General features: G+C 43.3%; 7 protein-coding genes across 7 annotated transcripts; all 7 read left to right on the top strand.

Annotated features, from left to right (window-relative positions):
• The first annotated feature begins 2,247 nt into the window (after positions 1 to 2,247).
• On the top strand, positions 2,248 to 4,383 carry LOC146505859 (CD48 antigen-like). Its single transcript, XM_085182429.1, has one exon. The coding sequence runs from the start codon at positions 2,452 to 2,454 to the stop codon at positions 3,325 to 3,327; it is 876 nt and encodes a 291-aa protein (XP_085038555.1). The 5' UTR covers positions 2,248 to 2,451; the 3' UTR covers positions 3,328 to 4,383.
• Positions 4,384 to 4,490: 107 nt separating this feature from the next.
• Positions 4,491 to 22,687, top strand: slc22a15 (solute carrier family 22 member 15). The gene is made up of 13 exons (XM_085182414.1): positions 4,491 to 4,622; positions 5,747 to 5,893; positions 5,983 to 6,115; positions 7,423 to 7,587; positions 7,686 to 7,815; positions 8,496 to 8,556; positions 9,144 to 9,310; positions 14,315 to 14,455; positions 15,691 to 15,776; positions 16,464 to 16,572; positions 17,985 to 18,057; positions 20,809 to 20,967; positions 21,110 to 22,687. The coding sequence occupies exons 1-13, from the start codon at positions 4,521 to 4,523 to the stop codon at positions 21,152 to 21,154; spliced, it is 1,518 nt and encodes a 505-aa protein (XP_085038540.1). The 5' UTR covers positions 4,491 to 4,520; the 3' UTR covers positions 21,155 to 22,687.
• A 732-nt stretch (positions 22,688 to 23,419) lies between these two features.
• Positions 23,420 to 24,385, top strand: LOC146505857 (CD48 antigen-like). The gene is given in 2 exon segments (XM_085182449.1): positions 23,420 to 23,711; positions 23,713 to 24,385. Coding segments are annotated over 2 exon segments (621 nt in total). The 5' UTR covers positions 23,420 to 23,436; the 3' UTR covers positions 24,059 to 24,385.
• A 1,073-nt stretch (positions 24,386 to 25,458) lies between these two features.
• Positions 25,459 to 34,942, top strand: LOC146505856 (natural killer cell receptor 2B4-like). The gene is made up of 2 exons (XM_085182447.1): positions 25,459 to 28,823; positions 32,531 to 34,942. The coding sequence occupies exon 1, from the start codon at positions 26,462 to 26,464 to the stop codon at positions 27,188 to 27,190; it is 729 nt and encodes a 242-aa protein (XP_085038573.1). The 5' UTR covers positions 25,459 to 26,461; the 3' UTR covers positions 27,191 to 28,823; positions 32,531 to 34,942.
• On the top strand, positions 34,943 to 38,049 carry LOC146505855 (uncharacterized). Its single transcript, XM_085182448.1, has one exon. The coding sequence runs from the start codon at positions 35,390 to 35,392 to the stop codon at positions 36,110 to 36,112; it is 723 nt and encodes a 240-aa protein (XP_085038574.1). The 5' UTR covers positions 34,943 to 35,389; the 3' UTR covers positions 36,113 to 38,049.
• A 1,003-nt stretch (positions 38,050 to 39,052) lies between these two features.
• On the top strand, positions 39,053 to 45,186 carry LOC146505854 (SLAM family member 9-like). The gene has a single exon (XM_085182444.1). The coding sequence runs from the start codon at positions 40,703 to 40,705 to the stop codon at positions 41,477 to 41,479; it is 777 nt and encodes a 258-aa protein (XP_085038570.1). The 5' UTR covers positions 39,053 to 40,702; the 3' UTR covers positions 41,480 to 45,186.
• Positions 45,187 to 48,209: 3,023 nt separating this feature from the next.
• Positions 48,210 to 72,976, top strand: LOC146505853 (TBC1 domain family member 12-like). Its single transcript, XM_085182411.1, has 13 exons — positions 48,210 to 49,633; positions 58,304 to 58,439; positions 62,080 to 62,213; positions 63,792 to 63,874; positions 63,968 to 64,085; positions 64,157 to 64,263; positions 64,637 to 64,720; positions 64,824 to 64,918; positions 65,094 to 65,165; positions 65,254 to 65,382; positions 65,535 to 65,644; positions 65,919 to 66,177; positions 66,254 to 72,976. Exons 1-13 carry the CDS (start codon positions 48,504 to 48,506, stop codon positions 66,323 to 66,325), a joined length of 2,529 nt encoding a protein of 842 aa, XP_085038537.1. The 5' UTR covers positions 48,210 to 48,503; the 3' UTR covers positions 66,326 to 72,976.
• Positions 72,977 to 123,638: the final 50,662 nt, after the last annotated feature.

Here is a 123,638-nt window from a genome sequence, read left to right as displayed (position 1 = left end):
GTGGGCTAACTGTATAACTGTAGGCTACTTGTACTTAATCATTTGCAAAGATGCACTGAGACAATTGAGACATGTACTAAGGCATTTGCCATTTGATGAAATGAATGAGAAATGCCATTCTGTTGTGAACATTTGCCAAGAGGTTTGGAGGTTTGTTATTTTGAGGATGTAATTTCTGTTTCAAGAAATGAGCCAAACCAATGGAGAAAAACTGTAATAATAATAAACCTCTAAGACAAATCAAAAACATTGGAACCTAAACCACAGATCATAACAGGCGAACAGCATATATGATACAGTGTTACAGTTCAGCGTCCACAAAAACAAGAAGGTCTTACAGCATCATCTGTCCTTCAGCAGCCAGTTTCATTAATAACAAGCGCATGAAGTCATTATGTCACTTATCCATTCTGTAAAAGTTTAAATTAATTTTAATAATGATAATTTATAATTCCACTGCATCAGAGACAGCTTTACACATTTAATAAAGATGTTTCTGTCATGGATACGGGAGAGGAGAGGACCCAAATACAGGGCACTAGCCTTCTTCTCATTATTATTAAGCTGATGGCAAAAAATAAATAAAAAGATATGAACAGACTCCAAAGGAAACAGACACAGAACAGGCCCTATGTGCAAAGATTTACAGGAACACATTCAGGCAGGAGAGGAGGCTTTTGTCATGTCTGGGTGGGTACCTGCAGGTTTCCAACAGCGGCCCTCCTCCTTTGGGCGGAGATCGGTTGCTCCTCCCTGGCTGACCACCTGTGGGCAATTATTCAGCATATAAGACCTGCACTCAATCAGTCATCGCCTGAGTATCTGCTGTTAGTCAGTGGTGTGTAATTGCTCTGTCCAGATCCTGTGTGAAAACGTTCCTGTCTTCAGCGTTGGCTCCTGCAGTGGGCTTCTTGCCTCAGTTATCCCCGCTTTTCTGGACCTGGGCCAGCAGTAAAGCAATAAACCTTTTATTCACTCACTGTCTCGCTTCCGGTTTGGAACTTGTGTCCATCCCATTGTTCTTTAATCTCTGAATAGAAAACCAGAAAACCATCTATTCTTTTCTTATTGTAAATATCAAATTCACCCTGAACACTTCCTGCAGTCACTGTGTGGATGAACTGAACATGTTTATGTTTATAGTTAAACATAAACATATATTTACATATAAATATAAATACATACATGAATGTATTTACATATGTGTATGTATTTACATACACATTCTGTCCCTAAGAAGCACGTAGGTTTCTTTCCTATGTGAGAATTCAAACTGCTCTGATCGTGGTTGCAACACTTCGGGCACCCGTGGAGGTCAGACACCTCCCCGTGGAGGTCAGACACCTCCCCGTGGAGCCCCGTGTGTGTGTGTGTGTGTGTGTGTGGTTCTCGGGGTTGCTGTCAAATTGTCGCTTTTATTCTTTAGGACTGATTTAGTTCTTAATACAGACGTTATGTGGCTACAGACACGTATTTTACAATAAGTGCGCGCGGACAATAAGACCGAGGCCTACTTTAGAGTTACTTTCACTTTCTAAGGAAACTCGATTCCGTGCTTTTCAAAATAAAGCGCCGTGTTGCGTCGCTGTTCTGGTTCATTGCACATATAAAACATGAATTGTCATGTTAATAATATAAATACGATATCAGCGAGGATTGTTTTGACTGCAGCAATAAAGCAGTAAAAGCTCAAACAGCGCCTCTGATAAACTCTTCTTTCTTTTTACATGTTCCTGAGGATTTTCTTGATTATGACGTTATTAAATTGGTACCTGATGTTACGCTCACACTAACAGCAGTGTCATATAGCTGTAAATATAAGCTGTTTGCCTCTTTCTTATTCTTTCATCTTTGCATTCAGGTTGATTTCTTCTCCTCGTGGTGCTGAGGTGTTATTTTGAGTGCTGTATTCACCTGTGTTGATCACTTTCACCTGTGAGCCTTTAAGGATTAGGAAGGGAAACCATAACTCCCATGGACAACAGTTGGATCCAACGTTATACAACCGATGCGAGTTTTCGTTACTGACTTTCACCTCACAGATCTCCGAATTAACTTTGACACTTCTGACAAAGGAAAGAAAAAAAATGTTATTAATTTATTGAGAAATATTACACAATTAACAGATGTTTAATTTAACACCGAAACTGGTTAGAATATATGGCTTTAAACCAATGACTGTAGAAATAGGTTGAAATGCTTCAGGACTATTTTATTGTGCTTTTATTATGAAAGTGACCGGCAGTTCCCGCCCCTCAGTAGGGAGCGACGCTGCAGGTTTTCGACATTTTGCTCAGCAGGAAGAGAAGGGCGGAGGTCTGCTTCGTTATCAGCGACTCAAACCGCCTCATGTTCTTCAGTTTTTACTGACCTGCCTGAAAAGATTTCGACGAGTGAGTTTTTATTGATGTGATCATCGATACTCTGTCACTCCTGTATTGATCAGTGGACATGGGTCGGTCTGTGGTTCTCCGAGCGCTGCTGCTGCTGCTGGTGGCTAACGTTAGCTTCACTCAGGCCCAGACTGTGGAGAAGTACATCAGGGTTGGTGGTACACTCCAGCTCAGCCCTCAGCCGGCGTCTGGAGAGATCTACAGCGTCGTGTGGAAATACGGCAAGAACCTGCTGGCTGAGTGGGTGAAAGACCAGATTCCTCTGACATATTACAGCAAGTTTAAAGGCCGAACCACTCTGAACACTGACACGGGAATGTTGGAGACCAGGAACATGACTGCGGAGGACAATGGACTGTATTCAGTGGAGATCAACAACCAGGTCCAGAGTCGGGTTCATCGGATTATGGCGATCGAGGATGTGCCGCAGCCTGAGGTGGAATTGAAGCCGCTTGCGTGCGGCTCAGCCTCAGAGAAATGTAAACTGGAGTGTGTGGGAGACGTTAGCAAAGCCGGGCCTGTGGAGTACTTCTGGAAGAAGCATGAAGGAGAGTGGGAAAAGTCTAAAGAGAACACCATGGAGATCATCAATGATGCGGAAACACAGCCTGTGAAAACTTTCTCCTGTAGAATAAAGAATCAGTTTAGTGAGAAAGAGAGCAAAGCCTTAGGAAATCCTTTCTACCGGGAGAAACCGACCGACGGGACACCTTCAGTTGATTCGGGGATGATTGGGCTGATTGCTTTTTTCGGAATCCTATTTTTAGTTGTAGTTGTACTTGTACTGCTCTACTTTATTTCGAAACCATTCAAGAACAAGGTTGATCCTTATTTGCCCTGCAAGAAATCAACAAACGCAGCAACAACTCCGCCTAATACGAGTGAGAAGGAAGAGATGGATGCACTGAAGGCTGAACCGGACACTACACAGTGATGCTGTGGCCATATTATTCATAAAATAGGAATGAAATGAGAAATGTTTGATTTCCACAGCTGCCTGCATCTGGAGAGAGAAGGAAAATAATCCCACAGTGTACAAACTGTCAGTTTATGAAGAAGTAATGTGTCTTCATACTGAAGTAATACCATCACAGCTGGGAAGTACAGTTACAAGATATGTGTGTATAAGTGTTCTTAAGGTGGATCCGTCCTGCTCATGTTTATTCTCTGAATCTTTTATGGTGGCTTTGCATGATTCACAGGTCAATAATAATCCTTTATGTACTAACAGCCCTTCACTTCATCCTCTGCCTGAAACAAGCAGACTAGCTCCTGTCCACATCCACCTTTTTTACACGTATGATAAAAGTAGAATAGATCCACTCTGAAACATGAAATTATGACAATGCCAGAACAGTAAAAATGTGATGTTTGAGTTCAGTGCTGTTGTTGTGAGGCAATCATTTAATCATGAACGTGTGCATCGCTGTGTTAAAGCCTCTGAATGATAACTTACTGAGATTTAATGTTTTCTTTCTTTGTAAATGTGTGCTGTTGTTAGCTTTGTTTTTAGCATATTTTAGTAGCTTCATCCTTGAGGACAAACATGTGCAGAACTGTTTCAGGAAGTGGAAAAGGACGTTTGTGATGTGCACGTGCAGCGGTCACATGTTATGGAGACAAAGTGAGAAAAAGGTGCCTTTAATGCCCCGTCACAGCCGTGGGGGCTGAAGGGCACACTGGACTCACACTGTGTTGGATCACGCGTGTTTAAATCCACTCTGGAGCTCTGCTTCTCTGCACCTGAGAGGATGGAGGACGTTTTATGAAGCTTATCTCACAATCATGTACTCCTGTAATGCCTTATGAGTGAGACGTGGCTCTACACTCTGCGCTGTCCTTTTTACTTTTTTAAAGTTTGTTTTTAAAACACTGCACGGGCGAATTTTCTTGTTTCTTCCGACTCTGTCATATCAGCTTCTTTACACATTGGCAGTTTGATTATTTATTAGAAACTGTGGTATCTTTCAAAATAAACCTGGCAGTGCTACACAGACTCGTGGTGTGTTATTTTACCTGCTAAAATCCCAGCGCGATAAAATGGACGCCCGGCTCAAGCGAAGCCGGAAGTGCGCGGTGGAATATTAGCTTGCGCAGATCCTTCCTCTCAGGAACGCGCACAGCTGCATGCTTGTCTCACCTGTGATGGATTTAGAAGAAGCTTTGAAGCTCGTCGGAGAGTTTGGGCCCTACCAGAAACGAGCGGTGGCTGTCCTCGTCCTGACTCAGGTGAGCGGATGTGAAAATTAGCGTTTAGTTCGCGGGAAATGGCAGCAAGTGTGCGCGCGGTAACGTAGTAGCAGTTAGCTTGAGTAGCGCATACGTGGCTTTCAGGGATGTAACTGGACCCTCAACAAAACGACACATTTATGACTTAATTTAACACATTTTTTATTACGGTTTCATTACTATAACACTACAACATCGAGCTGCAACTACAAGCTCACATTTTAGCGATGTACGAGTGCAGAAGGGCTCCTTTTCCAGGAAGTGAAGTGCTCTCCAGATTGCCTGCAAGAAACTACTAAAATAATGTTTCCTTGTCTCATGTCAAGTTGCACTTTACTCCCAGTCATATTTTGATTTTCTTTAGATATCTATTCCAGCCACCCTTTAATTCGGCCAAGTATTTAAACTTGTAATAATCGTAGAATCGTAAATAATCCTTTTTTATTACCGCTGTGATTTGGCTACGCTAACGGGCACCTGTTATTTGTTTTACACGATTATTCAACCAAAATAGCGCAGACACAGCTCAAACAAAAGCCGACTCTTTTCTAAGCACCCAAAGTATCCCAGTATAGAAAAAATATCTCCACACTTTGATATATAGTTACGTAAAAATCATTTAACGACGGACTAGATTTTTTTTAAGTGGAGTTTGGTTTAAGCGTTAATCTAACCCTCCATCTAGCTAGCTAGATGTACTTCAGTTTACTCAGGCTTGAAGAAAAACACAGTTTCCATTATTTTGACAGGATTTATTTGAGGACCGATGCTGTTAATGATTTGCACTGATTAAGCTGACATACCTGGTATGATGCTTGTATAGGATATATGTCCATATATTGTTTACATTGATAGTTTGTTTATTGTGCTTCACAGATTTTTCAGTTAGCCATGTCACATTCCTTTTAAAAGCCATCCCTGTGTTCATAAGTGTGTGTTACAACTGGGAGGTCCTGTTAGTTCACCTGTGTAAGCAGGGACATTACCCCTGTGTGACTCAGGTGTCTAAGTCAGGTTTCGGTCCTTGTATGTGTAAACAGTTTTAACCCCACATTAACAAAGCCTCTAATTTTTATAAAAAGTCTGCCTGCAATGACCCCAGACTGTGTGTCTGTTTGTTTCAGGTGTACATGGCCTGTCAGTCCATGCTCATCGTCCTGGTTGGTTTTACACCAGAGTACCGCACCGAGCATCAGCATCAGCAGCAGGACGGCGTCCCTGTAAGCCAGCACGTCACCTTTACAGAGAACGTCGACTCCATCGTGACTGAGGTGAGAGCGGCAGACTCCTGCAGGATGCTCATCCGGCTAACCTGAGAGCCCACAGGTGAAACCTGCCTCCTGTCTCTGTGTTTCCTCAGTGGTTCCTCATCAAGCAGCAGGCCTACAAGGTCAGCCTCGCCGGGTCGCTCTTCTTCGCCGGGCTCCTAATCGGGAACGTCGTCTTTGGGCCTCTCTCGGATAAGATTGGCCGGAGACCCGTTTACCTGACAGGTGAGGTTGAGGCTGATGTTTGTGCATTGTTCATGAATACGTCTGTGATGTTAGTGAGCGTTAATGTTTTGCTGTATTTGTCTCTAAAGCTTGAAACTCTTTGTTTGCCGCTCTTGTTTTTCCTCTCGTAGCCCGGCTGGCCACAGTTTTATGACTGATAATAAAATGACATCATTCAGTGCGCGTGGCTGCGTAAACTGCTCGCAGACCCTGCGATTAATTTTTGGGTTTTTTAGGCTTCGGTTTTTGTATCACTCTGCTTCCTGTTGGAGGCCGAGCCCTGCACCAGCTACAGATTTCTGAGGGTTTCTTTAATCGCCTGCCAGACTCTGAAGCATCTGCTTGAAGATGTTGGAGATCTAGAGAAGGTTATCAGTCTACACAGGCGTGCTTCTTTTCTCGCATGGCTGCAAACCAACAGGAAGCTCACAGGACGTTAAACTTTATTTATAGAGCTCCAGTTTACAGCGACAGTTGTTTCCAGCTGTGTTGTGTTGTTAGTGGCTGCAGTGTGAGACGGTTTGTTGGATTTCTCTGTTTTCACCTTAAAACACTTTGAGCCAACAGCTGTTGTGTTGCTTTGTAAATTAAATTGGAAAAAGCAGAGAGCTGCAGCTGTCACAAGTTTTTGTAACTAATTTGTCTCAAATGTATCGAGTCTTTAGGTTTGCATTGTTAGGGGCGTGGCCTCTTTGACTGACAGGTAGCTGTAGCTGCTAGCTGTGTGCTCGGCTTCACCTCGGCTAAGAGTCCCTGAACTGGACACAAAAATGTTTTGAAGGAGCTCACATGTTACTGAGCACGACTGAGATAAAGGAAGAAACAGGAAGTGAAAGTCAGTCGTGTTATAAACTGGCACATTTTGAAGAGAGTTTGAGTTATTTTCTTGTTTTTTTCAGTGATTCTCCAGAAATCTGTCAGAAATTAAATGTAATCTTCGATGGCTCATCTGTTAACGACTAATCGACCACAGCTTCATCTGACAATCACCAGATCGTCTTTGATCTTTATTTGCATGAATTTGGCTGCAGACTCCGTCCTCGGTGCCACAACATAAATCATTAAACCTTTGTGCTCGTTGTGTGTCTGCCTCAGTCTGATTGTGTCAGTGCTGCTGTTCATACGCTTCTGTTTTTAAAAATAAGATATAGAAGCGTTAAATCTGAGTTTTTGCCTCGAGTCAGACGAGTTCTTCTGTGTCTTCGGAGGCTTGTTGGACGTGTCTGCACATGACCACATATATTAAAATCCTTTAAATTCCTCCTCATCTCTTGTGTGTTTCTCCCTCTCCACCTCCTCCTCCACAGGCCTGTTCTTTGAGGTCGTCTTCGGCTACGTGACCGCCTTTGCGCCCAGCTATGAGGTCTTCGCTGCCTCTCGTTTCCTGGTGGGGCTGATGAACGGCGGCATCGGACTCGTTTGCTTCGTCCTCACGCAGGAGTACGTGGGCAAGTCCTACTGGGCCATGACGGGTAGGAAACCACCAGCACGGTCACATTATTTACTTGGCAGGGCTTTATTCTAGGTGTTAAAGATTAATAATCTCGATCCGTCGTCGTCCTTCTTTCAGGGACGCTGACCAGCATGACGTTTGCTGTCGGCATCGCCCTGTTCGGCGCCCTGGGCTACTTAATCCAGCCGTGGAGGAGCTTGGCGACGGCGGCCAACTCGTCCGGCGTGCTCTTCTTCCTGCTGTCTGTGTGAGTACACACCCCAGACAGACGCGTCGCCCCACACAGCCACGAAAAACCAGTAAAGTAAACTGTTGGACGTTTGGAAGCATTTCCCATCAGGGCGACGTCCTAAACACACAGAGCTCGTGTTCTCCTCTAAACCAGGAAGGTTAACAGACACGCTCAGCTTCATACTGTTAATCTGTAAACACCACAGAGAGAACAGCATCCAGGCTCTGCACACAAAGGCTGTGCAGCTTCCTGCAGCTCTGATCGTGGAGACTGATGGTCCAAACGGGTTCAGGCGCTGTCAGGGCGCCTCCCTTTGGAGGTTTTCCAGCTGCAGCCAATGGGAGGAGACCCTGGGTTAGACTGGGAGAGATTACATGCAGCTTGCTTGGCCTGGGATGAGCTCCGGACCGTCCTGCAGGAGCTGGAAGTGTGATTTAGGATGAATGTAAGGAATGTGGATGGGAGGCTGCGTGTTATAAATACACTGGGAATCGTGCACAAAGTGTGGATCTTGTATTATTATGTTCGAGTTTTTCCTCATCACCATGTAAATGTGTTTACATTAATGACTCTGTGTGAAATAAATGCTTTGGCTGCTTCTGATTGTGACATTCAAATGTTTCTGCACTCGCTGTGTCTGTAAAACGAACCAAACACACCCAGTGACGTCTTCCTCTCGTCCTCTGTGGTTGCAGCACTCTTCCAGAGTCCCCTCGTTGGCTGTACTCCCAGGGCCAGGCGGAGCGAGCTGAGGAGGTAAACGCGATGAAGCATTCCTGAGCCGCTCTGTGGGAATCTCCCGGGATTTAGAAAAATGCACCTCTGCATGTTTGTGTGAATCCCAGATATTTAAAACTGAGAACAGACCCTCCTGTACTCTGTTCATCAGGTGCTTTTACATGTTTCAGTGAGCTGAGAAACCAGCTTTTAGCCTCAGTAAGCTCTCCAAAGGTTGGAGTCTGAAGCGCTCGTGATCAGATGTTTTCTCCTCCTACACTCAGGAGGTTTGGGCGAGGACGCTGATATCGTCTGACATCAGCGGGGAAAATCCAACAGGAAGCAAAAGGAGTGAGAATGAGGGGTTTGACAAAGGCCTGCACAGTGTAACTTTAAGTGTGACAGCATTTAATGCAGATAAACCTGCAAAGCTGCATTTGACAGAACTGCAGACTCCAGGTTTGAATCCTGACACTTTCCCTCTAAAGGCTGCAGAGAAGTTAAAGTGCTAAAGAGCTAAAGTAAAGTCAGATCAATCGACTCGTCGGGTCTGCGCGTCCCGTTTCCTTTGCTCACTTTCAGCAACACCGAGCATCACGTGGCTGATCCTGTGTTCTGCTTTGTAGGTCCTGCGCTTTATGGCGAGCAGGAACGGCAACGCCGTGAAGCACCTGATGCTGCAGCGCGTCGGCGTCTCTAAAGCCGGTAACCACAAAAGCCGAGGCGCCGGCGTCCTGCAGCTGATCATCCACCCGGTGCTCCGCCTGCGCACGATGGTGCTCATGTATGTGTGGTGAGTATGAGGAGAGATGTTGGAGGGTTTAACCCTCGACTGACTTTAGAGGAACTGCAGGTTTCTCCTGCTTTCATGTCCTATTTAATTACTAACTGTAATTTTAGAGTTTGGATGTGTTTTTATAAGTTGAGAGTGAGGAGCAAAGCGCACATGTTGGCTCTTTTGTTTCTATGTAACTTCTGGGATTTAAACCCTGCACTTCCTGTTTTCTAAACCGTTTGTGACGGCCGTCCTGAAATGAACTTATGTAGTTCTGCTGTAAATTTGGTCGTTTTAACGTCGCAGGACTGAGTTTAAAAGTAAACTGAACAGAAACTGTTTCTGCTGCACATCAGCTGATCAGAGTTAGTTCAGTTAACTGCGAGTTTATTCCCCTGAGTTAAGCACCACCCTGGGATCTGACCCGGACGTGGTTTAATTCAATTCAATGTTATTTACACAGCGCCAAATCACAACAACAGTCGCCTCAGGGTGCTTTATAGCGTACAGTAGAGCCTAGAATAATACATACAGAGAAAAACCCAACAATCATATGACCCCCTATGAGCAGCACTTTGGTGACAGTGGGAAGGAAAAACTCCCTTTTAACAGGAAGAAACCTCCAGCAGAACCAGGCTCAGGGAGGGGCGGGCCCATCTGCTGTGATTGGTTGGGGTGAGAGAAGGAAGACAGGATAAAGACATGCTGTGGAAGAGAGACAGAGGTTAATAACAAGTGTTTACTGACCCGTCATGGAGGCTGTGACACTTTGGGGCGGATCTGGTTCTGGGTGGAGCCTCTGAGGAGGATTCAGGTCATTTTCAGACTCAGACTGTGGCTGTTAAACGTTTGACATGATTTAATGAGTAAAATGTAATCAGATTACAATCAGACCATCTGCAGGATACGTTTTAAGTAAGAACTAAATCTATTTAAGGTCATTTCAGCCTCATCTTCACTCAAATGTTCCCATTAAAGATCCAACAGTGCCACATTTTTCCATCAGTGTGACTGATTAGGAACAAATCATTGATTATTGATCAGTGATGGGTTTATAATAACGAATCTGCCGTGTGCTCGTACATTTGGAATAATGTCCACGCCAAACAGCTGTGACGGTGCCTCCTTTAAATCTTAAAGCATTTCTTCTCCTTGGCGTTCGGCTCCAGCGTGTCATCGTTTATTCTCTGCTTTGACTTTTAAACATTTGTTTTGTCCCATTTTATTTCTCGTTGTTTTATTGTTTCTCTATAAATACATCTGACCTCGTCCTCATCTCAGGGTCACACTCAGCGTTTCCTGCTTGATGACATCCTGCAGGTGTCAGAGATCATGACTCATGCACAGGGTTGCTGGTTTAAATCAGTAACTCAGTAACGTCAGTGTCGCTGTGACCGACGCTCATATTTTTATCACTTCTATCATCATCATGCTGCTGATACTGAAAGTGCTTCTGTTTCCAGTGCAGTGACTGAATATTCTGTTTCAAATACACGACTTCTTCTCTCGTGCTTTCTGCTGTCAGCACAGGCCTGGAAGTCTTCAGGGCTTTCTGTCCTCCTGTTATCTCCTGAGGAGCTGATGTGATTGGGTTGATCTTTGTTAATGTCATCCAAACCCAGAGTGCTTTCTCCTGGATGATCTGCTCCACAGAGGAGGTTGTTCACTTGTGATCTTTTGTCCAAGTTTAGGAGGTTTTCTTCCTCGTATCACCAACACCTACTTTCATCTGCAGAAGCTTCATCGTCAGCCTGTGTAATCCATTCAGAGTTATTCCATCTGCTTTAGAGATGAACTCAGATGTCAGGGCATTAAAGCTGGTATGGACCCCGTTTACAGGTCACCTCCTAAAGATCAGCTGATCAGCACGTTTAATCACACTGACAGTAGCAGGTTCATTGACACATTTGGTCAGATTTGATGAAATTGTCCCCTGAGGTGCAGCTCGGTCTGTTTTTAGGATTATTCTGATGTGTCATTTTAAATGCACGTCAGAAAGAAACGGGAGAAATATTTAAAACTTCCCAGAGATTCGTCTGGATGCAGCGACTGCGTTCCTGCAGGGTGACCCGAACTAGGGGTGGGCGATAGAAACGATATAAATTTGGCCAACGATAGAGATTTTGACTATACCGCTCTATCGCGATAGCGCATGTTGATGATGTCATCAAGCTGCGCCTGTTTTGGTCGAAAGCATCGCAGCGGCTACAACCATTATCATCTGCAAATTATGCCGACAGTTACAGCAAAGAGATGAAGCACTTTTGAAATATGGGGAAAGCCAAAAACTGCGCTTCCTCCACTTCCGTAACATTGATTGATTAATGTTGAATCCTCTTGCAGCTGCTCTGTTCCCATGTTGTTGCAGTATATTAATAACTAACCTCGTATTGTGGATGAATAATCTCAGTTGTTCTCCTGACTGAAGTTTGGCCCGTGTATAGCATCCTGCTATGCGATTGCATTTGTCCCTGACCACCAGAATCCGTCACGTTCACTTTTATCTAGTGGAAAAAAGTTAGCGTTCATCCTCCAGCTTCACTGTGCTAATGCTATGCTAACATAGCTGTGTCGCTAGCAATCACGTAGCACATCATTATATACCAGGTAGTCCAACTTCAGTAACCCTGCAAACGTCACTGCTGTTTAGTTTTCTGTCTTCATTTATGTTGGAAGTGGTAGCAGAGCTGTACGTTTTAATTAGTTTCAAAAATCTCTCAGTCAGAACATGCTATGTCATGTTTAGGTGGAAGCTAGCGAGCTAACTTCCTGCTAACTTCTAAATTTAATAAATTCTGTTTTCATGGATGTTAAACTTAATTGTTACACCTGATAAAGCAGCAACGCTGATGATTTAATTAAAGATTAAAGAATTTAGACCGTTTTAACTCTGTGTTCGTTTGACTTTGGGACCTGAACGGACGGAGTTTTGGACCCAGATTCCTCCGCGAAGCTCCTCCCTACGGCAGCCGTAATGCTCTGACGATCCATCAAGCAGTGCAGCTTACCAAAGTTGTACTAAAACATTTTAACAGATTTCTGCCAAAATCTGTTCGAGGTCAGTAAGCACAACCAGAATTCATACATAAGGCACACTCTCGATTTTTGAGAAAATTAAAGGATTTTAAGTCCTTATAGTGTGGAAAATACGTTATACAGAAGAAAATAATATATTGTGATATATATCGTTACTGCACATGCTTCAAATTATATCGCGATATGAATTTTAGGCCATATGGCCCAGCCCTAACCCGAACAAACCTAATGTGGGGCAAAGGGAATGTTTGTTAGGGACATGTCAGACGTTAAAGGTCGTCTCATGTGTGTTGGCTGGATCTAGTTTGGATGCTGAGTGTTATGGTGAAACTCCAGCCCAGGGTGAGTCCTGTATGTGGCCATGGTTGCAGGGTGCAAGTTAAGGCGGAGGCCGTTAGATGTTTCCTGTGCAAATGCCTAGAAAAGGAACTGGTGTGATTTTTAGGCTTAGCAGATTATTACCACAGCTTTTTGTCTGTTGTGGTTTTTTTTTAGCTAATCTTTAGAGAAAACATCTCTGTGGTGGAGTCCCGGCTGTCGGGCTGCTTTCACCTCTTGTGAAGGAATAAAGAGCACGAAGAAGAAGAAGCTGCTTGTGTTGGAGGCAGAGAGAAACTTTGTGGGTTGAAGCATCCACACGTTGGCCGTGTCACTGTGGAAATTCTAACAACAAGAACAGGAAGTCTGTGTTTCCCGGCACTTCTGGAAATTCCACAGAGTGTGAGCGCTTTGATAGGAGCACCTCTTCAAGGCCAAAACACAAAGAGCGCAGTCATGCCATCATATGTTATCTCATGGGAGTAGAGGCATGTAGGTCATGTCGTCCACACCTCCAAACATCCAGCTCGCTCCTCTTTTTGCTTTAGCTTTGCTCCTCTTCCTCACTTCTCTTCGGTTCATCTCCTTTGACTGATTGATGCACACAGACTCGGTCGGGCGGTGCAGGGCGACGCTTCGTGATGATTGTGCTCTCATGTGTCAGTCTGTGTACGCTCCTGCATTTCCTCTTTTCTCCGCAGTAACAGTTGAACCTGTTGTTTCCGCTGCTGCTCGGCGTAACCTTTAAATAAACACGTTCATAACTGAGCCGCTGCAGTTTGGGGTTTGCTGCCATGTTTGGATCCGTGCGTCACACCTGCTCGTCCCTGAGAAAAGGCTCTGACGCTGATCTTTGCTCAGCTTTTACACTTTCTGTATCGCTCACAGACTTCATCTCTTTTGCTTTTGTGCTCAGTTTGAGTTACAGCTCCAGTGCTGCAGGCCTCTAACCTCTGCAGCTCAGCTGACTGATGGTCCCACACTTCAGACCTTTTGCGTCTTCTGACGTGTTTATAGCAAACAGCAAAAGGTCGAAGCTGCTGAACGTACAGAGTTAGCACAACAAACAGGATTTCACCTCAAACACGTTTGCTCTGCTCGTCCTGTGAACACATCTTTTAATGACTCGCACGCAGTCGACCTGCTGACGTTCTCCAGAAGATCCCAGAGATGTGAAAACATTTCTGAAGGATTATAAGGAATAAAAAGACAAAATAACCCTTAAATTAAAACAAGCAAAATCTGAATTTAACTATAAAATAACTAAAAATGATGCAGGACGGCGTCATTGAAATCGATACCAATGATCAGTTTTTTTCTTCTAATACACTTAAACAACCACATGAAACATATGATCTGATGGTCTTATACTGGGGGTTTTCCAGTATTTCCAAAAATATAAAAGGCATCACAGAAAAAGAAGTTTAAAGAGAAGTAAGAAGAAGTAGCTAAATGAAGAAATCCTCAAATAAGCAGGCGTCCGCTGCACAGTCAGCAGAACTGATGTTCGTGTTTCTTTGCTCTGAGGCGTCTTCTGCAGTTTGAACAGTTTCAGGTTCATGAACTCGTTTGTTTCTTCTGTCTTTTTAAAATATTATCAACAAACATTTTATTTGTGTGTGTGTGTGTGTGTGTGTGTGTGTGTGTGTGTGTGTGTGTGTGTGTCAGGTACGCCTGCAGTCTGGTGTACTACGGGCTGACTCTGGGGGCCGGCGAGACGTCTGGTAGCCGTTACGTTAATGTGGCGATGTACGGCCTCGTGGAGCTGCCGGCATACCCACTCTGCATATACTTCATCAACAAACACTGGTGAGACACACACACACTTGCTGTGTGATTTTAACTGTGACCTATGAAACATGTGAAGAGGATGGTTCCCGCCACACTTTGGTGTAACTGTAGCTGTGAGCCGGCGTCCTCGCTCAGCTGTAATGTGAGCTGCTGCTTTTACCTGATGGATGTAGACAGCAGTAAGAAAATAATTGAAAATAGATCCTTCATCAAACTGGGTTCATTGATTTTATTTATTTAACCGAGAGAAGCACCGCTGCCTCTGCCCGACCCTCCTCCTCGCAGCCCCTCCTGGAGGTGGGTGATGGCTCATCCTGGTCCTACTTAATAATATAGAAATAAGCATGTTTTTACACCCTGGTACAAAAACTATTTTTAGCTTCTTTGGATAGTTCCCCGTCTCATCCATCTGTCCAGCATGTAGCTGAGTGCGGTTTTTTGTAACTTCCTGTGTGGTATTTGTGTGAAACTTGTGTTTCAGACTGATTCTACTCAAGGTTTCTTCTTATTAAAAGGCAGTTTTTCCTTCCCACTTTTGCCAAGTGCTTGCTCAAAAGAGGCTGTCTAGTTGAATTGAATTTTATTTAATGGCGCTGTAACTTTAGATGCCGATAAAACGCTATCTGTAATTAAAATAAGACATTCAGAGGCTCGTGCAGGTGTACGCTTCCAGCTTCGGAGCTGATACTGATGCAGCACTTATTGTTGTTCAGTCTCACCATTAAAGCTTTATGACAAATGAGTGCAGCTCCTCCTGGTCCTGTGTGGGAGCATGAGAGGTCTTTTAGATCATGTTTAGCCTTTCACAGCGACCAGTTTGGCTTAGGAGACTTTATCAGGAGCTTCTAATGAAGCAGGTCTGGGATCAGTCAGGTTGCCAAACCCCTCGCAGCTCTCTAGGGTTCATACTCCAGCGTGCCTGGTCAGAGAGTGAAGGTGGAGCTGTGGATTTACTGGCTGATCTACGGCCCTCAGCCGTGGCTGTGAGCTGTGGGTAGTGACAAACAGATTAAGACTGAAGATGCAAGCATTAAATGAGCTTCCTCCACAGGGTGTCTGACTCAGGGATGAGCTCTGAGCAACTCGTCCAAAAACAGCCTGTTTGGATTTTAAATTGTTAGTCAAACATTTTGAAGCTGCGCTCGAGCTTCTGTGGAACCTGTGTGAAAAACCTCACTTTGCTTCCTGTTTTCTGTCGGTCTTCCTGCTGCTTACTCACTAACTCCTGCATGAATGTCTGTCTCGTCCTGCAGGGCTGGGCGGAGGAAAAGCATGGCAAGCTTCCTGTGCCTGGCTGGCTCCGCCTGCCTCTGCACCACCTTCATTCCTGAAAATGCAGGTGAGGCTCTGATATTCGACGGCACTGCAGAGGAATGCGTGCAGCTGCAGGAAGTAGTCGTCTTCAGACTTGTTTGCACTGCTCACGTTGGGTAACACCTACCAAGGTGCAGCTCTGCCAGTGCATGTATGAAAGAGCCTTTGTCAGCCTGACAAGTCAGTGACTTCACTCTGAAGTAAAGAGGAAGTGAGATGAAACCTGCGTCTGCAACATATTTCAGTCCAGTGGGAAAAAAAGGCTTGTTTAGGTGTTAAACACTTTGCATAAAATACTGATTTCCATATGCATGGATGGAAGTTTGACAGTGTGTGATTGTTGTGTAAGCAGAACAGATAGTTATGGCTCACACAGTGACAGGAAACAGGTTAAACCAGCACATCTTTGCACCTTTCTGCTGCCTGTTACACATGCTGTGTTTGGAATAGCGGGCGAATCGATGCACATTTCATCAGATAATAAACTGCTTGCGTTCTTAAACATGAAGCAGATTTTATTGTAATATTTAATAAATTGTCTTGTGTAAATAATAAACCACAGGTTGCATGAAAACAGTTTTGGTGCTGCAGATTTGTAGCCGTCAGTTTAAAGGTTCAGAGCTGCAGGTTTGTGACATCATTAAGCTCCTCGGGGAGTTTTTACTGCGAGGTGAACAATCAGAACAAACTCAGTTTGAGTTTGTGTTGGCAGGAGCTTTGCTGAGTGTGACATCGTTGGCGCTTGTGGGAAAACTGATGGTCAGCGCAGCGTTCAACATCGCCTACGTCTACACGTCCGAGCTCTACCCCACAGTCATCAGGTGAGCACGTCTGCATATTTACTTAGTTTCTGTTGGTCACATTCAGAAAAACGTTGTTAATGAGACCTGGTGGGCGTTCAGTCGGCGTCCAGGAACAAAATATTGAGCCTTTTCTGCATCGTCTCCTTTTTTGTATGTTGGGTCACCGCTAACTATAGCATCAACACAAACGCAGAAACTTTTAGGAAACGTCTTCTCTTTTAATCTGAAACCGACGGGATTAAAGCTGCTGAGTAGGGCTGCCACGATTACGTCGACTATCAAAATCGTCGATGACTAATTTAATAGTCGACGCGTCGTTTGAAACTTTGTAAGATCACAAAAGACGCAGGAATAAGTAGTAGGATTTAAGAGTGTAATAACGGACTGAAACAGAAGATGGCAGCACTGCATGTACAAGGATGCCAGCTGCCGTTAAACCCCGAAGAAGAAGAAGAAGCTCTGTCCCAGAATTCATAGCGCAGCCCAGCTCAGTTTCCAACAATGGCGGCAGCTAGTTAGTTTTAATATTACTCTTATTATTCTTTCTGGGTCACAAAATAAACGTTTAACATATTTTCAGGCGAGAATGTAGCTGTGTAAACCTCAAATATCTGCTCAGTTTATCAAGACACCACATATTTTCAAAAGCGCTCCGACGTTTTCGGAGACGTCTGTTAGCCACTAGCTCGATAGCTAGCCGGGGGCTAGGCTAACTAGCGCCGTGAGAACACCGGACTCCCGGCTAATCGTTTTCAAACCCACCGCCGTCTTTCGCTACTCAGGTTAAACATGATATATAAGTCACTTAGATAACTTAAAAATGTTATTGTTTGGCTTTTTTCAGTATTTTATTTGTTCCTGAGTAAATCGGTTTGGCTGAGATTAAAGTTATAGTTTTTACAGAGCTGAATAAACGTCAAGCAGACAGCTGATTATCAGAAGTGTGAGATGCTCGAGAATTTACTCCGGTGTCCTGTTATAGTTTAGATAGCAAGGAGTTTATTAAACTTCACCGAAACAATCTGCAAATTTTATTAAAATTTAATAAACTATCATCTTGTCTTTATTTTTAGTTAGCACATACCTTAAACACTTAAAGCTGTAAGCTAATGATAGTTATATAAGAGCAGATGCTGCTGGTGCAATAAGCTGTACGTTTTATGTCCAATGGATGATGATCTGATTAGTTGACTAATCGCAAAAATAATCGGTGACTAGTCGACTATCAAAATAATCGTTTGTGGCAGCCCTACTGCTGAGATGCCTCCAGATTTTGTAAATGTCTCATTTCGATTGAAGCCAGATTAAAAGCGTCACACTGGCACAGATGGGACCTGCAATTAAGTGATAATTCCTGTGTTTTCAAAGTCAGCGTGTCCTAAAGCGCTGCGCTCGGACTGATTTTAACGTGCACGGATTGTTTGTTTCAGGAATGCCGGGCTGGGAGTTTGTTCCATGTCCTGCAGAGTCGGAGGAATCCTGGCACCGTTCGTTCCTTCCATGGTAAGGCTGTGAGTGTGAGAGAGGTTAGGAGTAAATGCTCTGGAAAAAGCCTGAGCCAGCAACAGGAAGCGCTCGATCTGATCTTCAGAGCCACTCAGCAGCTCTCAGGAACCAGCAGACGTTTAAATGTGAGTTTAAAATGCAAAACGGTGAAATATGTGAGCGTGACCTGTGACTGTGGGAGGCTGGTGTTTTCACATGAAGCTGTGAGCCTGAAAAGGCAGCAAACCAGCTCCCCGTGCAGTGAAAACAGTATCACTTCCTTTTTCAGCATTTCCTGTTTGGAGCTGTTGTTGGCATGGAGATCAGATCATTAAAAACATGTTTAATAATAAAAAAGGAGGGAAAGTGATGATGAAGAACGGGATCTGGTAGCTTATAAATGTTGTTTTAGGAGATTTTATTTTGAAATGTATTTTGTGCATCTTGGTATAAATGTTTTAGCTGTTGTGTGCAGGGGCGAGAGGACGAGGCGCTGAGTCGCCCCGTTTGCTTCCTGCGGTTGCATTTATGCCTCACACATAATAAAAGTAACAGCGAGGCCTGTGGGGGTTTCCGGCTCAGGTTTCTTAAAGTGTGAATCTTTGCATTCGACAGCTCATCGGCTTCTTGCTAAAGTTATTTATACTGGAGGGCGTGGTGAGCTGGGAGAACGCTTACTGTTAGCCTGTAAGTGTTAGCGTGATGTCAGCCTGTGGTCAAACATTCATGCTTCCTGTACTCTGAAACAAAGCGGGCGAATTTTAAAAAGTAATAGACGGTGAAACCTCAAGTGTGCCAACATGCCCTCCACCAGCCCCGTCGTCTCTGTGGGTGCAGCTCGTTTTTGTTAATAGGAAGGAAACAGTGTTTTTACTTAAACTTCAGAGGGCGCGGCGCCGCAGAGGCATTCAGAGTTCGTGGGCCTGCGCTGTTACGTGTCAATAAGTGAAGCATTTCCAAAGTGAAATCATCGATACACTGTGGGGGAAAATCTGTTTGGAGATTTTAATGACTCACTGACTGCTGAAGTATCGCCCTGACTACACCCTGCTGGGTGCGAGACGTCAGAGGCCAAAAATGCTGGAAAACGCAGCTGTGATGTTGGACAGTCTGCTGGACTTATTGTCCTGCTGTGTTAGGCTGTTTCTGCAAAGTGATAAGGACATGGAGTTCATGCAGTGTGTCTGAGTGATGAGGTCACACGACCTCATTCCAGGAAATCGTTTGCATTCACTGACCGATGCAGTTTTATTAATGACCTCATCGATTCACACATTCCTGATTAATGTGTTGCAGGTTTTCCTGCCTGAAAGTTTATCTGTAACGATTTATCCGCCCTCGTGCACCGCCCTGCTGTCTTGTTTAACCACAGGTCTGATTTATAAACACACGCTGTGCTTCGTGAACTTTGTACCTGCTGCGTTTCGCTTTCACACGAGTTAAATTTCTAACAGATCAAAGTGTGTAAACATTTTAGTTTCACAGGGAAATAAAATCCTGTTAAACAGTCACATGTGACACATGAAAGTAGAAAATGATGGTTTCGGTTTCTTCTTTTAATGTGTCACACTGACCTTTGACCTCGTTTTGTCATGTACTCTAAACCTAAATAAACAGTGACCTCTAGTGGTGATACAGGGAAGCTCAACGAACACGCGTTTACAGAAATCTCAGCTAAAAAGCTCTTAATGTTGTTCTTTTAAAAACATATGTAATCTCCTGCAAGAACACCGTCTGCAACTTTCTGTCACAGCTGCATTTCCTGTTGCTGTGGCAGATAATTTACAGTATTTTCATCTTATTTGCATTTCAAAAACAATTAAAAAACTAAAAACCGAAGCTGTGAAAGCAAAGTCGATCGTGTCTTTTGAAAAGCCTTTCTTTCCATAAAAGCACGATTGATAAAACTGAGTGTTGATGGCGTCCTCGTGGCAGTAGATATTTATCAAACGGCACATCCAGGCTGTGGATCTGAACGGATGAAGGTCGGCTTTTTACCCACAAAGCTTCTCAGTAGTTAATGTGAAGGCAACACTCACAGACGCAGGAAAACCTGACCTCAGGAGGAGCAAACGATACGAGACAGATTACATTAGGAAATGTTGGCACGAGGGGAAACACGAGCGACTCTCATTGTTGTGGAAAAGGCCGGCGTGTTTTTCAAAATCTCCCATCACTTTTCGTGCTCACGAGTCGCACCTGTGGGGAGATTTCTGCAGAAAGTAGAGACTGTGTCAGTCTTATCCAGAGATTTGCTGAAGATGGCTCAACAAAGTAGAAACAAATATCTAGTTTCACAGTTGGATATGATTTCATTTTCTCAGTAATCGTGTGGGACGTCCGATTCCTTGGAGTGTTTTTGTAGGAACTGGAGACACGAATCACATCTTAGTTATTGTGTTCTTACTCGCACTTGTACTTTGTCCCCAATAAACACAACTCCAAATGAGTCTGAGTGCAGCCTTTATCTGTGCTGGCACAGCCAACATTATGACAGCAGGAATCTCTCCACAGGTCGAGGACCAGTCCTCCTCTGTTAGCTCTGATGCTGCTTTGCTTCTTTTTCAACCTTTTTATTAAAAAAACACACTTTTTTTATTTTACCCCAGCAGAACATAATTAAGGATCTTTTCAAACAATTTGCTCTTGATTTATGTTTTGCTCTCACTCTTGGACCCTCTGATCAGTGTGTAAATATTCAGACACTGTAAACACGGGCTGAAGGGTTCAGACAGTAAAAGGTCCTGGTTGTGTGTCTGTGTGTCGCAGCGGGCCCTCCACACCTCCATGCCCTTCACCGTGTTCTGTCTGAGCGGCCTGTCGGCGGGCTGTTTGGGCCTCCTGCTGCCGGAGACTCTGAACAGACCAGCAGCAGAGACGCTGGAGGAGCTGAGCAGCCCGGGGCTCGGCCGCGTGCTGGAGAGCAAGGTGAGGCGCCGCCGGGTGTTTGTGTTTGTTTCTACAGCCACAGCCGACCAACACGACGACGATCAAGTCACATAAAACCAGACGGTTCAGTCTGACAGATTTTGTTTTCTCGCTCATCGCCTTGTTTCCTCTCTGTCTGCAGCCGCTGTTGTACGAAGATGAAAGCTGTGCATCGACCCACAAATGAAGCCGGCGGCCTCGTCTTCATCGCTCAGAACCGCAAACTGTCCCGTTAGTTAACGGTTTCTGAGCCGTCGTTCGCAGCAGGAAGCGAAGACGTCGTCAGCTGACCTCAGGAAGACGCAGCGTCGCGGTCGATTCCTGAACGCTGCGGTGGCGAATTTAGAGACCGAGGGCTGAGAGTCATGATCCGCTTTACATTCCAGATCCTGACAAGAGGGACCAAGAAGCTTTGACAGCTCCTGAAGACGACAGCCTTTCCTCCAGTGACGCTTTTAGACTTCTGCTGCTTCAGGAGGAAAAGTGTTAAAGACTCCAGAGGAACCAGCTTACAGTCACTACAGTTTACACAATCAGATTATTTATGACGGCTCTGATTTTCTTCCAGGAACTATTATCATTATGTTTACTCTGATTTAACGTCAGGAAAAAGATCTAAAAGAAAGTCATGAAAAGTTTCTCTGTGGTCAGAAACGTCCACGTGTTTCACGCTCAGACGATCCATCAGCTTCTCTTACCTCGATTTATTCAAACACAAATAAAAACCAGGCTGGTTTAATGTAACTAAATAATCAAACGCACTTTTATTTACAGGTTTACAGAAACATTTTAATGGATTAAATAATGAAACTAAGTGTAAATATATGAACGGAGCAGCTGGAGCTCAGCTTTGTGTTTCTACCACGACTCAGCCGAGCAGCGACTTTCAAAGGGTCAATTAGAAAGTTTGAACAGCTCATGAGAAGCCTTGTTGGATCACCTCGCCTCTTTCCCGACGTGACGAGAGCAGAAACCAAACTAAAGCTCACATCTTTCCCATTGGCTGCCCCTCACAAACAGAGGCTTTGACCCCTGACCCTTTAAAACAGCAGCTTTCGACATGTTTTCACTGGTTTTGGGTTTGATGGTGGACGATCTTCAGGCAGCTCAGTTTACTATGAATGAATTATATTCCCATCACTTTAATTCGCATTAATCATAAGTTTTTATTATTAAGCCATTAAAACACTGATGTTGGCGTCTGAGTGCAGAGAGGTGGAATATGTAGAAGATGTTTGGGCCTGGACCAATCGGGTTTGAGTGTTCGACTGCATCCATAAATATCTGAATACAGAAAATGTATATTTATAGATTCATTAATAAACACGGGAGAGAGGATGGGGCAGGAAGCTTGGTTCACGGGAACGACCCAGACGTTATTCCTTGTTCCCAAACAGCAGCTGATGGTGATCATGTGATCGTCTGTGGGCTTAGAGTGTTTTCAGGTGTTGATCTGGGAAAAGTCACCAGGTGTTTTTAACATCAAGGACAGATGTTTTCCCTGTTTTCATTACTTAGTAATTTATCTGCTGACTTTTTACTTTTAAAGCGTCCGTGAGAGTCGGAAAAAACATCTCTCAGATGTGACGATGACGATGGTGAACCTAGAAAACCAGAAACAAGAAAAGTTGATGTCCTAAGAATCTGTTTCGTTTCCAGGTTTTAGATGATATGAACTGTTAAACGAGTGAAAAGGCAAAGCTGTAGATTCGGTGTGAGGGACAATAAATTAAGGACAGGTTGCACAGCTGAGGCAGGTCCCGCTCACACTTCCTCGCCTGCAGCTTAAAGTAAGCGATTACTTCCTGTTTTACTGATGTTGGTGTGTGTAACAAACGTCTGTATTCGTGCTGAAAGAGGCCGTCGGGGTCCTCACCTTCAGCTGATGGTAATTAAATGTAAAGTTTTCCAGCATTCCTCCTCCTCCTGCCGTGCCTTCGACTGCAGCCTTTAACTGTGAAAAAGCACTTTGGAAAGTGTTAAACATCATCTGACTGCAGATGTTTGATTCTCTGCTGTAAGCACCGTGTGCACTCTGTACATAGACGGTAAATGATGCTCATGAACTGTTCTCTCTGACAGTAAACAGACGGTAAACACTTGAAAACTTCCTCGTCTCGTTTTTTCACCGTGAGGCAGATAAACGATGATTTGTTTCACTCTGCGGTTTAACTTCAGGTTCATTAGAAATGTTCTGGTTTGTGTCCTGATGCTGCTTCCCAGCAGGTCTTTAACAACAGGACTGTTACAGGTCGGTTGGTGGATCGACTGAGGAGACAGGCTGTCATGTGACGCCGCTGGATGCTGCTTCAGAACGACCATAAAGGGTTGCAAAGCTGTTTTAGGGCTCACTTCCTTGTTTCAAACACCTAATGATAAACTTCACCATACCCACCAAAGGAAACCACAGACAGCACAAAAACCAAAGACATCTGCACAGACCTGTCACTTCTGTGTTGATCTGTGAACATGGAGACATCGGCTGGTTTCTGGCTTCTCGCTGTGCTGCTGTTAGTCGGCTTCACTCAGGCCCAGACTGTGGAGAAGTACATCAGGGTTGGTGACACACTTCAGCTCAGCCCTCAGCCGGTCTCTGAACAGATCTACAGCGTCGTGTGGAAATACGGCAAGAACCTGCTGGCTGAGTGGGTGAAAGACCAGATTCCTCTGACATATTACAGCAAGTTTAAAGGCCGGACCACTCTGAACACTGACACGGGAATGTTGGAGATCAGGGACATGACTGGAGGACAGTGGACTGTATTCAGTGGAGATCAACAACCAGGTCCAGAGTCGGGTTCATAAGATTATGGCGATCGAGGATGTGCCGCAGCCTGAGGTGGCAGCGAAGCAGCTGTCGTGTAGCTCAGCCTCAGAGAGATGTAAACTGGTGTGTGAGGGAGACGTTAGCAAAGCCGGGCCTGTGGAGTACTTCTGGAAGAAGGATGAAGGAGAGTGGGCAAGGTCTGAAGAGAACACCGTGGAGCTCATCAATGATGCGGAAACACAGCGTGTGAAAACTTTCTCCTGTAGAATAAAGAACCTGTTTAGTGAGAAAGACAGCAAAGCCTTCTTCAATGTTTTCTACTGAATAAAACCAGCAAACAGTGACGATCTGCACTGTGGACTCTGGGTTATAACTTTAGGTGCTGTGATGAGATCTCTGGCGATCCTCGCACTGTTTGTGGTGGTTGTTTACTTTCTGTGTCAGAAACTACAAACTGGCTGTAAATGCAGAAAAAGTGATGATGATGATGTTTAATATGAACTGTCACCTTTGATTTCCTGATGAAGAGTAAAGCACATCAGCTGTACTGAGAGGGAAGTTCATGTTTAGCTTTGTTAAACTGCTCTGCTGCATTTCTACAGTAAGCATAGTTTAGCATACAGTTATAGTCAGCCATGTTTGTAGTTTTCTTTGGTCTTCACGGTCTTTATTTTGGTAATCAGTTTTTTTTCACTTCCTGTCTTTATCAGTTTTTACTTCGTTCAGATAGTTTTGCTTTTTTATTTCTGTGTATTTATATTTCTTTATGTATTTGTCTTGGTATTAGTGTGTTTTCCCACATATGCCCGTCATTCCTGCCCTCTTATTTATCTCGTCAGGATTCTGGACTTTCCTGTGTTTTGCTTTAAGAACTAAAAGCTGTGCTTTGGTTCGTCATCTCTGTCTCACTGCTCCTGCAATTTAAACGCTGTGACGAGGCAGAAAAAGGTGGAAATATTCAGATGTTGTGGGCTCAACCTGCTCGAGCATCAGCTTTTGTCCTGCAGACAGAGAGCTGAGATGATGATGATGATGATGGTGAAATGTTTTGTCCTGCAGTTGTGGCACATGTTGATTGTACAGTGGAGGCTTTGCTGCTTGGCTGGTGATCACACCGTCACATTATCTCTGTTATGTGAGCTGTTCTGTAATAAATGTGTTTATTTGTCTCTGTCACTGCGTCTGAAACTTCCAAAGATTTTCATTCCTGAATCCTCACATAGGTGGAAGCGCCAATATTAAGAAGCATTTTTAATGTTTTGCTTTGTAAAGCTTGCCACCAATAGGGGGCATGCTGTCCCAGTGAAAGCATGACTGCTGACCAGTGTTGGTCAAGTTACTTGAAAAAAGTAATCAGTAACTAATTACTGATTACTTCCCCAAAAAAGTAATCCTGTTACTTTATTGATTACTTATTTTCAAAAGTAATTAATTACTTAGTTACTTTTTAAAAACACGATTTACAACCTGAATAGGTGATAAAGTGATAGATCTTTCAGCCCAATTCTACTTTTTCTACATAATCATCATACAAAATGTAATCAAATGGAAAAGTCTCTTTTTAAAACTTGTTTTATTAGTTTTAATCTTTTAACTTTATGCATCAAGCAAAGATTTAATTATCTGCAACATTCTCTGACTGGAAGAAATTAGTTTAATATTTAAACCTATTTTCTGCACATTCCAGCACATAAAATATATATATTTTATGTGATATATATATATATATGTCAGTAATCATCATGGTCCGCCATGTTTGTAGTTTTCTGTCTCTGTCATGCAGCTTTACTTCATTTAGCTTTGAAAAACTGCTTCATTTAAATATCATTCATTACATCATCATGGTCCGCCATGTTTGTAGTTTTCTTTGGATCATTTCTTGTTTGTTTTTAAAGAGTTTTGGTGTTTTCTGTGTCTCTGTCAGTGGAAATACTTACTATAGAAAATATGACCAAGAGGAAGTAGATACACAGATTTACACACTGGAGAGACTCCAAGACAGATCCTCAGCGAATGCTGGAAGTAACTGGAAATGACGGGAATTTGACTTTTTAAGTGAATGAGCAGAGTTTGTTACGAGAGATAAGATTTAAACCAGTTTACGGGTGTGTCAATAATTCCACTTGAAGCTTGTCTGCTCTAAGATGTTATGAGATGTAGTTTCAAAGGCTGCGCTCAGACCAAGCAGGTTAACAGACCCCAGCTGCTGGCCATTAAAATCAGGCTATTAGTCTTTCATTTGGGATCATTTAAGGGCGTCCCTCAGGCAACAAGCGCCGCCACCCGATCGGTGTGAGAAGCAGCTATGAGGAAGACAAATGTGCACCACCAACATGTGGATCCTGCAGGTGAAGAAGAAGAAAACTCTTACAGAGTTCTGCTGTAAGCCATGGTTGTGACCAGCCATGGGGTCGTGACTCACTGGATGCAACCTGCCACCAACCAGCACAAACTGTGGTGTGTTTGTGCTGCATCAGGCGAAGCAGCTGACCGCCAAAGTCGTTCACATGGTTGTAAGCATCAGGAGGTGAGAAAATGTCAGCGTGTGACGCACTGGGATGAGAACATGCCAGTTCAGTGTGACCACACAGGGAGCTGACTTCCTTTTCACAAATGGTTTCATGACAAGATTCACCGCACTCCCTGCAGGGATTCACTGCCAGCGCAGAAAAGAGGAAAAAGATCTCTGCCAATTATTTTCTTTCACTTCTGCTCCGATCTGAGAACATGAAGCCATCGGCTGGCTTTCTGCTGCTGGCAGCGCTGCTCTCAGCCGCAGTGAGGTTCGCTCAGGCCCGGATTATACACTCGTACTTCAAGCTCGGCGGCACGCTGGTCCTCAAACCTGCCTCGGTCTCTGCTCGCATCTCCAGCGTCGCGTGGAAGCGGGACGGAGAACTGTTGGCCGAATGGGTGGAAGATGTGATTCCCCGGACATATTACGGCAGGTTTGGAGGCCGATCAGAGGTGAACACGAACGCAGGAGTGTTGGAGATCAGGAACATGACTGCAGCTGACTCTGGGGTGTATTTGGTGGAGATCAACAACCAGCCCCAGAGTCAGACTCATCAGGCCGTGAGGATCAGAGAAGTGCCCCAGCCTGAGGTCACGGTGAGGCCGCCGATGTGCGGCTCGAGTTTGGAGAACTGCACACTGAGCTGTGACGGAGACGTTAAAGACGCCGAACCTGTCGAGTATTTCTGGAAGATCGGAGGTGGAGAGTGGGAACAGTCGGGAAAAATCATGGAGATCAATAATTCTGAGGAAACGCAGTGTGTGAAGATGTTTTCCTGCAGGATGAAGAACCCAGTGAGTGAGCGACACAGCGAACCCATCACTAACCCGTTTCACCAGCACAGACATCTGGACTATAGATGGTGGATCCTCACGCTTGTAGGCGCTGCCGTCCTGGCGGTGGTCGCGGTGCTCGTCTGCTTTTTGTTTCAGAAACTGTAAAAGAAAAACTGCTGACAGTGATGAAAACGCACTTTAAGTCCTGATGAAGACTGAAGTTCAAAGAGCAGCTCATTGCTTTGCTTTGTAAAACTGTTCTGCACTTCAGACCGGTGCGGTCGTCCATGTTTGTAGTTCTTTTTTCTTTGGGATTTCTTTGCTTCACCGTCTACTTCGGTGTATTTATAGCTTTAAATGTATTTATCTATCCGTCATTCTTATTTTTGTTTGATCTGTTTCTGTTTTCTTTGATTTCTTTGTAAGGTTGAACTCAAAGTAACATTAAAATCTTGTGTTGTTCAACATCTCTGGCTGCACTGTCTTATATTTGAAACTCTTTCCTGTTTTGTCACAATCTCGCTGTCTGGGTTTTCTTTCCTTCTCGCTGCCTGTTTTCTCTCAGGTCGAGCTGTGGGCCGGCTGTTCTCGCTGGGCGGAGCTTCAGTCTCATCTCCTGTCACCAGTGTTGGGGAGTAACGGAATACATGTACCGCCGTTACGTATTTAAAACACAAAATATGAGTAACTGTATTCCGTTACAGTTACCGTTTAAAAAGGTGGTATTTAGAATACAGTTACTTTGTTGAAATAAATGGATTACACGGCGGTACTTCCCTGTTTCATATTGTGGCGGGTCAGGACTGTTTGGGTTTTGTTTGACAGCTACGTTCTGTTGTTCCAGGCGGCAGCGTTACGGTTGCCATGGTTACAGGGTGACGCTCTCTCTCTCTGTGTTTCCTGGGTGAGAGAGCGCCTGTTGTTGTTGTTGTGCTAAGCTAACAGGCAGAATGCTACAGGTATAGCTCTAAAGAATGTAGCATCATGGGCAGTGTAGTCCGTGCTGCAGGGAGAATGGACTGCCATACACGTTATGTGTCTGTGAGCGAGGGAGGGAGAAAAAGGAAAAGTACGAGCTGTCATCGAGCAGAAACGGGAGCTGGAAGCATGTAAATATAATAATAACCACTGCAGCCAAGAAGAGAGCCTGACGAGCCCAGTTGTAAGTAAGCTATTAAGACTCGACTGTACACCGTGTTCGTGTTTTCCTCCAAAAACAATAAGTTCTGTTGGAGCAGCCTTTCAACGCCTCTCTCTGTCTCTGCTAGCAAAGTTGACCCAGACAACAAAGTAAAGCTAGTTTTCAGCTACGAGCCGACACAGAACCCACCGTATTAGCCAGAGGTCCCTTTACTACGGTTCGGAGCCGCGGACCTTCAGTAACAGTAATAAATCACAGCAATAGTACATTCATGTAGTTGTAAACAGCATGATAATATATTAAGTAATCCAAAGTATTCAGAATACGTTACTCTCATTGAGTAACGTAACGGAATACGTTACAGAATACATTTTGGGACATGTAATCTGTAATCTGTAATGGAATACATTTTAAAAGTAACCTTCCCAACACTGCCTGTCAGTGAGCAGTATTTAAAGTCAGCCTCTGTGGTGGTAATTGGCTCTTTTATGCTGTTACTGTGTGTTGGAGTCGTTCTTTGTTTGTGGCTGAAGGACCCAGCACCTGGTTGTTACCTGTCCACAGCCTGCACGCTCTCTGCTGCTTTCCTGCTCAGCAGCACCAGTCCACAGGTCAATGGAGGAAGATCAGACGGTCAAGACAAACCTCTTCACCAAGGTCAGTGTAAAGCAGTTACAGCAGTTACCTGTGTTGGTCTTTCCTACATATCCTGTCCAGCAAAATCGCTGGACATGCTCGTGGGCAAGAAGTGAAGCAGCACATGGCGGGGAGAAGTGAGGGGGAGAGCAGACACAATTTTGCACCGGAGGTTTTCAGGAAGCTTTTATGTTAATAGGAATGAATATAATTCTGCTCAACAAGAGTGTATTTTCTAGATAAATCGATTCTTTATTGATCCCATGAGTAAAGTTGTTGTGTTACAGCAGCATGATAAAGAATAAAAATAGTAGAGTCTACAGTTGAGTCTTATACTGTGAGACAGAACAGCTGATCTCAGCCGAACCACCTGCACCCGGCTAAGCGAGTAAAGACAACTACTAACATATCAGGGTCTTAAAAGCGATCAAACAGAAGCAGCAGAGTAATCTGGGAGCTGTAGTTCTTTAAAGACCAAATGATGAGATCCAGACGGCATCTGAAGAAATCACAAAGTGTGACGCCTGTGGATGTGAACACGCTGCTTCAATAGGGCCGACTTCCTTTTTCATTGCTTTCACCATAAGCTCACCACTAGGGATGGGTACCGGTATCCGGTGCCATCATGGCACCGGTTCTGACATAAACGGTAGTAACCAGACCGAAAAGCAGCGCGCATTTCGGTGCTTTATTTCGGTGCTTTTTTTTCCTGAGCTGTGATACACTTTCTTCTTCCTTACATTTCTATTGGCGGTTGGCAAACAACTGAAAGGTGCATTACCGCCACCAACTGGTATGGAATGATACACTTTAGATTCTAGCCAATCATTTTACGTTTCGAGGATAGTAGGCGGGTCCAGGTACGTACGTTCTTTTAGAGCAGAGCTACAGATTAAAAATGCCCAAGGCAAAGCGGTCAAAAGTCTGGCTGTACTTCACAGCAAAAGATGCAAACTCAGCAGCCTGCAACAAGTGCTTTAAGCTGATACTGTCAAAGGAGGTCACACTTTAAATCCGATGAACCTAGCCCTGCCAGTGTAGCAGAAATGATGATGGCAGCAGCAGCCGTTCTTCTCTGCGTGAGTAGCTTAATGTTGTTCGTGTGTAATTTACGTTGAGTAGGCTAACCACGTTATTAAATTAATGCATGTAACGTGAACTAGCAAACACCATCATAGCTACATGCGGCTGTCTTCTTGTTTGATGTCAGATACTCCCTTCACCCTGGCCAAAAAGGCTAAAATGACCGAAGAAAAAGTGGAAAACAGCTAAACATGAGAGGTTTTTGGACAAAGTTTGTGTTTTTTCCATTGTTTAAGCACTGCTTCCAGCCCAGAGTGATACCATATATGCCCTATACCTGCAGAAAAGACTAACATTGTTATCTTTTTACAAAAAAACAGCTGAACATGAGAGGTTTTTGGACCAATTTTGTGTTTTCCATTCTTTAAGCACCGGTTTGGGCACCGTTTAAGCACCGGCACCGTTTCAAAAGTACCGGTTTGGCACCGGTATCGGATAAAACCTAAACGATACCCATCCCTACTCACCACACTCACTGAAGGAAACCACAAAGTGTTCAAAAGAAGAAAAGCTTTAAGATCTCTGAAGAGAGATTTTTCTGTTACTACTGATCTGTGAACACGTCGGCTGCCGTTCAGCTCCTGGCACTGCTGCTCTCAGCTGCACTCGGCTTTGCTCTCTAAGCCGTATCTCCGTATGAATGACGCCCAGCTGTGAGGTTACAGAGGTGCAGACTGTGCACCTCGCTGTCACTCAGTGGCGCTGCTCGTTACCAGATCCCGAGTTAGTTTTGCGAGATCTCGCAAAAATCCGTCTTAATTTTTTTTCTCCTATGTCCCCTGCGGGGCTCCGTAAGCTTTTGCCGTAAACTTTTGCGAGATCTCGCAAACGTTTTAGCCGCATTCTTCGGACGCTGGCTCGAAGCCGACCGGGAGGTCGAGGCACGATGTGCCGGGAAAGCGGTGTTCCTCCCGGCTGTAGTAGGTCTCGACCTCCCGTTAGCTTCGAGCTAACAGGAGGTCGAGGTTGCTAGCTTAGAAATATGGTATCTAACCAGATTCTTACTCTGGATGGCATTACCTTGGCCTCCAGTAACACTGTGAGGAACCTTGGAGTCATTTTTGACCAGGATATGTCCTTCAACGCACATATTAAACAAATATGTAAGACTGCGTTCTTCCATTTGTGCAACATCTCTAAAGTTAGAAATATCCTGTCTCAGAGTGACGCTGAAAAACTAGTTCATGCATTTATTACTTCCAGGCTGGACGACTGTAATTCATTATTATCAGGAAGTCCTAAAAACTCCCTGAAAAGCCTTCAGTTAATCCAAAATGCTGCAGCAAGAGTCCTGACAGGGACTAGAAAGAGAGAGCAGATTTCTCCTGTTTTGGCTTCCTGTTAAATCCAGAATTGAATTCAAAATCCTGCTCCTCACATACAAGGTCTTAAATAATCAGGCCCCATCTTATCTTAATGACCTTGTAGTACCATATCACCCTATTAGAGCACTTCGCTCTCGCTCTGCAGGCCTACTTGTTGTTCCTAGAGTATTTAAAAGTAGAATGGGAGGCAGAGCCTTCAGTTTTCAGGCCCCTCTTCTGTGGAACCAGCTTCCAGTTTGGATTCAGGAGACAGACACTATCTCTACTTTTAAGATTAGGCTTCAAACTTTCCTTTTTGCTAAAGCATATAGTTAGGGCTGGACCAGGTGACCCTGAATCCTCCCTTAGTTATGCTGCAATAGATGTAGGCTGCCGGGGGATTCCCATGATGCATTGAGTTTTTCCTTTCCAGTCACCTTTCTCACTCACTATGTATTAACAGACCTCTCTGTATTGAATCATATCTGTTATTAATCTCTGTCTCTCTTCCACAGCATGTCTTTATCCTGTCTTCCTTCTTTCACCCCAACCAATCACAGCAGATGGCCCCGCCCCTCCCTGAGCCTGGTTCTGCTGGAGGTTTCTTCCTGTTAAAAGGGAGTTTTTCCTTCCCACTGTCGCCAAAGTGCTGCTCATAGGGGGTCATATGATTGTTGGGTTTTTCTCTGTATCTATGAAGCGCCTTGAGGCGACATTTGTTGTGATTTGGCGCTATATAAATAAAATTGAATTGAATTGAATTGAATTGAATTAATGGGAAGAATGCGGCTAAAACTTTTGTGAGATCTCGCAAAAGTTTTGCAAAACTTTTGGGAGATCTTGCAAAAGTTTTGCAAAAGTTTTGCAAAAGTTTTGCAAAAGTTTTGCAAGATCTTGCAAAACTTTTGCAAAAGTTTTGCGAGATCTCGCAAAAGTCCGTCTTAATTTTTTTTCTCCCATGTCCCCTGCGGGGCTCCGTAGTAACCTGACATGGAACAGGTTTGAGAGAACAGCTTTGTGATGGATCCACCCTATTTCAGCAATTTTATGATCGTTTCCTGTTTTTAAAATAATTGTTCAGTAAACCTTTAATGTCCTGCTGGCCTATAAGAGCCTCATTTATCATTTCTGTCTTTACTGGATAAAAATACTTAATGAGATTTACAGGAAAACTCTGATGTTCCCGCTGTGAGCTTTTCCAATTTGATTTAACATCAGCCTTCAGTGATAGAAGTGAGGCTATCAGTGATATTCAAAGCAGGCTAGTTACTTTTGGTTTGCATGATTTGAGGGAGTTTCAGCTCCCATTTCATGTCACTGCTCCTGTTCATGTATTAACAGCATGTTGTACCACATGATGAAGCAGTGAGTCGGTGTAAGGAGAGGACATCCTGATCACCGGGACAGCAAACGAGTGAACTTCAGAGAAGCTTTGAGTGATGGAGACAGCTGCTAAAGGAGAGGAGGAAGTGACGACGAACTCGATGATGAAACGTTGTCTCGACCAGAAACATCAAAGACGAGTTAAAGTTGACGCCTGCACTCTGCAGTCTTTACTGACAGCTCCAGGAACGCTGCCGAGCAGGTGTTGCTCAGAATAATCTCTCTAACTGAACTCTGGCTCTGAAACAACGATGAACAGCGACCAGCAGCAGCTGCCTGGCTGCTGATCAGACTCTCAGTTATATCTAATGTACATGTGTTTGGCTACCACGTCATAGATATTTAATGTTTTCTATCTTTATTTGGAGTTTAAAGCAAAAACATAAATTAATTAGACATGAAGTTGTTGATAAACTTCTGGAGAGTTTGGAGTTTGTTTTTCTGAGTTTTGTTATCATTTGTTTCTATGATTATTCTAGATTAACAGTAATATTCATATGTATCCATTAGGGGTGCAACGATACACAAAATTCACGGTTCGGTTCGGTTCGATACTTTGGTGTCACGGTTCGATATTTTTTCGATACAAAAAAAATGTTCATGCCTTTTTATTAATTTGTCATTTATTAAATTTTCACGGCACATTCTGCACCACATCTCTGTGCGTTCATCATTTGTTTGAAGCCAGCTCACCTCCTGCAACCACTTTTCCGAGAATACGCGCTTCTTTTGTGGTTCGGACTCCTTCTGACATTTCTTTGGAGGTGGAGGAACATCACAGTAACTGCTTAAAGGAGCTTCTTCGACATCTTTAAGAGTTCTAAACAAATGTCTGTCCTCCTCCTGAAAATCTTATGTACGCAAACACGCGTTGCTTGTTACTTCTTATCTTGTGCGGGTTTTTATTTTGACAGCGAATGCGCACCTGCGGACCACTTATGTGCAGCCCTGGTTATTTAGCTCGTCATATTGCAGCCACAGAAATTCTTTTGTCCATGAAACCATAAAGCTGCACTTTCTTTTTGCCTTATAGTCTGATTTGTCATAACTTTTCCGTTTTGTCACTTCTTCACCCTGACCTGTCTTATTTGGCTCAGCAGAACTAAAATATATATCCTGCTGCTTTTACACACACACTCACTTAATGCTCAGCGATTCTCTGCACGATCAACCTCTCACATGTTTAAGCTGCGGGAGATTTCACTTGTCATGTTTGCATAGTAAGCTAACGATTGATAAGACGATGTCAGAGGAATTGGTGCGCAAATTATCATCACTCACCAATCAGTGCTGTCGCTCTCTATACACAGTTCACGCGATTGCAAAGTGAAAGCAAAAAACAAGTGCAAATTCAAACGCGATTTCAGTATGTCACATATTGACAGTGGCCGATGCCAATGACATAATTACCCAGCTACATTTCAAAGAATGCAAAAGCATTGACATATATTTTTCCTTCCTATGATAGGCCGACGGGCAGGGCAGAGAGAGATTTTGGTAGCCCGACTGGAAAAAAGCCCCAGGACGTCGGGCTATCGATTTTGCGAGCCCTGTATCTGATTGAGGAATCCCTCATCTTTGGAAAAGAGAGTTTATTATGGAGAAATGTCTCTTCCAAAATAAAAGCTCTACTATACGCTTCTTCTGGGCTATATTCTCAGCAGCATATTAAACATATCAGGTCCCCATAAGGAGAATCATGTGCTAACGGCTGTCTAAATGACTCGGGTAAAGTTTGTAGCATGCTGCTTGTTGTTTTTGTCTGCTTCCACTTGTCTTTGCACTAGGATGATGTCGGAGTAAATGTGCAGTCATATTGGTTGTTCCCACTAGTGCTGTCAGCGTTAATCTGAAATGACGTTAACGTCACAACACAGCAAATCTCTGTTAACGAGCTACCGCGGATCGCCCCGTGCGTGGGGCTGGACGACGTCAACACATTAACGAGCTAACTGCGCTAACACACTAGTTCCCACCAATTGAGCATTGCGTGGCACATCCGACATACTGTTTTACTTTAGTCCATGACGCGCTTACCTTCAGGGTCATACGTCACATGAAAACCAAAATAGTTCCAAACGCCAGATCTGAATGAGGGTGGGGGAGGTTCAATTTGCCATGTTGCAACTAGCCTAGCTTCTGTCTCGCTAGCTTGCCCTGCGCTCAGTGAATCTGTGTTCGACTACTCCGCCTAGGCTGCACTGTCGAGCGCAGATCCACTGAGCGCTCAACACAGACAGCATCGTCAGAAGGAAAGTTGATAAAATAAATTAAAAATGAAGTATTGTTCGATACATATGCGTACCGAACCGAAAGCACTGTATCGAACGGTTCAATATCGATACGAGTATCGTTGCACCCCTAGTATCCATATGTCATCACATATCTAACTGATTATTGGGAGTTCTCTAACAGAGAGTATTGTGTTTAGACTTCATCGGCCTTCCTGGTGTCTTCTTATCTCTCATCATTAAGTCGATGTCTTTGGTGCTCTGCTGTTTAGTCACTTCCTGTTGTGCTTTGCTCTTTGTTTACTTCTTTTGTTTGTTGTTGTCTGTTCAGGAGTTTGGTTTAGATTCACTTTAATTAAAACTTCGTTGTGTTTACTTTGTCTGCTCGCTGCATTTGGGTCATTTTGGCGAAACTGTGGGAGGAACATCCTGGAATCAGCAAAGACTGAGACTGCCTTCTGTTTTAAAAATGTCACGACGAGACGCACTGCGCTCGCTGAAGGAAACCACAGGCTGTACGGAAGTGGAAAAGGGTTTGAGAGCTCTGACACGTGGTTTGCTGTCACTCCTGCACTGATCTGTGAACATGGAGACATCGGCTGGTTTTTGGCTCCTGGCTGTGCTGCTCTTGGCTGCATCCAGCTTCTCTCAGGATCAGATTGTAAAGAAGTACTTTGAGGATGGCGACACGCTTCAGCTCAGCCCTCAGACGGTTTCTGAAAAGATCACCAGCATCGTGTGGTATTGTGATGAATACCTGCTGGCTGAGTGGGTGAAAGACTTGATTGAGCTGAGAGATCACATCTCGTTTAAAGGCCGAGCCACTCTGAACACTGACACGGGAGTGTTGGAGATCAGGAACATGACTGCAGCGGACACTGGGGTGTATTCAGTGGAGATCAACGACCAGGTCCAGAGTCGGGTTCATCAGGCTGTGAGGATTAAAGCAGCGCCTCAGCCTGAGGTGAGTGTGACGCCGCTGTTGTGCAACTCAAACTCAAAGAGCTGCACGCTGAGCTGTGACGGAGACGTCAGCGCTGCTGGGCCTGTCGAGTATTCCTGGAAGATCGGAGACGGAGAGTGGAAGCAGTCAGGAACGAACATGGAGATCATCAATAATGAGGAAACACAGCGTGTTACGAATTTCACCTGCAGGATGAAGAACCCAGTGAGTGCGAGAGACAGCAAACCTCTCCCTAACCCACTCTTCCAAATGCCTCGCTTTCCATCTTCATCATCAGCGACGACGGTCAGTGACGATACAGAGAGTGAACCGCTAACAAAGGCCCAGATTACAAATGGAGTTTAGGCGCTGTGACCCCTGGGGTCGCGGGGGTCTTTGTGGTGGTCGTCCACCTGTTGAGGCAGAAACGAGAGACGCTCCACGTCTGTAAATGCAGTAAAAGTGATGATGATGATGATGCAGTTTAAAGTCGAGTATCTGCTTTGATTTCCTGATGAAGATTAGAGCCTGTCTGCTCTCCTTAAACCAAAGTTGATGTTTGTTAGCTTGTAAAACGTTCCTGCTTTATTTCCACACTAATGATCATCATGGTCGGCCATGTTTGTAGTTTTTCCTTTCTTGTCTTTTTTAGAGTTTTTGTATCTCCTTTGTCTGCACTTGTCATTGATATATTAGTTCCTCTTTCATCATTACTCATTATGGATATTTGGTTTTTCTGCACCTTTGATGTTTTCACTTCCTGTTTTTGTCAGTTTTCCGTCCTTCGTGTTCGTAGCGCCCACTTAGTTTCGCCCCCTCAGGTCTGTGGTTTTATACCTCTGATTCTTCATCTCTGTCTTTATTTATATTTTCTGTGAAGTGCCTTCAGGGTTCAATATTTTCCATGATTTTTTATTTATTTGAACTTTCCATTTAAAACTCACCTTTTAAAAATGATTCTTGCCTGATGTGTCCTTTCTTCCTGCGACTGTTATACAGATCGTGTTTGGAAAGTAATTATTCATCTGTAACTTGTCATGGAGACACAAATATGGTGAGAGATCAGACAAAGTTTACAGATGTACCTGTGACATCAGTGACCAAGATAACAACAGCCTCATCTCAGTTTAATAAAAAAATGTTTTTCCAGCAATTTAATGATCATTTCATGTTTTTAAAATAAATGTTCAGCAAACTTTTAATGTCCCGACGGGCTATAAAAGCCTATTTTTTTTAAATATTTTTTTTTTATTTTTAATCTCTTTAATAGAAGATTGAATTATTTCTGACTTTACTGGATAAAAATATTTAATGAGATTTACAGAAAAACTCTGGATTGTGTGAGCATTTCCAATTTAAATGTCTGTGAAGGTTCTCAGTCATCCAGGTCATCGTAGTCAAAGGAGCTTGCAAAGAAAAGCGTCTGGACTTCTTTAAGTTGCTTGAAGACGTTTCACCTTCATCCGAGAAGCTTCTTCAGTTCTAAGGTCAAATGGTGGAGAGTCCCAGATTTAAACCTAGTGGGAGTTTCCCCCCACAGAGGGACAAAAGGACCCCCTGATGATCCTCTAATTAAATTCCAATTGAAAGTTTTATCAGTGACCATAAACATGTTAGAAGAGATTTCCTCACGTTAGTCAGCTACATTTGAGATATTTCAGCTGTAAATATTTGAACGAATGAAACAACTTCAGTCTCAGCCAAACTGGAACAAATAAACCCTGAAGTAAACTAAACATCACCTGCTTCACCTCAGTGAATCATGTCCTGTGTTTACCTCCACTGAGAGGTGGGGGTCAGTGCGCTGGGAGCCGGCTGTTCACAGAGGGTTTTGTGAGCTCTGACCGCCGGTCAGCTGATCGCTGGTTGTTCGGCTGACGGGACCTGACATCTCGGAAACATCCGAGCACTTTTGCAGCTCTGTCTTGACAAACTGACCAGATGTTTGATGATTACACCACCAGACTCTCGCCTAAGCAAACCTTAAAAGTGTATTTGAGCGTGAACACATGATTCTTGGTGTTTCCTCTGTTTTCTTTGTCTCATTGTACGGTTTTGACCGTATGTGGCACTATGTTAAAGACAGAGACATGAAAATAGTAGCCCCCCATTTTATTTGATGCTCAGAGACATTTTCTTTTAGTAAGGCCACTGTAATGTCAGTTTTACTGTTGTATAAGTTCCACCAGCAGAGGGCGCTCAGTCCGGTAGCTGACGCTACACTAGAAGAAGTAGTGTCAGCGGTGAAGAGGCAGCATACGGCCTGCGCGCTGAAAGAACTGATTAATCAGACATTTTTCTGTCTTTACAGGTAAGCTGGGTGGTTGATAATATAAACAGATGTTATAAAAGTGACAGACAGCAGTGGCGATTAATGATAAATGTCTTGTGTGTGGCGAATGTTAAGCTAAAGAGCTAATTTCCAAGTTGGTCCAGTGGTTAGCCTGTGCCGATCCAAGTGTTAGACTGTACCGAAAGCTTGTGAGCTCGGTGCAGGTATTTTTGGTTAAAGTCGCAATATATATGTTTTGCACAATAAGAGAAATGTAAGTTGCTTTATGTTTAGTTCATGAAGAGTGAATGCTATAAAAATATGTTAAGAAAAATGTTTATTTGAAAGGAATAGAGTTTATTAAATACAGTTAATAAGACAGGTTCATAAATAGATTAAAACAGTAGTAAAAACAAGATAAAACTAATGAGAGTTCACTATGTTATTCATGCGTATAGTAAAATGTATTTGTGTGATTTAAGCAGTTTACAGAAGTGGTGCATATGAATATAAAACTGTATAAGTTACTTGTATGAAGTAATGTTGTCGACACTAGAAGAAGTCATGTCGGTGGTGAAGAGGCAGCGTACTGCGTTCTTTCAGCGCGCTGAAAGAACTGATTAATCAGACATTTTTCTGTCTTTACAGTTTTCTGTAAAAATAAATATGTTGCACGGGAGATGAGTTGGCCCATCATTTCAATGGACAGTTTCAAATTTTTCTTGCAGTTTTGGGTGTTTTGCTCCGTCACAGACAGTTATGATTTCATTCTAAATACATTCCTGCTGCTCCGAGTCCCTCGCATCAGTCTATTACCTGGGATCAATCTGTCTTAGTATGCTGTGCAGGATAAACTATCAGATGGTAATAACTCGTAGCCATGAACCATGAAATATTAGTGAAATAATTAAACATAACAAATACTATTTGTATTAATTGATTACAGGTTTATGGAATTGATTACTTATATATGAAATTAAATATTATTATTATTAAATATATGATTGAATATTTGACTCCTATTTTAATTATTTATTGAGACCTGTAATTCATTTTTTTAATAATGCATTTACTTTGATTTTGGCACTCTTTGCACTCCATAGACCTGCAGGCTAGATTAAGTAATATTAAATCTTAAACTTAAAAGTAAGTTAAAAAAAATAACGTGATGCAAGTGGAAGTTGGATCACAGTTGCCTGAGTTAGTGGATGATCCAGCCTGCAGTGATTCATTCGTTTCTTTTTCACACTCCTTTATTAGTTTTGTAAATCTTTGCATGTCTTTTTAGCTGTGACAGTAGGAGGCAAGCTTTGTGTCACAAGTTAAATGTGTGTACAAGACATAAATGATTGCTGTGGACTACAGCACAGTTCAGCTTGTAAAACGTGGACACTAGACTGTATTCACTGGAGATCAACGACCAGTGCCCCACCCTTGGGTGAAAGTGACGCCGCTGTTGTGTAATTCAACCTCAGAGAGATGTAAACTGGTGTGTGAGGGAGTCATTAACGAAGCCGGGCCTGTCGAGTACTTCTGGAAGAAGGATGATGGAGAGTGGGATCAGTCAGGAAAGCAGATGGAGATCCTCAATAATGTAATTAACAGTTGTTATACATGTATGGGTGTTAGCACTGTTGCCTCCCAGCAAGAAGGTCCTGAGTTCAAGTCCTCCACCAGGCCAGGATCTCTCTATGTGGAGTTTGCATGTTCTCCCCGTGTTTGCGTGGTACTCCAGACACGCATGCAGTTAGAAACTGTGTGTGAGTGGCTGTCTGTCTCCCTGCGAACCTGGAAAGGATAAACAGCTGGACGTATAATGTGTTTCCTGGGAACAGATTTGCTCATGAACTGGTTTTTATTTAGGAGCGTCGTCTCTTCCTGGCTTAAAAAACAGGAACAGGGTGCAGGACCTCTGACGCTGCTGTTACTTCTGCACTGTGAACATGGAGACATCAGCTTAACCAGCTTCTCTCGGTCTGTAAAGAAGTGCTGTAAGGTTGGCGACACTGTGGTCCTCAAACCTCTCAGTATCTCTGGACTGACCACCAGCATCTGTCTGTGTATCTGGCCTGCTGCCTGCTCCGAGGACAGGAACAAAATATTTTATTAGACTTTTCTTCAAACGCCTGGTTAACTCCAGCAGCTCTTCAAGGTTACTCACAGCTTATTCTGAGACCGTGAACACTGCTTCATGCCAAACATCTCTGGATCGAATCTGGAAGTTGTTATCTGAACACGACCCGACCAAGAGCTGATCTAATAACTCCTGCTGTGTTTGTTTGAACAGCCCTCAGGATTGGGATTTCCTGGAGTTTAAAAACACTGTAGTACCAAAGAGCCAAAAGTCACACCCCACCACAAACATACTGATGTAAAGGAACATGCAACAAACACCAAATTACCTTCTATCCACTTTTACAACCAGTAGAACTTAATCTGGTTTGTGTGTTCGGGATTGGCACCAGACAGGAACATTTACAGCGGGGCAGTCAGACTACTCAGTCTACTTCTTCATATAATCACAGACACGATATTCATGTCCTCATGTGTGATGTGCACTGGGCTGACTTCCTTATCACAACTGTTTCCATGATCATGCTTACCACAAAGGAAAACCACAAAGATTAGAGAAAGGGAAGCTTTAAGACTGCTGCAAAGACTCACTCCTGCACTGATCTGTGAACATGGAGACGTCGGCTGGTTTCTGGCTCCTGGCTGTGCTGCTCTTGGCTGCAACCAGCTTCTCTCAGGATCAGACTGTGAAGTACATCAGGGTTGGTGACACACTTCAGCTCAGCCCTCAGCCGGTCTCTAAACGGATCTACAGCATCGTGTGGAAATTCAACAAGAATCTGGTGGCTGAGTGGGTGCAAGACTGGCTTCCTCTGATATATTACCCCAAGTATAAAGGCCGAACCACTCTGATCACTGACACAGGAGTGTTGGAGATCAGGAACATGACTGTAGCGGACAGTGGAGTGTATTCAGTGGAGATCAACACCCAGCCCCAGAGTCCGGTTCATAAGATTGTGGTGGTCGAAGCAGTGCCTCAGCCTGAGGTGAGTGTGACGCCGCTGTTGTGTAACTCAACCTCAGAGAGCTGCACGCTGAGCTGTGACGGAGACGTCAGCGCTGCTGGGCCTGTCGAGTATTCCTGGAAGATCGGAGATGGAGAGTGGAAGCAGTCAGGAACGAACATGGAGATCATCAATAATGAGCGTGTTACGAATTTCACCTGCAGGATGAAGAACCCAGTGAGTGAGCGAGACAGCAAACCTCTCTTTAATCCACTCTTCCAAATAAAACCTGCAGACTGTGGACACTGGATCATAGTTTTAGGTGCTGTGATGAGATCTCTGGCGATCGTGGCGCTCTTTGTTGCCGTCGTCTACTTTTTGTGCCAGAAACTTCTCGCTGTCTGTGTCTGTAAACACAGAAAAGGTCATGATGATGCAGTTTAATGTTGACCATGAACTTTGGTTTCCTGGTGAAGACTAAAGCACGTCAGTCCTGAAAGTTCACATTTATTTGCTCATAAAACTGTTCTGCTTATTTTCTATATAGTAATGATAATCACCAGGCTGTCATGGCCATGGTCTGCCATGTTTGTAGTTTTCTCTGTTCTTGTACCTTTTACAGTATTTGCATTTGTCTGTTTTTCCTCTTTCAGTCAGTGAGTATTAAAAGCTGACGTTTGTTCATCGTCTCTGTCTCCAGCGTCTTTGCTTCATCAAACAGAATCAAGTTTGATAAAAAAATAGATCATTGAAGAGAAATGCTTGGTGATGCAGTCTAACATCATTATGGTTTTTTAAAAATTTGACTAAAGCAACACCTGGAAACTTTTGCAACCAGTCTATTTCCTGTTTGAGGTGACAAAGCTGTGACTTCTGTCTCCACCACTGCTCAAACCTCCTAATGTGGGTGTTTAAAGCGGGGCTGTTATCTCATGGCGGTCAGTCAAGGCGGCGCCATCAACGGAAGAAGAAGACAGCGTCTGAGAAAATGAGAACAGGCTGGTTCAGACGGACTATAATGTTTTCATGATGAGGCTCACCGCACATCTACTGAAGGAAACCACAGGAAGCACTGAAGAGAAAAAGATACCTGTTGATCCGACCCTCACCTCACGACCTCTGGGTGATGATGGATACAAGCAGGGGGTGAGCTATGGTGGCTCGTTTGTAGTTTTAAAGCTGTTGTGGTTCTGGGTCCTGTTTTTGAGTTGACTTGTAAATAATTAATCGTTTGTTGTGATTAGACTTCTCAGTGTTTTTCATGTTTCCTGTTTTATTTTGAAAGTGTCTCGTCTTTTCCGTTTTCTCGTTTGACGAGCTGCCTGTGAGCTTTCTTGCATTTTTAAAGCAGATTCAGCAGCAGAAACACAAGTGTGTGTGTGTGTGTGTGTGTGTGTGTGTGTGTGTGTGTGTGTGTGTGTGTGTGTGTGTGTGTTATTGGGAAGCTTCTCTGGGAAATCCTGTAACCAGCTGAGCGGCTCAGGGTCACAAACGCGCAAACAGAAAGACGAGCAGCGACCGTTTAACTCGCTCTGCTGTTTCAGGAAAGAGAGATCACATTCATGTTGTCAGTTATGTTATCACAATAATCTGTTCAGACGCGCTGTGTCCACAAAACTGAGGCTATAAACATTACAATAACTAAAAGTTCAGCACTGCAAACATCTCCAGCTATCGCTCACTTCTTAGCATCTTGCTGTTGTTCAGTTTAGATTGAGCAGGCTGCAGCACAAGCATCTGATGCCTCTTAACAGATGGTTTACTTAAATGTATTATATTATATCAGCTCGTCATTTATCTGTGAAACTGTTTAAACTGCACGAAACCTGTTGTACAAATAAAGTTTGATTCGTCTGTTTTGCTTAGAGCGACCTACTTAGAAACACCACCATGCACAGTACCAACGAAAACATATTTCAGAGTTCAAACCCATTCAAAGCCACACATACTGACCAAGACCTTTAAAACTGAACCCTAAAGTAACCCTGAAGACTTTCAGCTCCTTTGCAGATTATTCCAGGGAAGAGTGGCTGCACATTTAACTTTATCTGTTTATCTGCTCTAATTCTGAAATGTTGGGAGAGCAAAAGCCAGAGCAGCTGTAGCTGTGTGAGGGAGGCAGGATTAGGACCCGATTAGCAGGACGTGGGCTCAAAGCAGCTTTACTGCAGGACTACAAAGACCTACAGCACATACGAGACAAAGGCTCCTGACGTGTCATCACAACACCATGCACAGCTGTGTGCACTCTTTATATTTCAGCTTGGATGGCTAATAATAGATTGTTCACTTATAAACTGCATTTAGTGTTCAGTAAAATGTGGAAAAAGACGCGTAAAGACAGCTTTAAAAAACACCACCTGAAAACCCTCCAAAATAAGACGTATTAGAATAGACAGGTATGTTATAAGATACTCACTGCAAAGTAGTTTACAGGAGAATGCTACCAGCAGCTGTGATGCTGCATACTGTGCATGTATGTGACATAGAAAGTACTTACATAGAAAACACAGACAGAAAACGGGTGTGGATGGGTGAATGAGGCACGTTGGGCAAAGCGCTACGAGTGCTCAGAGTAGAAAAGCCAACCATTCACCATCTACTCCTGTGTAATATCATCTAATACCACAGGGTGGCGCTGTAAGCCAGTATTGGAAGAGGACAGCAAACGGTCTGAAAGTGCTGAAGTCCCAGATGAGACCAAGTTTTCACTGCTGGAAAACAACAAATGATGATGACGTTTGGCCAGTCCACAGGTTTTAAAGCCAATTATGTGGTACTGGGCTGTGGGAGCCACTTATTTGTCCACACACAGCATGTAAAAGCCCGTTTATTTCCCAAATCCACCATGAAGAAGTTCTACCAGCCAGAGGGCAGTGAGTCATGATGCCGTCACCTCTCACACAACATAAAAGGTGGACTTTGCTTCTTGGTCTGAAAAGTGAAGCCAGCTTGTTTTATAATGAAGCCTCTGCCACTGTGACTGATCAGCATCACCCAAGCTGTGGGTGGAGGATCTCGATCTGTCATCAGAGGGACATCTAGACTCTGCAGTGAGCCTGCGTGAGTGTTTGAACAGTGGAAGAACGTGCATGCTGCACAGGAAGGTCGGCAGGAAGTTTGAACAGCGACCCTTCCTCCTGTAAGGTAACAGTGCTAACCACAGCAGCTCTGCATCTCAGCCCAAACGCTGCACCTTCTTATATCTTACTGAGGCAACTGTTTCTGGTAAATCGCTGCCATGCAGTGGTGAAAACCCGAGTACAAGTGTGCAAACTCAGTCAGCTCCTTTTGCGTGTTGAATTGTTGAGTGAAAATGTTTACGTTTTCTTGCTAAGGTTGTTGCATGCTGCAGCGTCAGTGAGGGGGTGCTTGGCCAGGAAGCTTGAGGTTTTGCTGCACATCAAAGTTTCCCTGAAGCAGAAACAAAATAACTATTTGAACTGGGGGTTTGACTTCTTTCCAGTTTTCATCACAGGTCTCACCGCAGTCACTGAAGGGAAGCACAGCAGTGCAGAGAGCAGTTCAAGCCCTTGCATACATCTGTCACTTCAGTGCTGATTGGTGGACATGCTGTTAGCTGCACTGAACTCTTCTGGAGCCCAGATTTTTCTCTCATACTTCAAGGTTGGTGGCACACTGGTCCTCAGTCCTGCCTCGGCCCACGGTAAAAACCTGCTGGCTGAGTGGGTGAAAGGCTCGATTCAGGCTCAGACATGAACACGACCCCCGGGGTGTTGGAAATCCACAACATGACTGCAGCGGATACTGGAGTGTATTCGGTGGAGATCAGCAACCAGGTCCAGTGTCGGGTTTATCAGACTGTGGAGATCAAAGACGTGCCCCATCCTGAGGTGAGCGTGCAGCCGCCAGCGTGTCGCGTGAACTCAGAGGACTGAGCTGTGATGGAGACACTGATCAATTATGGGCCTGTTGAGAACTTCTGGAAGAAGGATGATGGAGAGTGGGAGCAGTCAGGAAAGAAGATGGAGATCCTCGATGATGAGGAAACAGCTTGTGAAAACTTTCTCCTGCAGGATGAAGAACCTGGTGAGTGAGAGCGACAGCGAGCCCATCAATAATCTACCAGGAGAAAACCCGACTGTGGACTCTGTGTCACACTTTCAGGTGCTGTGAGGAGATCCTTGGCGATCGTGGCTCCGTGTGTGTTTGTGGACAAACGAAAGACTCTTCGTAAATGCAGAAACACACACAGCTGAAGCCGAAGCACCGCCTTAATTTCTGGTGTAGATAAAAGTGAATATTTTGCTTTTTAAAGCAAAATAGTTATCAGATAAAGTCTGTTTGCTGTGGTTGTTTTTACAAGCCTGGGTTTCTGTTGTAACAGCTTGGTGTGGCTTCATCGAGGAGTCAGCTGTTATACACACAGTCCTCTCCTGCAGCAGTGTCCACAGAGAGAACAGCTCCACTCTAGATCACACATACAGGTTCAAACAGCTTCACTGGCAAAACAAAGTATTTAAAACAATGAAAAACAATTTAGAAACAATTTCAAACAAATAAAAACCAGAAATGTTTGCAAAATATAAAGATGCATACAGACCCGGTGCTGCTCTCACTGCAGACGGCAGCTAAGTTACAGCTCTGCATCCTCCAAGTACGAGTCTGTTGTGTTTGTCAGAATTTATTTGAATTAAAACTGAAAAACAAAACAGAGAAATACCAAATAACTGTGATACAGAGCAGAAAAAATACTATGATTGAGTCAAACTTTGAAAATGCTGCAATGATTCAGTGAAATGTACAAACGCAGAAGTGCAGCACGTACGGTGAACGAGTTTGTACAAGTCTAACAAGCTTGAAAATGAATCTTTGTCATGAGCAGCTCTGTCAGCATCCTCAGCATGACGTCTCCAGGCTTCGTCTTTGTTCTGGTCTCTGTCAGGATGATCCCACACTGCTTGAGTCACGCTGAGGTCGGCTCTGTGGAGGCCCTTCCATGACTGATGGTGTCCTGCGGTGTGTTATTATATCCACGTGTGCTTTCACTGCACTGAAGTGTGTTTGCTGGAACTTTCTGTGTTAATAATTCATATCTCCAACAGCCATACTGACTATAATCTGAGCCAAACACGTCAGATGTGGATTCATCTCTCCGTCAGACCTGCTCCTCTGACGGCCGTCCTTCACTGAGACGTTTCTGATGAGGCTTCAGTGAACAGCAGACGATCAGCTGAAGGTCCTCTCATCACCAACGATGATGACACCACCTACAGAGATGAGATCCAGCGGCTGTCAGATTGGTGTAACTACAATAACCTCACCTTAAACACCAAGAAAACCAAGGAAGTGGTCATGGACTTCTGCAGAACAAGAACTGATCCCCCTCCCCTCTCTTCTAAGTTCCTCGGCACCCACATATCTGAGGTCCACAAACACATCAGCCCTGGTGAAGAAAGCCCAGCAGCGCCTCCATTTCCTGAGGGTCCTGGAACAGGCTGCAGACTGACCTCCTAGTGTCCTTCTGCCGTGCCACTATCGAGAGCGTGCTGGTGCACGCCATCCCTGTGTGGTACGCTGGTTGCACAACAGCTGACAAGAAGAGACTACAGAGAGTCATCAGAACTGCAGAGAAGCTGATCGGCTGTCCTCACTGGACTTAATTATTTATTTATTATATTATATAACTGCCCTTGAATGCAGCCCCACAATGTTTCTGTTTCAGTGTTTCTTACACATACACCAGGTGTATATTTCACTCACATATATGTTTTCTCTTCTTTACTTTTGCACCTTTGTGGTCCAGCTACCCAATTTCGCTCTAAGTCTCTCAGGTCCTGTGTCAGGTCTTTGCTGGATGCTTTCCTCTTTCTTAAAGACGTGACCTTCGCTGCTCATCTGCTGTAGAAAGTTTTTAGACTTCACACTTCTTCTTTTGTCCAGTTTCCTCAGATTTTTTAACAACGTGGTGCACACCTTTGTAAATGTGTGTTGGTGCAAAAGTGTTATTTTATCTCAAAGTGTGTTATCTTTGGCTCAAGACTTTTGCACAGCACTCCAAAGCACTAAAAGAAAACGGATTTCCCCAGAATCCCCAAACATGGACGAAGGATGACGGAGAGTGATGATGAGGAAGCAAAGCGTGTGGAAATTTTTTCCTGGAGGTGAAGAACCCAGGTAGTGAGAAAGAGAGTGAATCCATCAATAATGTTTTCCACAGAGAATAAACAGGCATCTCTTCTAAATCCAGCCTTATGATATCTCTGGGAGTCCTGCGATGGCTTGGGGCAGCAAAACCCAGTGTTTGAAGTAAAGCAAGTTTTTGCTTTATTTTCAGTGTTAATCATGTGTCATATATCAAATATCAGTCTTCAAACGCTGATCTTTTTCAGGCTTTTTCTGTTTTTGATTACTTTTTTCTGCCATCTTATCTGTGAATCTTTGACCTGCATTACCCTGAATAAAACTCAAGAATAAAGTTTGATCTCTCTGCAAGAGTGACCTGGTCAATATGCCAGCAGACATTAAGAATAAACAATCAGATTTGACTGATGAACTATGAAAGATCAGGACAGCATCATTATAGTTTGGATTTTTTCATTAGTTTTGCTTCATTTTGAATTATTATTTTTGTTTCAGTTAGTTGCTCATATCAGTTTAGTTTTTATTGTTCCAAAACATTTAGTTTGTGTGAGTAATGCCGAGTGTATTTGTCAGGACTGGATCCTCCTTGTGATTTCTGGCTTGATAAATTTGACCACAATGACAAAAGCTCAGGTGATTTCTCGAATAGTATAATTTCAGTTATTTTTTTTCTAGATTGTTAAAAGCACACAGAGCATAGTTCTGCCAGGCGCTTGCTCAAATGGTGATCATCTGATTACAGGTTTTCTCCATCTTTGTATTAATATAACGTCTTACCTTACAACATACTGTGTCTTGAGACAGTTGTTGTTGTGATTTAGTGCTATATAAATAAAACTGAACAAATTTTTTCCAGTCTAGTCTTCAGATTAGTATTAGTTAACTGTAATAACTCTGAGTTTGTTTGAGTGTTTGTGTGCTTTTTTAATGGGGTCAACAGAGGTTTGAGGTGCAGTTACACAGATTGACCGCAGGGTGTCACTGTAAACCTCTCCAGCGAATCAAAACACAGTTGTGGTGAATGACGTCATTGTTGGGGAATTTTCAAGATGGCGCTGGACTGTGGCCGGGATGCCGCTGCTGCTGCGACTAGCTAACAGTTGGGGGATTTAATTAATCTTCTGCCCGGTGGCGACGCAAGAAAGCGGCCGTGAAGCGTTCGTTTGTCTGCATTAAACACCTGAGACGGAAATGTTGCGCCGGGTGTGTGTCAGGTAGCGTTAAACCGGCTCTGAAAATGCAGGTAGCCCCTTCCTCCAAGAACAACAAAACCTGCTGCTGCGGAGCTCGGCCCACCGGGCAGGGGGACTCGTTGCAGGAACTTACGCCCGCGGCAGAGGCTCGCTTGGCGGACTGAGAAGTCATGGAGACGGTGAGGGAGAACGGAGGGTCGTTCGGAGTCGACTTGAACGAGAACGAAGAGGGAGAAAGAGGTGGCGGAGCGGGGAAATCAGCACTCAGAGACCGCAGCATCGCGCTGCTAGCCGGGGTCAGCGCGGTGCAAGACGCTGGGAAGGCTTTCACCGGCCTCGGCAGGGATGTAAACACTGACGCCTCCTTGAAAGGGAAGATAATGCTGGAGAGGCTGTTCCCCGGCCAGGTTTCCGGGGTCTGCGGGGACCACAGTGGCCTGAACGGGTTCACTGAGGAGGAGCTGTCGGTGGTCGAGTTGGAAGTAGGAGGAGGGCTTGGCCTTGAGGGCACCACAGCTGCTTCCTGTCCAGCTGTGCTCTCAGTGGAGAAGATGCGGGGGGACAGCAAAGAAGAAGCCCGGGATTCAGACTGTGTTAGCCCGGGGGGAGAGGCCACAGAAGGCGGGAGTATCAGGACTTCTCTGCCCGGCCATGAGCTGGCATGCGCGGTGAGGGAGCACCGGCGGAACTGCGCCTGCACCGCGGGGGTAAACATGCCCAACGGGGCTGCTGACAGCTGTGAGGGGGAGGCAGGGTTATTTCCCACCCAGCAGCTTTGCGTTTGCGACTGTGAAGAAGTGAAAGTGGCCAACGGGGGTTTCCACACACATGACCAGGACCTGGACTCGGGCTGCTCGCCTGAAAACACCCCTGATTGTGAGTTTAAATCGAAGTCTAGGCATGAGAAGAGGGTAGGGTCCCCTGGATTAAGTGCCAAATCCCCCTCTCCCTGCCCTTCATCCAGTGGCAGCCCGCTCTCTGAGCGCAACACCAGGGATGAAGAGGAGGTGGACGACGATGAGGAGGGTTTCAGCGACCCCAGCTCACCTCCCGTCAGGCCGCAGAGTCTGAGGACTAACCCCAACGTGGCCGTGTCCCTCAGCTGTGACGCCACCCCGCTGTCCCCAGAGGATGAGGAGGATGGGGGCTTTTATTTTGAAGGGTACGACGAAGACCTGAGGGGCGTTTTGGAGGCGGGTCGCCGGCAGAGCGCTCCGGACACGCTGCCGGACCTGAACCAGGACAGCTCGGACCCCAAGCAGATGCCAAAGAGGTTCGGCATCGCAGATTTCTTCACCAGGTAAAATGATCACGTGGTCTGCGGGGCAATAAGGAGTGCACGTGCTAACTCCCAAGGACCCCTCCCTCCTCATATGGTCTTAAGGCTTTAGTCTTACTACTGTATTAAAATATAAGTAAACAACACGAAGACAACTGAAAATGATAAAATACAAGGTTTTAATTGTCAGTCAATCCAGGCTCAATTATTTTAGTAAAGAAGCTCATAATTTAAACATTAAAATAGAATAAAATAAAGATTTAAAAGCTGATTGGACTTTAGTTAGATTAAAATACATTTCACATATAGGAAATACCTTCTTTTATTTACTTATCTGTCCTAAGATTCATGGAAATAAACAACATAAGGCTGAAAAATATAAAACACACTTTTATTAATTTGTGCTTCCAAATGCAGGTTTTAGGAAATAAAGCTCATGATGTACAGATTTAAATGCTCGGTGATGAAGATGCATCCTTGCATCCAGCAGCTGTCTCCACCTACTCTTCTCCCTCCACCTTTCCACATTAAAGGTCACTTATTGTATTAAACAGACGACCTCTCAGAGCTGCTGTCTGGGGCCTGTAACACTGTAAAATCCTGCACGTTGATCTCAGTCCTGTATGTGTGACACAGCAGGCATCAGCGAGCATCGACTCAGCGCTGCCTCTTTCCCCGGGGCTTCACCGCTCCCTTTGCTCTTTTCCCGGAGCGGTTTCAGCCATTAGAGGCGATTGATCACGCCGTGTAACCACCGTGCAGCTGCCCAGATGCTGTGACTGTGTGCTGATCAGAGATTACATGCTCTCAGTTCCTGAAAAGCTGATTTTTAGACGTGTCACATCGACTTTGAATAAACCCCACACGCACAGGTGGTTGAACTAAAAGGCTTTGAAACACAGTCTGGGCTCTTTAGATGGAGCTTTTTAGCCTCTGTGCTAGAATTAAGGCAACAGAGCAGCAACACAGGAACACGTTTCCCCTTTTTAACCAAAGAAGTGAGTCACGCTAAAGCAAAAGAGAAGGTGAATAAATGAAGGAGAGGCTGAATTACTAAGCTGTAGCTCTTAATGTACAAAACCTCCAAACATAAGAGCAAAGCTGGAGATATTTGAGCTGATATTTGGATTATTTTCAGGTTGTTGATGACTTTGTGATGATTTTGTTGCCGTCCTGACGCAGGGACAGCGCTGTCTCCCTCTCACTCTTTGCCACATAAACAGGGCAGTGACTCAGTGACTTTTGAGGTTTCACTCCTACAGTGTTGGTGCTAAAAAGCAACGCTAGTTCATAACCTGTTTGAATCTGTGTTATCACCACCTGTTCGTCCATTATGAGCCTGCTATTGAGTGCATCCTGAATTTGATTGCTTTGTTTCGGTCTTTTATTTATTCAAACCAAGATGGCCGTTCTTTGGTCATTTTAATTTGGTTCTTGTTGTTCCAAGAAAGAGTAGATCTTCAATGACTGCATGAGCCCCAGGCCGAGGGAAGTGGGCGCTCTCCATATTCCCAATGAAACCGAGGGAAACGCCCTCCTCCTGCTTTGTCTCGTTTTGAGATGACAGATTGATGGCGTCATTTCCCATGCACGCCACACAGACCCTCTTAGCAAATATACAAGTAACCTCCTGTTGTTGGACTGGATAATGTTGCTGACGGGACTAAACACGACATTTCAAATGAGATATAAAATCAGATAATGCGGTTTAATGTTGCATGACGTAAAGAGTTGTCTGTCTTCTCTTAAAGGAAGACGGCACTGGTCCTACGATAAGTAATAAGTCAAAGTTTGAAGGTATGTGTTGATTAAATGTTAAAATGTTGAATAAAGCAACAAAGAGTTAATTTGCAGAAAGGGCGTGCTGGGAAAGGAGTTGTTCTTTTCAGCTCTACCAGACTCCTGACAAAAAATTATAATTTGATTTCACAGGAAACAAGAGTTTGTTTGTTTTAAAAACCAAAGGTGATTAGACAACAATCTCACACATTTTTGGAGGTAAAATTCCCGTTTTTGTGAATGGAGTCTGGTGGAATGTGATGGCTTCACATCCTCGTCAGAGTAAAGCACTGAAAACGCAGCATCCGCCTTTAAATATGCAGCATACGAACACTGAAATCATTTTTTTGTATTTTATTTCAGTCAGCTGTTTGTAAAGTCCCACTCTATGTTCTGTATTCTGTTCTGGTCCTTATCACCTACTCCTGCTATGTGCAGCCTTTTTTATTGTAGTGCATCTCTTCCTGTTTTGTAACAGCTGAAAGTACACACTCGTGCTTTGTATTAAAAGTCAAATTTCCGGTCAAATACTTGACAGAATTCCTCAGTTGTTGGAGTCGATCTTCAGACAAGAAACGGTTACATTTATCAGATTGTCTGCAGTTCAACAGGAAGCACACAGGGCCTTCTCAGAAATCAGAGCAGAGCAGGTTGGGTGAGGAGCTGAAAGCAGCGGCCTCCTGCAGGCTGATAACTGAAGGGCTGTTTGTTCAGAGATGAGAACGTCTACGTTTGTATCTTTGCCTGAAATGCGGTCCGTTTTCTGTCATTCGACTGATTAGATTTGGTCTGGAGTCAGTTTTCTTGTTTGTCTGCTGTAACCACAACACCGCAGGTGGTTAGGACATCCAGACCCCGCTAATTTGGTCCCAATGCTGAGCCCTGCTGATTTTAATCACGCTCGGTGCGGTCTGGTGCCGCGCTCATTGATTTCTGCTCAGTCAGAGCCAGGAAGTGTGGATGCAGGTGTGCGCAGTATCTGTTTGAGAGTACGGAAGAGACGCTCTGTCGGTAACTGATGATTAACCCAGAGCACCCAAACAGAAAGCAAACGTGAAGTCTCAAGGTTGGAGATTGATCTGCTGGCGGATATGTGCTCATCCATAACCTCGTTAGTCAAAGGATCCTCGGCAGTGGTGGAAACCCGCCGGGCGCTCCGGGACATGGCTCGGTTTATCTAACAGCCCAGTTTTAGTTTGTTTTGCTGAACTTTGTGAGTGCCGTCGTTGTCTTTGGCTTCGTTTGTCTCTCCTGTTGGAACAGCTAACCTCACTTCAGTGTTGGTGCTTTCGTGTTATGATCTGAAATCACGACCATTGCTGCTCCACGTTGAGTTCATATTTGCTTGAAGTCGTCTGTAAATGGCAAAAACAATCATCATGGTTTTTTGTTGTTGTTCATCGACCAGTGTGACTCACTGAAACCAGCCGTCCACTCTGCCCCTCACACCAGAGACCACACAGAACACATCATCTGTGCCCGCCGCTTCATATGACTTTAACACTAAGATGCACTAATTCAGTATTTATTGAAGTTCTGGTGCCGAAACTACTCGGATTGTTTGTGATTTTAGGAAAAAAAACACCAGGACATTTTGCATGCATGAACAGATGGGATCATTTTCCATCACTATTCCGCATTTTTCCACGAGACAGGCTGAAAAATCAGAATGATAACCGTGGAATTGAATCTCTGGGGGCGCGAGGCTGCACTCAGTTCACATGATTTAATATGCTGCAGATATTTGCCTTCTACAGTTACGTATAATTGCTTTGAGCAGATAAGGCTGCAGGTGAAGTTCGGTTTCCTGTTTTTACTGTGCTGGAAAGGAGGATTGCTTTGTTTCATCCTGAACTGACTGCATGATTTCCTCCCTCGTGACTTGAACAGTGACTCCAGCAGCAGAATAAAGATGTTATGTTACGTTGATAGTTACTAGAAGAGCTCCAACGTTCCTCTGAGCCACACAAGGAAGTGAAAAAGAGAGAAATGCAGCAGCAGAGAGTTTCCCTAAGGTTTGGTTGCATTCAGAAACTTGAGCGTTGGATTTTCCTCTGTTTGACTAATGAAGTAGTAAAATAGTGCCTGACTGGCCGGTGCAGGAACATTTCTGTTTGTTAAATCTGCATCTGGGTCTGGGCTGGTTTTTTGGGTTGGATGCGAGCCCTGCAGCTGGCTTGAATGTCACAGCGTCTCAGAGGAGATCCAGACAGACGGAGGAGGAAGGCCAAGGGGAAAACAGCCCAGCTGGAAAAGCTCCACTCTGGCTGTGTGGCCCACAGAGCTCAGGCAGGTCAGCCAGGGTCACATACAGGCAGCAGTGCTACTTTAAAGTGGACCTGTTCTGTTCCTTACTTCCTGTCACCCACCTCCTCTTCCAGAGGTGGATGTTAAAGTTAAGTATGTACACGTGCGTCTGGGTCAGTTTTAGTTGGTGTTTTCCCACTTAAACCTTCTGTTTGTGAGGGGCAGCCAATCAGGAGAAAGATGGCTTAAATGAAAGTTTATTTAACCCTTTAAAGCCGGTCAGAGCAGCACGCTCCGTTTTGCGTAACTATTTTTAAATCCCGGTAGCTCTGCAACCACGTGAGCTAGCACAATAATTTTTTTTGCATATGAAACCGGAGGAGTTGTACTTACATCTTATGCCATCAGCTTGTCCTCGGTCACAGTTTCCTTCCACATATAGTTTTGCAAAAACTGCATAAAAAGCACTTGCAGCAACAAAAACATAATATTCCAGAAACACGCTTTGCCGATCCGATCAGCTGTTCGTAACACTTCCTACGTCCATCAGCACTATCGCATATCCGCCATGACCTGCCCGAAACCGGAAGTGACGCCAATTTTGCAGAAATGTAGTTTTTTACCATCAGGGCCTCATGAGCCTATACTGGTGTTTTTAAAAGTTATCTTTGACTTTATGACTTTCTGTGTCGTTTCTGGGATGCTTAGGACTCATATTGCACTGCTGGAAATAGTTTATTTTGATGCATATGCTGCTTTTTTGCAAATTTGCATTATAATATTTATTTTCGTTTTTCCTGCAGTGTATAAAAATTGGTGTATTTCAAAAATAAAACTATGAAGACACTCAAAATAAATTTCCTGTGGTGGGAAACTATTTTGTGCAACTTTTTTGTATTTACAGTTTTGAGGGATAAGCCTCTTAAATTTCTCTAACTAGAAATATATGTTAAAAAAACAAAAACGATTTTCAATTTTTTTGTAGTTTATTGCACTTTTTTGCAATTTATGTAATTACTATGCACTTAATGCAGACATATTATTAAAATCTGGGCTGTAATGGTTGTATTGATGTATATCAACTTGAAATGCTCCCAAAAATGGCTCCACAGCATGTAAAAATATAATATAAGCTCTGGCGGACTTGGTTCTATGGTAGGTCTTAAAGGGTTAAACTATGAAAGAGCCCAAGATTAAACAACAAGTGGAACTGCAGCTCTGAACATGCACAGCTTTGTGCTCACGTCCTGCTTCTAATCAGCTGTTGGAATAACAGCCTTCAATTATTTAAGGTCTTCGTTAGATGTGCCCACCTCTGCAGTTAATTATTAATGCAGTGTGTAGTGCAGCCTCAGTGTTTCACACAGAGTTACGCTCTATTTGTGATGGCAGCACGGTGTTTTAAAAACAAAGTCATAAAAAGCCCCTCGTATACTTTTGCAGGAATAGATAATAGATGATAAACAGCTGCGCCTCCCGTCAGTGCTTCAGCCCCGTGACAGACTCGCAGCACATCCAGACCATCTGCTTCAGGCTGCAGCTTGCAGCAGATCAACAGGACAGAGCAAAGTTTACGCTATAAAAACTGCTTGGTTAGGTTTGTCTCAGAATAAAGTTTACCCCACAATTTACTGAATTCTCTTCTACAGCTTCTGACTTCTACATCAGTCAGGACAAGCTCGGGAGAGCGCCCTGTGGAACAGGAAGTCAAGAGTCTGGGATTATTTCTGTCAAAATAAACACAAATTGATGCTTGAATGGCTCCCACTAGTAAAGTTTGTGTGAAACACTGAGGTTAGGTCTTATCACACACAAACACCCACAGAGGCTGAACGTCACAGCAGCCACAGGTTTAAACGAGGCTTCTGATCTGAGGGACAGTTTGATGTAACGACACAAAGCTACGCGTCAGCTGTTCTTCTGAGGAAGGAGCAGTGACAGTCTAACCTGCTGCATTTCTTCTTCTGCATGATTAATGTGCGCACTCCTCGGCGGTTTGGAGAATCCTGGCAGGACGCTGTGAATCAACATTTCACTTTCTTTGTGTTTGTGATCTTCTTTCTTCTGTAATTACACCAAACAGTCACATTATTGCTCAGATAAACAGCCTCTGCTGTTAGTGAGAAAGCAACTTCTCCTTTTTCTATTTCTGGACTTTCTCTCACTTGTTACAACTACAGCCGCAAGAGAGGAAGAAGATCAACACACAGTTCAGTTTTTAACCAAAGTCTGTCAGCATCTACGAGTTTGTTTGGTTTTTTGTGATAGTGGAGTTTTTCCATCAGTTATAAAGTCATGTTTATCTGTCATTTTGGCGTTAAAATAATAAAAACAAGGATTTTATTTCACAGAACTGCTAAAACACTGTCGCTTGCACCGAGAAGAAAATAATCTAGAGTTTTAATTCCACTTAAGTTCAAATGAAATGTTCAGCTTTGTCCTCTGATCCGTACGTCTGCTCGGTCATGCAGACGGTTTTGCTCTTTCTCATTTCTGTCTTGAAGCTCTTTCATTTCCTAACATTCCTCATTTTCATTGATGGGTTTAATAATTTACATCAAACACTTTGATCTGGCTCGTTCAAATATGCAGTCTTGCAGTGCAAGTAACAGCTGATATTTCCAGAAATGAGCACCTCACACCAACCGAATATTCTGTGCCTGATGGAAAAACTGCACCGACATTTGTTCGTAGGGGTGCATCGTGTAAATCGGGAGTATATTTATTTATTCTTGGCATTAGCAGGTCGATGATTTGCATGGTTTGGATCATTAAGCTGGGTGGGGGCTCACGTGGGTGGATGTTTGATTATTTACAGACTGAAGGAGCGAACAAGAAAATATTTGTTGTTTAGAAATGATCGACCTGACTTTAATGGCCACCAGGGGGCGACGAGTCTGAGTGCAAAAAGATTTGGGAGTGCTTACATCCATCTTTTATCTACAGTCTACAATTACCTTTTATTACCTTTTAAATGACTGAAAGTATTGAATGAGCCACAGACGCTTCAGCAATAGCATTTATCTCAGCTGAGGGAGAAAGAGCACAAAATGACGAAAAAACTGGCGCCAGGTTTTCTGTAATCAAAGTAAAGTGTAGGGACACGGCGATCGTGGCTTATTCTTCTCAGCTGCTGCAGTGCTGCACAGACAGCTGAGCTGCAGAGGAAAGAGCAGATGCAGCGTGTGGGTCTTTGAAGCTGTGAACAAACTTGACCTGCAGAGCGCGAGGTGGGATAATATTTGCTCTGCCGTCTCTTCGGAGCCGGCTCCCATGCATACGTGTCTGTGTTTGTTCTCTTCCCGCCGGCTGACCAGCAGACTCTCCCAATGAAAACTGTCGATATGGCAGCTTTGCCTAAACAGTCTTTTTCCTTTGGCATCATCTTAAAAAACTGCTGTAGCTGCAACATTTACCGCATTACGTCTTTGCTGCGTGTCTTTCTTCGTTTGTTTGAGGAACTGAAATCGGCCTCTGCAGCTTTTCTGACCAGAGTTCACATTCTTCACAGATGGCTGGACTTCCACTGAAATGGGAACCTGCCAGTGTGTCGAAATGTGTGAGTGATAGGGAACGCTTACAGGAATCTCTTTAAGGGGAAGACGTTTTATCAGCACACTGAAGGAGGTCAGAGGGACACTGAGCATGTAGCCTGTGTGAGGATGAGCAGAGGTTTATACAGTGACTTTTAATTTAATGATGCCGTGCAGAATCTGCCTTCATACTATGAACATCTGCAGAGTTACAGGCCCTCAGATATGTAGGGGGTGGGGTTTGTTTATATTCATGACTTAGTTAAAAACTAAACTGTCCCAATCTAAAGCCAAAGTCTGGCTAACGTGGAGCATGGCTATGATGGGATCTGTCAGATGCAGCGGAGCAGAAAGCAGCATCGATAGTCTGCATGTTTGATCTGGTTTCTGATTATTTCAGTGCCAGCTTTCAAGACTCATCTCAACATGTGGAGCAGGTGCTGCTCAGGGCAAGTTAGAGCAAATGACTCCTTTTTATCTATGTTCGATACCAGGATTCCTTCTGACTGATTTATGGAGCCTATCGCGTAAAGCAGTGCACACCCTGAACAGGTCATCAGACGAGTGTGCAGCTAAAACGAATAAATAAACAATTAATAAAAAGGTAAATAGGTACAGAAGCAATGTCACGTTTTATATAAATTTTCTTTTTTGTGTTTAATATTAGTGATGATTAATTTTATTAGTTTCTAAGGTAGATGAGTGAAATAAAACTGTAAATGAAACTGTAGAGTCGATTTTATTCATGTATTTATTTTCCCTCCTGATTAGAAGACACCATCTCTGTCGTCGAGGCAACACTTTGACCTCTTGTCACCCTTTGATGTGTAAAATGAAGCAGAAATAAGAAACAAACAAGAAAATACACAAAAATATGAGGTCAAAACTGTAAATTAGGGAAGTGAAATAAAACGAGTTTATACACAAGTTGATAATAAGAAGAACGTCTGTAACATTTTATAAGTTTATTAAAATACATCAGCTAATGCATAAAAACTCTTATACTTAATGATGAAGAGAAGTTTTATTTGTAACATTTTGCTTGTCCTCCATATGATTGTGAGAGATGACGTTTATTTCCTTCCTGTTGACTCTGATACATGTTTACTGAGCTCAGTCTGCTCTCTTTCAGGAGCCTGTTTTCTAGGAAACCCAAAGAGCCCAAAGCGACGTCTCACAGCTCAGCAGGGTGGCGACTGTTTGGCAAGACAGCAGCCAGAGAAGGCGATACGAGCAAAGACCTCGCCTCCACGCCGACCGCGGAGCAGGTTGGCTCTTTAAACACACACAATCATATCATCATCATCCTCCTCCGCCCAGGGTGTTTAATCTGCTCCCAGCCACAGTCGGTCCTTTATAAGGGCATGAAACTCTCCTGGGTGAATCATCTGAGCAGAAACATGAGCTGCTATGTTGGAAAATCAGATAAACAGTGGAAGGAAGAAGCCTTAGGACTCAGAAACAGAGGGCGAGGCGTTAAACGAGCTCCGCAGGCACAATAAAGGCTCTGTTTGCTTTCAGCGTTACTCGCTGTGTGTCCTCCATGTCCACTCCAGGTCTTAACAAAAACGCTGATTATTTTAAAGCACGTCCAGCTGTGTCCACCTGCAAACTCAGTTGTCCTCTTTCCTTCTGTCGGCACCTTTTCTTCATCAGTTATTGAGATTTTACGTCTTTCTGAACCGTTTGCGTTGTGGGAACACGAGCACTTCATTTTCTCAGCGCAGGCTGCAGACTGTTCATGTTCAAGTCAGAGTTTGAAGCCTCGTCAGTGAACTCTGAATGTCTTAATGTAAATGTTGCCTCCAGCACAGAGAGGGGAAATAAGCTTCACACTGTGAGGTAAGAACTAATCATCTGCAAATAACTGACATCCAATTTATAAACGTAAACAGACTGCAAAGTGCTGCAACTCACCTGCGAATTAGCTGAGGTAAAGTCTAGCAGGCAGCTAGCAGCTATACCCACCTGTTAGTCAAAGAGGCCACGCCCCCTAATAATGCAAACTTGCAAATGCAGTTTAAACAAGTGAGATATAACCGTACCCTCGGTACAGTTGTCATTAAGCAGAAGTCACCTATAGAGACCAGAACAGTTTCTTTGCAGGACTTCTGGAGCCCCTAGTGGATGTTAGAGGAACTGCACTCTGGAGCTGTCCTGGGGGTTGCTGCCTGCTTGCTGTTGGAAAATAGAGCCATGAACACTGCGTCTGCAGTCCCATCCCATGCACTTTCTGCTTTATTTATGCACTTGAGCAAAGTTAAACTTTTTTATTTTGTTTACATTGAAGAAGCTGTGATGCAGCTCTCAGCAGTCACATTCAGAGATCTTTAACTGGAACACCTGCTGGGGTTTTCCCTCCCATGCAGCTACGCTGAAGTCCAGTCGATGCTTTTTGTTCCGGCTTGTTTACCACAGGTTGCAAAGCTTTTTCATGCACGTTCTACCAAACCAAAGTGGGAAAGCACTTTCTCTGTGGGATCTGGCTTTGTGCATGAAGCCATTGTGACACTTTGGGGTGGCTGTAGCTCGGGCGAGCAGGTTGGTGGTTTGATTCCTAGTCTGCATGGCAAACATCCTTGGGCAAGATGCTAACCACAAATTGCTCTCCGATGCATCCATCGGAGTGTGAATGTGTGTGAATGTTAGTGAGAAATGGGTGCGAATGGGTGAACGAACAAGTTATGTAAAGCGCTTTGAGCGCTCAGAAGAGTAGAAACGTGCTATTTAAGAACCAGTCCGTTTACCATTTACACTGAAACAGGAAACAGCCAAACCTGAAAGCCAGGACTGTTTCCACCGAGCTGGACAAACACACTATTGTCTGAAACATCGCTGCAGCAGGAAGATGTCCCAACAACCTCTGTGCTATGGAGCACGCAGCAGACTGTGACAGGCGCAGTGTGAATGTCTCCCTGCTTCCTGGTACAGAGACTGCAGAGCTGCACCGGGCTGGATTTACCGGAGTCTTATTTAAGGAGCCAAACCATGTTTAAACCATCAGTTGACAGTTAGCATCATTTGGCAGCTTCAGAGCTGTCCTTCTGCACTATTGAAAGGAAACAGTTTAAGTGAAGTCAGCCTTCCTCCTCCTCCTCCTCCAGCAGCTTTGTGTCTGACGTGTCAGCTAGCCTGAGCCAAAAACATCTGGCCAACTCTTTTTCCGATGAATCATCTGACTGCTGCTGCCATCATGTGAGCAGAGCGAGGGTAGAGGCCAGCAGCTGTTGGCAAAATACCTTTAAAGCTCCAATCAAAGGTCAGAGGTCACCCAGTCATGCTCAGTGTTACTGTGGCAGCAAAGAAAATCCCGCTAAGTGTGACGTAGTTTTTTATCCGGCAAACTGATGTGAAAATGTATTAAACTCAACCAGAGGAGGAGGCTGGTGTGTGTGTGTGTCTGCATGTGTGTGTGTGATCATCATCTGCCTCCGCAGCTTCAGGCTGTGTACGTGTGGATGTTGCCCAGCACATTACATCATTTTACAGACATGGTGTTGTACGTAAACACAGGCAGGCTAACAGCGTTAGCATCAAGCTGGTAAACACATGTGTGCAGATGCAGCTCCTCTCTGCTCTGCAGCATCTGGATTTTTACTGCTCGTAAAAACTCTCCTCAGACATAAATACCACGATTACGTGGAGCTTTTCTGCGCTCACACAGACTCTCGACCTGCAGCAGACCCACTGTCTGATCTCCTGATCGTCAGTATCGCAGAATTAGGAAATCTTATCTGAGTTCTTCATTTGTAGTTCTGTAGAGTCCAGCTAGCTGCTAACGTAAACGCTCTCATCCAAATACATCACTTCGGCTTGCTAACATGGATGCTTTTAAACGTGGAGGCACAAACCAGTGGGTGATGTCACTGTGGCTACATGCATCTTTTATTTACAGTCTGTCTAACAAACCATAATATGCACGTTGCTGTAATGTCAGGGGAAGGTGAGCAGCATGTTTCACGTCAGGGTTTCCTCAGCTCCGTGTTTTTATATCTCGGCTCTTTGGAAATCACCAGGACGGTCACATGATGCGTATCTTTTTATGACTCTCACTTCATGTTGAATGTGGTGACAGAGCAGCCTCAGGGGGCGACCTCTGTCTCCCTCTGCTGGGCATTCACGCCTGAAACCAGCTGATAAAAGACGTGTTGTTCTGTTGAGCCCACAGCTGTCCTGCTCCTGTGGATAAACGGTTTATTGTACGGGCCACACACACACACACACACACACACACACACACACACACACAGAGTGATTCTCTGTGCTTGAGCTGATGAACGAACGCTCTGTTTATTCTGAAACTGCAAATAATCTGTTACAAACATTTTTACTAAATTCAGAAACGATGCTTTTACTTCCGTTTGTACTCGAGACAATTGTGGAAAGAAACTGGACTTCTTTAAGTTTCTTCCACCTCTCATCCAAGAAGCTTTTTCAGTTCTAAGATCAATTAACGGGGAGCGATCTCCACCATGTGCCTCCATCTCACCCTATCCCAGCATCCTCCTCTGCTACCAACCCTCTGCATGTCCTGCTTCACCACATCCATCTTCTCTGAGCTCTTCCTCCTTTCCTCCTGCTTGGCAGCTCCATCATCCTTTGTCCAGTAAATCCACTCTCCCTCTTCTGCACATGTGCAAACCCTCTCAGCTTCTCTACCTTTGTCTCCAAAGCTCGCCCGAGCTGTCCCTCTGACACTTGAAATGATCAAACCTTTACAAAAGCAGTTTTTGGGTCTCAGAGAAGAATTGAGCTGAGGACTGTGGGAACTGAAAATGATGTGAGACGGCTCTGAATTTGTGTAACTGCCAAAAACACCCTGTTGAGTTGATGTTCAGGTGTAATTACTCCTCTGAGAGCGATGCTGTACTACACGTGTACTACATGATCATCTGTTTCTTTCTTTAGTCTCCTCAGCAGGAGCCGATGAAGGACTCCAGCGTGCCCTCGTGTCCTCAGCGCCCCCTGCTTGCAGGGAGGAGGAAAAACCTGGAGTTTGAACCTCTTTCCACCACGGCGCTCATCTTGGAGGACCGCCCTTCGTAAGTTCTGTGGTGGCTTTAAAAATGCAGTTTTAAGAATGTGCTTTAGTGCCTGTGGTGGAAAAGACTGGGGCTGGTTCTAGATTACACGCTGTGGTGTTGGAGAAGGCATAAACCTGCTGATACGTGTACTTCTGAAGCGAGTGCATCTGCAAACAGGTGGTTTTGTGTTATTCCCACGTTTAAGCTCAATGGTTCCAACTGTGTAGTGTAGGGCATCCGTGCTGGTGCTGATCTTTTTACCAGTACACTCTGGAGTGTTTGAAAACCAGCCTGCATTGGTGCTGGTTTGTTTCTCACCTCAGCTTCTGACTCAATGTTTCCAACTTTGGGCTCAGCGGTGTTGGGAAGTCAAGTTGCTGCTGGTCTTTATTCTCTGGAACCAGTTGGAACTGGTTCTACATTATTATTATTATTATTATTGTTATTGGCTGAATGCACTTGCAGATTAAAATGTTATATTTCAATGTTTCATAGCTGCAGAAACAGACACCTGAGTCAGTGAATGACATGTTTTATTTTTGTGAAAAGCAAATGAAAGGGCCGAATATTTCCACCACATACATGTGTGTGTATCAGTAACACGTGTGCTTGGATATTAGGGGTGGGGAAAAATGGATACTGTGTAGCATGGTGATATTTTGTTTGCTAATAATGTATGGATACAGGGACAGCAGAAATCGATACTTTGTTACAAAAAGGTTTTTGTGCTCTGACTTCAGAGCATGTTGATCCTTTTTCTGAGCAAGAATCCTGACATTCCTTCACTGTCCAAATGTGTTTAATAAACATGACAGTTTACTTATTTTAATTTAAGACATGTTTTATTTTAATTAAGTTTAAAACTTTTTTATTTAATGCAAAATTATATTTTGTTTTAATTGACTTTCAAATTCTTCAGTTGCTGAAGGGGCTGCATAGTTTTCATAAACTGCATAGTTCAGAATAGCTATAATTGTACCAGATGGTTGATTCAGTTAAGTTGGACTAGACTGTAATACAAACCGTTCAGTTTGTCAACAATCAAACTGAAATGAGAGAAAGACTGAGTGTGAGACTTTGATATTAGAGAAAATGATGATTGATAAAGTTTACCTTTATGTACAGAATCTGAATATCGCAAAATATTTTAAAAATCGCAATAATATCGTATCGTGCGTTAAGTATTGTGATAATATCGTATCGAGGGATGTATGGTGATTCCCACCTCTAGTGGATATGGATTTGCATTGGAAGACTACACGTGGTCCTCCATGACTGTTTTTCCTGCCTGTATGTGGAAGTCGGAGGTTCGACTGTGCGATGCAGTGAAAACACTTTTTAATCAAAGGTTTAATATCAGTCTTTATTGTTCTTTGTCCCTCTGTGGTGAACAAAGATGAGCGAACAGTTTTACATCAGAGTCAAACTGGTGTAAAATGTCAGATTAATGAGTTTTTCCCTGAGTGAGGGGGAAACACTTCAGGATGAGGTCACTGTCACAGAGAGACAGAGCCGCTGTGTGTGATCACCTGACAGGAAGTAAAACCAGAAAACAAGCTTTCCAGCTGGCTGAGAGCTCGTCTGTCTGTCCTTCAGGAACCTGCCGGCTAAATCTACGGAGGAAACTCAGAGACACAAGCTGGAGTACGAGGAGATGGTGGCAGGAGCCAAGAGGAGAGGTACGCGCACACACACACACACACACAGATGTGTTGATGTCACTGGCTGCTGTTCTTGGATTTGATTGGCTCGTGCTGTTGCGTCTCCGTCAGAGCTGAAAGAAGCCCAGAGGAAGAAGCGTCAGATGAAGGAGAGACACCGGCAGGAGGACAGCATCTCCAACGCCATGGTCATCTGGAACACCGAGATCCTGCCTCACTGGGACTCCATGTACGTCTCCACCGCTGTGTGTGTGTGTGTGTGCGCGGGTGCTTGTGTTTATTTACATTGTGTGTGTGCAGGAAGGGAACGAGGCGGGTCAGAGAGCTGTGGTGGCAGGGCCTTCCCCCCAGCGTCAGAGGAAGAGTTTGGAGCCTCGCTATCGGCAACGAGCTGAACATCACACCAGGTACAAACACACGATCCTGAACTCTCTTTTGACACTAATGTTAAATATTAAGTACATTTTTAAATGCTGCAGTGACTGCAGCTGTTTATTCAAACCACCACGAGTCCCACAGGAACGCTAAAGTGCTCTCTTATATGGAGAGATGGAGGCGTGCAGAGACCGTTTAGATTCTGGTTCAAACATTTGCACAGTGGGAAGAACACAGCTGGACGTTGCACACTTTTAATTTTGATTGCATGGTAAAAATTTCTGCACACAAAACTGTGACTGAGGCTCAAAGAGATTCAAAACGATGGATTTGCATAAAAACTGAAACTCTAACCTTTAAAAGTTGCCGATTGAGTCTGCAGAGTCTAATTTTGTCTCGCTGCAGAGCTCTATGAGATCTTCCTCTCCAGAGCCAAAGAGAAGTGGAGGAGTTACAGCGAGACCAGCTCGGTGAACGACAGCGAGAGCGGTACGACGCACCTCCTCTCTTTGACCCTCACAGCTCCAGTTTCAGCGACTGAAAACTTCATTCTGGAGGTTTCAAAACGACTTCTGTGTGTTTCTCCCGTTAGATGGAGGAGCATCTCTGGCCGACAGAGAGTCCAGCCTGGATCTCATCAAACTAGACATCTCCAGAACCTTCCCCTCGCTCTTCATCTTCCAGAAGGTAAACACAGCAGGCAGAGGACCAGTCAGGTTTGCAGCCCTGCAGCAGCAAATGCAGCAGTTTGATTTCTGCAACGATGAGAGAAGAAGTTGGTCGGATTTTCAGACATTTGTTTTTGCACTTGTCAGTCACATCTGTGTCTCACATGAATGTCTGCTGTGTCTTCCTCCTGCAGGGCGGTCCGTACCACGACCTCCTCCACAGCGTGCTGGGTGCCTACACGTGTTACAGGCCTGACATTGGCTATGTGAGTAAAAGCATCATGGCAGCTGTTACCGAATATTTAAAAATCTCGTTAAGACTGATCCGAAACCGAAGCGTCTGTGGACTTTCAGGTGCAGGGCATGTCCTTCATCGCTGCCGTGCTCATCCTCAACCTGGAGGAGGCCGAGGCCTTCATCACCTTTGCCAACCTGCTCAATAAACCCTGTCAGATGGCCTTCTTCAGAGTCGACCACGAACTGGTACGCAGTCTGTGATATTTCGTAAGAGGGAGGAGGGAAAACTCAGAAACCTCCTGAAGTTGGTTTGTGAGTAAAAGTGAAAGATTTTGACTTTTACTCACATCACTGTGAAAATTAAACCTCTTCCTCTTTGTTCTCCCCGTTTCTGACAGATGTTGAAGTATTTTGCAGCCTTTGAGATTTTCTTCGAGGAGAATCTTCCTCGTCTCTTCAGCCACTTCCAGACCAACAGCCTGACCCCTGACCTCTATCTGATTGACTGGTGAGTTAATACAACTTTCTGTTACAAATTTACAGCAAATCTTTTAGATGTTTAACACAGATTAGATTGTCAGTAAGATTCATCGACTTAAAAATGCCTTAAAGTTCATTTGGATGTAGCTCACCTGTTTGAGCAGGTGACCTGTAACAAAGGTCACTGCAGGTCACCACAGAGTCATGCAGACGCTGTTTGCGTTGATTTGGTTTTAGCGGTGCATATTTCCATGCCGATCTTCACACACCTGCAGATTTCACTCATGTCTGTCTCCCTGCAGGATCTTCACTCTGTACAGTAAGTCACTTCCTCTGGACGTGGCGTGCCGGGTGTGGGACGTCTTTTGCCGGGACGGCGAGGAGAGCTTATTCCGGACGGGTCTGGGCATCCTGCATCTGTACGAGGAAGTCCTGCTGCAGATGGACTTCATCCACATCGCGCAGTTCCTCACGCGCCTGCCGGAGGACCTGCAGTCGCACACGCTCTTCAACGCCATGGCCAGCACGCACATGATCAGCAGGAACCGCCGCTGGGCTCAGGTCAGGCTCACGGTCAGAGCGCAGGTCGGCGCAGCTCGCTCGCAGACAAAAAGCTAACAGCTGTGTTTCCTTCCAGGTGTTTTCTGCCTTGATGAAGGACGGAAACAAAGAGGCGGATAAAAACACGAGTCCAGCTTTGAGAAGCTAACCCCGACGCTAACTCCAGCTGTACTCAAACTAACGCCTGGAGCTCGCGCTAGCTCCCCCTGCCGCCGCTGACGCCAGCCACAGAAGCTAGTTGTGTATCTTGAAGCTGCGTAGCCTGAAGCTAAACTCAGTCCTGGGCTCAGCTACGAAGCTTGAAGTGAAGACGAGGCAGCCGTGGAGGCGGGGGCGGAGCCGCTGACCAGTCTTGGGAAAGGAAGCGGCAGCTCGGCGATTCCTGAAACCTCTGCTGGGACCAGAAGCGTTCGGTTCCTCCTGATCTTCAGCTGCCAGTCAGTATTTCTCACAGATTGTGTGGGAGTAACAGACGGCTGGGAAGAAAACCTAAAAGCAGTCCGACTCCTCCAGGTCGGGACGGCGCTAACGCCGAGCGTCACGCCCTGCGTAATTCTCCAAGACTCTAAATCTGTAGGTGCTAATGAGTTTCTCAAGGCTTCAGAAATGACCTCTGTGGTTCAGTTATTAATGTGAGTCCTTGTGCTTCGAGTTCACAAACACTCTTACTTTTTTTTGCTGCTTTTGTTGTAATATTAGCTTCAAGAATGACGACAGTCTGACTACTTTATCTGCTAGCAAAACAAACTCACGACACGGGAGGTTTGTGTGGAAGTAAAACTAAAGTGTTGCAGTTTACTCGCTGCTTCTCTGGCACCAGTTTTGGTGGGAGCCGCCCAGTTTGGGAGATATCTGCTGCCTTCTCAGAACTAAAATCAAAAAGCATTTTTAATATAATTCTGTCTTCCTGGGAATCAAGACCACCTTCCTTAAAGAAGGATTCATGTACCCAAACTCACCGTGAGCATGTTTCAGGATCTGTGCAGAAGGAAGCGTCGATCTGTCGCGTGTCCGTTAGCTTAGCGCCCTGCTGAACAGGAGATTTTACCAGAACCAATCAGCAAACAACCTACAGGTGACATCACCTGGCCAACGATGTGGTTTGATGCTGCTGCCCTTCATTATTAGAGCCTGTAGATGTTACCTAGCAACCACCACTAGAGTGCAGTGTGTGACAGGAAGCTGTAACCGAGCAACCGAGCAAAGAGGGACGGCATCCGTGCTAACCTTTAACATCAACGCTGAGCCTCGTCTGTGCTCGACTTTTGTTACGTTCAAACTCGTCCACTGGTCCCACACACAAGTCTTGTGGATTTTTGTGATTAAGTCATGATTTTTGGAAAAAGACTTATAGACGATAGTCCTGACCAGACGCCCAGAGCTCCTGAGAGCTGACGCCAAATTCGAAGCGTCCACCTCACGCTCCGTGTTCCCGTCACTTGTGCACACAATCCTGAACTCCCTCGTTTGGTGGAAGAAGCAACCGCCTGCTGTTTTCTGGCTCATTCATTCGATTCATGTTCAAGAGAAGGCAGCGATTATCTGTGAAGTTCGAGCGCTCACACCAGTCAGGGCTGAACTGGCCCTTTAAGGACGAGCAGATGGTGAAAGTGAAGCTTTTCGAACCAGTTAATGAAAGAGTATGTGTTTGTTTTTTTAAACGTTAAGATAATGATTCCACTTAAGTGTTTAATACTTCTAAATATATTCTAAAGGTGGGAATATTAGTGCTGGTGTTTAAGCAAGAATTTAAAAGGACATTTGTGTTAGTATTTGACATAATTTGGTTGAAATATCCACAAAAACCCTTTTGGGTAGAGCGTAGATGTTTGTGCTGACGAATGGGGCCATCAGGGTTTTAAAGCCAGCGTTTCCCAGATCCAGATTTGCATTCAGAGCACTTTATCACGCAGCATTTAAGCCCCACAGTGAGGCCTCCAGGTCTGCGGCTGCGGCTTTTAGCTTTTAGTAGTTTGGGCTTGAAAAATGACGCTTTTATAGGCTTTGCATTAGATTATTTCGTGCTTGTTTATTAAAACTTAGCTAAAAAATTTGACTGAAGTTAACAGAAGAAACCGCTTCATCTCTGCAGCATGTATGCAAGCAGCGCGTTTGAACCCCGAGGCCTAAAACCGAGACCAGAGGTATTGCTGTTCACTCCCAGAAGATCCTTGAAAACATTATTTCCTTTCAAACATCCTCCAAGTCGCCATCTTCTCAAATTTGCAGTCTTTCTTTGTCATCTCTTGTTTTGGATGAATTCGATCGTACATTCTGATTTTCTGTGGATCAACCGTTTGGTCTACAGAAATGCCAGAGGGGAGAAAAACTCTGCTGACTTTTAGACTGTTTGAAGCTGCTCGCACCAACACTCCAACGGGATCATTAAAGCAATTTTTATTTATTTTTTCTTATATTACTCGTTTTCTTTCAAAAACAAAAAGTCTGTTCAAAAATCGAGTTACTGCTGCTTTAGCCTGCCTACAGGCAACTGCAAGCCACTTTGCAACCCACCGTCACCACCTTTGCTCCACCTCCTCCATGTTGTTCCATCTGCCAGAGCAAACAAACACAACAGCGTCGTCCTGAAACAACAGGAAAATGATTGTTTTTGGATATTAATTACTTTTTACACAGAAGAGTAACACTAATCTGAGGATGCAGATGTTACCAACACACTGACTGAACGAAGCTTTGCCCTCACAGCCGTCACTAAAAACACAACAGCGCTACAATAACGAGCAGATGAGCAGCGTTTCTACAAGTTTCTACTCTTTGTTGCTCGTTGAGCTCGTGGAAACACTTCTCTTTGATTTCCACTCACTACATCAGCCTGATGTGTTTGCACAGCCGATTAAAGGCAGCCAGAGGACGCCACCTCCTGTGAGACGGGCAATGATGGAAATATGTGCCAAAAAATAAAATCAAGATATAAAATGTTTCAAAAACATACTGGACTATAGAGTGAACTCTGTGCTGTCAGACTGTTATATAATTCATGGATGGTATCTAATGGATGTAATAATAAAGTTAAACAATCAACAGATGAATTTTAATCAGTTACTGATCTATAAACTATTCTTTGTATCAGGTGGTAAACATTTGTTTCTGCTGTGACGCTCGATGTTGGGCTGCTGTTGGAGCCCCTAGTGGGCGTTAGAGGAAGTGCAGCAAGTAAATGAAGCTTTGTTTTTGTAAAGAGCTCGCTCTATAGTCCTCTGCACCGATCAGCAGTGAATGATTTAGGGCTCAAAATAAATGCAACCCCCACCATGACCATCAAACTACCGACAAGCACTACTGGGGAAGTCTCCACTCAGCCTCCAGCGAATGCACAGGCCGCCACTCTTTCCATTTAACGCTGAAAGCTCACCAGAGACGACGAAGATCCCTGGATGAGGAAATGGTTCATGTCCTTTACAGCCACCAGCTGATCAGTATTTCTGAGGTGGTAAAGATGGAGGTCGTTTCCAAACTTCAGGGTTGTTGCTTCTTCTTCTCTGGTGACTGTGTGAGCGTCACACCTGTGTAACACCTGGATTCACCACACACAGTTATGATCAGTGTTCATTAAAACATCTGCAAAAATTATGTTTAAAAAGTTAAAAATGCAATTAGTGTTTCCTTCAGGAAAACTACAGACCGTCCCTTTAAAACGTCTGTTACCTTCCACCGAGCCTTACAACCCAGGAAGTGTCACCGCCTTTCAAAATAAAACTCGACCAAAGTGTTAACGAAGCGCTTCATTAAACAAGGCTGGAAACAGAGTCGTGATTTATTATTTTTAAACACACGATCATCCAGCATTTAGTTTTTTTCACAGTGAAGCACCCAAACGATAAAACATTCATTTCGAGTTGTTACTATTATTGTTATTATATTAAATATTTTGGACCATTTTAAATCATCAGACTTTGCAGAAGACGCAACACCAGGTTAATGCGTGTTGAAATTTGAATCTGGAACTTTATTTATAGCAGGTCTGTCCAGAGTTTTCCAGCAGATTTACTGAAAATCTGAATTTCTAACGATTATTTTTGTCATTGTTCTCCGATTAGTTCTTCTCCAAAATACTTTTGATGTTTTTGTTTTATTTATTTTCTTTTTAACAAACAAAGAACACATTAAAAACTCCAGTTTTCTGATTTTTCTTTAAATAAAGGCACTTTTTGAAGACAAACTTGTTTTTTCTACACTTTAAACACTCAGTAACAAAGCTGCACTCAAAGCCTGTTAATTAACTTTTCTTCTACTTTTACATTAATTCCTCTCATTTGAGGTTCAATAACAAGTATTTTGTTTTGTTTTTGTTTGTTTTTATCTTGTAAATTTACAACTTTAATGTTCAAACTACATCAGGATTCGCTCAGCCCCTCAATTCTTTTGGTTCTTTTAAAAAATTAAACCACATTTTAAACATTTTTATTAATGTCTTTTTCTGCTTTTGCAATTTTCTCCAAAATGTCCAATAATCACCTCCTTCTTGCTTTGCCATGTAAGTGTTTATTCATCATGTAACATCTCCGTATGATGATTCTGACAGCCGAGGTTTCCCCGAACACGATCTGAATCCAACCTCATTCACGTTTTTGGGCTCGATAGAAACTTCTGGTCATTTTTAACTCAACACAAAACAAATGTGTGAAAACAAATCAGAGAAAATTGTATTAATGGATTTAGTTTTGATTGAAATAAAGGAAGTTATCAATTAAATATGCAAGTGAAAAGCAGTTAAATATTCAGAGCTGAATGAAAGAAAAGTGCAATAGAGACGTTGTTTGTGCAGTTTCATTACCCATAATCCTCAGCAGGTCGATCACATCACTCCAGATTACTAACAAACGCTCAGATGAGACTCACAGTCCCCTCTGACTCTTCAGCTTATTCCTTCTCTTTAACTTGTTTTATACTTTCATGTAAATCCATTCAGCTCGTTTCTGTTTTCTGTCAGATTTTAATATTTTAATGTACAGTTTTCTTTCGTTCCATAATGCCTTACAGGTGCTGTAAATACACTGTAAAAAATAAATCTTTTCATATAATGGCCACTAGTTAAATGTGTAAATAAATATCTCAGCAAACTCCCGCGTCTGTTTCCTCTTTACCGTTTGTTTTAAATAAATTCAAATGTTTGCTGACTTTGAGGACTTCACAGTCTTTTCTCATTGAGTCGTTGCAACTGAAGAACAAAAGTTGATGCAGTTAATCAGAAAATATAAGAGCCTGTAGTGGTACGACTGCACACCTTTGGAGCAGAAGTCATGAGTTCAATTCCCACCTGAGGCATCAAATCCAGCTACACGCTACGCTAAGCGACTGCTCCCATGCTGAGCCAGGACGGGGGAGATAATTGATGACGCCTCGTCATCTTCTAGCATTTAAGATGATGAGTTATTATTATAGAGTCTGTAAGTTATAACTTCAAATTTTACAGTTGAGCTTAACAAGGTGATGCATAAGATAAATATGTGTGACGTTCTAGGGGTGCAACAAGAAATCGGCCCCACTCGCGCACCAACCGTGACAGGTGATCATCTAATTACCCAATCATGGAGCAGGACTGAAGGACTCAGGAGGACTCCAGTAAGCCACACCCAGGTATCCGCGCCTGAGAGAGAAAAGAGGGAAAACCCACAGCAATCCTCTGGTGGGAGGAGTCACAAACAACCACAACACTGAATCCTAACATATGCATGTACGCAGATGATTTTACTACTGCACTTTGTGATCTTTTTATCTAGAAAGGTGCGATATAAATACTTACTTTTTACTTCTTCTGCATGATTTCTTTGTGTGCAGCTCAGACCACCAGGTGGCGCCTGAGGACCAGTTCACTCTGACACGTCTGTAGTTCTCTGCAGCATCTAAAGCCACTCTGGATTAGCATCTACACTTCCAGCTTTCTGCTCCACGCTCACAATAAAAACGAGGCCGTTTTTAACGTAACAAAAATCCCCAGAGAGGAAACTGTTCTGTGTCCACGTCATCATTCAGGTCAATAAGTCAACATTTACTCTGCATTTAAACAAAGACAAAAACAGAAGACTGAACTCCTCATAGCCAACACAAACATGACACGACTCCGACTGACTGACATCGCCAGCAAATTCAAACCGACTCCCCAAACCTGATGAAACTCGTCACAGAACAGCAGAGCTTCAGTTAAACTTCCAGGAAGCAGGAACTGTGTATTTGCACCTGTGCAGGTAAAAAGTGACAGCAGGGAAAACAGCAGGAGAGGCAACAAGATGAGCCTAAAAAGAAATGGTTTGGCAGGCAGTGGTCAGACCATCATCTGCTGACCTCTCGCTGGGTTTGCTTTAGTTAGCATTAGACGAGCTTCTCCAGGACGGCACATCCACGCGTGCCGTCACCAGAAGGTTAGCCGTGTCTGCCAGCACAGCGTCACGAGGAGAAGCCAGGAGACAGGTCCAGTATCTGCTCCTTTACATGAGGAGGAGCCCTGCCAGAAAACGACCTGCAGCGTGCTCCTCATGGGCAACCGGTTTTTTCCTACTGTGAACGTCATGGATCAATAAATTGAGATATTTGAACCTTGTGATCAAAATGAGAGAATAATGGAGACAGAGACGGCTCGGCTTTTCAAACCTGTCAGGTTGGCCTAAGAGGAGAGATAAAGTAGATGTGCTGAAAACATCCGTCAGCTGAGTTTACGACTCCTACACAATCAACATCGTTTCATCTTTCCAGCCTGTCAATCATCCTGATGCGTCACACAATAACTCGTTTCCAGGAAGTCCAACGCCTGGAAACGGGAAACTTTTTGTTTTTAGTTAGAGTTAGTTAGAGTTACAAATGTAATTTTGAGCGTGGAGGTCTCGGGAGGTGAACTCGGGTCAAAGTGGGGAAGAGGAGCGGCGCCCGCTCTCAGGGATCTCAGGTATTTCCGAAGCCTGCGGCGAGCGATGCTGCGAGGGGCCTCTTGCCGCATCGGAGCGAGGGGTTAGAATCAATGTGCGGAGACATTTGGCGGCAGTCTGCGGGTTTTCCTGTGGAGGTGGGGCCGGAGGGGAAGGAGGGCCTCTGGGATGCCACAGCAGGAGGCGGGGAGGCCGAGGTCACAGCCGAGGAGGAGAATGGAGCAGAGTTTAAAGAGCAAGAAACACAGATTCAAAGAGAAATGAATCAAATGTTACGTAAATGAGCTGCGACATCTTCTTCATTTTAAATAATGTTTGGAGGCTTGTGGAGTCTCCTTTTAACATAACGACAAAAACAACCCTGCTGTCTGCACAGAGCGTGACAGCCGGCTGGTTGTAACGGCTGTAGGAACAGCGGCTCTGCAGAGGTGGAGGGAAACCAAACAGGCTGTGGTGACGGAGTGATGAGTGCAGGACAGATGAAAGGGTGCAGGAGGAGAGATGAGTGATTCAGTCATCCAGACATCCCAGAGGAGAGGAAACGCCGACAGTCTGCACCTCCTGCTTCTTCATTTTCATCTCCTACAACTGTTTTCCTCTGAAATTCATAAAACATGCTTCAAAAACTGCTCGTGGTTAATCGTCCAATTATTTTTGCTTCTAATTGTGTATAAAATGGCTTTAATTCCCAAACAGTTGATGACAAACTTTGGAAAAGTCGCAACAACTAATCTACTGATTTGGTTTCTGGAAATTAGATAATTTTTTTAAAATTCAGCTCAATTTCATTTAAATAGTTCAAGGTGTTTAATATTGTGACATAGTAATCCGACAATAAGAGTTTGCAGGATGATTTGCAGGTTGGTGGTGGAGCAGATCATCTTTAGCTTCAGCTTTTTAAATCTTATTTTTAATGTTACCGTCACTGGAAATATCTCGGTTAACATTAAATATTAAGAATTACCGAGGGTCAGAAAATTATGGCAGTTTGGTTTAAGAGAAGATCTCAGAGTCCAACATTGTTTCAGCATCATTTTCTCGACTTCCAGTTCATGTTACCAGGTGTTGACGTGAATTACAGTTTTACTAAATTTCTCCTGAGGCAGCAGTTTGAAATGCTGAAGTGCACCTGTGTCATGTTTCTACGTACAGAATCTCCAATAAGTATTTCCCACAGTGGGTGTGATGCAGAGTTGAGAAAATTCATGTGTAAACGGTCTGATAGGGTGAGCTGAGGGACAGCTAACCAGGGCTGAGCTACTCTAACCGGCTACAGGGGTCTGGCTCTCTGCAGGGTTTTCTTCAGCGGTGCAGAGCTGTGCACCAACTAAAAGTCTGTTTGTTGCTAGCAGCATTAGCATTAGCAAGGAGTAAATAACATGTGACATAGCTGCAGGTCGCTATAGATAGTAGTTAAGCTAACGGTTCAGCAAACAGACCCAAAAGAGTTCAATAACTGAACACTGAGCCAAAGATTATGTGCTTGGAGAAAAGTTGTGTAACTTACAGTGTGAAATAGGTCGCAACATAAAAGACGGGCAGTAATAGAGCTGGGAAGATCAACTAGCAGCAGAACACCTGAAGAAGAAGTGATACAATACCACACCTGCTATTTGTTATGCGACCGCCTACATTTGGGTCATTTCCATGGATTTGCTTCAGCTTTAGCACCAAATCACAATATACAGTCGCTTCAAGGTTCTTTATAGTTCAATTAGGGCTGGGCGATATGACCCAAAATTCATATCTCGATATTTTTTAGCTGGGTGGCAATATAAGATATATATCTCGATATTGTTTTAAAGCCATAGGTTAAGAACAAAAAGAGAGTTCTTAGTCACACTGTGTCCCAGATGTCACACAGGCATTTTTATTTACATACAGCATAGATTTACATGAAGAAATTACTCAAAAATAAATTATGAGCATTTATTAAATGTTTAAATGATTGTTTAATTATGAATTATTATTTATATAATAATATAATATAAATAATATAATAATAATAATAATATAATATAATTATGAATGTTTAAATTAAATGTTTAAATTTATTTATTAAATAATAATGCTCCATAAATAAAAGAAAACAATGTTGTTTTTGTGCATAACAAAAAGCTCAGACTTGTGCAGTCAAAATGTAAACTATCAGACGCTGAGCATAATAACAAAGACAGATTCACAGCTGCTCTGTTCCCAACTTCTACTGCGTGACTGACAGCCTGGAGTTTGATATCCTCTTTATGACCCTTATACACACACAATACGGTAATATTACGTTGAAGCACAGTGCGTATCACTCCACGAGGCTCCAGACTACGGTAGCCGTAATGCTCCGACAATCCATCAAGCGCTGCAGCTCCGTAGCTTACCAAAGTCGTACTAAAACATTTTTTGACAGATTGCTGAGCGCTGTGTACCACCTAAAATCGGTTCGCGGTCAGTAAGCACAACCAGAATTCATATATAAGGCACGCTGTCAACTTTTGAGAAAATTAAAGGATTTTAGGCTGTGCATGTCGTTAGCGTGGTTAGCTCGTTAGCGCGGTTAGCTCGTTAGCGCGGTTAGCTCGCTAACACGTTGATGCCGTCCAGCCCCACAACTCGCTAACGGAGATTTGCCGTGTCCATCTTGTCGCTGCCTGCAGGTGAAGCTATGGGGGAGGAGGGGGAGTTGTGTTCAGTGAAGGAGAGGCGAGGCTGTACGGAGCCCCGCAGGGGACATGGGAGAAAAAAAAGACGGACTTTTGCGAGATCTCGCAAACATTTTAGCCGCATTCTTCGGACGCCGGCTCGAAGCCGACCGGGAGGTCGAGGCACGATGTGCCGGGAAAGCGGTGTTCCTCCCGGCTGTAGTAGGTCTCGACCTCCCGTTAGCTTCGAGCTAACGGAAAGAATGCTGCTAAAACTTTTGCGAGATCCCGAGTTTGTTTTGCGAGATCTCACAAAAGTCCGTCTTAATTTTTTTTAATCCCATGTCCCCTGCGGGGCTCCGTAAGGCCGAGTAACGTTGCGCTGAGACAAAAGTGGACGAAAGAGAGGCAAATTGTGGCTCCACAAGTATAGTTATAACGTAACAGACTATATCGATATAAAGGATATTGTCACATCTTATATCTCGTATGAAAATATATTGATATTTTTTTAAAAACTTGATATATCGCCCAGCCCCAAGTTCAATATTAGAGCAAAACCCCAACAATCCAACAACTGTTTGATGAGGAAGCACTTTGTGACCTCCTGGATCCAGTTTCCAGCACCTGGAACAAGAAGATGACTCGACTCATTTATCACCCTCCACATCCAGTAACTCCAGTTTTTGTTGTTCATGTGAGGACCTGGCTGTAGCTGTGGCACCATCAGGCACAGAGATATGGGTGTGGCTCTCCATACTGATGTCAGCCTGCTGGAAAACTGACGGTGGAGATGCAAACGTGTTATCGTGGGAGATGAAAGAAAGCCAAACATCAGATTTAAATTCTCTGCCTGATGATGAATTTCCTGTTTTGACAGAGTTTCATCTGATCTATTACCTAATAACACAAACACACAATCTGATCTCCAACTTCCTGTTCACCTATTCCACTTAATATCTTTCCATGTGACCGCTCGCTGCCTTTACGGAGCAGGTTGCCGTTAATCCTCCGTACACGCTTCTCTTCACGCCGGCTTTTATCGTGAAAACAAGTTTTGCATTAGGCTCAGTCACGTCTCCACTGGCTTCCCCGTTTCCCCCCTGAGCCGTACACCTCGGCGTCCTGCTACACAAACATTCGCAGCATTAATTAAAATCCTCTCTGTCAAAGTGTGACTGACACGTATTCGCTGAGCGTGACACAAAGCTGGGAGGAAGTCATGTAAAGGTTACATTTTCCATTTATACCCGAGGCACTTTCAGCTGACGGGCTTATGTTAACAGCAGGATTATTTCTGTCAGGTGATCACAAAACAAATAAAGTCATTCGTTTACTTCCTGTTCATTTTGGCCAAATAAAAACAGTTTGAAAACATCCACACATTTTTAAAGAAACACATCAGAATCAGCTGGTTTTCACTGTACACTAACTTCAGTATGTTTAATGAAGCCATGCAAAATTTTACCTTCATACCACAAATATTTTCAGAGTTACACGCACTCGAAGCTGTCAGTCAAAGAGAAACAAACACTGTTTGATCAGGTAATGGACCAGAAACCGAATTTTTACACACGTGTACAAAAAAAAGGAAAATTAAATTAAATCCCAAATCACAACAACTGTTGCCTCAGGTGCTTTATATTGTAAGATAAAGACGCTACAATAATACAGAGAAAACCCAACAATCATATGACCCCCTATGAGCAGCACTTTGGCGACAGTGGGAAGGAAAAACTCCCTTTTAACAGGAAGAAACCTCCAGCAGAACCAGGCCCAGGGAGGGGCGGCCACCAAGGAGTGATGTGCACTACGTTGCACATTTACCAATTTTTTCTTGTAAATTTGCCGCATTCGACGTACAGCAGTCACACAAGCTGTGTCCCAAAACGTCGGCTGCATCCTTCGGAGGACCCGGCCTTCGCGGTCTACGTGGGCCGAGTCCTTCAAAGACCGAGAAGGCCGGAAATGCGAGGCTGTGAAATTGGACGGTCTAGCCTTCAGATTTGCGTCACCGCTGTGTCGGTGGAGTTTAATAAACTCGGCCGTCTGCTCCTTGCTGTCTAAAATATAACAGGACACTGGCATAAACTCTCGACCGTCTCACACTTCTGTTTAATCAGTTTTCTGTTTAACGTTTATTCAGCTGTGTGAAAATCCCGGAGGAACCCACCCGATGGATTAATAAAGTTTTATTTTATCTAATAATCTAATAACTTTGATCTCAGCCAAACCGATTTACTCCAGAACAAATAAAACACCCAAAAAAGCCAAACAATTACATTTTTAAGTTATTTGAGTGACTTATATCATGTTTAACCTGAGTAGCGAAAGAGCGGGGGTCTGAAAACGATGAAGCCGGGAGTCCGCTGCTCTCGCCGGCTGGAGTGACCATTGAACCCCCCGGCTTGCTATCGAGCTGGTGGGTAACAGACGTCTCTGAAAACGTCGGCACACTTTTGCAAATATGCGATATCTTGATAAACCGAGCAGATATTTGATGTTTACACAGCTACATTCTCGCCTTAAAATATGTTAAAAGTTTATTTTGTGACCCAGAAAGATTAATAAGACTAATTTTAAAACTTAGTAGCGGCCGCCATTGTTGGCAGCTGAAATTTGGCCGGGCCACGCTATGAATTCTGGGATATGGTGGGCCACGAAGGACACACCCGACCCATCCTTCAAATTCGGGGAAATGAAGGACGCATTTGTCGACGAATTGGGACAGCCTTCGTCGCCTGGCCGTAATCGGCCTTCAAATGCGGCCTCCGGAGGATGCAGCCGACGTTTTGGGACACAGCTACACTCTTGTGTGAAGGACTTTTATTGTGAAAGGAAGAAACAGGTGATTGCACAGGAGAGTTTTAGAAGGGTTTCCAGTAGAGATCGGTTAACCATGTTGGATAGATTGTCTTCAATAAATCTCAAATTTAAATGAATTCTTTTATAGAATAAAAATCCGGCCTGGAGAGTCGTCACGCTAACCGTTGGAGTCTCGGGGGTGCCGACCTCCAGCCGTCAGCGCCGAGACGCTTCAGGACGAAGACGAGGAGAATTGGTCGATGTGTTCAGGTCTCGCACCCGAAGGTTTACGTGTTTAAAAGCTTCGGGGGTCGTCACCCCGAGCGCCCCACCTGTGGAAAGCCTCCAACAGCGTCACAAACTAAAGCTCGAGCCGGTTTCCCATTAGGTCAGTGCTTTCCCCCAGAGGGCAATTGTCTTTAGCTCCCCTTTCCCTCCTTTCACACCAAATACCGCCGGGTCGGACGGAGGGAAAGCTGCTACGCGCAGAGCTGCAATTAGACCCTCCATTATATAAAGGCATATTCAGATAACAGGGGCACCAATGAGGTCAGTATGTGCCCTTTGTTGTGGGATTAATGAGTTTTTTAATAAAACAAAAAAATGCCCTCTTCTTTATTGTCATGACCTAATGAGTGTGCCGGTGGCGCCAGGCCATGTTGGTGGGAAAGTGCCGCGGTTGTACCCGTCTCTCCGTCCTTTCCCTGCACCTGCATCCACCCCCTTCTCCCAGCGCCGGCCCGTGCTTTCCGGGCCCCTCCTCCAGTGTTTGTATTCAAAGCTAGGAGCCAAACAAATGTTTAATTACCATAAAATGCTATCGGCATTTCGCCCTCTGACTCAATGAATGGCAACATAGAGCTCATTGAGGTTATCAACATGGGGACCAGTGGTCAATTGGGTCATTGATTTGGATTGTTTGACAGACCCGGAGCCAAGGCTGCAGGAGAAAGCAAAGTTCAAAAATCCCCCTCAGTTGAATCGAGAAGTTTGGCACAGAATCTGTTGGAAGGGGCTGTCAGGAGCGATTAGGGGGCATGAAAGGGCTCAGCGATCAAACGGGGCCTGTTCCAACGCTGCGCATTTAATTAGAATTTGCATGCCTTTGTTCCTGACCTTTCAGCGGGCATGATCTGATTACAAGGGTGAACAGTTACCACCGGGGGAACGGGGAGCTTGCTACGTGCGCCCGCGCTTTTTCGCCCGGCAAAACGCGGCAGGTATCCTACGCAGGTGCAAATGGGTCGTGGGTGATGGCGACCCACGGCCGGACGCAAACTCAGAGCAGCTGGAGGGACGGAGGTGTGCGGGGGAGGCAGCCGGAAAATACCCGACCCCCAAATGCTTCTGCTTCGTTTCTGCCTCCTGCTGAATTGTGGGAGTTTGGGGAGGGGAGGGGCTGACTGAAGCGCTCCGTGGCCCATTAATTGGGAGGCACAGCGCCCTTTGACCCCTATGATGATGCAGGGTGACAGGGCAAACGGCGAGAGGTGATTGGCTAGCAGCTACAGCAGTTGAATGTGCCACCAGTGGTGTTCGAGGGTGGAAAAGGGCAGCGTGGACCCAAACTCTGCCCCGCCCCCCCAATTCTTTGTTCCTCCGTCCAGTTTTATTCTTTTTTGTGGCAGATTTTCTTCTCTGTCATTTTTGCAAAACTTTTCTATTAATCGATTAAATATTAAATATAGATATTTTACACTAACAACATGGCACAAAATAATAAGTCAAATTTGCACATTTATTTCCCTACTTTACTGTAACTCCTCAGCCTTTAATGACAATCACAATTCACATTCATGTCTCATTCTGATGATAATTAATAATAAAATAAAATAAATTAATTTGTGTTCCATGCTTTTGTTGTGATTGTCTAAATAATCGGGAACTGTGATGTGAAAAGCTGCTATTTGTTATATCAGTAATAATAAAAGTACACATTCATAATTTATACATTTATATTGTTAAGTTACTAAATTATTCCTAAAAAAAGCCTTAATAACTGCCTTTAGTCGTAATATTAACAGTAACAACTTGAATACTTGAGTATTTATATAGATTAAGTTGTGTTAAATATTACAGAAACAGCTTTTTACTCGAATATTTTGAGTTCCCGACACATTTTGAATTTATTAAACTGTTTCCAGTTAATCTGGAATCACATATTTAATGACATGACCTTCATGATGTGAATGTTTTCCCAGTTCATACATTTACAGATTTTCTAAGTGTATAAAATTGATTGGTTGTGGTTTTTAATCAGCTGTACTTATGAAGTTATTAGCGTCAGATTGATTCATGTAGACGCTGGGAAAATACTCTTACTATGAGGGTAAACTTTTGCATTTGTTGTTCCGCAAACACCCGCGCATCCTCCTCTCGTCTCTGTCCCCCACACACATTTTTGGAATTGAGACGTCCTCTGACATGCCGTACTCGGATTTCCGGGTCACACTCAGGAAGCACAAATTAGAGAAATGAGGAAAGCCAGTGGAGTCCAGGTGGAGTGACGGCTGTCAGCACAGACAGCAAAGTGCAGAGTGATGCTCTGCTCAGAGTACAAGGAAAACTTTGTGTGTGTGAGAGTTTATTTTTAAGCAACTTTAATTCAATAAATTTGACTTTTTTTAATGTAAATTTGATAAAATAGTAAAACTTAAAACACCTCATGTGCTCATTTAACCATTTATCAGATCTGATGTTTAGTTTAATATTCAGTGTTTTTACTGGAAAACACTTTTATTTCAATAATAAAGCCATATGTAGAATATGTTTATACTGGAAGTGCTGGGCATACAAGTCTGGCCTAAGTCTTCGGTCAGAAAGACTGCAGCAGTCCAGGAGTTTAGTTCACCGTCTTTAATGAAGCTTCACAGAAGAACTGGTTACAGCAGGGCTCGCCAGGATAAATCCAACTGTGATGCAGCCAGATATGCACTTATAACTGTGGCAGATGCAGTATAGGTGACTATAAGCATGGTTGTCTGGAAACAGAAACAGGTAATACTATAATTAGCAGGGTCAAAGATAACTAAGCAACAATCAGAACACATCATCTACTCAAACACAGCAATATTTTACTATGTCCACAAGGGGTCGCCGTAAGACCAGAAGTTGGCTAAATAGCACATATCTTCCCAGTTGCTAGTACTAAGGCAAGAATGTGGCAAGCTAACAACAGCTAAACTAAACAATAAACAACCGAAAAATCCTTTAACCGCGGGATATAGTCATTGGAGGAGATTCTGGCCACTGGTATTAACTTAGTGCTAATTAATTAAATAAACCTACTAACGTGATAGCAGTGTACTGAGGCATAACTTTAGCTTGAACATACACAAACAACTATTATCATACCAGTTAACCTGTCAAAGATAATAACACTTACAGTCTCATTAACGCACACGGACTCACACAAACTGCGATACAACGGCCATGCTCTGCTGCTGCTTCGTCTCTCACTCTCCCTCTGCCTGATGCATGCATGATCACTGGTGCGCAGATGGCCCCGCCCCTCCCTGAGCCTGGTTCTGCTGCAGGTTTCTTCCTGTTAAAAGGGAGTTTTTCCTTCCCACTGTCGCCAAAGTGCTGCTCATAGGGGGTCATATGATTGTTGGGTTTTTCTCTGTATCTATGAAGCGCCTTGAGGCGACTTTTGTTGTGATTTGGCGCTATATAAATAAAATTGAATTGAATTGAATTAAATGTGTTTCAATAACATGAAAACTCAATTGAAATTATTATTGCTTTGATTCACAAACCCACCACCTACTGACCAATCAGACCTCTGGAAACACCACCATCCAGGAAGATCCTCCAGACCCTCATGTGAGGACAGTAAGAGGGTTACGGTTACAAGCTCCGCCCCTTTTATAAGCTCGTCTCTACACTGATGACTCATCGGTCGATGAGCAGCGGGGATGGCGGCAGTTACAGATGATTTAATCATTTAACAGTTATTGATAACTGTGTTGAATCAAAGCATCACAGTGATCAATAACATTTTAGGACACGGCAGTTAACGACGAACATCCCTCTCAGTTATTTGCAGTTTTGTTATTTTGTCTTAAATGTTTTGGTGCATTACTCTGGAATAAATATGTTATTGCTTTGATTTTAGTTGAAGCTTTTTCAGCTGTTTCCATGATTTTTGTCTTCATGATAATTCTTTCACACTGATGTTTGTGATTTTTTCGTATCCCTGCCGGGACTGAAGGATGCGAGTAAAAACAGCTCCGGCGAGCTCTTCTGTATCAGGGAAACATGATGTGATGTGATCTGAAGGACTGGTGTGTTTTTGTGTGACGGAGGTCATTAGCGTGTTATGTTTCTTTGTTAAAGTGTCTCCAGTGTGTCTGGGATGACGGCACGCACCCCATCCTCCTCCCACGTCTCTGCACCTCCACCCAGCTCTTTCTGGTTATTTATAGTATTCTTGTGTTTCTGCGCTGAACGAGACGACTGACAATAAAAGCTTCTTATCCAGATGTTTTGGTTGAAACATTTACTAAGACTTTACGTTTCGTTTCAGTGGATTTTAACTTAAGTCTGATTATTTTCATCTTCAGTACAGTAGGGCTGCTTTTTACAGTAGTAAAGATACTTTGGTGCACAAAAAGGCCGACAGGTTTCGGCCTGTGTGATGTGCAGATTTCGGTTCCTGCTGCAGGTCACGCTACTGTGCCACACGGACCAGCAAAAAGCTTTAAATGTTTGTTTTTGGTTCATTATGTGCATTTTTGTCTGGACATCTGATGGAGCAGGGACTCAAACCCATCTGTTACTGGGCTGGAGACAGGTGAGCACAGGTGAGTCTGTCTGTTAGAGCTCAGAGATTCACAGCAGCGAGACTGCAAAGCTTGGTATCAATCCAAAACCAACACTGGGCCAGTACTGATACAGATACTGTGAACTTCTGCAGGATGGAGCAGTGTGTCAAACGTATCACTGATGCAGTTGACGGCAGTAATTCGGGCGTGGCTCTGCGTCAGTATGGACAGTTACAGTTACAGGGCTGTGATGATGGCACTGCTGGAACATGGCGCCTGCAGCAGCCTAGAAACGGCGCTGCTGCAACGTGAAACAGGATCACAGCGTCTGCACCGCGCCTCGCACTCAAAGCTGGTTTCATTCTGGTCCTATATAAAAGCAATGATGCTGCGTGCTGGACATCACCAGGAGCTCTTTCTCCTTCAGATCTTTGAGGTCCTGGCTGGACTCAGAGTATTTAAAACGACTGTAATTCAAAGGCAACGACTTCACTGAACACGATTGGTGTCATTTTGGAAGAGCTGCAGTCTCCAGCTGCTGTTCGTCCCAGTGTGAGTGTAACACACGATTCAGGAAACATTGTGTTTAGATTACCGTCTTTCTCTCCTGCCTCATAAATCTCTCCAGAAACTGCAGTCGAGTCTAGTTTGACCTTCTTTAGCTTTTATACTTTCATACTTGTTTACCTGTGTTTTTATTTGGTTGCACTACTGTACTCTGACCTTGAGGGTCTTTAAAGGTGCCTATAAATAAAATTATTACTATTATTGTTATTATTCAAAACTTTAACCAGGAAAAAAAGGTGCTTAATGTTACTCAGTGTGTTAAACTGTGACACCCAGAGGTCCAGATGTTACTGCTGAATTACAGTGGTGAAGCTGCTACTCAAAAGTAATGCATTACAGTGGCCTGTCAGAAGTAATCCAGTACACTGCTCATTACTTTATTCCTTTGTTAGTCTTTAACATGGCCTGAGAAAAAATATAAAGCTGACATCCTTCATCCACGTGAGCTAAAACACGGTGAAACTTTTATAGCTTTACAAACTTTTCTAAACTTCTGTCAACAAAATCAGGAGGAAATGAATCTGTGGAAGCATCAGACCGACGTCGCCTGCTTCACAGATAAAATGTGCTGAATCCAAATATGACCATTAGAATAGCTGATTTCTCAATCTGTATGGTTTCCAGTACATTTCATGATTTTTTAAATCATAACTTGTAAGTTTCTATATTCTAATGTGTTTATGTTCACTTCATATATGATAATATTTCACATATTTTAGTTAAACATAAGAAAAAGAAAAATGATATTAAAAACACCACAGTATTTTTTTCCCCTCAGTTCACATTTAGAGCTCAGCCTGGCAGGTCAGGGTGGGAGGATGATGATGATGATGAAATGTGGATACTCAGCGACATGAATCTGTTTCTTTCATCACATTATGTCTCAATTAGGGCTGCCACAAACGATTATTTTGATAGTCGACTAGTCACTGATTATTTTTGCGATTAGTCGACTAATCAGATCATCATCCATTGGACGTAAAACGTACAGCTTATTGACTATGTGCACGTTAGCATATGCTACTTCCGGTGCGGAAACTCCTGTGGGGAGCTTTGTTTCCGGTGTCCTATTCGCGCCTGGTTTACGGTCCAAAACAAGTTAAGCAAATGAATGAATCAAGCGGCGATTTACATTTCTATAGATGTCTCAGGCATTTACCCAATATATCTGTAAATGATGTTCATCGACTTGTCGATATTTTTCCCCCACGCCTCAGGGGAAAAGAGAAAATGGATTCAAATGTTATATTTCTCAGCTGTCCCTCGTTTATGCGGGTGTTATGTTCTAAAAATAACCAGTGATAGGTGAAATCAAGTAGCCAATTTTATTTTTTGACGGTGCAAAACGTTTCGTGGACATCGTGGACATACAGCACTGCACTTCAGAGTCACACTGCTAGCATCGATGCAGCGATTCTGTACAGGAGAGACGGAGGAGATCGTCTGCAGCGATCAGGACGCAGGACGTAAAAAAGCATGCAAACTTGCACTAAAAAAATCTGTGAAACAGCGAGGTGAAAGGTGAACCGCGTTATAGCGAGGGACCGCTGTAATTTTGAAGGTAAGTCACAACATACCCTTCGTAAATACTAATGTATAGAAACCGTTACCAGCAATCATTCATTGTTTGTGTGGCTTTTTTTCACGGTTTGTTAACATGCTGTGTAGGTGTGTACTTGACTAGCTGATATCGACATAACGGGGAAAACATCTGGTTTGACTATTGTTCACCTGTAGTTTGAATGCTGAACATTTGCCTGTTTAAATCATGAGACTAGTCACTATACAGAGATGTGCTTCTGAATGTGGACGATGTGTCTTCTGCTGCAGTTCTGCTTGTGTTGAGTGATGTAAACAACTGATCGATCTAAACTCTTTAAACGTCAAAATTGATCATTAGATTTTTATGACACAACAGTGGTGAGTGTTCCCACCTTCTCCTCTTTGTAACTTAACGCGATCGTTCCGTTTTCGAGTTTTGGACATGATTTTGGAGAATATCTTTGCAGTAGCGATTGACCGCAAAGTAAAGCTACCGGAAATGTACAACCCCACATCCGGTCTCAAACCAGGAAGTTAGCATTTTCTCGTGCACAAGGTCAATTGCACCAGCAGCATCTGCTCTTATATAACTATCATTAGCTTACAGCTTTAAGTGTTTAAGGTCTGTGCTAACTAAAAATAAAGACAAGATGATAGTTTATTAAATTTTAATGACATTTGCAGATTGTTTCGGTGAAGTTTAATAAACTCCTTGCTATCTAAAATATAACAGGACACCGGAGTAAATTCTCAGCATCTCACACTTCTGATAATCAGCTGTCTGCTTGACGTTTATTCAGCTGTGTAAAAACTATAACTTTAATCTCAGCCAAACCGATTTACTCAGGAACAAATAAAATACTGAAAAAAGCCAAACAATAACATTTTTAAGTTATCTAAGTGACTTATATATCATGTTTAACCTGAGTAGTGAAAGACGGCGGTGAGCTTTGCCCCCGGCTAGCTATCGAGCTAGTGGCTAACAGACGTCTCCGAAAACGTCGGAGCGCTTTTGAAAATATGTGGTGTCTTGATAAACTGAGCAGATATTTGAGGTTTACACAGCTACATTCTCGCCTGAAAATATGTTAAACGTTTATTTTGTGACCCAGAAAGAATAATAAGAGTAATATTAAAACTAACTAGCTGCCGCCATTGTTGGAAACTGAGCTGGGCTGCGCTATGAATTCTGGGACACAGCTTCTTCTTCTTCGGGGTTTAACGGCAGCTGGCATCCTTGTACATGCAGTGCTGCCATCTTCTGTTTCAGTCCGTTATTACACTCTTAAATCCTACTACTTATTCCTGCGTCTTTTGTGATCTTACAAAGCTTCAAACGACGCGTCGACTATTAAATCAGTCGTCGACGATTTTGATAGTCGACATAATCGTGACTAGTTGACTAATCGTGGCAGCCCTAGTCTCAACCAAACAAAATGTTTGCTGTACTGCTGCTCTGTTACAGCAAAGTACTGTCAACAGCTTATTGGGAAAGAAAATAAAAAACATGACCAATTACTGAATGTGCACGATTACTTTTTGATACTCGGATGGTCCGAGATCAGAGTAGACGTCAAAAGATCAAACAGAGATATCATAAAATTAGTTTTTTCCTTTTACATGTAACAGCTGCAGTGGAAGGATCATTTAAGTGAACAACTTCACAAAGAGACAAAGTTTGACTGCACTTGTTTCAGCAGCAGGTTGCTGCAGGGTCCCGGAGTCGTCTGTGGATCGCTCGGCTCACATTCAGCCGTCGGCTCCGACCGTCGCTGCCATAAAGAGTCAGGCTGGTTCTCAGTGCAAGACGAGGTTTACGGCTAAAATCATCCAGCGACCTGCTCCATAATAAAATGAACGTAATGTTTCTGTCCTCTCTCTACATGGACCAGAGTCCGTCAGTAATCAATGAGAGCGTACTGAACGTACAGCCACACCGGCGTCACGTCGAGCTCTGCGCTCGTGTTGTTCTGCTTCAGGTCACCGTTCCTCTCTGGGGGGATCGTGGGGGGATCATGGGATGTCATGTGATTTTTGTTAACTGTAACGTGTTACGTGTATTTACGTAAACACCGCACGCGCTTGCGTCTTTGAGAGGGCCTTTCTTCGTCACTGCCCGCCATCTGTTGGAGCTGGCAGTACAACCTGCCGCTGTGCTCAAAAGGTCGCGGTTCACTGTCCGGCTTTTGATTCCACCCTGTGATTTATTGATGATTCACTAGAGGGACAGATGGAGAGTCCTGGGAATCACTTTATCGCAGGTCATTTTCCAAATGACAAGGACTGACGTTGGAATGACGAAAGTTGAAACGATATGATTTTGGTCGACGAGCTGGAAGCACCGAGGCGGAAAACGGGCTTCTTGTGCTTGGCCGCGGTTTCTGTACTCCCTGAACCCTGAAATAATGACCCTTCCTTGTTCATTAATGTCTACTTGGTCAATCATAACACATCAGAAATGAGTTTAGCATTCAGGCGCAGGACAATTGACCTTGTGTGTGCCCTTCCTCACCAGCGAGCTGTCACAGGGCTTCATCCAAATTGAGGCAATTAGCTCCGATGTGTCTCCCCATTAAGCTGAGTATCTCCACTGTGTTCTAATGACAGCAGAAAAACATGGCCTAATCATGACCGGCGTTTCCCCCAGAGTTCACATCCACTGCTAGCCGGAACACCCATGGTGAGCTGAGAGCCGGGGTTACGAGCCAGAAACCATCTGCAACGAGGAAAATGTTCAGGAACAGCAGCAGCGGGAGGGCGACGCTCGTGAGAGGACCACAAAACAGCTCTGCAGAAGCAGAAGCAGGCCACTTCGTGGGAGCGAAATCGACGCACGATGTTCGGGAGGAAAGTTTTCCCTCCCGAACATCGTGTTAGTACGAGAATCTGGAGCTGCAAGTCCCAAAAATCAAACACTGAGGCTCACTGAGAGTTTAAAAACTGCCTAAATTATTTCAGCTCCAATAAACTGAGCAGTGCATCAGGCTGTTCTTCCAGCTGTTACAGTAACATTTGATATCCTGACGTCCACGAAGAAGATTTATGAGGGTTAGTGATGCTGGGCTAGCTTACAGTGGGCACCATCTACAGCGCTATAGCGAAGCTAATATGAAGACAGCACAACCAGTGTTGGTTACTTGAAAATAGTAATTAGTTACTGATTACTTCACCAAGAAAGTAATCCAGTTACTTTACTGATTACATATTTTCAAAATAATTAGTTACTTTATTACTTAGTTACTTTTTAAAAACATGATACACAACCTGAATATGTAATAAAGCCAAAGAGCTTTTAGCCCAATTCTACTTTTTCTGCATCATATAAAACTGAATCAAATGGAAAAGTCTCTTTTTAAAACTTGTTGTATTAGTTTTAGGGCTGCCACGATTAGTCGACTATCAAAATCGTCGACGACACGTCGTTTGAAGCTTTGTAAGATCACAAAAGACCCAGGAATAAGTAGTAGGATTTAAGAGTGTAATAACGGACTGAAACAGAAGATGGCAGCACTGCATGTACAAGTGTGCACATGTGCACATGTGCATGTTCTTTGCAAACAGCAAAATGGTGCACAGTAGCGGTTTTAGATACGGGCGGTTGCCCGGGGCGGCATCGTGGTGGGGGCGGCATCACCGGCATCGGCAAAAAAAAATAAATGCTCGTACTCATGCTGCCCCGACGTCAGCCAGCGCATATTGGGAATGGCATAAGCACCGACCGATTTCTATCGCCCATTTGCTGGGAGTAAGGGCGCCCTGCTGCTTGCGGCACAGGGAGGAGAGGGCGGGGCGGCGGGGGATTTTCTGACCGGCTGGAGCAGCATCTAATAACCAACTCGCAAAATAAAACAAAATAAAAACAAACCAACAAACACGAAAACACCAGACATCATGATACAGACTTATAATTTGCACCGATGTTTTTTCGAAATTCTATACACGAAAAGTGAGCGCGAGAGCCCTCGGTGCGCATGCTCGCTGCTGAAGTCAAAGTAAACTTTATTGTCATCTCCGCTACATACAGTCCAGTATATAGAGAGACTAGACGACGAGGCTCCAGTTACTGCAGTGTAAATAAACAAACAATAAATATAAGAAGAGTAAGAAAATAAATACACACTTTAGGACTCGGGGTAAAGGGATCAATAACAATTTAAAATTTAAAATTTACAGTTTGATGATTTAAAGTCTCACACAAGCCGTCGAAAGGGGAGTGGCCTGCTGCTTCCAAATAGAGCACATTTCATTTATAATGTTGTAAATCCAAGCTCATTATGTATTCATGATCTGAATCCTGGGTTGTGTGAAATCTCAGAAATGCACCCTAGACAAAGTGAATCTGTGAACTAAGGTGTAGGTCTATTAGGTCATGTTGTGGTGATCCTCGGGTTGAGGGATGGTTGTTCATACTGGAGTGCAACATTAAAACCAATGGAAGATGGACAAGAAAAGTTCAAAGCCATCAGGTCCTCAGTTTAGAAAAAAGAGAAAAGAAGAGGAGGAGAAACAAAAGATGCAGGTAAGCAGATGTGTGATTGGATAATGGCAGGTCATCCTGAAACAATCAGAATCAGAATACTTTATTAATCCCTAAGGAAATTATGTGGGTTACAGTTGCTCCAAGAAGAAACGGTAAAAATAGCAACAGTAACAGACTAAACTCCAAACAATACATTAGGTTACAGATTTTAATATTAATTAGTCATTGTCAGTTGTTGATTTGTCCTGTTCTCATTGTATGACGAATTATGATGGCTGTTTGGTAGCTGTTTGCATACTATGCATACTCTCTCTCTCTTCATATGTGTGTGTACAACAATTTTATGTTAATGTACAATCCTTAATATGTTTTGTCTGTGTGTGTGTGTGTGGGGGGGGGGCGCCAGAGGGAGTGTTCGCCCAGGGGGCCAAACAGGCTAGGACCGCCACTGATGGTGCATTACCGCCACCAACTGGTGTGGAGTGTGGACTGATATGACAAAAAATTCTTTTAAAAAATTCAAAGCCTCTGGAACAAATGGGTCTGCCTTAAAAACCAAAATACAGCCCGATAACTTTCACAGAGGTCGTGCGAAACAAATCAATCAAGGCCAACTTCACTTCCATATCGTCCAGAAGTCAAGGAAACATGTTCTATTGTTTCCTGTCCCCTGCTGCAGTCACACTCCCCTGTACAGTGTTTACCTGTTAAAACAATGTGCTATTTAAACCAGTGTGTCCGAATCTCAGTCCAGATATAATCATCTCCTTTCTCCTGTTTCGTCCTGTACTCCACTTTCCTTTGGATTTTATAAAACCATCGCCCTCTCCTCTCCTCCTCCCATTGCTTCTGCCACCTTTCATTTATTTTGTATCGTATTCTACTCTTGATCTCCGTCCTACTAACATTAATATCCATATCTACCATCGGTCTCCTTGTTGTAACTTTTGCTGTCCTATCTGTTTCATTTCCTTTACCTCCATGATGCGCTGGTACCCATAAGAATGTGACCATAATCCCATCATAACAAGTCTGAACAATGTTTGCTGGATCTCTATCAGAATGTCAGTCTGCAGTCGGAGTGACTTTCTTGCAGACTGGCCGGTGATGAGCTTGAGTCTGAACATATCACAGATCTCAGTGGTTTTGTTTCTTCAGTCCACTGGACTGCTAACAATACTGAAACCACTATAATACTGATTAATATATTCCTGCGCTGTATGTGAATTTAAGATAAACCGCTCTCCTTGTTCTTTTTGTTTAACAATGTGAAATCTGCTACTGCATCAGCGAGCATCCATGGTGGTATTGTAGGCAACGGTGCTGTTTGACTTGATCCAGATTAAGTTCAGCTGCTTTCTGTCCCACTGTCCACCCAAAGCTCTTCAATTGCGTTTTCTCTTTTTCCCAGCACGGTTGGAAAACAGTTTTTGTCGGATGATCCTGACCATGTCCTTGTAAACTTGCCCAGTAATTCAATGTCAGTTGCTCTCTTCTTAGTTGTAATGGCATTTCCCCCATTTCAACCTGTACAGCTGCTGCAGATGTTGTTTTGAATGCACCTGAGCAAAGTCTTAGCACCTGATATTGGATACTAACCAACTTACGAAGACTTGTTCTGGCAGCAGAATTATATACTATACACCCATAATCCAATACTGACCTAATCAGCCCAGTATATGTAGCTTTTAAAGATTTCCTATCAGCCCCCCAAGTCAGTTCCCACTAAGCACACATAAGCTCATTATATTCAACACTTTCTTGCATTTGTCTATTATTTTCTGAATATGTTCAGTCCATGTCACCCTTTCATCAAACCACAACCCCAAAAACTTAAATTGTTTTACCCTTTCTAATGCTTGTCCATATGATCTGACCCTGATGTCAACACCAATTCATATGACCACTGTTCTATTTCTGCGATTGCCGCCTGTACTTTCTTTATTAAAAAGTCTAACCCTCGTCCTCTTGCCCACATCGCCCCATCGTCTGCAGAAAGTGAAAGCCCCATCCCACCCTCTATGTTCTTAAACACATCTTTTATCAGCAGTGAAAACAATAGCGGGCTAACTATGCTTCCATGTGGCGTTCCATTTTCTATCGGCAAACTGTCCGAATAACTCCTCCCAATCTTTACTATTATTCGTCGGCCTTCCAAAAAATCTTTAACCCATCTGAACATTCGACCATTTATACCCATTTCCCTCCGTTTTATCAATAGACCTTCCCTCCACATCATATCATATCATATGCTTTCTCTATATCAAAAAAGAGCGCCAGCACACTCTCCTTACTTGTGTCTTCCTTATCTCATGTTCTAAACATAAAGCTGGATCCATTGCACCCCTCCCTCTTCTGAAACCACTCTGATACTGAGCCAAATATCCCTTCTTTTCTACACAGAACACTAATCTTTCATTTATCATTCTCTCCATTATTTTGCAGACGTTGGATGTTTAAATAACTTTTGTAAAAGTTGAACATTTCTGCTTTTCTGGAGACAGAAATGACCTCAGTTGGATAAGGGGCGGGGCTAGAAAGTGGCACTTCAAACCTGACTGGATATGAGAGGCGACCCTTCTTTGAGACCTAAGATCTACTCGGTTTTTTTTAAAGGAGCACAAACTAACTGTGCTTTTCTTTATTTCCTGTCTTATACTTCCTGTTCCACTGTTTCATATACATATTAAATGGCACCTCTAGCTGCTGAAAGGTTCATGCAGGTGCAGGTTGGCCCTCAGGCCATTCCCTGTCGTTTCCTTGGTCCTGCCTTGATCTCTTCTTTCTGTGGTCTTCTCACTATAAAAGCTAAAAACCCATCAAAGAACATGACCACAGGTTTCAAATAATGAAGTTGGTGCACGTTTGATGCTGGCTAAGACTATTTTGAGTTTTTTCTGCATCAGTTTGTGTTGGAAATGTCTGATTAAATTAATTAAAAATGAAAAATCAGACACCAGGTAAAAGTTCAGCAAGTTCTGAATGTTTAAATAAATAGTCTTTAACATTTCCGGATGCTAGTTGGAGAGTTGATTATGACTTCTGAAGAGAATCGGACTGATTCTCTTTTGCTTGTTGTAACAACCCAATTAAATGCGCACGTCTGACTCTAGTAACAAATTTAAAGCCAAACTGATTTGTACTATTTAGATAAAATCTGAATGTACGGAGCCCCGCAGGGGACATGGGAGAAAAAAAAATTAAGATGGACTTTTGCGAGATCTCGCAAAAGTTTTGCGAGATCTCGCAAAAGTTGAATTCCAACAATGGCGGCAGCTACTTAGTTGTAATATTTCTCTTTCTGGGTCACAAAATACACTTTAAGATATGACACCCACTTGCTCGAAGCTAACGGGAGGTCGAGACCTACTACAGCCGGGAGGAACACCGCTTTCCCGGCACATCGTGCCTCGACCTCCCAGTCGGCTTCGAGCTGGCGGCCTCCGAAGAATGCGGCTAAAACTTTCGCGAGATCTCGCAAAACTTTTGTGAGATCCCGAGTTTGTTTTGCGAGATCTCGCAAAAGTTTTTGCGAGATCTCGCAAAAGTCCGTCTTAATTTTTTTTTCCTCCCATGTCCCCTGCGGGGCTCCGTATGAATGAAAGGGTTTTACAAACGCAATGAAAGAAAAAACTGCAAAAGACATAAAACTGCACTTATGATTTTATTGCTTTAATCACTAAATTAAAATCTACATCTCTGTGCAGAAGTGATCCCTTCACTCAGAAGCTCCACCCACCTGCTTACGAGGGGCAGCCAATCAGAAGAACCTGGGCTTAAAGTAAGCGGTTCTAAATCGACTTGTTTCCAAGTCCCAACCTGAAAAGTAAGCTGAAAGCTGCAGTTCCTCAAATGTCCACTTGAGGCAGGATCGCTGAGCTGCACCTCTGGACCAATGGGAGTGAAGAATTGAACGACAATTTTGAACAAATTAATATTTTTGTAGCATCCGTATCACACACATCCAACAAGTCAGACGTGTTGCTCAGCTGGTTTAAATACGTTGGAGGATTAAAAATCTACTTTTCAAGCAGCACCTAGTGGCCCTCGGTGGTACTGCACATTGGTTTAACTTTTTATGTTGATCTTTTTATACACTCTATGTTCTTACTGGACAAAACCCAGAGGATAAGAGCTGATTATTATCGTACCATGATCCTTTGGTTTAACTGTTTCTGTTTTATTAAATGCAAAGAAAGAAAAGACATAAAGCAGTCAGGGGTAAAAACAGGAAGGGGGAAAGATAAAAGGTCAGTGTGTAATCTGAGTAAAAACAGCACAAAAGAGAGGGCCGAGTTAGCTTGTCGGAGTACAGCTTGTGCCTGCCTGGTTTATTTGTGCGTCACTTTCTGTGAATGAAATAAAAGCTTGTCCTGTTTAGCGGGCCGCTAACAGTGAAAAAAGGCTAATAGGGCTGACCTGCTGTTCACCCCGCAGCAGCAAAAACAGAATGAGGAAGAAAAACAGAGGGAAGAGGAGCCGGTATTCTTCTTGTGCACGAACGAGAAGAGTGAACGAGGGACGGGACCAGCGCCGGGTGGCGGATTAGTGAAGGTTATGCCCCTCTGAAGAATGGAGAGAGGAGGAAGAGGAGGAGGCGAGATGAAGGGAGGTTACAGTAGATAATAGAGCTGCTGCTGATGAGAACAGAGAGGAACAAAGTGCAGGGACAGAGGAGATGCACGTGTTTCACTTTGATGACGAAAAGAAATGGTCTAACAAAGCTGCACAATTATTTTCTCATATGCCATAAAGTACTGTGCAAAAGTCTTGAGCTGCAGAGGAACTACTCAGTGCTGACCCATGACTCATTCAAGGCCCCGAACTCTAACCTTTCGCTGTGTGAACACATAAAAGACAGTTCGGGTGTCAGTTGATCTCATCATAGAATTTCCTCTTGTGCGTTATTTCTGTTAAGTTATTGTCTTGTTTTTAGTCAGAATAAAAGTTTGTTGGTGAAAATGATTGGTCAGTGAAACCAGCACTGGCCCTAAAAGTGACACATCTTTGTTAGTGGCATGTTGGCCCCGCCTTTTCCTTCAGAGCTGCTTTAATTCTTCATGCACAGATTCAACAAGGTGATGGAAACATTCCTCAGACATTTTGGTCCATGTTGACGCGACAACATCGCACAGATACGGTAGATTTGCATATGATGGGAATCTCCCGTTCCAACACATCTCAGAGGTGCTCATTTCAGATGAACCCTGAACTCTGTCATGTTCAAGAAACCAGTTTGAGATGGTCCTGTGACCTGCTGGAAGCAGCCATCAAAAGACGTCGCACTGTGGTCATAAAGGCGTGGACAATTGTCTTCTGTTTGCACAGGACACTTTTAGTGAACTGCTTCTCTTCACTAAATAGAAACATATCAAGTGAAAGTATCTGCAGGAGCAGACGGAGTCAGAGATTGTGTAAGAGAAGCTCCAAATCCAGACGGGTCTGAGAAGACTTCCTGCCGCCGCCGCCGTTGTGTATTTGTTGTTCCAAACTTGTCAACCTAAAGCAGCCCACCTCTTCCTCCTCCATAGCTTCAGTTGCTGCAGGGATGCCAAACCAGGAAGTGACACCTTATAATAATCTCTGACATGTTGTTGTGGAAACAAGCTGTAGCACTTAATGACGGCTTCTCCTCACCCGCTGCCACCGCTGCAGTCACGCCAACCGCCTCGCCGCTTTCATCAGCTTCAAGTCGGGAAGAGAGAGGGACCGCCAGCCACTGACAGAGCAGAGACAGCCGGGCCTGCGTGTGTGTGTGTGTGTGTGTGTGTTTAGGCTTCATGTTAGTATGGTCACAGAGCTGCTGCGTGATTTACTCAGTCAGATACCTGAGAGCACACACACACACACACACACACACACACACACACACACACACACACACACACACACAGGCCCGGAAACAGGCAGCAGCACTTTAAGTGTTGATGTTTTAACAAGATGAACACACAGATTGCTGATCAGGCTGAAAGCGTCTCTGCTGTGACAGGAAAACACGCCGGAGCCTTTCATTAGACGAAGGCGTTCACATGTGTCAGAGGCGTCTGAGGAAACGCAGGCGCAAACCTCAGTGTTTGAAACACTGCAAAAGATTCATATTAGCATGTATAATGGAGCATTAGGGACACTGGAGGTACAAATAAATAATGAAAAGGAGGCTGGCAGGATTCACAAAAACAAAAAACTCTACTCGTCCACAATGACGTCATAAAGTTTGGAGAAAAAGTGTCAGGTGGACTCAGTTTAATGAATGTAAGAGTTTGTTGTCTGCTTTAACTGCTTTACTACAAGCCACATCCACAGAGTGCTTTGTTCCTTTGTAAAGGAGCAGGGATCAAACCTCCTGAGCCCCCCGCACAAGTCTCCCACTCTCACACTGATAAGATAAGATCACCTTTATTAGTCCCACACATGGGAAATTTGTTTTGTCACAGCAGGAAGTGGACAGTGCAAATGTTATGAAGCAAAAATTAGAATACAATAAGAATAAATACAGTACACAACTGTACAGAATAGAATAAAATAATATATACAGTAGAATAAAATAGAATAAAATATACAATAAGATAAAAATAGAATACAAATGCTGTATACAACTGAGTAAAAATACAACGATGCCAGAAAAGATTATTGCACTTAGTGTTATTGCACGTTTGTGGATGTGTGTGTTTGATCAGGTAAAGTCTTTGTTGTGGAGTCTGACAGCAGTGGGGAGGAAAGACCTGCGAAATCTTTCCGTCCCACACTGATGCAATTGTCACTAAAAGGTGGCGCGCTGAAGTGTGCATTACAAATCTGCAAACTTTGAGCCTCCTGCATCAATGACTCACAGGCCGATATATTTAAATAGATGGAGCAGAATGTGTGGCATTGATTGGTAATTTATTTCAACATGTGAACAATATACAAGTACATTTAGAAAAGAAAATAAGAAAGAAAAAAAATATATACTGTACAAATTACATACAAAAAAAAGTATTAATTTACATGTTGAAAGGGAGTGGGAAGACATTAATATGTTAGCTGCACCGTGAACGGTAGGACCAGCAACGACGAGTAAGCAGGCCTCACAGGAGGAGGACGTGAAATTAATGTGGTAAGAAAATAGATCCATGGAGAGCGGAGAGATTCGAGGAATGACTGCTTTCACCACGAGCCACCGCTAACAGCTAAAGTGTAGCTTTACCCAACAACCTGATAAAACCCTGTTTCAATATCTATGCATGTATGCATTATATATAATTTATATATAAAAAACCAGGGCTGATTTTTCCTCCATCGACCCTGGAAGTAGTGCCAGTGAGGATAAAGTGGACGTGCAGAAAGATCCAGTAAAGAGTCGACAACATTAGAGTCAATCAGATCAGATTTTTTACTGTGAACGTGCAGTAACACACACACACACACACACACGCACACACACACACACACACACACACGCACACACACACAGCTCTGTGGTTAGCTGCTACCAGGCAGGCTTACTGGTGCGGAACAGAAGACCAGTAAGGAGGTCCGAGATGCTAACTGACAGGCCCAGTGTCTGAGAGGGGTGGTGGTCTTATTAGGCAGCGCTGCGTGGGCTTTGACCTCTCACACACTTCATGAGTTCACTTAATGAAGCCCCGAGCCTCAGCACCTCGCTGCCCCCCCCCCCCACACACAAAGCCTCACAAGTACAACAAAGGCCTGAGGTTTAAGAACATTTCAAGTCAAAATCAACCTCGTGTTTCTTTTTGCTGACAGACTGAACGATGAAGAAAACTTGTATCAAGGTTCAGCATCAGAGACGCTCTTCTGCAGACCTCGGTCGGTCATTGGAGTTGCTGTTGGTTTCCTTTCAGCTCGACGCAGTCTGGTGGTTCTCTGACGTCCACAGGGCGACGAACTCCCAGAAAACTGCTGCTCACTGCATTTTTGGTCTTTTTCACAAAACTCTTGGTAAACAGCTGATCAGCAGGTTCTGCAGAGCAACAACCACACCAAAATCACCTGTCTTCATGATTCTGACGGTTAGTTTGAGCTTCAGCAGGTCTTCTTCACCATGTGTGCATGCATTACTTAGATATTTGTGCTAATGAGTAGTAAACCGAATACCCCAAACCTACCTCGTACCTCACTAAGTGGCTGATGAGTAGGGATGGGTATCGTTTAGGTTTTAGCCGATACCGGTGCCAAACCGGTACTTTGGAAACGGTGCCGATGCTTAAAGAATGGAGAACACAAACTTTGTCCAAAAACCTCTCATGTTCAGCTGTTTTTTTGTAAAAAGATAACAATGTTAGCCTTTTCTGCAGCTATGGGGCATATATGGTATCACTCTTGGCTGGAAGCAGCTTAAACAATGGAAAAAACACAAACTTTGTCCAAAAACCTCTCATGTTTAACTGTTTTCCACTTTTTCTTTGGTCATTTTAGCCTTTTTGTCCAGGGTGAAGGGAGTATCTGCCATCAAACAAGAAGACAGCCGCATGTAGCTATGATGGTGTTTGCTAGTTCACCTTACATGCATTAATGTAATAACGTGGTTAGCCTACTCAACGTAAATTACACACGAACAACATTAAGCTACTCACGCAGAGAAGAACGGCTGCTGCTGCATCATCATCCTCATCATTTCTGCTACACTGGCAGGGCTAGGGGCCAGGACTCTCCTCTTCGGGTTTTTGGGGGATGTTGCTAACTCCGGGTCCGATAACAGGCACCACACCCGCAGTAGATGTGCTCGGTGTGAGGTCTCGCAGCAAGCTATCAAATACGGCGCATTTCTCCGCTTTTAAAAAAACGCTATGCGTCGCCAGGTGTTTCATCAGATTTGAGGTGTTACCTCCTTTGACAGTATCACAGTATCAGCTTAAAGCACTTGTTGCAGCTGCTGAGTTTGCATCTTTTGCTGTGAAGTACAGCCAGACTTTGACGCTTCGCCTTGGGCATTTTTAATCTGTAGCTCTGCTCTATAAGAACGTACGTACCTGGACCCGCCTACTATCCTCGGAAACCTAAAATGATTGGCTAGAATCTAAAGTGTATCACAGCTCAGGGAAAAAAAGCACCGAAATGTGCGCTGCTTTTGATCTGGTTACTACCGTTTATGACAGAATACCGTACCCATCCCTAATCATGAGTGTTTCTGCTCATTAGGTCACTGCTGTAAAGTTGGACATTTTAACATGCGAGTCTGTGGGGGCTGCCTCACTGCTGAGGACGCCTCGAGTGGACGTTAGAGGAATTGCAGTTTCTGGCTTAGTGTCTCAGCCCTGGAGGTCACTCCGTCTGAGCACATCCTAATTCAATAAGCAAAGCTTTGACTTCTCCGTATCTCCACTTATGACACCTTAGGCATTTTTGCTGTATATTAAATAAGACTTAGCAGCATGCCATGTCCTTCAGCCCACAGATCCATGGACACCAGCCCCCACCCTGCTGCTGGGAGAGGTGCAGCTTTATGGACACCCAGCATCTCACCGGCAGACTAAAGTCCTCCACGTTACATTAAACATGAGGTGAAGGACTGTTACCTGGGGATATAAAGGAATTTAATAACTGCTTCTTTTCTGCAGGTGTGACCTCAGCGTCGGCCTCACAACCAGCTGATTTAGTTTCTCTACAATAACTTTTAGCACATTTAATAAAGACGTGCAATTTCTTTGTAACCAGCCGTCATTTAATATAGTCAAGTATGCAAATAAGTGTCGATAAGCTTATGAAGTTTACATCAAGTCAGTTTAAATTTCAACATCAGCAAATAAGGAACAAATTCAAATTTCCCTTCACTCGCTAACACGGGGGAACGATTAAAGCTCGGGGTACGAGCTGCACCCTCACAGGTTCTACTTAAAGAATCAACTGTTTATTGTTTTATTTTCCTACATTCATAGAAACCAAAAAGCTTCTGTTATTTAAACACTTTGTATTGATCTGATCAGACCAAAGGGTTAAGCAGCGAAGCGCAGAGTGTCACGACATGACAGGAATGTTCATGAGAGCCAAACTCTGCTTTCATTTGCCTCAGGGCAACTCCAGCAGATCACTGATAATAATAATAAGAAAGAGTATACGTCTCTGTCAGCTATGTGTTGCACAATAACTGGGTGATAACACGAATGAGTGATGGAGGGATGGAATATTTAACAATAAGTTTAATGACAACAGTGATGATTGATTCATACAAGGAGGAGATTTTAGAGAACGACAGAGAAATAAAGAAATGTCGACTAATAAAAAGAGAAATTAATCATCAGTGGGCGATCGTGGCTCAAGAGTTGGGAGTTCGCCTTGTAATCGGAAGGTTGACTGTTCGAGCCCCGGCTCGGACAGTCTCGGTCGTTGTGTCCTTGGGTAAGGCACTTCACCCGTTGCCTACTGGTGTTGACCAGAAGGGCCGATGGCGCGATATGGCAGCCTCGCCTCTGTCAGTCTGCCCCAGGGTGGCTGTGGCTACACCTGTAGCTGCCTCCACCAGTGTGTGGTGATGCATGCATGATGCATTGAGTTTTTCCTTTCCAGTCACCTTTCTCGCTCACTATGTATTAACAGACCTCTCTGTATTGAATCATATCTGTTATTAATCTCTGTCTCTCTTCCACAGCATGTCTTTATCCTGTCTTCCTTCTCTCACCCCAACCAATCACAGCAGATGGCCCCGCCCCTCCCTGAGCCTGGTTCTGTTGGAGGTTTCTTCCTGTTAAAAGGGAGTTTTTCCTTCCCACTGTCACCAAAGTGCTGCTCATAGGGGGTCATATGATTGTTGGGTTTTTCTCTGTATCTATGAAGCGCCTTGAGGCGACTTTTGTTGTGATTTGGCGCTATATAAATAAAATTGAATTGAATTGAATTGAATTGAATTGAATTGAATTGAATTGAATGGGTGGATGACTGGATATGTAAAGCGCTTTGGGGTCCCTAGGCGGGACTAGTAAAAGCGCTATACAAATACAGGCCATTTACCATTTAAATTACTGTAAAAACTTTATTTAGGGCTGTCAACATTAACGTGTCATCACGATTAATGCGATTACATTTTGAGCATTTAACGCATTTAAAGCATTTAACGCATGTGCAGCGCAGAACAGACAAACTGCCGAAATGCGTTGACAGAGACATTTCAGGGATTTCTAGTCATTCTGCGTTAATCGCGATGATGGATTAATCCACATTAACGTCCATGACACTGGACGCAGTTCGGGTGATGTTTACCAGCTTTACTTGTAACCCGGAAGCTCTCCCCACACACAGCCTTATGGGAACAGTAGTCTACCGCTACAGAGAGCCCCAGTTTTATTGGTTGTACTCTCTGAAGTTTTAAATTCAGTATTCAGAGGACACCAGCCTCACCTGAAACACGTCACTGTGAGGTGATGCAAAAGTTCACACCGCAACCTCAGGCCATAAAAAATAAGCCAGGGTGGAAGTGCCACCGGAGACGGGCTCCAGCAGTTAGTCAGTCCCCGCAGACTTCTATGTTAAAATGCAGAAACACAGAGATAAACGTGCGCACAGCCTGGGGGCGTGGCCTCTTTGACAGGTGGCTGTAGCTGCTAGAGGTCTGCTGGGCAGATGAGCTGCACTCATTGGTGCAGAGCTGACTGCAATCGGTCCGAGTTGGTCTGCGGTTGCTTGCAGACAGACAATCATTTAGCGATTAAATGAAAGCAACAACCCTCAACCTCGATCCGCTGACTGCGGCAGGTCTGATTTTGATTGTGTTGTTACTGAACTGTGACGTGCCTGCAGGTTTCAGAGAGGCTGATGAACTTTGCGTGCACCCCAACGTTTACGACGATTAAATTACAGCTTTCATGTTTGTGTGAAGCTGGCACAGACTGATCCTCTGTGTGTAAACATCCTGCTTTTAATGCATTTTGGTTGCATTGAAACGCACGTTTGATACGTCCTCGGCTACAACGCGTCTCATTGTTTTCCCTGTTGTGCGTTTTGTTGCACTTTTGTGTGTTGACAGTCGCTGTTATTCAGCTCGTGGCAGCAGATGTGAACTGCCGTTGCCCCGGTGTTGTGTAATACCGTCGTACAGAAAAAAGGGAGTGTGCGTGTCGAATGAATGTGTGGCTCAGGTGGTAAAGTCGCTTATTCTGAGAATAGTTGATTCACTCTTATGCTGAAACCTTTATCAGCATGTGAAGGTTTTTGAAACACGAGGAAAGTCGCTCTCAAAAAAGGGGATAAACTCAAAGTAAACGGCACACAAACCAGGAAGACACGTCCATTTGTACCAGAGCAGCTGAAGCGGCTTCACGGCGGTTTCGGCTTCCCAACTGGACAGAGTGATATCGCTGAAGCTTAGCTTGATTCCTGCAACTGTAGCTTTACAGTTTCAGAGCTATAAAAACTCATTTCTGTTTGATTCACACACCTGCTGATGCGTCTCTGGCTCATCCAGTCCACAGGATGATGAGGAAACTGAGTCAGGACACTGAACTTTGAATGCACCCAGGTGTTTATCGCTTTTAAATTACAGGTTTGCACGTTTGCGGGGAAGCTGGCAGGGCCGGGTGGAAAAGTCATGTTTTTATCTGCTTTTATTGCATTTTCATTTCATCTGAAATCTGGAAGCATGTCATGTGCTGACATTAACAGCCTTTCAAGACGGCCTCTCTTTTTTTTTAAACATTTATTTATTGGTTTTAACTGGTTTTACATGGTGCACTGTGAGCAAAAAAATAAAATAAAAAAATAAAAAAAATAAAAAAATTACATAAATAAATAAATAAAATAAAGTAAAAAAAAAAAAAAAAATAAAACAAATAAAAAAATTACATAAATAAATAAATAAAATAAAGTAAAAATAAATAAAAAATAAAAAATAAAAAATAAAAATAAAATAAATAAATAAAATAATAAAGTAAAAATAAATAAATAAAATAAAAATAAAAATAAAAATAAAAATAAAAATAAAATAAATAAATAAAATAATAAAGTAAAAAAAATAAAAAAAATAAAAACAAAACCACAACAACAACAGAAACAACATAATAATAGAAACAAAAACAAAGCAAACCATAACAAAAGGACAGATATACAAATCAAGTTTCAGGCTGTTAAGTCCACACTGTGCACGTTGCAGTTCTCCAGAAAGTTGCAGAATTTTGACCAAATAGCCCAAAACTTGTCCAGTTTATTTCTTAATGTATAAGTTATTTTCTCCATAGATAGTATAGATGTCAGTCCATTAAGCCATTGAGATAGTCCACATATTTTTTGACTTTTCCAACACATAGCAACACAGTGCTTGGCTTCCAAAAGTCCAATCGTTAACAGAGCTCTATTGTTTGCAGCAGGTACAAAATTATTCGGGTATATATTTAAAATACATATTTTAGGATGAATCACATCACCAATAATTTGACTCAACAGATTTATTACCTTTTCCCAAAAGATTTTCACACGTGGCCTCTCTGGCGCCAATCTTTCCTCCAGCACCTCGCCAACCGTCGGTCAGAAACGAGAGACAACCCACCGAATCTGTGCTACAAATATAAGAATAAGATAAAAGTCGTGGGAAATTTGTCTTGGACCAGCAGTGTTACGCAAAACTGCATGCACATTAAAAACAAAACAACAAAATAAACATGTGTTTCTCAGACATTTCACTTCATTCACACTCATGCATGAATACCACCTCTATAAGCCCGATGAACAACTACAAACGACACCAGAATTTACACTAAACTAACTGCAACGTTTATTTGATTATGTTTGCTTTTTTCTTTTATTCCCCTTGCTGTGAAACACTTTGACTCTACTGTGATTATATGAAGAGGAGAGTCGATTATTGCACATGTGTGATTATCAATATGCTGCTTTGAGCTGATATTTAACACGACCCGTGTCTGTTTGCAGAGACTGTTGCTTCCCAGTTCATCTGTCGGTACCTGTTGCACGGTACAATTGTTTTGACGCACGATTTTTGGCGTCGTAGTCATCCAGCTCTCCTCTCGCTGTGGTTCTGAGCACGTCTATCACTGGAAACCACAGTCAGCATCAATTAGCACCAGACGGGTCCCGGCTCTTGTATTTGTCGTTGACTTGGTGTAGAAATCTGCGCGTTTGTGTTTGTGCTTACCTCACTCAGTGTGTGCGCCTGAAGCCTGTTTTATGTTCCCAGATTAGACCTGTGTATGTGTGTTTGTGTTGGCTTACATCTGTCAGCAGCCGGGTTCGGACCCTGGAGTCCAGGGGGGATTTGGTCCCCGGGTATGTTGATTGACCAGCAGGTCTCAGGCTTAAATCCCGCCTTGACCTTTGGCCCCGACACTAATTGCATATAGCCCGAGTGCTGACGGCTATAATGCACCCCGGGGTGAGCAGAGAGCCTCAGAGGTTGGTACAAAAGACACGGAAGCTGCAAAATCGCCTTGAACCTTTAAGCCGGGGCTAAAACCCGGGACTGTGAGGCGAAATGGTGATCACTGGAGGGTCGGAGGCGTTTCCCACAGCTTCACCGAGACCTTTGTTCCTCTTTAATCCCACAGACAAATAATATCATGCCAGCGAAGAGCCGGAGTTAGGAAAGGGGATCATGATTACGGGAGCTGCTGCTGAAGCCTCAGCTGCAAAATGTAGCATGAGATGAAACAAATCAGCGACTGTATAATAACATAAGATTGAAACGGCAACATTGTCTCCATTATTTTAACGTCTAACCTTTCAATAAAGAGCGCGTTGAGGTTGTTGCGATTTGAATAAAATGAACTGGATTCAATACAATTTTCCAGATCTGGTAATCGTGGCTGTAAGAATTAAATACAGGACATATAAGTTTACTTTAAGGTGATCTGAACTCTTCCCCCATAAAGACAACATCTGAAAACAATTCTAAGAGGAAGAGAAAGAGTTTAACGTACGAGTCTTTCTTCTTACTATAATAACATAGTCGATATATATCTGTCTCCTCCTTGATTGGTGGGCCAGTCTCAAACATTTTCACACATGTAACGATTATTAACATGTTTAAGAAAAAAAGCTGTTACTTATAAATACTATTTTTTACATTTTGTCATCATTCCTCTGTGATTCTACATTATGTTGTTTGTGTTTGTTATTATGTAACCGATTGTAAAGCTGCCTGTAGGCGGTTTTTACCAGGAAAAAACACAAACTTGAGATCAGGACAAAATTCTTTTTAAAAAAAGAGTAAAAAAGTGTGAAAAACATGGAATTTAGTCATGATTAATGTTAGTTAGGGTGTTAAATCTAAAAGTGACTAACTGTATGACGATCGGGTTTTTTGTGTTATGGTTATTTATTCTTATTTTGTTTGGTCCTTATTATCTGATTAGCAGCGTTTAGTGATTTTAAAAATCCACAATGACTGAATATAAAACTGTAATTGTTTACATATTGGAGTCAAAGGAAAAAGGAGCAGTACTCGTGGTGTAAACACACGACATCAGTAAGTTGTGTGTTTTGTCTGGATGCACAGCTCTACACAAGTATACAAAAAGAACAATTAGAGGATAATTTAATATTACGGCAGCCCTAAACCTGAAATTTAATAGCTGTGTTAATCTGGGATGACTTAAAACTCTGAGCTAAACACCATCAGAAAGGCGAGTGTGCTCAGGCTGCAGGTGGACCCTCAAAAACTCATCGGGAGGTTTTTCTAAAGCCCTTGGATCACTTTGGATGTAAATGAAGACAGAAAACGAAATGAGCAAGGAAGAAACCATGAGGCCAGTCATTAATGCTGCTGCATGGTTTGAATAACTTACTGTGAGAACGTCCTAATGCTCATGGACTGTAAAGCTTAAAGACGTGTTGCACAGGAACAGCTGTGATAAGCAGCTGGAGAGGCAGAGAACGACCGGTTCAGGAAAAACAGGAGACAAAGAACTGCAGTTAAAAAGATGAGAACCTTGGTCAGACTCCTGCAGCTGATACATGTTAAAGTTTACTGAATATATGGTGGAAGGAGGTTTTTCCATATTTCTATTTTCAGTTTAAACATTTGAAACTTATGTCGAGATACTGCATTCAAAACACAAGTTTAAGCTCAACACATGACAAAGAGCAAGAAAATCACAAACACAAGCAAACAGTGGAAGTGCCTGAAACTGTCGTTCTTTTAATGACCACCAGGGGGCGATACTCGTGTTGCAAGAAGACTTCCAGTCCTTTAAAAGTCTAGAAGAAAACGGCCTTTGATCGTTGAGTTTATGCACAGTTACTAGTTTTTCATGCTAAATAAAGACTTAAGCTCTGTGTTTTGTAAATTTTGGTCAGTATTAGAGTCAAAAGGAGGATTATCCAGAATATATTTATTGGCTACCGACTGTGGAGGAAGCTGGATGCAAACAATGTTGTCGGATTACATTTTCTGTCTTCTAAATGTATAAAACCTTCGTTAAACTCTTAGATCAAGGTTACATTCACTGACGACAGTCAACTCTCAAACACTTTATGATTGCAGTTCTTTTCATAGTAACGGTGTTCTCCGTAGTTTATACTATTACCATCTATTTATGGTATTTTGACATTTTTTCTGCATGTTTGCTACATTAATGCCAGAGCAGATTTATTGCATGTAAATGACCTCATTTCATAGCTTGTATTTGTCCAGAATTCGCGCCTTGAAGGGTGTAACACAGAAGGTGTGACAATAACTCATTAGGAAACAATCCCAGCCTGTGGTTTGGCGATTGCATCGCTCGGAGAGAATTAAAGCTCGGCTCCAAAATAAACAGGCGGCTCGATGAGAAGGGATGACTGCTGTAAGATAACGAGGATGAAGGCGAGGGCGTACGAAAGTGGATCTCGCTCTGTTTTCTGTGCTCGATGACAGACGCCGTGCAACGCTGAGGTAAAGATATGGGAGTGGTTGGCTGCCTGCAATAAAGAGGTCATGACCTCGCCGCAATCCAACCGCACTATTTACGTCCTAACCTGCTGAATGTGTGAGTCAGTTTTCAAGTGTTTGCTGGCTCAAACCTGCATATTTCACCACGCAGAAAAGTATGATTGAGCCTCTGTGTGGGTGAGCAGCCCTGCCCAGGAATGAATGTCTGCAATTTCCCCCACAGGTAGTTCTGCATTATTTAAAAACAGCCACATTTATGCTGCTCTAAGTGTCAGGAGGTTCCACATATTTATGCTTAGGTGATAACAAAAGAACTGATGATAAAAAACAAACCCAAACTCAGTGAATTCCACTGATTGAGACGGTGCGACATGGTTGAGGGCTCCTGAAAAGGCACCTTAAAAAGATTGTAAATAAAGGACTCGTGTTTCAACACATAGGAAAACTGGGAACTACAGCACCGTATGATGGTACTTTTTAATATCCAGCTTCATCGAGTTTTTGAAGGACGAGCTACACAACACGCTGAGATGTGCCCAGTTTTCAGCTAACAGCTCTTTGGGAATCAACTTGTTAGCGCCAAAATGCTAAGTGTGTTTTTATGAGAGGCTGCTGGTAACAAAGTTACCAAAGATACAATTTAAAATTGGTTCTTTCACACGGGTTCATCTGTTGAGTTATGAGCTTTTGTTCTGCTTGTTTAGGCTAACTAACAAGAAGCATTCCTCTGAAAATGGTCAAGTTTAACCCTTTAAAGCCGGTCAGAGCAGCACGCTCTGTTCTGCGTAACTATTTTTAAATCCCGGTAGCTCTGCAACTACGTAAGCTAGCGCAATAATTTTTTTGCATACAAAACCGGAGGAGTTGTACTTACATCTTATGCCATCAGCTTGTCCTCGGTCACAGTTTCCTTCCACATATAACTTTGCAAAAACTGCAGAAAAAGCACTTACAGCAACAAAAACATAATATTCCAGAAACACGCTTTGCCGATCCGATCAGCTGTTCATAACACTTCCTACGGTGGAATAGACGTCAGCGTGAACTTTTGCATGTCCGCCATTACCTGCCCAAAACAAGAAGTGACGTCATTTTCGCGGAAATGTAGTTTTTTACCATCAAGGCCTCATGAGCCTATACTGGTGTTTTTAAAAGTTATCTTTGACTTTATGACTTTCTGTGTGGTTTCTGGGATGCTTAGGACTCATATTGCACTGCTGGAAATAGTTTATTTTGATGCATATGCTGCTTTTTCTGCAAATTTGCATTATAATATTTATTTTCGTTTTTCCTGCAGTGTATAAAAATTGGTGTATTTCAAAAATAAAACTATGAAGACACTCAAAATAAATTTCCTGTGGTGGGAAACTATTTTGTGCAACTTTTTTGTATTTACAGTTTTGAGGGATAAGCCTCTTAAATTTCTCTAACTAGAAATATATGTTAAAAAAACAAAAACGATTTTCAATTTTTTTGTAGTTTATTGCACTTTTTTGCAATTTATGTAATTACTATGCACTTAATGCATACATATTATTAAAATCTGGGCTATAATGGTTGTATTGATGTATAGCAACTTGAAATGCTCCCAAAAATGGCTCCACAGCATGTAAACATATAATATAAGCTCTGGCGGACTTGGTTCATGGTAGGTCTTAAAGGGTTAAAGCCTGGAAATGAGTGAAAGAGCAGCGAGTGTGCAGCCAAAATGACAAGAAAGTCTGACTTCTTGGAAGCAGAAGATAAAAAGATAACTCGGTGCTGCAGTGCTTCAGTGCCACCATCAACAGAGACTCCGTATTAGTTTAAAAATAGCGTCCACCAACGTCACCATATAGTTTCTGTATCAGGCAGTAAACATGTTTATTTCCGGTGTGCAGATGAACAATTTAACATCAGGGACTCACTGCTGGAGCCTCATGGAGACATCAGAAGAACTGCAGGTTTTGGACTCATCTGCTCAAACTAACAGGAAATTACAGAGAATATTAAATTATACGATACTGGAGTGACATAGCTGCTGATGCATCGCCATCTGTTTTTATTTAGCTAAACTGTATGAATTCCTGTGAAAAGTCACGTCAACCCTGTCAGTGTGCAGCATCCCTGTTTGTGAAACACCTCCCAGAGCAGGTATGTGTCCTCTGCAGCAGCAAACAGGTAAGAACAGCGTCCAGAGATGTGTTACATCTGTGGAAGAATCCTCCACATTCTTTCTTTTGTTGTGACTGAGACTAAAAAAAATAGACTTTAAATCACTGCTGAGCTGCCACAGATGGAGCTGGAAGCAGCTTCGCCTTTTGTTTGGCCACAAATATTCCACAGGCGCTCTGATATTAAGATAAGTGCATAATAGTTTTATTCATTTTCATTTGTAGCGTGGTGATTGAGTCACAGGTATGAAGACAACACACAGACTGTTGTAGGTTGTGACATTGTGTCTCATATTTTTTCTTTTTTATAAACTCAAACAATAGATGAACGCAGCTCAGAAGGGCCACAGCTCAGGGAGAATAACCTGAGCACCACCTGGACTGACTCAGGCTACGTCCACACGTACCCGGGTATTTTTGAAAACGCTGATTTTTCTATGCGTTTGCACCTTTCGTCCACACGTAAACGGCGTTTTTGGTCACTGAAAATGGAGATTTTTAAAAATTCAGTTTTTGCATTTACGTGTGGACGAGAAAAACGGAGAAAACGGAGAAAACACAGCGTCAAAGGTGTGCGCCTTTTTTGACATCACACTGTGCGCCACGTTATTGTTTCGGTGAAATGAATTGAAAGCAAGCTTTGCATAGCTTTAGGAAAATATCTGCTCTGCCTCGAAATGTCCACATTTCCCATAAATGCCTCGACTCTCATCTCATATCTCAGTTTCCATCCGTCCATCCATTCTCAGGGTCGCCATGGGGACCGGAGCCAGCGGGCGGGGTTATTTTCCAGAAATGTTCGGATTTAAAGAAAGACTCGTCCTAATTATTAATCATTATAAAACTGGACCATAAACTTCTCCTTTTTAGAAATGGTCTAATTTTCAAAATAAATGTAGAAATTTTCCAAAAATGTCCCAACTTTCCCAAAAATGCTCCATCTTACCAAGACTTTTTTTTACCCAACCTTCAACAAAAATGTTGCCATAGTCCTACCTTTTCCCTCTTTTTTATCCTTGCTTTTCCAACTTTTCAAATTTGTAAAAAATACAGTTTCAAGACAGTTACCAAAGAAATATCGTCTCCTTCCAAGATTATTGTAGAAAGTAGGACATTTAGCTTTTTAGCAGATCTTACATCCTCTTCTGTCACACCAACCCTCAGCAAGCCTTCAATCTTTGCCTTCTGCCAACAGCAGCAGTCGTTAACCTGGCTGAAATGAATTGTTACTGTTAATTGTCTCTGCAGTGTTTAAATGCTTACATATACACACACAGTTACTGTCCCTCCACACATACGACTCGGTTCTGCTTCTATGCCCCAGCTTTGTTTACTCTTTCCCACCGAGGCTTCTAGACTTCTGATTGGCCAACATTTCTGCACGGTTAGGAATATAGCGCCACCTGCTGCTTTGGCATGTTCCTAGCAGCGTTTTCCTTCATTTCTGCCTTTACGTGTGGACGGGATTATTTTTTAAAACGAAAACGTAAAATCTCCGTTTTCAAAAATACCCGTGTACGTGTGGACGTAGCCTCAGTGGCCCACACATGGATACTGGAGTGCTTGGCACTGTTAATGGTAACAGCACACTGATAACACTGATCCAGAACTCTGTTGAAGACTGTGGAAGACAACAATGGCGGCCCAAGTCACCATCAAGCATCAGCTACACCAAGCTGTCCCCACGCCTCAAACCCCTAAGACCCCATCACTGAGAACAGATACAGATAGAGATTCAGAGCTGTGTGACCATCAGCCATCTCCTGTGCAGGGATGACATCAAGCCGTTTCGATCCACTTCACCAGGATCAACACGGACATTGGGAAGTCATTCCAGCTGGACAAGTGTGGCCGAACGGTTGCAAAGAGAAGGAAGGTGATCACTCCAGAAGTGGACCTACCAGACGTACAGCAGATGTACAGGACAGACACAAGTACCTGGGTATCCCAAAGGCCAACAAAAAGCATGATGAAGATGCACAAGGATCAGCCACAGCTAGCGTCAGGTGCTTAGACGCTAGCTCAATGACACATATGCTCTACCGTCATCAGGTACTTAGATGGACTAATAAGCTGGGCACAGGAGGACATAGATGCCACTGGACGGCGGTCTTCACGTGAACTTTGTTGCCACCCGGTCTAACTCCAAAGCCGGCACCACAAACAGGCTGTTTCAGTGTGATGCCAGACGTCACTTTAACTCTCAAATCCTGATTTCTTTAATCTCTTCAGCATAAATAAAGGAGAGAGAGTCTGAATCTGATCTGCTGTTATCTGGAGTTCAGGATGGAGAGTAAACACTGACAGCAGGTGATCGTCAGCGCTATCAGCTCACAGACTCCACCCCCTGATAACGCGCAAACACACACCTGAAACTTCTTACTGGTGAAGAGGATTTTCACAGACCTCTGGATGACTATTGGTTGTATTTCGAGCTGGAGGATAACCTGCTTTGTTAGGGGCAGATGTAAATAAGAGGAGGCTGTTTGATGGTGAAAACCATAAATTAGAGCAGCTGCAAGTAACTGTTCAGATGCTCACATTGCCTGTCTCTGAGTCAGTTTTTGTAAATCTATACTGACAAAAAATAAGCTTAAAAAATGTGACCAAACTAATATTTAAAATATTTTTTTTCATATCCAAGGAAAAACCCTAAATTTCCCAACCAGAGCATTATAATCCATCAGAGCAATGCAGAGGCAGATTCACTCAAAAGCCTCAGAACAAACCTGTCTGCAAAGCACAAATACTGACATGATGAATTACAGTAGATGCATCAACTACATTTATGTGAAGGCAAAGTAAAAACCGACATTAGTTAGTTTATTTTAATGTTGTTGACCATGAATCTTTAAAAATGAGTGCTGACAGGGTTAATCTCGTTAAAATGATGCATTAACGCTGCAAATCTCCGTTAGCATGTTAGCATGTTAGCATGTTAGCGTGGATCTCCCCGTACGTGGGGCTAACGAGCTAACTGTGCTAACGCGTTGACGCCATGCAGCCCCACACACGGGGCGATCCACGCTAAGTTTCAGCAGAGTTATTTTCTCAGGTCAAAAGATAAAAAAGGTGGATTCCCTGCTGCAGGTTGCTGACTGTTGTCAAAGCCGTCACAACTTGTCTGCAAACGGTTGGCAACTACTTACCGAGCAGTAATAAAACAATGAAGATGAAGCTCGGGGTTTGCATTGGTCTGTGGGAGTGGGACATAAGGATGTTTTATTCACCTTTATTTCACAGAAACAGGTTTAGAGACCGACGAGTAGCAGCTCTGTGGCTATGACTAAGTGAGGCGTGCTCTAACCACAACTATTAAAAGACGCAAAAGCAGCCAGTGTAAATACTGCAGCGCCTTTATGCACAGGATAATGTAAACAGAAAGAAATCAGAGAAACAGACAAGCATAAAAGATGCTGTCATCGTCACTAAATGCAATCATTAGCTCAGTTTTACAGACTAGGTTTGTTTTTCCTTCACATTCATCCACACTGACGCCACCAAACATTTACTGAAGTTACAGGTTGAGCTGATTTGCACAAACTGAATGTGAAACATGTTGAAGCAGATAAGAGTGTTTACACGTCTGCGGGGAGTTAAAACTGCCGCTAACGCCACACAAACACGCACACTGTAATTAGGCTTCTGTAATTCGTGTCTCACAGTGAGGCGAGAAGCGCTTAAAAACCCATTCATTTATTTATTAAGAGGATCCATGTATTTATAACCAGGACGTCTGGCAGTTTGTGTAAACTTTTACTTATAGGTACATGATGCTATAATTTTATGGATTATTTATATGCTCTTATTTACATAGTTTCAAGATTGCCGAACACTGTAAACTAACACTGTTATACACATGCAGCGTAGCTAGCTGCTATTAGGCAAATTTAGTTGCACATCTTTTTTTTGCGTCAGTATTAAAGAGTTAAAATCTGTGCCGTCTGACATTACACAGGAGTTATTATCACATTTAGAATCATAATGCGTTTAATATATGGTTATATTTTTAAATAATCCTTCCCTGTAAGCTAGTTTTGAAAGTAATCAAAAATATGGAGAACTAGGTTTAAAAAGTTTTCCTCATTTCAAGTAAAAGTCTGAAAACTGTGGCATGGCCATTTAAGTCAAAGTACACAGACTCAGTGTGAGGCCTTCAGCAGAGGTTGGAATCTACATGCTTAAACAGCTGGAGGGCAGCAGCACAAGATATGTCGAGTAATTGCTTGTAATTAGCATCATTAGTGTGCGTATGAGTGTGTATGTAAGTGTGTGTTTAGGGGTTATTCAAAGGTAAGAAGAAATACAGACGAGGGTGATAAACTTTTAAACTTAACGACATTTTTTAACCTTTCAAAAATTCACGTTGACAAACATTTGTCACCATAGGAACGGAAAGCAAGCTTTGCATAGCTTTAGGAAATATCTGCATTGCCTCGAAATGTCCACATTTCCCATGAATGCCTCGACTCTCACTAAAACAAACAAAAAAATGTATTTAAAAAAATCCCACTCTTTTCATAATAATCTCAGTTTCCATCCGTCCATCCATTCTCAGGGTCGCCATGGGGACCGGAGCCAGCGGGCGGGGTTATTTTCCAGAAATGTTCGGATTTAAAGAAAGACTCGTCCTAATTATTAATTATTATAAAACTGGACCATAAACTTCTCCTTTCTAGAAATGGTCTAATTTTCAAAATAAATGTAGAAATTTGCCAAGAATGTCCCAACTTTCCCCAAAATGCTCCATCTTTCCAAGATTTCTTTTACCCAACCTTCAACAAAAATGTTGCCATAGTCCTACCTTTTCCCTCTTTTTTATCCTTGCTTTTCCAACTTTTCCAAATTTGTAAAAAATACAGTTTCAAGAAAGTTACCAAAGAAATATCGTCTCCTTCCAAGATTATTTTAGAAAGTAAGACATTTAGCTTTTCAGCAGATCTTACATCCTCTTCTGTCACACCAACCCTCAGCAAGCCTTCAACCTTTGCCTTCTGCCAACAGCAGCAGTCGTTAACCTGCTCTCTGCCGATCCCGTATAGAAATCTCATTCTTGATGGTTGTATATTTGATGCCTTTCCTGATGCAACCCTCCCTGTTTGGGACCATCACTAGGAGCACGCTGGCTGGTGCACCCCACCCCGACGAACGGGTGATGGTGCTTTCTAAACTTGTTCTTCTTTCCCAGGCAGCCACTCCTTCAAACCCTTACAAAAACACAGCCACTTGCTTGGATTTACAAAAGAAAATGTACCAAATCTCCATGATACTAACTTTGAACCTTCCTGGTTTCTCAAATGTACTTTGTGGCTTTTCCAAAATGTTCCAGCTTTTTAAACCGCTCCAGCTTTACTTTAAAAAGTGTCCAGATTTTCTAAAATGTGTCTTCACTTTCTAAACTTTTCTAGAAACCTCCCCCAAATCTCCTCTCCAACAGTATCACTTCACTTTTTAAGCCGTGCTCATTTTCATTTAAGCACCAAGTATTCAGAGAACTGCCTTCCATTAATGTGTCGTCGTTCCTTTAGACTGTCTTTCTAGAGTTCAGTCTTCTTTTGTCTTTCACAGCCTTGAACTCTGTTTCTAATTCTTTTATGAACATATTTTACAATCAGTTTCTTCTGAAAAACTCTGTAATTGTCTTGTTTCACTGAAGCTGCAGCCATACAGTATAAAGCTGCAGGCCTCCCTCTGTCTGTTTCTCTCATGTGGACCCCGGAGGAGCTCACTGACCCCAGCGGTTGACCGGCCGGCAGTCTGGGGCGGCTTCCAGCCGTACGGTTGACCGGAGGCCTGAACCCGCCACACTGCTGGGCTCTAATCCTGTTAAGGAGGAAAGAGACAATTACTCTGCTTTGGTATGGTTCACCGATCAGATCCGCTCCTGCAGAGCGCACAGAGCAAAAACAGTCACCTCCACCGCGTCAAGTCCAAACGCCCTCGCCGTTCACCTCGACATGTGCCGTTGAATCGCCGTTACATTAACGTCAGCTGGTTTTAACTGTACATGATCTGTAAACATGGCTGTGTTTTTAGTTGAGCTGCTCTTTGGAAGGGTTATATGTAGGTTTAAAAATGAACAGAAGTCCAAGATATGTGCAAAATGCTTTTATTCTCACTTTGTGGTCAAGTTCAACCTACAAAACTCCAGCAACGTTAGCATGCAAGCCTTTACCAACGAGTAAAACAAGGACAGGCTCTTTTTGTAGTTTTCAACATGCAAACTTTTATCTGATGTTTAGTCACTATCTGGACCTCCACAATAAGACTCAATACTTATACAAGGCTTGAGAAGTGTCCCTGGTGCCATTTGAAGTGTTTGCAGACAAAAGAGACTTAACCAAATCGAACCTTCTGGGATTTCTATATTATAGGACACTTAATATCCCGAGGACACCTTTTCAAGAAGTGTTTCCCAACATTTCCAAATTTTCCAAAAATATAATTCTACAAATTGGCAAATCTCCCCAATCCTGTTCCTCACCTTTCAAAGTAAATACCAGCTAAACTTGACCCAACCGCCTTACAATATTCTCTCCGGTGTTTCGACATGCCTCACCCTTCTAGAAACATGCCAGTCTTCCAAGAATATTCTTTATTTTGAACATGTTACAAATCTCTATAAATCCCCGTCTTTTCAAGATTCCCTGACTGTGAAACTCGTCCAAATTTCACAAACAGACCAATGCAAAATGTTCTGATGTTCTATGAAGAAAAATGTTTGTGTGCGTCAATCTTTTTAAACTTTAAACAAATCTTCCAATGTTGCCACTATTAAAAAAGCCTAATAGTTCCAGAAATGCTTGGAGATTTATACCAATTTTAAAAAAACCTCGTTTTGATAGTTGGACTTTATAAAGACGTTACCAGTGTTGGGGAGTAACGGAATACATGTACCGCCGTTACGTATTTAAAATACAAAATATGAGTAACTGTATTCCGTTACAGTTACCGTTTAAAAAGGTGGTATTTAGAATACAGTTACTTTGTTGAAATAAATGGATTACACGGCGGTACTTCCGTGTTTCATATTGAGGCGGGTCAGGACTGTTTGGGTTTTGTTTGACAGCTACGTTCTGTTGTTCCAGGCGGCAGCGTTACGGTTGCCATGGTTACAGGGTGACGCTCTCTCTCTGTGTGTTTCCTGGGTGAGAGAGCGCCTGTTGTTGTTGTTGTGCTAAGCTAACAGGCAGAATGCTACAGGTATAGCTCTAAAGAATGTAGCATCATGGGCAGTGTAGTCCGTGCTGCAGGGAGAATGGACTGCCATACACGTTATGTGTCTGTGAGCGAGGGAGGGAGAAAAAGGAAAAGTACGAGCTGTCATCGAGCAGAAACGGGAGCTGGAAGCATGTAAATATAATAATAACCACTGCAGCCAAGAAGAGAGCCTGACGAGCCCAGTTGTAAGTAAGCTATTAAGACTCGACTGTACACCGTGTTCGTGTTTTCCTCCAAAAACAATAAGTTCTGTTGGAGCAGCCTTTCAACGCCGCTCTCTGTCTCTGCTAGCAAAGTTGACCCAGACAACAAAGTAAAGCTAGTTTTCGGCTACGAGCCGACACAGAACCCACCGTATTAGCCAGAGGTCCCTTTACTACGGTTCGGAGCCGCGGACCTTCAGTAACAGTAATAAATCACAGCAATAGTACATTCATGTAGTTGTAAACAGCATGATAATATATTAAGTAATCCAAAGTATTCAGAATACGTTACTCTCATTGAGTAACGTAACGGAATACGTTACAGAATACATTTTGGGGCATGTAATCTGTAATCTGTAATGGAATACATTTTAAAAGTAACCTTCCCAACACTGGACGTTACCCATCGCCTGTTGGGTAACAACTCTCTCCACCTGTGGTGAAGCTGGAATATGGCACAAAGTAATGTATGAATCTTAAAACATGATCAACACCACTAATGCTACAGCCTCAGACTCAGACTGCCATACGGTCGGTATGCAGACGGAACTATCCAGAAAGATCAGAGCTGTTTTTGTAGAAGGCTGTAAACATGCTTATTCTTTGACCTTCAACCTGAGAGAGCGTGGAAAGTTTGGAGCTTTGAGCCACCCTCAGGAGGCCGGTCACCAGGACTCATCTCACAACACACGTATGCACTCATTAAACAAACATGCCCTCCCAGTCACAGACGTTACCTACGCAGATCACAAACACGCTTTAAATGGAAAAAAGGGTGGGTGCGTGCTTTTTTTGGAGACAGACCCAGGGTGGAGCTTAGAGACACAAATGCTGCTAATCACCACTTGTCACAACTCTGACTTTGGTTTCAAAAGTTGCGTGTCGCTGCATCTATCTCCGTGATCCCGGGTGATCGCCTCGTCTCGGCTTCAAAGCGCCGCTTCCACGCTGTCTTGGCTGCGTCATCCAGGCGTGCAGGGCGTTCACTTGTTCTACTTGTGACTGTCTTGTTAAGAAAAGCAGCTGAGGGGCTGTTTGCGTGTTCAGCAGCACGGGAGCGTAGCAATGGCTGGGTTTGTGTTTCATGCTTAATGCTACTTGACCTGCTTTTTTTAAATCCCGGAAACATCGCTTCTGTTGTCGGCTTAACAGTTTATAGTTACATCTATAATAATTCGGTTTTTTAGTATCTTCTGAATAACAAACCCAGTCTGCTAAGTGTTCCCAGTTAGGCGCTGGCTCGATAACAGGAAGCGGTTGGATGTTTTTGGGGTGAATAGCGGACACGTAGATGATCTTTAAGGAACAAAGACTTATGGTTTTTATTAAATGAATTAACACCTTGTTTCTCTTTTAAAGAGGTCCACTGTCTTTCTTTCTATGGTAGACTGACAGAGGAAGGAAAACAGTCACATGTTTAGGTGCAGATCTACTAAAATAAGCCGTATAAGTATAATAAAAACTGCTGTAATGCACATTTCAGGATGTGTAGCTTGAAATGCTGCGATTGAACACTACAGACTATTAAAGTTTCACTGTGTGTTTATGGTCATGGATCCATGTGGTGAAAGAATCACTTTTTTAGCTGTAAAGATGAACTCAGTCATTTTATTGTATCTATCAGTATTTAAATCTGTATATCTCAGATTTCTGTATAGTTTTTTTTATTTCACATTTATACCCTGTACATAGCTTGTACTCACTACAGCCTGTACATACTTATAGTTATAGAATATTCATTATACTTCATACCGTGTACATTATAACATACCATAATAGACCCATTTGTGTAATATACTTACATATCTATATTATTGCTAATATATATTGTAATATATCTATATCGCGGCTAAAGAACTTCTGGATGGATGCAAACTGCAAAATTTTGTTGCCCTGTACCTGTGCATGTGCAGTGACAATAAAGTTGAATTCTATTCTATTCTATTATTCTTCATTGATTATCGTGGGCTAAATTATATTCAGCAAACCAAAGTTCAAATGAAGAAAGAGAGAAGAAGCCAGGAGGAGAAAACCTCCAGGATCTGAGCGTTTTGATGGGTGAGCAGTTTGTGTTTTGGTTGAGGACTGAAACATTGTTGCCACCTGCATTCTGAAGCTGTATAAACTCAAGCTGTGGTATTTGTGTCGCTGGTCCAGTTGAAACTGTTACGGTTACTTTAGCACCACTGGATCTGTTTGGGCTTGTGGTAGTCTGCTCTAAGAGGATCATGAGCATTTATAGCACAAGCTTGGATAATGTGACGCGTCCATTCCTTTGACCTCTGACCCTGGTTGTTGTCCATGGTGCTGATCAAAAGCTTTAGTTCTTTGTTTTGTTGTTTTAAGGTGAAGAATTAGGTGGTTTCCAGAATTCTGGAAGAACATGGATGTTTGAAACGGTCAGGGCCACTGTTGAAGATGTGGTGCGAGCTTTGCTGATTGGCTAGGAGAAATCCTTGTCATCCTACAGCCTCACAGCCTCTGAAGTTACCGTATACAGTTCCTCGCTAACTGGAAACCGTCACATAGGAGGGAACATGCACTGTTGAACTGTCTCTCTTGACCACACACACACACACACAGGATTACTCTGGTGTCATTTTCACATAATTCCTGTGATTTAAAGAACCAGCCGATGCTGCTGCAGGTTTGTCCGAGTGTGAGCGTGTGTGGTTTATGAGGCGGCTGAAGAATCTCACAGTGAGAAAGAGACAGCAGTAGGTGAACGGCACCCTGGTGCACATTGTGCGAGTGATTGACAGCTGTAGGAACCCAACTGGAAATAAATCACTAACCGTGGGGTACCGCCCTCCTCCCCGTTCCTGTCTGGACTGCTTTTGACAGACAGCCTGTCAATCAAACCTTGGTTGTGTTGCAGTCTCGGGCTAAAGCATCGTCCTTTAGGCTTTTTTTAAACGGATGCACGTGGTTGCACACATACAAGCGCACACATACAGCTGCCTCTCCAAGTAGCTCAATGCTAAACAAATTAGCAGATAGTAGTCATATTTCTCATTCAGAACGCGCTGGTTGTCCCCGAGCGGCCCATTAATCATACTGAATGACGGGGTGGCCCATGATGAAAGCTACCTGTCACACACACACACTCTAACTTCTGTCCACCCTCTTTCTTCTCTCCTCTCTTTCTTTCTGTCTTCTCCTCTTCCTCCGCTCTCTTTCTTCCAGGGTTTTTGTTTTCTCAAGCCCCTCCACCCTCCTCACCCCTCCGCCTCCCATAAGAAGAAAAGAAACGAGAGAAAGACAGAAGCTCGGGGGGAAGGCAGGAATGCATTGACCGAGCGTATGATTGACCCCTTCGGTGGATCCCTGCATGTGTCAGCAGAGCTGATGCGAAAAGAAACCAACCGAGAGAAGCTGAAGAAGCTGCGGCGCTGCTTGTTTTTCTTTCTCTTACCTGAACTGAAAGTTGACCCGGTCGTCTGTCTGTTGAGTGAGATTCGTGACCCGATCAGACCCGTTTAAACCCCCACGAAGCCCCTCAGTGAGAAAGTGCACTTTGTACTTTGTGCTTTGGGGAGCTTGGGTTCTCTCTTTCTCTTGGGGATCTTTTATTTTTATTGTTGATAGAAATCCTTTGTGCCAATAAAGTTGTCGGGCTTTCCTGGAGTCTGAATATTTGTAGATGCTCTGGAACAATAGCTTCAAAGGGAAACTTGCTGACTCCGGGGATTAAACTCAACAGGAAAATAAGGCAATAACTAGATTTTCCCGGGAAAAAGAGTCTGTATATGCATTAAAATAAAGTCATATTTGCACCACAAACACGAGCAGTTCATGAACCTCGACTTTAACAAGTTGTTTTTACAGTTTCTGCACTTTCCTTAAGATCAATTTCTCTGGTTTCTTCATGTGTGGCAAAACTATTTTCCGATCTGGTGCGGTGATCTAAGCTGCGTGTCTGTGCAACAAATTCATATTTTCAGTTTTTAAAAGAAGGAAAATTTGGACTTTGGATCCATACATCACAGATTTTTACACTTTGTGTTATTTTGCTTAGTTCTGTGTTAGTAATTAAAAACACCTTAATGTAATAATTTCAGGTCAATGTTATTAAAAACAGTTTCTGAGTATTAAGTATGAAAAAAAATATGATTTGGACTAAAGTCGAACAATCGATGGTTTTATGTGTGTATTAAAAATGTCTTTAATGAAAACAGGCTGTAAGTTATTAACATTTTAATACATTTTCAAATGTAAGTGTAAATTAATGCAACTATTACATGTTTGCATTTTTTTACAGTGATGACCTGAGTGAAAAAAATGAACTGAAGCAATAAAAAAAACAAGATTTATGTGCATTAAAATAATATTTAAAGTTGCTTTTGTAAAGACTTTTATACCAACAGCAATAAACGGCCACTCGTCCTCAGTTCACCCTCTGACATCATCATTATAATAATAATAATAAAAATAATAATAATAAAAATAACAAAAATAATAATAATTATTATATTATAACAACAACAACAACAACAACAACAACAACAATAATAATAATAATAATAATAATAAAAATAACAATAACAATAATAATAATAATAATAATAATAATAATAATAATAATAATAACAAAAATAATAATAATTATTATATTATAACAACAACAACAACAACAACAACAACAACAACAACAATAATAATAATAATAATAATAATAATAATAAAAAAAAAAAATAATAATAATAATAATAATAATAATAATTATTATTATTATTATTATTATGACTGTCTGGTCTCAGGTGTACCTAGTCATGTCCACATACAAGAAACTCATATTTTTCACTTGTAAATAAATGTATGGAGTGTCATTTGTGTCATTTTTTAAAATACATTATTACTCAAAAACACATCTCTGTTTAGATTTAGGCTTTAAAGCTCCCAGGTTTACAATTATAAATTGGTATAAATTGCATCAAAATATATTTCCTGCAGAAATTCGTACTCGTGCTGTCTGTTAGAGAAAACATGGAAAATTGTGCCCATGAACATGAGCAATACATAAATCCTGCATCAGACTAAACACATGAAATATACTGACTATTTAAATACCAAGAAAAACAAACAAACAAAACAATTTATGATAATTCATGTGCGTGAACGTGAAAAAGTAGCTTTTTTGTGACTATTTCATGTTCTGCTGTAAGTCCTGTGAGCAGCGCGAGGTCAATGTCAGCAATAGCAGACATGTCCATGCACTCCCGGTTTTCCATTTCACTCTGTGGATTTCAGAATCCGTGGATGGGGGGCTCAGGATTTGTGACCCCTTCTTTAGAAGTTCGGGGTATAAAACAGACGACCTTTAAACAGCGTCCCAGTGTTTGGAGGGTTTCAGAAGATCTCCGGTCTCGGGAAAAAGAAGAGCTTCAGCGGAGGGTAGGTGTCAGTGGATCGGAGCATGGATGCAGCAGACGGATTTAAGGATTCATGCAGGCGAGAGAGGCGGATTTAAGAGGATGATGGCTGATGCTGATCGGGCTGGAAGGAAGACACAAGTTGTGTCTGACTGCAGCAGAATCCATTGAGCAGAAGGTCAGGAGGAGTTTTCTTTCGGCTTCACCTCTGACCTCTCTCTCCTCAGACAGCTGACCCCACACCGAAGGCCTGGACAAACAAAAACGGCCGCTCAGCACTGTAGCTGTTTGGAAACGTGAGCTCTCCAAGTGTGAAAGAACCCGATGAACGCTGCTTTTCATTGTTTGGCTTTTTGCCGATTTTTGATCTCATTTTTCCTTCTGTTTAGCTTCTTTTGTTCCTTTAGTTCTTTGCTGCAGTTGGATCCTCCTGCAGCTCGCTCGCTCTCCGTGTGACTGATTTCCCACCACTATACCTAATGTCTTTTTTAACTTTGCCTGACAGACGATTCATCAACCTGATTCTTAATCACGTTACAGCAGAGTGGAGCCAGAGGTGAGCAGAGCAGAGTGGAGACTCCTGCCAAATATTTGATTTAATGGAGGCTTTTATCCCGACACCTTACAGTCCCATGAGTGCATGCATACCAACTACGGTGGCCCCGGTGGGACATTTAACCCTTTAATTCTTCTGTTACTCTTCTGTTTTGCCCACTGTTTAACCCCATTACTCTGAAACCGACTCGTCTGTGCTTCTGTTTCATTTTCAGGGAGTTGGATTTGAAGTTTCCATAAACTGGGATAACAGAGAGTCAGGTGAGGCATCCACCCAGTTTGTTCTGCTCTCCAAAGTCAGGTACCTGGCTCAAGTTCCTCTCTACTGGAGACCTGAACCACCTCGGAGGTGGTTTTTGACCCAAAGGTGCAGTGGCGGCTGATTTTCTAAACGCCAGTTCTCCTGTGCTGCTTGTGGAACGTCGTTTTTTTTGCTGATGTAACGTCTGTAATGTAATGTTTGCACCTGTGGATGCTGATCCAGAGAGAGAGCCTGCACATGATGCTGGTGGAGGTATCTGTCAGCCACAAACACATCTCTGCCATCCATCACCCACAACATGTTTTCCAGTAAATTAGGCGTCTCTAAGGGTTCTTACTTTCTCATTAAATCAGCTTTTCTTGAGCTGGCCAAACTTCCTTCCTCCTCTCCTTTCATAGTGATGCCAACCCTCCCTCACCTAGCAGGGGAGAGCGCACACGCATTCAAACACACACTCACGGCTTCCTTCTCCAATACAATTACCACGGAGGGGATTAAGGCGGGGCGGCTCCCCGTGTGTTTTGCTCTCTCATTGTTCTCGCCGTTTCCCTGCAGCTCGTCTCATCTGTTTGTGTCAGTCTGAGCAGGGCTGGTGCTCCGTCCTACCTGACACCAGTTCATACAGTTAATCCAACTATCCAATTCATGTATTGATGGGACATCAGTCTGCTCCTGATGGAGGCTGTTTGATGATTAAATCTCCCATAGAGGCAGCAGGAGGCTCACTAAAAGTTGAACTGCATGCATTCCTAGATTTTGAGGTGGCTAATCTCCGGTCTGCATACCAGATAACCCTGTGCACGATACTTGCCCCATGTTGCTCTCCGATGTATGTGTCAGAGTATGAATGTTAGATAGAAAGCACTTCTATAGAAAAAGCCTAGAACATAAAGAGTGGGTGAAGGAGGTGCGTTGAGTTCTCAGGTAGAGTAGACGTCCATTTGTAGAGTGAATCATACGGTTTCAGCTTTTATTCCACAGAAATTCTCGGGAAAAGTCTGACTTCATCAACATCAAACCAAATGTTCCTGCAGCGTCTTTCCACCTGAAAAAGGTTCAGAAATTACACGCAGTCATTCTGATGACATCGCTGCACATTTGTAAGCAAGAACATTCCCCTAACCCCGGGATCGTCCCGGATGTGGCTGTGATTCGGTCCGATTGCACCGGGCGTGCCGCATCTTGTTTCAGAAGTTGCTCAAACTGCC

The sequence above is a fragment of the Neolamprologus multifasciatus genome, chromosome 13, assembly GCF_963576455.1.
Source record: "Neolamprologus multifasciatus chromosome 13, fNeoMul1.2, whole genome shotgun sequence".
NCBI classification, from domain to species: domain Eukaryota; kingdom Metazoa; phylum Chordata; class Actinopteri; order Cichliformes; family Cichlidae; genus Neolamprologus; species Neolamprologus multifasciatus.
This window is presented reverse-complemented; position numbering and strand designations above follow the sequence as displayed.

What these genes read in the sequence shown, in the direction of transcription:
- LOC146505859 (XM_085182429.1), top strand. Translation starts at nt 2,452, where the DNA reads ATGGGTCGGTCTGTGGTTCTCCGAGCGCTGCTGCTGCTGCTGGTGGCT.
- slc22a15 (XM_085182414.1), top strand. Translation starts at nt 4,521, where the DNA reads ATGCTTGTCTCACCTGTGATGGATTTAGAAGAAGCTTTGAAGCTCGTC. An exon ending in GAGACCCGTTTACCTGACAG is followed by an intron (nt 6,116 to 7,422) that starts GTGAGGTTGAGG and finishes CCTCCTCCACAG; the next exon opens with GCCTGTTCTTTGAGGTCGTC. An exon ending in AGGCGGAGCGAGCTGAGGAG is followed by an intron (nt 8,557 to 9,143) that starts GTAAACGCGATG and finishes TCTGCTTTGTAG; the next exon opens with GTCCTGCGCTTTATGGCGAG.
- LOC146505856 (XM_085182447.1), top strand. Translation starts at nt 26,462, where the DNA reads ATGAAGCCATCGGCTGGCTTTCTGCTGCTGGCAGCGCTGCTCTCAGCC.
- LOC146505855 (XM_085182448.1), top strand. Translation starts at nt 35,390, where the DNA reads ATGGAGACATCGGCTGGTTTTTGGCTCCTGGCTGTGCTGCTCTTGGCT.
- LOC146505854 (XM_085182444.1), top strand. Translation starts at nt 40,703, where the DNA reads ATGGAGACGTCGGCTGGTTTCTGGCTCCTGGCTGTGCTGCTCTTGGCT.
- LOC146505853 (XM_085182411.1), top strand. Translation starts at nt 48,504, where the DNA reads ATGGAGACGGTGAGGGAGAACGGAGGGTCGTTCGGAGTCGACTTGAAC. An exon ending in CCACGCCGACCGCGGAGCAG is followed by an intron (nt 58,440 to 62,079) that starts GTTGGCTCTTTA and finishes TTCTTTCTTTAG; the next exon opens with TCTCCTCAGCAGGAGCCGAT. An exon ending in GGCAGGAGCCAAGAGGAGAG is followed by an intron (nt 63,875 to 63,967) that starts GTACGCGCACAC and finishes CGTCTCCGTCAG; the next exon opens with AGCTGAAAGAAGCCCAGAGG.